The sequence below is a fragment of the Apteryx mantelli genome, chromosome 1 (genome assembly GCF_036417845.1).
Source record: "Apteryx mantelli isolate bAptMan1 chromosome 1, bAptMan1.hap1, whole genome shotgun sequence".
Taxonomy (NCBI): Eukaryota; Metazoa; Chordata; class Aves; order Apterygiformes; family Apterygidae; genus Apteryx; species Apteryx mantelli.
Window position 1 is genome coordinate 1990101 of NC_089978.1, and position 128248 is coordinate 2118348.

A 128248-nucleotide genomic window follows, 5' to 3' on the forward strand; every position below is an offset into this window, starting at 1 on the left:
TGCGTCGAGGGTGCCTGCACCACCCGGCGGGCGCTATCCCAGGCCTCCCGCGCAGGGCCTGGCCAGGCTGCTGCCTCCGCAGCCATGCGGGACCTCCGGGGAAAGGGCCTGACTCTCCATGCCAGCCCTGGCCCTGGCAGCTCCTCAGCTGCACACGGATGCAGAGCAGACCCAGGCGAGCCACGAGAGCCCGCTCGCGGGGGAGCCTGCGGCAGCGCGCGGTGCGCTGGCGCTGGGCGCCGTGTTCGGGGAGACATCGCTGCTGGCATTGCCTGCATGGCCAGGACACAGGGGTCTGGCACTGCCAGGAAAAGGCCACCGCCTTCCTATGGGCTTGGCAAAGGTGACGGCTCTCGGGTGTGTTGGGGTTTCTGCCGGCCGCAGCCGCGCGGGGCTTGTTCTGGCAGTGCCGGGAACTGCTGGCGTTTGGGGGACAGCAGTGTCAGCCGAGGCCTGGCGGTGCCATCGCGCCCCAGGGGTGTCGCCGTGGTGTCGCCATCGCATCACAACTGACGCCGTCAATCTCGGGGCGCGGAGCATCGTGCGCAGGGTGAGCCCAGGAGCAGAGCAGAGGCTCGGGGCCGGGGAGGCTGGTGCACGGGCACGGGAAGGGAGCTGCTGCGGGGCAGTTTGGGTGCCGCTGCCCTGCCTTGTGCCGGGAGGCTGAGGGTCGCTGTCGGGGCAGCCCCGCTAAGAGCCGCGTGCCGCGTTTTGGCTCGCCCTCTGCAAACAGGACGTGGGCGCAGAGCGCTGTGCCGGCTGCACGCTCGAGGCGCCCTCGCTCCGGCGGCATGGAGCCTCGCGCGAGAGCCGTGTGCGAGCTCGTGGCCCTGAGCCTGCTGCTGCTGCTGTGCCTGCTCGACGTGCCCTCGGCCTGGAACGTCGTCGCGGCGCTGTGCGCGGCGGTGCTCTTCGTGCCGGGCGTGAGGAGCCGCTGGCCCAAGGTAGGAGGCAGGCAGAGAGCCCTGCTTTTGCCCGCTCTGCCCTCCGGCAGCGCCTGCAGCAAGGGCACCCGCGCTGGCCTGCCCCAGAGCTGCCTCCACCCTCAGCTCTGCCTTCCCGGCGCAGCCCTTCCGCGAGCAGGGGGCACCTGGGCGCAGCTTGCATGCTCACCGCTGACCACCGCTTGCTTGGCCTCTGTAGGGGCCCCGGGGCGACGCTGGCAGCCTGGGCAATGGCAGCGTGCAGGAGCCCGGAGGTGAGCAGCCCCGTGCCAGAGCGCAGCCGCGCTCCGCAGCGGCTCCCTGCCCACAAACCCCCTGCTGCCTGCGCCCACCACCCTCTGCCCCGGCTGGGGCTGCGCGCAGGGGCTGCCCTCGCTCACTGCCTCTCTGCCTCCTCCTCCAGCAGCCTCCTTCCTCCCCATGGCAGACGTGCAGGAGCCGGCAGGCAGCTGGCAGGCAGGGTAAGCGGAGCCCTTGCCTGCAGGGGGGCTGCCCCACGGCCACGCGGAGACCCACGGCGGGCACCAGGGCTTCCTGCTGGGGGACAACACGCAGCCCTGTGCTCCCTCCTCACCTCCTTTCTCCCTCCCAGCCTCGCGAGCAAGGACGCCTTGCCCACTGCACAGCCTCACGAGCCCTGACTGCAGCACACGCACACCGCTGACCTGCTCGTCCCTGTGGCCCAGCACACGCTGCTGCTGCTGCCCACTGCCCCCACGGCTGCAGGAGACCTGGCACAGCTGGTCAACCCCACAGCCCCACCGGCAATCCCAACATGCCGGCGTGTGCGCTTCGGGGCCAACCAGACCGTGTTCCTCAGCAAGGAGGACCACAAGCTGCTCGACTGCGTGCCCAAAACCCCACACGTGGACTGGCCAGCGCACATGGCCCGCAGGTCCATCCTGCTGGGGGCCTGGGCGCCCGTCCCGCTCGCAGGCCAAGGCGCAGCTCGGCGTCTCGCGCCCCCCGCGCAGCCCCGCGGCCCAAGCCGAGCGCGGCCCTCGGCTCCCCCGGCCCTGACGCGCTGGCCCACCGCGCAGCTCTGGCCCCCGCCAGCGCAGCCGCCCTCCCCTCCCGCTGCCCACGCTGCCGCCGCTGCTGACTGCAGAGCGCCGCTGGGCTCCCTGCTGTGCCCGGGCTGCACTTGCGGCGCCTTCCGAGCGCTGCGCAAGGCCGTGCGCAGATGTGCCGCCCTCCTCGGGAGGAGGCCGCGAGCGCCCGCAAGGCGCCAGGCGAGGAGCCGCTGCCGCGCGCAATAAGGAAGCTCAGCGCCCGGCCACAGGTGCCGTTAGCGAGCGCCCCGCTGAGCTCGACGCCCTGCTCCCCTCGGGGCCGCTGCAAATAAAACTCTGCGCACCAGTCAGTGGGCGTCCAGAGCCATCCTTCTTCCCCAACTCAAACATCAGCAGCAAAAGGAAGAGTAGGGAAAATGTGGGGCCTTTGCTGAATGGGGTGGGTGCCCTGGTGACGAAGGATGCAGAGAAGGCAGAGTTACTGAATGCCGCCTTTGCCTCAGTCTTTACTGCTCAGGCCAGCCCTCAGGAACCCCAGACCCTGGAGGCAAGAGAGAAAGTCTGGAGAGAGGAAGACTTTCCCTTGGTGGAGGAGGATGGGGTTAGAGATCATTTAGGCAAACTTGACACCCACAAATCCATGGGCCCTGATGGGATGTACCCACGAGTGCTGAGGGAGCTGGCGCATGTTATTGCTAGGCCACTCTGCCTCATCTTGGAAAGGTCATGTGGAAGAGGAGAGGTGCCTGAGGCCTGGAAGAAAGCCAATGTCACCCCAGTCTTCAAAAAGGGCAAGAAGGAGGACCCAAGGAACTAGAGGCCAGTCAGCCTCACCTCCATCCCTGGAAAGGTGATGCAGCAGCTCATCGTGGAGGCCATCTGCAAGCATGTGGAGGAAAAGAAGGTGATCAGGAGTAGTCAGCATGGCTTCACCAAGGGGAAATCATGCTGAACCAATCTGATTGATAGCCTTCTGGGATGGAATGGCTGGCTGGGTAGCTGAGGGGAGAGCAGTGGATGTTGTGTGCCTTGACTTCAGCAAGGCTTTGGACACTGTCTCCCATAACATCCTCCTCAGCCAGCTCAGGAAAGGTGGTCTAGATGAGTGGAGAGTGAGGTGGCTTGAGAAGTGGCTGAACGGCAGAGCTCAGAGGGTTGTGATCAGCGGTGCAGAGCCTAGTTGGGGGCCTGTAGCTAGCGGTGTCCCCCGGGGGTCAGTACTGGGTCCAGTCTTGTTCAACTTCTCCATCAATGACCTGGATGAAGGCACAGAGTGCACCCTCAGCAAGTTTGTTGAGGATCCAAAACTGGGAGGAGTGGCCGATACCCCAGAGGGCTGTGCTGCCATTCAGAGGGACCTGGACAGGCTGGAGAGGTGGGCGGAGAGGAACCTCCTGAAGTTCAACAAAGGCAAGTGCAGAGTTCTGCACCTGGGGAGGAATAACCCCATGCACCAGGACAGGCTGGGGGTTGACCTGCTGGAAAGCAGCTCTGCGGAGAAGGACCTGGGAGTGCTGGTGAACACCAAGTTAAGCATGAGGCAGCAATGTGGCCTTGTGGCCAAGAAGGCCAATGGTCTCCTGGGGTGCCTCAGGAAGGGTGCTGCCAGCAGGTTGAGGGAGGTGATCCTGCCCCTCTCCTCAGCCCTGCTGAGGCCACATCTGGAGTAGTGTGTGCAGTTCTGGGCTCCCCAGTGCAAGAGAGACTTGGCACTACTTGGGATAGTCCAGCAAAGGGCTACAAAGATGATGAGGGGACTGGAGCATCTCTCCTATGAGGAAAGACTGAGAGAGCTGGGCCTGTTTAGCCTGGAGAAGAGAAGGCTGAGGGGGATCTTATCAATGTCTCCAAATATCTGAAGGGAGGGTGTCAAGAGGATGGAGCCAGACTCTTCTCAGTGGTGCCCAGCGATAGGACGAGAGGCAACGGGCACAAACCAAAACACACGCAGGTCCCTCTGAACATAAGGAAACAGGTTACCCAGAGAGTTTGTGGACTCTCCATCCCTGGTGGCTCCCCAGGAAATCCTGCCCCCCGCTCCTGCCCCAATAAAGCTAACGCAGATGCACGGGCGGGTGCAGTGTTGGTGCCGTCATTTCAAACCCGGCTGCAGCAAGGCCAGCACCGGTGCCCGTGCTGCACCCCGAGAGCGATGCCTGCTCATTCCCATCCCTGCTCATCCCCAGTCCCTGCTCATCTCCTCCAGGCCCTGCTCATCCCCCCTGGTCCCTGCTCACCCCCAGTCCCTGCTCATCCCCATCCTGGCTCATCCGCCTGGTCCCTGCTCATCCCCCAGTCCCCACTCATCCCCTCTGGTCCCTGCTCATCCCCTGGTCCCCACTGATGCCTGGGAGCCTGCAGGGCACTCAGGGATGCCGTATGGTGCAGGATGGATGCAGTTCTCACTGCCTGCCAGGGCAGAGGGTGCTGGGGGCAAGGCTGCTGGGCCTGGGAGATTTGGACATTTTTGGCTGCCCTGGGGGCACAGCAGGGCTGGCAAAGACCCCCCCCCCCCCGAGCCTGGCTGCGAAGCAGGGCCTGGGCTGCCAGACAGACGGCTCTTCTGAAAACCTCGCTCCAGCCCGCTCTCCCAAAGAGCCTCCACAGGGAGCCGCAGGAAACCCTCATGGATGCCTCCCCATGCCAGAGGAAGGTTTTTATTACCCTACAATACTTGCCAAGGAAATGCATGCAGCCGAAGCAGCGGGGCCAACCTCCCCCCGCGCCCCGTGGCACCCCCAGAGCTGCTCCGGGGGGCCGGGACCGGAGTTGGAGCCGGCCTTCGCCTCCGAGAGCCGCTGCAGGAGCCGCAGGGGCAGAGGTGCCGGCGCGAGGCGGGCGGGCAGGAGCGACCCCGCGCACGAGGGCTTTCGCAGCTCCTTCCCCAGCAGAGCCCGTGCTGCACCGGACACGCATTTTGGGCATTTCCGAGACCTGCTTTTCCACGCAGCCACAATGCCAGGGGTGCACGGAGAGCGTCAGGGACCTCCTGTCGCCGTCAGGGCCTTGACTGCCAGCAGCAGCCCCCAGAGGCTTGAGGGGGCCATCAGGCTGCTCCAGCCTGGGGAACGCCAGAAAAAGGGGTGTTAGTCACGGTCCAGAGGGTGCAAAGGGGGAATTCCTGGGGAATGGGGCTGTCAGCGGTTTCCTTACCCGCGCTGAACACGCACGGCCGCGTCTTGCATCTTTTCTCTGCCGAAGAAAGCAGCAATGTGCACGGAGCAGCGGTTGCAACGCGCCCCACGCGTCGCCCCAGCGTGGCCGGGTGCTGGAGGGGAGCTGCACCGCGCTGCACCGTGCCGCCCGCTCCCCCGCGTCCACCTCACCTTGCACCAACTCGCAGTTGTAGGAGCTGAAGGAGCCCTGGGAGCGGAGCTCGATGATCGCCCAGCCTCCAGCGCGGGCCACACCGGTGACCTCGAAGCTCTCGGAGGGCGGGATGAGGACTTCGTCCTCCTCGGGGAAGAAGGAGAAGTTCCTGATGACGGCGCCGTAGCACGTCTCCACGGAGAAGAAGGTGTCCCGGCCGAAGCGCCAGGCGCTGGCGTTCCTGAGCGACGAGGAGGCGAAGTGGCCGAAGCGGACGGAGCGGTGCCGCTCGGCGCCGAAGCGGACGCCGCTGACTCCGCGGTAGACCCTGCGGCAGCGCCGGGGCTGGGCGTCCCGCAGCGCCTGGAGGCCCGTGGTCAGGAGGAAGTGCAAGGTCTTGAAGTGGAAGTGGTCGAGGTAGTGGCGGCGGGAGAGCCCGGCCTCCCGCACGGCCGCGTTGAACTCGCCGTGCAGCGGCCCCTGCATGGTGTAGGCCAGGATGGCCATCTCCTGCTCCGGCTTGAGGTCCCGCGGCCGGGGACCTGCGTGCCGCCACTCGCCCCACCGGGACACGGCGCTGGCCCAGGCCTCGGCGTAGACCCGGTTGCCGGTCATCTCGGTGCGGTTCAGCTCCGCCAGCTCGGCCTCCATGGTGCCGGCGCAGCCCCGGTAGCGGTCGTCGAAGGAGCTGGGCACCATGTCCAGCGTCACCTCCTTGACGGGGAAGAGGTCCCGCTTGCGTGGGGCGACGCCGGCCACCAGGGTCCCCACCACCACCAGCAGCAGCAGCAGCAGCAGCACCGCGGCCGGCGCCGGGCGCTCCATGCGGGGTGCGCGCTCCCGTCGGGAAGAGCCGTGGGGAAGGCCCGGGCTGTGGGGAGTCGAGGGGGCTCCGCGGGGACGGAGGCTCCCGCTTGCTCCGCGCGCCGCAGGAGCTCAGCGCCGGCGAGGCCGGGCAGCGGGAGCAGCCTTCGGCTCGGGGAAGGTGACTAAAGCGCGGGGGGCGGCGGGAGGCGCCTGCGGAGAGAAGCGCAGCGGAGGTCGGCGTTGGTCCCGGTTTTGGGGAGAAAGCCCCTTCCGGTGTTTTTTTTGGGGGGGGGACGGACTTGCAGCAGGAGCTGGCAAAGAGCAGCCGAGGGGCTGGAAGCCGAGGGGCGGCGATCGATCGCCCTCGCTTGCGCTACTCGCTCGCACCAGCGTCCCCGCAGCTCCCCTCGCCCGCAGCCCCCCCGGACACCCCCCGAGACGCTACCTGCGCCGCTGCTCCGGCCGCGGCACAGCCCGGCACCTCCGCTCCCGGCTCCCGGCTCGGCGAGCTCCCGGCGCCCCCCGCACATCGCTGGCAGGACACGTGAGAAGCGCCCGGGCTTTCTTTTTATAGCAGCCTCGAGCAGGGCTCGCTCGGCCCCACGTCCGCCCCCCACACCTGCTCCTTCCCGCTTATTTACACCCCAGCCCCCCCCCGTGACCGCCCGGAATCGCTCGCGGCGCCGTCCGGCATTGCTAAAAGCAGGTCGCAGTGACGCCGCTCGGAAAGCCCCTGCACGGAGCTGCCGTCGCTCTGCGGCGCTCGGGTGTCGCGGGGCTGGGAGCCGGCGCTCGCCCGGGCGGCGTTAGACGGAGCGGCTCTGCCCGTGCAGCCCCGCTGCCTCGGCGCACTCGCACCCGGGGGCGTCGGGCCGCTGAGCACGGGCCACGTCGTGACACGCATGTCAGCGGCGGTCGGAGGTCAGGCTGGTGGCTGGGGGCCCTGGAGGAGGCAGCCCCGGCCCGGAGCCCGCGGGGTTTCGAAGGCCGGAGGCAGAAGCGAGCCCCTTCCAGGGGGAATCCTGCACCGGGTGGGGTAGGGACATCCCTGGCGTGGGAAATGGTCCCAGCGTGGGAAATGGATCCCAGTGTGGGAAATGGGTCCCGGTATGGGAAATGGGTCCCAGTGTGGGAAATGGGTCCCAGTGTGGGAGATGGTCACAGCATGGGAAATGGATCCCAGCATGGGAAATGGGTCCCAACATGGCAAATGGTCCCACCGTGGGAAATGGGTCCCAGCGTGGGAAATGGGTCCCAGAGTGGGAAATGGGTCCCAGAGTGGGAAATGGGCCCCAGCACCTGCCCCAGCCCAGCCCTGCATTTGGGGTTTGGCTGCCCAAAGAGAAACGTCGGCTCTGGGCTTAATTACAAGGGACCTTCTGGGGGCACGTGGAAAGGGCAAGCCGAGGCGAGGGGCTTCGGAGCCACCCAGCAATGCCAAGGTCACCCCAAAACTCCACATTTCCACCTGCTTTCGAACTATTGGAGTCTTTCTTTTTTTTTCCTGTTTCCTCTTTCTTTTGTCTTTCTTAAACAGCTGAAAATCTGCTTCGGGAATGTCCAGACGGAGCCGTTTCTCACTGCCCGTCCTCCCGCTCGCCCCCTTTCAGCCCTGACCACGACCCGGCCGGTGGGTGACTCTCAGCTGAGGCCTCCCTGACGTCTCACTCCTCCTCCTTCCATCGCAGATGCCTTCACCGAAGTCCCCCGAGCTGCCTGCGCCGGATCCGCTCTTCGGGCCTGCGGGGATTTTAGCCGCATGCAAGACGCTGCCGAAAGGCGATGCTAGCAAGCGGCGTGAGTTAGAAGATAAAACGTCTCCGCGACAGCGGCGTGGGGGCAGGCAGAGGTGGCTTGAGACAGCAGTTTCCAACGCTCAAAGCTGACGGCAGGGAGCAAAGCGCTGCAAAAAAAACCCTGCGGGCAGGGAGAAGCGTGCAGCGAGGGCCAAGCGCAGCTCGGCTCCCGCGCGGGCGGCCCCAGGAGTCGCTGTGTCCCCTGCCTGCCCCGGGGCTACAGGGGCCCCGGCCCCAAGCTGCTCCAGCCTGAGAGAGGCAGAGGAAGGTCACGTCCCTCTGCTACCCGGGGGGACCGGGGGTCTCCGCTTCGGTGTCCACCCGCGTGCGGCCACCGGCCACCCGGGGCTCCTGCCTGCACCCGGCGTTTCCGCTGCTCCGTGTCAGGAAAGGCCCTTCGGAAAAGCCCTTGGGCAGAGTTGCTCTCCCGCTCAGCAGCTCGGCTCTGCCGGTGCGACTCCCCCGCGCATCCGTGCGGCGACAGCCACCGTCCCCGGCCCTGACGTCACCCCGCCGGCCGGAGCCGAGCCCTTAAAGGCGGCACAAAATCCCTCCCCGTCCCGCGGGAGATGCCGCGCGGGGAGGGCTTCGCCGGCGGCCTCCCGGCTCTCAGCGGAGCATCCCCGCTCCCCGGCACCCCGCGGGCTGCTGAGCCCAGCGATGTCCCCCGCATCCGGCTCCTGAGTCCCCGCGGGGCGCTGGGCCGGGCGAGCGCGCGAGGATGGCGCCCGGCGTCCGGCTGCCCGGCTCGCTGCTGGCGCTGTGCGCGGCGGGCGCCCTCCTGGCCCCAGGTAAGCGCGCGGGAAGGGGCTCCACCGGCGCTGCAATCCCACCGGATTGCGACTCTCCCGGGCCGTGCAAAGCCGCCGGGAAGGCGCTCCGGCTGCAACCGCCAGCGGCCTGCCTCGGCCGGTGAGCGCGTCTTGCGAGACACCGGCGAAATGCGATCCCTCATGAAACTTTCAGAGCAGGCACGGGAATGGGCACGGGGATGGGGACGGGCAGCTGCTGCTTTTCGGGAAGCCCCGGAGGAGCCAAGCAGCAGCCCCAAGGATGGGGCCGGGGGCTGGCAGGCGCCGGGGGCTTTGCTGCTCCCCAGCCCGGCTCGGTGTCCGTGTCCGTGTCCGTGTCCATCCAGGCTGCCGAGGAGCCCAAGGGAAATTCGCCTACAAGCTGCTCCGCGACCTCTTCGCCAACTACTCCAGCGCCCTGCGCCCCGTGGAGGACACGGACCGGGCGCTGAACGTCACCCTGCAGATCACCCTCTCCCAGATCATCGACATGGTGAGCGGCCGCCCGACCCGCTCCGAAACCCCGAGCCGGCCGGGTCTGCGCCCCCGCGCTCCGGCCACCGCTCGGCCGCGCTCCGCTCCGACCCAACGGCCGGTGCCGCTCAGCCCGGGGCGATGCCCAGCGCTGACCCGCAGAGCCAGCGCCGTCCCCCCCCCAGAGCCTGCTCAGCCCCTTGGAAACCAGCTCAGATCCCCCGAAACCAGCTCAGATCCCTGGAAACCAGCTCAGATCCCTGGAAACCAGCCCAGAGCCCCCCAAAACAGCTCAGATCCCCTGAAACCAGCTCAGATCCCTGGAAACCAGCTCAGAGCCCTGGAAACCAGCTCAGATCCCTGGAAACCAGCTCAGAGCCCCCGAAACCAGTTCAGATCCCTGGAAACCAGCTCAGAGCCCTGGAAACCAGCTCAGAGCCCCCCAAAACAGCTCAGATCCCTGGAAACCAGCTCAGAGCCCCCCAAAACAGCTCAGATCCCTGGAAACCAGCTCAGATCTCCAGAAACCAGCTCAGACCCCTGAAACAAGCTCAGACTCCTCTAAACCAGTTCAGACCCCCCCCCCCTCCAAAATCAGCTCAGAACCTTGGAAACCAGCTCAGACCCTGCCGAAAGCAGTTCAGACCCCCCTGAAAGCAGCTCAGGCCCCTTGGAAACTAGTTCAGATCCCCCCAAAGCAGCTCAGACTCCCAGAAACCAGCTCAGATACCCCAAAATCAGCTCAGACACTTCCAACCGGTTCAGATCCCCCCAAAACAGTTCAGACCCCTGGAAACCAGCTTAGATGCCCCAAAACCAGCTTAGACCCCCTGCAACCAGCTCAGATCCCTGGAAACCAGTTCAGACCCCTGGAAACCAGCTCAGGCCCCTGGAAACCAGTTCAGATCCCTGGAAACCAGTTCAGATCCCTGGAAACCAGTTCAGACCCATGGAAACCAGCTCAGACCCCTGGAAACCAGTTCAGACCCATGGAAACCAGCTCAGACCCTCTAAACCAGTTCAGACCCCCTCAAAACCAGTTCAGACCACCTCAAAAGCAGCTCAGACCCCCAAAACCAGCTCAGACCCTCTAAACCAGCTCAGACCCCCCCCAAAAGCAGCTCAGACCCCCCCAAAAGCAGCTCAGACCCTTGCAACCAGCTCAGCCCTCCCCCAGCCCCGCTCACCCCCTTGAAGCCAATGCAGCCCCCCAAAACCCTCCCAAGTCCCTCGTAGCCCTGGCAGAGCCGGCTGGGCCAGCGGCCCCGGAGCAGGGTCCGGCGGCCGGCGCTATATTTGGGTCCGGGGCCGTGCCGCGTCCCCGGCACCCACCGGCTCCTCTGCCCCGGGGCGCCAGGACGAGAGGAACCAGGTGCTCACCGCCTACCTGTGGGTCCGCCAGGCCTGGCTCGACGCCTTCCTCACCTGGGACAAGGACGCCTACGACGGCATCGACAGCATCCGCGTCCCCAGCAGCTACGTCTGGCGGCCGGACATCGTCCTCTACAACAAGTGGGTGGGAAGAGGCGCCGGGGTGGCGGAGCCGGGGTGCCGCCGGCGTCGGGGCGCGGGAAGAGGCGCCGGCGTGGCGGAGCCGTGCCCGGCTCTCCGTGCACGGGCGCTCCCGGCCCACGGCCGTTCTCCTGCTCCGCCAGAGCCGACGACCAGTTGAGCGGCTCCATGGAGACCAACGTGGTGCTCCGCTCCGACGGGCAGATCATGTGGGACTCGCCGGCCATCACCAAGAGCTCCTGCAAGGTGGACGTCTCCTTCTTCCCCTTCGACGGGCAGCAGTGCCGCCTGACCTTCGGGTCCTGGACCTACAACGGCAACCAGATCGACCTCCACAACCGGCTGGACACGGGCGACCTGACGGACTTCGTGGAGAACGTGGAGTGGGAGGTGCTGGGCATGCCAGCCACGAGGAACGTCATCACCTACGGCTGCTGCTCGGAGCCCTACCCCGACGTCACCTACACGCTGCTCCTCAAGAGACGCGCCTCCTTCTACATCTTCAACCTGCTCCTGCCTTGCATCATGATCTCCTTCCTCGCCCCGCTGGGCTTCTACCTGCCGGCCGACTCGGGCGAGAAGGTCTCGCTGGGCGTGACGGTGCTGCTGGCCCTCACCGTCTTCCAGCTGCTGGTGGCGGAGAGCATGCCGCCGTCGGAGAGCGTGCCGCTGATCGGTGAGCGCCCGCCGGCCCCGTCTCGCCGCCCCGAGGCTGAGCGGGGGGCCCCAGGCGCTCGTCCTCGTCCCGGCACGGAGGAGGGCTCGGCCGGGAGGAGGAAGCCGTCCTGCTGGCTGGCTCCTCGTGCTCCATGGAGGGGGGGGTCACGCATTGGTGGGCACGGGTGGGACCTCCGCGCCCCAGCCGTGCCGCGGCATGACGGCTGACGCTTGCCTTGCAGGGAAGTACTACATCGCCACCATGACCATGATCACGGCCTCCACCGCGCTGACCATCTTCATCATGAACATCCACCACTGCGGCCCGGGCGCCAAGCCCGTGCCCAGGTGGGCCAAGAAGCTCATCCTGCACTACATGGCCCGGGTCTTCTTCGTCTACGAGGTGGGGGAGAACTGCAAGAGCCCCCGGCATCCGCGCACGGTGGACGGCAGGGCCAGCAAGGAGGAGCCGCATGGGATGGGGACGGGTTGGGCAGAGGAGAGCCCCGGCGGGGGGAGCCAGGCGCGGGGCTGCCCCCGGGGCTGGTGCCTGTGCCACCACGATGCCCTGCTGAGGAACGTCGGCTACATCGCCGGCTGCTTCCGCGACCACCGGGCAGCTCAGCGCCGCGCCGGAGAGTGGAAGAAGGTGGCCAAGGTGATGGACCGCTTCTTCATGTGGGTCTTCTTCGTCATGGTCCTCTTCATGAGCGTGCTGATCGTGGGCAAAGCTGTCTGACGGCCCCGGTGCTCCACGGAGCCGCCAGCCCCACGCCGGGATGCTCTTCCCAATCCCGCTCTCGGACTTCTCGCAAACACGCTCCAGGGTCCCCGTCCCACCGCGGGGCCACGCGCCGGTGGGGGAAGAGCCGGGGACGCCGCCGGGGTCCAGCCCGGCAGCCAGGCTCCTTCCTCGTGTCCAACCGAGGAAGATGCCGGGGCTAAAAACAAACCGAGCGGGGAATAAAGGCTGGCGTGTGTCCCCTGCGCTCTGCTTCCCGCCTCGGTGCCTGCACATCCAGGGGCATCCTCAGGAGCGAGCAGGGGGAGGCTGCCGGCGCACCGGGGCGCTGGATCCAGCTGGGATCCCCCCCGGCACCGGATGGCCGGTGACTGCCGCCGCCTTCTCACCTGGCAGCAGCCCGGCGAAACCGTTCAGCCTTCGGTCACGTAGCAAACGTGCCCCGGCTGCGGCCTTTCTCGCCAGCCCCACGCGCGTCAGCGCGTCTGTCCGCAACGCTTTGGGGCTGAGCCGGTTTCCCAGAACTGGGTGGGTTTGCGCAGCCCCCCCGGAGCCGGAGAGGATGCGGTCAGAGGTGTGAGATGAGGTAGACGGCGTGCTCCTGGCCCTGGTTTTAGCCTGTCTCGGCCAAGGGAAACGGAGGCACGAGAGTTTTACTGCTCCGATGAAGCTGGGATGAGCGGACAAGGCTGCGGGTTCGGCCCTGGCCCCGGGGAATCGCATCCCGCAGCGCTCTGGAGCCGGCCATGCTCCTGCTTCTCCAGCACCTCTGCTCCGCAGCCTGGCGCCCAGCCGGGACCAGAGGGCAGTTTCCCACCCCGGACATGCCGAGGGGCCAGGACCGGCGTTGCATCGCTTGGGCTTTGCAGCCCCGTGGTTTTCCCATGCTTTCGGGCGAGCAAGAGGGGGGGTGACACAGGGGGGGGACCGCGACGGCCTTGGGTTCCTGTGTGGTCTGCGCTCCTGCAGAGGCGCTTTTAAGCGCTGCGGCGCAGCACAGAGGTCCGTCTGCCCCTGTTGCACGTCGGAGGCAGCCGCTGCTTTGGAAAAGGTCCCTGGGGGAGCGCAGGTAGGGCAAAGCTTCAGCTCCGGCGTGGGATGGAGCCGGGGGGGGGGGGGCGGGGAAGCAGAGCTGTGGCTCGGGGCAGCCGTGACCGTGCAACCCAGCAGAAGCGGGTGCATTTGCACGGGCGCGTGCATGGATTTTTGCATGCAGATGCGACCCATGGGCAGGTGGGAGCATCTGCTGCTCTGAGAGAGACCCACACGGAGACACGAGGGTGCACGGCACAGGCAGGGAGGCCTTGCCTTCCTCCTCCTCCTCCTCCTCCTCTCCGGCTCATCACCGTCTTCCCTTTCAGCAAGCAAGAAAATGACCCTCAGGTGCCTCCTGGTTCTGGCCCTGGCCGTCCTCTCCGAGCAGAGCCTCCGGAGCACCTTCGAGGTAACTGCCTTGTGGAGCTGGGAGAAAATCCAGGGTCAGCGGGTCCCTCTCGGAGCAAACTCCCAAGCAGTGGGATCTCTCCCAAAGCAAACCCCTGGGCAGTGGGATCTCTCCTGGAGCAAACTCCCAGGCAGTGGAATCTCTCCCAGAGCAAACCGCTAGGCAGTGGGATCTCTCCTGGAGCAAACTCCCAGGCAGTGGAATCTCTCCCAGAGCAAACCCCCAGGCAGTGGGATCTCTCCCGGAACAAATCCCTGGGCAGTGGGATCCCTCCTGGAGCAAACCCCCATGCATTCAGATCTCTCCTGGAGCAAACCCCCGGGCAGTGGGATCTCTCCCGGAGCAAACCCCCTTGTTGCTGCAGCAGAGCCGGCTGGAGCAGGCAGCCCACGGGGATCCCGCAAGCCAGGAACGTGACCCTGGCGAGGCTCCGGGGCTGCCCCATGTCGCAGCACGGCACCGGGGGGGGGGGGGGGGGGCTGACCCTGCTGCAGGCCTTGGCTCCTGCCCCCCCTGCTCCCCCCCCCCGGCCTCCCGCTGCTCCCCCAGCATCCCTCCGCCTCCCGCCAGCCCCAGCCCCGCTCGCCTGCTGCCCGTGCCCAAACTCTGCCCTTCGGTGCCGCCCCCCCTTTCCTCGGAGAGCCCTGCCAGCAGCAGCCCCCCAGCCCTGCTCCCTGCCCCACCGCCCCCTGCCCGGCTCCCCAGCTCTCTGGCTCGGCCGTTGCATCCCTCCCGGCACTTCCCGCTGCTTCTCCCACCAGTGGGCTGAGCCTCCGGTGCTGGACATAGCGTGCGATGCCTTCGACGACCAGTACCGCGGCTGCACGCAGGAGATGGAGATACACGCAAAGAAGCTGCTGAGCAAGGAGAAAGCAGCCAACGCTGAGTTTTCCCAGGTGTGGAAAAAAGCGGAAGCCAAGTGGTCGCGGCGGCACAGCAAACTCAGCCTGCCGGCGGGCTTCCGCACAGAGTACGGCATAGCCGTCCTGGCGTACACCGCTGACTCCGGGTTGTACAAGGACTTCAACACAGCGGTGGCCCAGGACGGCAGGGACCGTCGCTCTTACCTCCAGTGCTTCCAGTACAAAGCCATGCACTATTACCTGACCAGAGCTTTGCAAGTGCTGAGGCAGGATTGCACCAGCACCTACCGGCCGGAGGTGTACCGGGGGGTCTCCTGCCTGCACCTGCAGCCCCAGGGGGAGACGGTCAGGTTTGGGAGGTTCACCTCCACCTCCCTGGACAAGCAGGAAGCCATGAAATTCGGGACGGACACCTTCTTCACCATCCACACATGCTACGGGGTGCCCATCAGCCGCCTGTCCTTCATGCCCCAGGAACAGGAGATGCTGATCCCCCCGTACGAGTGCTTCCGAGTGGTCAACTATGCCCGGAGCGGGGGCAGCAACGAGATTGTCCTTCACAGCCAAAACAGCACTTTCAGCCGCTACAACTGCGAGTACGTGAAAGGTAAGCGGCAGCCGGCGCTGCCTCGCGGCTGGTCGCAGCCCCGTGGGCTCCCGGCAAGGTGCTGAGCCGGCGGCGGCGGCGGCGGCAGCCCGCGGGATGCCCGGCTGAGAGCCCGTCTTCCTTGCAGCCCTCCGGCACCCTCGCAGAGCGCCGCTCGCCCCGGGACGATGCCGGGATGATGCCAGCGGCTGAGCCAGAGGTTCGGTGTCCCCCCCCTCGGATGCTTCGCGGCTCGGCGCTCCCGGATCAGGCGTGCTTTGATCCCCTGCTTGGCCCCAGCCAGGACTGGGGGGCTCCGAGGCTGCCTGGCCTGGCGGCTCCCCAGGAAATCCTGCCCCCCGCTCCTGCCCCAATAAAGCTAACGCAGACGCACGGGTGGGTGCAGTGTTGGTGCCGTCATTTCAAACCCGGCTGCAGCAAGGCCAGCACCGGTGCCCGTGCTGCACCCCGAGAGCGATGCCTGCTCATCCCCGTCCCTGCTCATCCCTGGTCCCTGCTCATCCCCCAGTCCCTGCTCATCCCTCCAGTCCCTGCTCATTCCCATCCCTGCTCATCCCCGTCCCAGCTCATCCCTGGTCCCTGCTCATCCTCTCAGTCCCTGCTCATCCCTCCGGTCCCTGCTCATTCCTGGTCCCTGCTCATCCTCTCAGTCCCTGCTCATCCCCCAGTCCCTGCTCATCCCCCTTGTTCCGGCTCATCCCCGCAGTCCCTGCTTATCCCTAGTCCCTGCTCATCCCCCATTCTCTGCTCATCCCTGGTCCCCGCTCATCTCCCCGGTCTCTGTTCATGCCTGGTCCCTGCTCACCCCCCCTGGTCCCTGCTCATCCCTGGTCCCTGCTCATCCCCCTAGTCCCTGCTCATCCCCCCGGTCTCTGTTCATCCCCCTAGTCCCTGCTCATCCCCCCGGTCTCTGTTCATCCCTGGTCCCTGCTCATCCCCCGGTCTCTGCTCATCCCTGTTCCCGCTCACCCCCCCAGTCCCTGCTCATTCCCCACCGCTGGCCCTGCAGTCCTTTAGTAACACCACTGACAGCTCTTCTGAGATGAATAATTGGGATTTTGGTTAATCCTGGGGGGGGGGGGGGTGTTGCCATACAGCCCTCTTGGCCAGCACCGGCTGCTCAGAGCGAGGCGACCCCGTGCGTGGATCGCCCCGTGCTGGCACCTTCTCTCTCCGGAGGAAGAAACCCCCCGGGAGGGGATCCGGTCCAGGAAGCAGGGTCCGTCCAAGCGGCAGTTTCGTTCTTGCTCTTCCCCTCCACGATCCAAATACCGGATTCAGCTGTCCGCCGGGCTGTGGGAAGCTCTGCAGGCTTCTTTGCCGGAGGTTCGTCAGCCCTGGCTCAGGACTCCCTCCTCCGTACCTGCGTCTGCGGCTTGGCCCTCCAGCCCCCGGCTGCCTCGAGCACTCAGCCGCAGGGACGCCAGGAAAGAGCCACCACCGCTCCTTGCAACAGCGACCGGAGGGTTTTGCTGGGAAGGAGCCAGCGGACTGTGTCTCTCTGGCGAGCGTCGGTGCCCCAAGGGAGCAGATCACCGAGGCACACAACGGCTGAGGCTGCCGGGGACCTCTGGAGAACATCTAGTCTCCCTGCCCAGTCCCACCCGCTCACATCCATGCCTTCTGCCCACCAGCACCACCACTGGCTTCGCCTCCTCCTCTGCAGCCCTCCAGACACAACCTCCTGCAAGACCAGAGCTCCTGCCGCAAGACCCCCACAACCTCCCTTCCCCGACCACATCTTGCACGAGGGGTCCACTGGCCTCCACGGCAGTGGGCACCAGCTCCCCTGAAAAGGCACCTGCACCCCGCAGCCCTGTCTCTGCCCCCAGACTCCCTCGAAGGTGGGCAGCGTAGCGACGGGACCAATGTCTGGAGAGGAACCTCATGAAGTTCAGCGAAGGCAAGTGCAGGGTCCTGCACCTGGGGAGGAATAACCCCATGCAGCAGTAGAGGTTGGGGGTTGACCTGCTGGAAAGCAGCTCTGCGGAGAAGGACCTGGGAGTGCTGCTGGACACCAAGTCGAGCATGAGGCAGCAATGTGGCCTTGTGGCCAAGAAGGCCAATGGTATCGTGGGGTGCCTCAGGAAGAGTGTTGCCAGCAGGTGGAGGGAGGTGATCCTGCCCCTCTACTCAGCCCTGCTGAGGCCACATCTGGAGTACTGTGTGCAGTTCTGGGCTCCCCAGTCCAAGAGAGACTTGGCACTACTGGAGAAAGTTCAGCGGAGGGCTACAAAGATGATTAGGAGACGGGAACATCTCTCTTATGAGGAAAGGCTGAGAGAGCTGGACCTGTTTAGCCTGCAGAAGAGAAAGCTGAGAGGGGATCTTATCAATGTCTACAAATATCTGAAGGGAGGGTGTCAAGAGGATGGAGCCAGACTCTTTTCAGTGGTGCCCAGTGACAGGACGCGAGGCAACGGGCACAAACTGAAACACAGGAAGGTCTGGGTGAATATGAGGAAAAACTTCTTCACTGTGAGGGTGACAGAGCACTGGAGCAGGTTTCCCAGAGAGGTTGTGGAGTCTCCTTCTCTGGAGATATTCAAAACCCACCTGGACGCGATGCTGTGCAAGATGCTGTAGGTGACCCTGGTTGAGCAGGGAGGTTGGACTAGATGATCTCCAGAGGTGCCTTCCAACCTAAAACATGCTGTGATTCTGCAATTCTGTGATTCTGTGATCAGAGGGCCCGTGGCACCCCGCGGCCGGTCGTGCTGCCAGCGCGCCCTTGGCTCCTCGAGCGTCCTGCCGGCTGGTGCTTTCTTGGAGGCAGCAGCCCTGAGTCGGGCATTGCGTCGAGGGTGCCTGCAGCACCCGGCGGGCGCTATCCCAGGCCTCCCGCGCAGGGCCTGGCCAGGCTGCTGCCTCCGCAGCCATGCGGGACCTCTGGGGAAAGGGCCTGACTCTCCATGCCAGCCCTGGCCCTGGCAGCTCCTCAGCTGCACACGGATGCAGAGCAGAGCCTCGCTGCGACCCAGGCGAGCCACGAGAGCCCGCTCGCGGGGGAGCCTGCGGCAGCGCGCGGTGCGCTGGCACCGGGCGCCGTGTTCGGGGAGACGTCGCTGCTGGCATTGCCTGCATGGCCAGGACACAGGGGTCTGGCACCGCCAGGAAAAGGCCACCGCCTTCCTATGGGCTTGGCAAAGGTGACGGCTCTCGGGTGTGTTGGGGTTTCTGCTGGCCGCAGCCGCGCGGGGCTTGTTCTGGCAGTGCCGGGAACTGCTGGCGTTTGGGGGACAGCGGTGTCAGCCGAGGCCTGGCGGTGCCATCGCGCCCCAGGGGTGTTGCCGTGGTGTCGCCATCGCATCACAACACGGAATCTTTCTGGCGCTGGGGCTGGGGCACCTCCGGGGTCACTTTGCCTGCGAGCGAGCGAGCGAGCGAGCGAGCGAGCGGGTGAAGAGCGCGGCTTTGCGCTGCGACCCAGGAGCGAGGCAGCGGGGTAAGAGCTGCCTCCTGCGCTCTCTGCCCAGGCTCTGCTGCCCTCACGGCGCTCTGCCCGCCTTTGGCCAGGCCCGTGCAGCGAGCGCACTGCGCCCTTCTTCCTCCAGGGTTGCTCTCGGCGGCCTCGGCCTCTTCTCCCGGTGCGGGTTGACGCCGTCAATCTCGGGGCGCGGAGCATCGTGCGCAGGGTGAGCCCAGGAGCAGAGCAGAGGCTCGGGGCCGGGGAGGCTGGTGCACGGGCACGGGAAGGGAGCTGCTGCGGGGCAGTTTGGGTGCCGCTGCCCTGCCTTGTGCCGGGAGGCTGAGGGTCGCTGTCGGGGCAGCCCCGCTAAGAGCCGCGTGCCGCGTTTCGGCTCGCCCTCTGCAAACAGGACGTGGGCGCAGAGCGCTGTGCCGGCTGCACGCTCGAGGCGCCCTCGCTCCGGCGGCATGGAGCCTCGCGTGAGAGCCGCGTGCGAGCTCGTGGCCCTGAGCCTGCTGCTGCTGCTGTGCCTGCTCGACGTGCCCTTGGCCTGGAACGTCGTCGCGGCGCTGTGCGCGGCGGTGCTCTTCGTGCCGGGCGTGAGGAGCCGCTGGCCCAAGGTAGGAGGCAGGCAGAGAGCCCTGCTTTTGCCCGCTCTGCCCTCCAGCAGCGCCTGCAGCAAGGGCACCCGCGCTGGCCTGCCCCAGAGCTGCCTCCACCCTCAGCTCTGCCTTCCCAGCGCAGCCCTTCCGCGAGCAGGGGGCACCTGGGCGCAGCTTGCATGCTCACCGCTGACCACCGCTTGCTTGGCCTCTGTAGGGGCCCCGGGGCGACGCTGGCAGCCTGGGCAATGGCAGCGTGCAGGAGCCCAGAGGTGAGCAGCCCCGTGCCAGAGCGCAGCCGCGCTCCGCAGCGGCTCCTGCCCACAAACCCCCTGCTGCCTGCGCCCACCACCCTCTGCCCCGGCTGGGGCTGCGCGCAGGGGCTGCCCTCGCTCACTGCCTCTCTGCCTCCTCTTCCAGCAGCCTCCTTCCTCCCCACGGCACACGTGCAGGAGCCGGCAGGGAGCTGGCAGGCAGGGTAAGCGGAGCCCTTGCCTGCAGGGGGGCTGCCCCACGGCCACGCGGAGACCCACGGCAGGCACCAGGGCTTCCTGCTGGGGGACAACATGCAGCCCTGCGCTCCCTCCTCACCTCCTTTCTCCCTCCCAGCCTCGCAAGCAAGGACGCCTTGCCCACTGCACAGCCTCACGAGCCCTGCCTGCAGCACACGCACACCGCTGACCTGCTCGTCCCTGTGGCCCAGCACACGCTGCTGCTGCTGCCCACTGCCCCCACGGCTGCAGGAGACCTGGCACAGCTGGTCAACCCCGCAGCCCCACCGGCAATCCCAACATGCCGGCGTGTGTGCTTCGGGCCCAACCAGACCGTGTTCCTCAGCAAGGAGGACCACAAGCTGCTCGACTGCATACCCAAAACCCCACACGTGGACTGGCCAGCGCACGTGGAGCGCAGGTCCATCCTGCTGGGGGCCTGGGCGCCCGTCCCGCTCGCAGGCCAAGGCGCAGCTCGGCGTCTCGCGCCCCCCGCGCAGCCCCGCGGCCCAAGCCGAGCGCGGCCCTCGGCTCCCACGGCCCTGACGCGCTGGCCCACCGCGCAGCTCTGGCCCCCGCCAGCGCAGCCGCCCTCCCCTCCCGCTGCCCACGCTGCCGCTGCTGCTGACTGCAGAGCGCCGCTGGGCTCCCTGCTGTGCCCGGGCTGCACTTGCGGCGCCTTCCGAGCGCTGCGCAAGGCCGTGCGCAGATGTGCCGCCCTCCTCGGGAGGAGACCGCGAGCACCCGCGAGGCGCCAGGCGAGGAGCCGCTGCTGCGCGCAAGCAGGGAGCTCAGCACCCGACCACAGGCGCCGTTAGCGAGCGCTCCGCTGAGCTCGACGCCCTGCTCCCCTCCCGGCCGCTGCAAATAAAACTCTGCGCACCAGTCAGTGGGCGTCCAGAGCCATCCTTCTTCCCCAACTCAAACATCAGCAGCAAAAGGAAGAGTAGGGAAAATGTGGGCCCGTTGCTGAATGGGGTGGGTGCCCTGGTGACGAAGGATGCAGAGAAGGCAGAGTTACTGAATGCCGCCTTTGCCTCAGTCTTTACTGCTCAGGCCAGCCCTCAGGAACCCCACACCCTGGAGGCAAGAGAGAAGGTCTGGAGAGAGGAAGACTTTCCCTTGGTTGAGGAGGATGGGGTTAGAGATCATTTAGGCAAACCTGACACCCACAAATCCATGGGCCCCAATGGGATGCACCCACGAGTGCTGAGGGAGCTGGTGGATGTTATTGCTAGGCCACTCTGCATCCTCTTTGAAAGGTCATGGAGAAGAGGAGCGGTGCCTGAAGACTGGAAGAAAGCCAATGTCACCCCAGTCTTCCAAAAGGGCAAGAAGGAGGACCCAAGGAACTAGAGGCCAGTCAGCCTCACCTCCATCCCTGGAAAGGTGATGCAGCAGCCCATCGTGGAGGCCATCTGCAAGCATGTGGAGGAAAAGAAGGTGATCAGGAGTAGTCAGCATGGCTTCACCAAGGGGAAATCATGCTGAACCAATCTGATTGATAGCCTTCTGGGATGGAATGGCTGGCTGGGTAGATGAGGGGAGAGCAGTGGATGTTGTCTACCTTGACTTCAGCAAGGCTTTCGACACTGTCTCCCAGAACATCCTCCTCAGCCAGCTCAGGAAAGGTGGTCTAGATGAGTGGAGAGTGAGGTGGCTTGAGAAGTGGCTGAATGGCAGAGCTCAGAGGGTTGTGATCAGTGGTGCAGAACCTAGTTGGAGGCCTGTAGCTAGCGGTGTCCCCCAGGGGTCAGGACTGGCTCCAGTCTTGTTCAACTTCTTCATCAATGACCTGGATGAAGGCACAGAGTGCACCCTCAGCAAGTTTGTTGAGGATCCAAAACTGGGAGGAGTGGCTGATACGCCTGAGGGCTGTGCTGCCATTCAGAGGGACCTGGACAGGCTGGAGAGGTGGGCAGAGAGGAACCTGCTGAAGTTCAACAAAGGCAAGTGCAGGGTCCTGCACCTGGGGAGGAATAACCCCAGGCACCAGGACAGGTTGGGGGTTGACCTGCTGGAAAGCAGCTCTGCCGAGAAGGACCTGGGAGTGCTGGTGGACACCAAGTTAAGCATGAGGCAGCAATGTGCCCTTGTGGCCAAGAAGGCCAATGGTCTCCTGGGGTGCATCAGGAAGAGTGTTGCCAGCAGGTGGAGGGAGGTGATCCTCCCCCTCTCCTCAGCCCTGCTGAGGCCACATCTGGAGTAGTGTGTGCAGTTCTGGGCTCCCCAGTACAAGAGAGACTTGGCACTACTTGGGATAGTCCAGCGAAGGGCTACAAAGATGATTAGGGCGCTGGAGCATCTCTCTTATGAGGAAAGGCTGAGAGAGCTGGGCCTGTTTAGCCTGGAGAAGAGAAGGCTGAGGGGGATCTTATCAATGTCTCCAAGTATCTGAAGGGAGGGTGTCAAGAGGATGGGACCAGACTCTTCTCAGTGGTGCCCAGCGATAGGACGAGAGGCAACGGGCACAAACCAAAACACACGCAGGTCCCTCTGAACATAAGGAAACAGGTCACCCAGAGAGTTTGTGGACTCTCCATCCCTCGTGGCTCCCCAGGAAATCCTGCCCCCCGCTCCTGCCCCAATAAAGCTAACGCAGATGCACGGGCGGATGCAGTGTTGGTGCCGTCATTTCAAACCTGGCTGCAGCAAGGCCAGCACCGGTGCCCGTGCTGCACCCCGGGAGCGATGCCTGCTCATTCCCATCCCTGCTCATCCCCAGTCCCTGCTCATCTCCCGGTCCCTGCTCATCCCCCCTGGTTCCTGCTCATCCCCTGGTCCCTGCTCATCCCCATCCTGGCTCATCCGCCCGGTCCCTGCTCATCCCCCAGTCCCCACTCATCCCCTCTGGTCCCTGCTCATCCCCCGGTCCCCGCTGATGCCTGGGTGCCTGCAGGGCACTCAGGGATGCCGTATGGTGCGGGATGGATGCAGTTCTCACTGCCTGCCAGGGCAGAGGGTGCTGGTGGCAAGGCTGCTGGGCCTGGGAGATTTGGACATTTTTGGCTGCCCTGGGGGCACAACAGGGCTGGCAAAGACCCCCCCCTCCCCCCGAGCCTGGCTGCGAAGCAGGGCCTGGGCTGCCAGGCTCTTCCGAAAACCTCGCTCCAGCCCACTCTCCCAAAGAGCCTCCACAGGGAGCCGCAGGAAACCCTCATGGATGCCTCCCCATGCCAGAGGAAGGTTTTTATTACCCTACAATACTTGCCAGGGAAATGCATGCAGCCGAAGCAGCGGGGCTGACCTCGCCCCGTGGCACCCCCAGAGCTGTTCCGGGGGGCCGGGACCGGAGCCGGGGCCGGAGCCGGCCGTCGCCTCCGAGAGCCGCTGCAGGAGCCGCAGGGGCAGAGGTGCCGGCGCGAGGCGGGCGGGCAGGAGCGACCCCGCGCGCGAGGGCTTTCGCAGCTCCTTCCCCAACAGAGCCCATGCTGCGCCGGACACGCATTTTGGGCATTTCCGAGACCTGCTTTTCCACGCAGCCGCAATGCCGGGGTGCACGGAGAGCGTCAGGGACCTCCTGTTGCCGTCAGGGCCTTGACTGCCAGCAGCAGCCCCCAGAGGCTTGAGGGGGCCGCCAGGCTGCTCCGGCCTGGGGAACGCCAGAAAAAGGGGTGTTAGTCACGGCCCGGAGGGTGCAAAGGGGGAATTCCTGGGGAATGGGGCCGTCAGCGGTTTCCTTACCCACGCTGAACACGCACGGCCGCGTCTTGCATCTTTTCTCTGCCGAAGAAAGCAGCAATGTGCACGGAGCAGCGGTTGCAACGCGCCCCACGCGTCGCCCCAGCGTGGCCGGGTGCTGGAGGGGAGCTGCACCGCGCTGCACCGTGCCGCCCGCTCCCCCGCGTCCACCTCACCTTGCACCAACTCGCAGTTGTAGGAGCTGAAGGAGCCCTGGGAGCGGAGCTCGATGATCGCCCGGCCTCCAGCGCGGGCCACACCGGTGACCTCGAAGCTCTCGGAGGGCGGGATGAGGACTTCGTCCTCCTCGGGGAAGAAGGAGAAGTTCCTGATGACGGCGCCGTAGCACGTCTCCACGGAGAAGAAGGTGTCCCGGCCGAAGCGCCAGGCGCTGGCGTTCCTGAGCGACGAGGAGGCGAAGTGGCCGAAGCGGACGGAGCGGTGCCGCTCGGCGCCGAAGCGGACGCCGCTGACTCCGCGGTAGACCCTGCGGCAGCGCCGGGGCTGGGCGTCCCGCAGCGCCTGGAGGCCCGTGGTCAGGAGGAAGTGCAAGGTCTTGAAGTGGAAGTGGTCGAGGTAGTGGCGGCGGGAGAGCCCGGCCTCCCGCACGGCCGCGTTGAACTCGCCGTGCAGCGGCCCCTGCATGGTGTAGGCCAGGATGGCCATCTCCTGCTGCGGCTTGAGGTCCCGCGGCCGGGGACCCGCGTGCCGCCACTCGCCCCACCGGGACACGGCGCTGGCCCAGGCCTCGGCGTAGACCCGGTTGCCGGTCATCTCGGTGCGGTTCAGCTCCGCCAGCTCGGCCTCCATGGTGCCGGCGCAGCCCCGGTAGCGGTCGTCGAAGGAGCTGGGCGCCATGTCCAGCGTCACCTCCTTGACGGGGAAGAGGTCCCGCTTGCGTGGGGCGACGCCGGCCACCAGGGTCCCCAGCACCACCAGCAGCAGCAGCAGCAGCAGCACCGCGGCCGGCGCCGGGCGCTCCATGCGGGGCGCGCGCTCCCGTCGGGAAGAGCCGTGGGGAAGGCCCGGGCTGTGGGGAGTCGAGGGGGCTCCGCGGGGACGGAGGCTCCCGCTTGCTCCGCGCGCCGCAGGAGCTCAGCGCCGGCGAGGCCGGGCAGCGGGAGCAGCCTTCGGCTCGGGGAAGGTGACTAAAGCGCGGGGGGCGGCGGGAGGCGCCTGCGGAGAGAAGCGCAGCGGAGATCGGCGTCGGTCCCGGTTTTGGGGAGAAAGCCCCTTCCGGTGTTTTTTTTTGGGGGGGGGGACGGACTTGCAGCAGGAGCTGGCAAAGAGCAGCCGAGGGGCTGGAAGCCGAGGGGCGGCGATCGATCGCCCTCGCTTGCGCTACTCGCTCGCACCAGCGTCCCCGCAGCTCCCCTCGTCCGCAGCCCCCCCGGACACCCCCCGAGACGCTACCTGCGCCGCTGCTCCGGCCGCGGCACAGCCCGGCACCTCCGCTCCCGGCTCCCGGCTCGGCGAGCTCCCGGCGCCCCCCGCACATCGCTGGCAGGACACGTGAGAAGCGCCCGGGCTTTCTTTTTATAGCAGCCTCGAGCAGGGCTCGCTCGGCCCCACGTCCGCCCCCCGCACCTGCTCCTTCCCGCTTATTTACACCCCAGCCCCCCCGTGACCGCCCGGAATCGCTCGCGGCGCCGTCCGGCATTGCCAAGCGGGTCGCAGTGACGCCGCTCGGAAAGCCCCTGCACGGAGCTGCCGTCGCTCTGCGGCGCTCGGGTGTCGCGGGGCTGGGAGCCGGCGCTCGCCCGGGCAGCGTTAGACGGAGCGGCTCTGCCCGTGCAGCCCCGCTGCCTCGGCGCACTCGCACCCGGGGGCGTCGGGCCGCTGAGCACGGGCCACGTCGTGACACGCGTGTCAGCGGCGGTCGGAGGTCGGGCTGGTGGCTGGGGGCCCTGGAGGAGGCAGCCCCGGCCCAGAGCCCGCGGGGTTTCGAAGGCCGGGGGCAGAAGCGACCCCCTTCCAGGGGGAATCCTGCACCGGGTGGGGTAGGGACATCCCTGGCGTGGGAAATGGGTCCCAGCATGGGAAATGTGTCCCAGAGCGGGAAATGGGTCCTGGTGTGGGAAATGGGTCCCGGTGTGGGAAGTGGGTCCCAGAGTGGGAAATGTGTCCCAGCATGGGAAATGCGTCCCAGTGTGGGAAATGTGTCCCAGCATGGGAAATGGGTCCCGGTGTGGGAAATGGGTCCCAGCGTGGGAAATGGGTCCTGGTGTGGGAGATGGGTCCCGGTGTGGGAAATGGGTCCCGGTGTGGGAAATGGGTCCCAGCGTGGGAAATGTGTCCCAGCATGGGAAATGCGTCCCAGCGTGGGAAATGGTCCTAGCATGGGAAATGGGCCCCAGAGTGGGAAATGGGTCCCAGCGTGGGAAATGGGCCCCAGCACCTGCCCCAGCCCAGCCCTGCATTTGGGGTTTGGTTGCCCAAAGAGAAAAGTCGGCTCTGGGCTTAATTACAAGGGACCTTCTGGGGGGCACGTGGAAAGGGCAAGCCGAGGCGAGGGGCTTCGGAGCCACCCAGGAACGCCAAGGTCACCCCAAAACTCTACATTTCCACCTGCTTTCGGACTATTGGAGTCTTTCTTTTTTCCTGTTTCCTCTTTCTTTTGTCTTTCTTAAACAGCTGAAAATCTGCTTTGGGAATATCCAGACGGAGCCGTTTCTCACCGCCCGTCCTCCCGCTCGCCCCCTTTCAGCCTCGGCTGCTCGTCCAGCCCCCCCAGATGGGGGGAGACCCCCCCACACACATGGTCCCAGGGATCCAAGCCGGGGACCAGCCCTTCGGGGACCCCTTCGGCCCGTTCTGAGCCACAATGCCGTCGTTTCCCCATCGTTTTATTTCAAGAAATGGGAACAAGCGAAGCTCTCGCAGCCCGGGCAGGCTCCGCGGAGAACACGGCAGCAGCGGCCGCCGCAGCGGGGGCAGCACGGCAGCAGCGGCCCCGAAGAGCGTTCGCCAACGCCCAGGCCTGCTGCCGGCCCCCGTCCTCGCTCGGCACGGATCGCCCGGCCACCGCCACCGCCCCGGAGCCGGAAAGCTTCGCTGCGGCATCGGTGCGTGACCCGACGTACAGCATACGGAGACACGCGGCCGTCGGGGCGCGCCGGTGGCCGAGACGTGCCCGGAGCAAAGGAAGGGCGCTCCCTCCTCACCTCCTCGGCGAAGGCACTCTTGGGACTTCTCGCCTGGAATACTCACTTCCCGCCGTCCCGCCGTGCCAGGCCTTTCCTCAGGGCAGGAATTGCACCCAGCCCTCACCGCACCGACACCGTGGGGCTGCTGCAGAGCCCTGGCACCGCGTGGCTCCGGGGGCATCACAGCTCCGCAGGGAGCACGGGGGAGCCAGGGCCGTCACCCGCCCTGCTGTCCTTTAGTAACACCGCTGACAGCTCTTCTGAGATGAATAATTGGGATTTTGGTTAATCTTGGGGGGGGGGGGTTGCCACGCAGTCTGCTCGGCCCATGCCGGCTGCTCAGAGTGAGGGGACCCCATGCATGGGTTGCCCCACACCAGCACCGTCTGCATTTGGAAGAAGAAACCCCCCGGGAGGGAATCCGGTCCAGGAAGCAGGGTTGGATCCCTGCACCATTCCCACGGCTGGACGCAGGGCACAGGGGCGTTTGGGCTGGCACTGGAGACGGAACAAATGATGGAGCGGTCATGGGCATCCCACGCCACGGCTGGCCAAAAGGCTGCCGGAAAGCGGGAGCCTGGAGAGCCGCGAAGCGAGCAGGAGCCTCCGGTGCAGCTCCCCGGCTGCATGAGTCTCCTCTGCACGCACAGCCCGGCCCGGCACGGCACGGCATGGCAGGGAACAGCATCTTCCGCCCCGACTTACCCGCTCGCCAGGGCTGCTCACAGCTCGCCGGCCTCGTGCCAGTGGCCTGCTGCAAGGGAGAGGCACAAGGTGAAACGCTCGCGATGCAGCCGGCACCCGGCACAGCGCGCCAAAACCATCGCAGGGCTGCAGCCGCCGGGGTGGGGGGGGGTCATGATGACCCTGATGGGAACCGAACCCCGTGAGCGATCCAGGGAATTCGCCGTCACAGCCACGCTGGCTGCGGTCGCCGACTGCCGCAGCCCCCAAAACCCTGAAATGCAGCTTTGCCCTCCCGACCCGCACTGTGTCCCGATGCTGCGACCCGATAACGCCCAAGAGAAGGGGCGGATGCTCCTACCTGAGTTCAACTCGCAGTCTGGGCTCTTCTCACCTAAAAGCAAAGCGCACGGGTTGGGGGGGGGGGGGTGTCAAGCTGTCCCGCCGGGGACGTCGACGCCCTGCAGCAACGGGCACCCGCGGGCGCGCAGCGCTCGCCTCCCGGCCCCCACTCACGGCCCAGGAAGGCGCAGTTGAAGTGGCTGCAGGTCCAGTTGGCGCTGCGCAGCACGAAGCGGTGGCTGCCGTTGGCGGCGAAGGCCCAGAAGACCTCGTGGCCGGGGATGAGCACCTCCCGCTCCTCGGCGTAGAGCGAGAAGGCGTGGACGGGCACGCCGAAGCAGCTGCGGATGGTGAGGAAGGTGTCCCGGCCGAAGGCAGCGGCGCGTTCCTCGCTGCGCGAAGCGGAGGCGAAGTGGCCGAAGCGGAAAGGGCCGGAGCCCCGCAGCTGGAAGCGGGCGCCGCGGACGCCGCGGTAGACGGCGGCGCCGTAGCTGGCCTCGCAGGCGCCCCGCAGCAGCTGCAGCGCCCGCGTCAGGTAGAAGTGCAGCGCCTTGAAGGGGAACTCGGCGGCGTAGGCGGCCCGCGAGCGCCCGGCGCTCCGCACCGCCGCGTTGAACGCCCCGTGCAGGTCGTTGTCCGTGTAGGCGACGATGGCTCGGCCGTACTCGTCCTTGAAGCCCGGCGGCAGCCCGGCGGCCAGCGAGCCCTTGACGCGGCGCCAGCGCTCCTCGGCGCTGCTCCAGACCCGGCGGAAGAGCCGCCGCGCTGTCCCGGTCCCCTCAGCTGCCAGCAGTGCCGGTGCCACCGCCTCCATCGCCTCTGCGCAGCCCAGGTACTGGTCGTCGAAGGCACCAGGCGTCATGTCCATCAGTTGCGGGGTGCTTGCCTGGGCCAGGGCAGCGCCGTCAGCCCCGACGCCGTGGGGATGGGCAGGGCGCTGGCGCGGGGAGCCGGGGCCGCGCGGGCTCCTCCGTTGCCACAGCGCTGCTGCAAGCCTGCGGGTGCCGGGGATCCTGCCGCGGGGGAATCCCGCTGGGAAAAACCCGGCTGTGGCAGTACATCCCGGATGCGGAGCGAGCAGGCGTCCGGCTCGACGACGGGTCGGTTGGAAGGAGGGCGAGCGCAGGCCCCAGCGTGCGGCCACGGGAGGCTCCCGCGGCACAGGTGCCGCGTGCCCATCACCGCGCCTCTGGGCTTGCGCTCGGCGCCGGGCCTGGCGCTTCCAGAGCACCCCGTTTGCCAGGGTTTGCAGGCGACGCCACTCGCGGCGCGGAGGGAAGGGGTTCCCCCCCCCCCCGCCCAGCCCAGAGCGCGTCGCTCCTGGGCGCGGGCCAAAAAGCCGATGCAAGAAGCCCCGTTAGCAGCAAGCAGGCGAGCAGCGTCGCATTTTGGGGGGGGGGGGGGGTCGCGAGAAGGCGAGCACCCGCCGGGGGGGGGAACCGCAGGGCGAGGAGGAAGCTCGGCCGAAGCAGCGCCGCGAGCAGGAGGAGGAAACGAAAGTGTGGGGACTCAGCTCGGAAACCGCGCAGTGAGGAAGGGGGGGGGGGGGGAAGGGGACGGGACGGCAGCCCGCGACGGACCCCACGGACCCCCCCCCCCCCCCCGGCACCACTCACCCGCGGGGCGCCCAGCAAGGCGCCGAGGCACAGCCAGGTCCAGCGCATCCCCCCCCCCCCGGCCGCGGGAGCCGGCGCGCAGACCCGGCGGGGGCGCTGGCCAAATCTGACCGGGGGGGGGGAAGGCGAATCCTGCCCAGCCGGGAATCCTGCCCTTCTTCTTGCTCCCGGCTCTATACCTGCATCCAGCGGGATGCAAGCGCCCGGACGGGCTGCAAGCGCCGGGCGGGGCAGCCCCGGCGGGCGGCGGAGGAAGCGCGCGGGGCTCAGCCCGAAACCGGAGCCGCGCACGGAAGAGGAAAGGCGAAGGAGCGGCGGAACCGCCTCGGCGCTTTCGTTTTCGGCAGGCGAAGAGGCCGCCCGGGGCGGCGGATCGGGGCCCCCCCCCCCCCCCCCCGACGCCGAGGAGGGGCCCCGCGCTGCCGGGGTGCAGCCGGGCTCTGGTTTGCTGGGCTCGAGTTCAACCCCAGGGAATGCAAATCCCAGGACGGGGCTTGTCCCCAGACCCTCTTCTCCGTGCAGGAGACACGACCGAGGCAGATATAGCCCAGCGCCTAGACCCAGGCCGGAGAAGCACCAGGAGCCGCTGGAGCGGGGCAGGATGCACACACAGAGCGGGGGGACATCAGGAAGATCCCCCCGAGCTCCCTGCCGGCTCCCCGGGTCGGGCCATCCTTTCCCATGGGACTCGATGGCCGGGGTGTCCGGCACGGCGCTGCGGCAGAGCCGGGCCAGCTTGGCTCTTCCCGGAGGGGTCGCAGCAATATCCACGGGATGAGGAACCTGCCGGCCCGGGACCCGTGGCTCCATCACCACCGGTGCAGCCCCGCGGGGAGCCGCAGCGCTGCCCTCTGCTCCCTGCTCCGGTTACGGGCGTGGATGCTCCCTCGGGGCATCACCTCCCGGGCAGGCGGCGTGCAGAGCCCCCCGCTGCCCGCACCTGCCTCCCGGCCCCGGGGTGCGCTGTGTGCCCGTGGGAGCCCGCGCAGCCCTGCACGGCTCCCCGCAGGGTCCCGGCTCTCTGCAGTCCCGGCTCTCTGCGGGGTCCTGGCTCTCTGTGGGATCCCGGATCTCTGCAGGGATCCCAGCTCCCTGCAGGGTCCCAGCTCCCTGCAGGGTCCCGGCTCTCTGCAGGGTCCCAGCTCTCTGTGGGATCCCAGCTCTCTGCAGGGTCCTGGCTCTCTGCATGGTCCCAGCTCTCTGTGGGATCCCGGATCTCTGCAGGATCCCAGCTCTCTGCAGGGTCCTGGCTCTCTGCAGGGTCCCGGCTCTCCACGGGGTCCCCGCTCTCCATTCACCCTCGCTATTGCTGCTGCCCTCTACCATGTGCACACAGCACACGTGAGCCAAGGGACTTTCCCGGAGTTTATTTACAGCTGATTTAAAGGCCTGGACGAGGAAAAGGAGTTCACGCACACACACACACACACACACGCGCGCGCGCACACCCCTTAATGGACCTTCCTGGAAATAAGAGTTCGCGTAGGGTGAAGTTTTCGGAAGCAGCAGTGACTTGGAGGCCTTGCAGCCCTGCAGTCGTTCAGTGCGACCAGGGCTGCTGAACATCCCGCTGAGGCTTCACCCGCTGCAAGACGTAGCCCACAGTTACCCTGGAGGATTTTCCGGGAGGCAGCGGATAGGTGTCTCTGCACCACTGATTCTGAGTGTGAAAAAATCTTATCAGGTGCCTGAATACCTTCGAAATCTTATTCCCAGATCTGGAGCCTCAGACGGATGCCAGTGCCAAACCCCCAAGGAAATCAAAGGAGTTAGAAACCAAAACCCCTCCGCGGATTGCCTCAGTCCCCTTTGCAAACCGCGCTCACCCTGCTGCCCCCAGATGCTTGCGAGCCTGCGCCCGGCCCGTGGGGACCATTCGGAGCCTCCCTTCCCGCCCACCCCGGGGCTCCGCCGGTTTTTCCGGCGCTGCTGCTCCGCGTCGGCAGGGACGGGGACACGCGGGGAGGGACGGTGCAACGCGGCGCGGATGCACCGTGTTTGGCAGCAAGGGGTTTCCTCCCCCTCGCTTTGCAAGGGGCGACGATGATGCTGATGATGGTGGTGATGCTGATGGTGATGCTGATGATGGTGGTGATGAAGGCCCCTTTGGCAGGCAGGCGCTTGGGGCACAGGGGCCGCGGCGTTGCTGGCGCAGCCTCCGGGAAAGCAAGGGCCCCCAGATGCAAAACCCGGGAGCCTTCCCGAGGTGGCAGCAACCCCCCCCCCCCCCCCCGCGCTGCCGAGACCCCTTCCTCTTCCTTGGGTGCATGGAGGGGTTTCCCTTTCCCGGGGCGGCCGCCGGTGGCTCGGAGCAAGGACACGGCCGACTGCAGGCAGCCTCGGTTGCGCTTTAATGAACCCTCCCGGTCCCCGCAGCCCACTGCGGGCAGGGCCCGGCTGTGCTCCCGGGGAGCCGCGCGGCGGCGGGATGGGACAGGATGGGATGGGATGGGACGGGATGGGGCTGTGCAGGCTGCCGGCGGCCCCAGGAAGTGTCCGGTCCTGGAGCAGCGCCCGGCCGGCCGGCTGCCCCCGGCTGCTCTCACTGCGGCGCTCTGGCCTGTCACGAGTGGCGCAGGGCTCAGCCCAGTCCCGGGCCTTCGGCGGGGGCCTCGTCCGGCGCCCAGCGCGCTTGGCGGGCGGCGAAGCCGGCGGGGCTCAGCACCACGCAGGTGAAGTTGGTGCGCAGCTCGCGGGCGCCCAAGGAGCCGATGTGCAGGTCGCGGCGCAGGACCGTCGCCGAGCCCCGCGGCTCCTCCCTGCGGACCGAGCGGCGGCACGTGAGCGCCCGCAGGGGACGCCGCAGCTGCCGGGGCGCCTGCAACCCTCGCTGGGACCCCCAAAGCCCCGGGGCAGCTGCACCCCAAGGGAGCCCCTGCAGCCTTGTGCACCTTCCTGCAGCTCTGCGCAGCCCTGCAGCCCCGTGCAGCCCCACGCACCTTTGTGCAGCCCCGTGCAGCCCTGCAGCCCCATGCACCTTCGTGCAGCCCCATGCACCTTCGTGCAGTCTTGCAGCCCTGTGCACCTTCATGCAGCCTTATGCACCTTCGTGCAGCCCTGCAGCTTCATGCACTTTCGTGCAGCCCCATGCACCTTCATGCAGCCTCATGCATCCTCGTGCACCCCTGTGCATCCCTGCAACCTCATGCACTTTCGTGCAACCCCATGCAGCCCCGTGCACCTTCGTGCAGCCCTATGCAGCCCTGCAGCCCCGTGCGCCTTTGTGCAGCCCTGTGCAGCCACATGCACCTTCATGCAGCCCCAGGCACCCCCGTGCACCCCTGCAACCTCATGCACTTTCGTGCAACCCCATGCAACGTCGTGCAGCCCCGTGCAGCCAGGCCTCTGCCCCCCAGGCCCCCCCCACCCCCCGGGCCCCGCGTCCCCCTCACTCACACCACCATGCCCTCGCGCACGGCCCCGTCGGGGTACAGCTTCTCCACGAAGGAGCCGTTGCCCAGCCAGTAGAGCAGCGTGAGGTCGGGGAGGCTGCTCAGCGCCGTGCACGACACCGTGACGCTGTCACCTGCGGCGGGGGGGGGGGGACACACCTGGTCAGGGCTGGGGGGGCAGCGAGTGCCCAGAGCAGGCCCGGGGACCCCAGCGTGTGTCCCCCCCCCCCCCCCCGGCCAGGCGGTGGCTGTCCCCGGTGTCACTCACCCAGGCGGGGGGGCTGCGGCGGCACCCCCAGGAAGGTGACGTTGGGCAGCTGCAGGGCCGTGGCACCTGGAGGGGGGGGGGCAGAGCGGGGTGAGCGGGAGCTGCCGGTGCCCGGGGGGGGCAGCGAGGCCCCGTCCCCGGGCAGGGGGGGCAGCGAGGCCCCGTGCCGGCTGCCCACGCTCACCTGGGCTGCGGGAGGCCGTGGTGGCCCAGCAGAGCAGCGGCAGCAGGAGCCGCACGCGGGGTCCTGCGAGCGGAGGCGGGTGCTCAGCGCTGGGGGCACGGGAACACCCGGGGTGCCCCGAGCGGGGCACGGTCCCCACGGTGTCCCCCAAGCCCGGCGTCATCCCCCCCACGTCCCCCCCAAGCCCTGGAGGGTCCCCCCAAACCCTGCGAGCTGGGGATGGTCCCCCCACGTCCCCCCATCCCCTGGAGGGTCCCCCCAAACCCTGCAAGCTGGGGATGGTCCCCCCATGTCCCCCCAAGCCCTGGAGGGTCCCCCCAAACCCTGCGAGCTGGGGATGGTCCCCCCATGTCCCCCCAAGCCCTGGAGGGTCCCCACACACCCTGTGAGCTGGTGATGGACCCCCCCACGTCCCCCCATCCCCTGGAGGGTCCCCCCAAACCCTGTGAGCTGGGGATGGTCCCCCCACGTCCCCCCAAGCCCTGGAGGGTCCCCCCAAACCCTGCGAGCTGGGGATGGTCCCCCCATGTCCCCCCAGCCCCAAGGAGGGCCCCCCCAAACCCTGCAAGCTGGGGATGGTCCCCCCATGTCCCCCCAAGCCCTGGAGGGTCCCCCAAACCCTGCAAGCTGGGGATGGTCCCCCCATGTCCCCCCAAGCCCTGGAGGGTCCCCTCACATCCCCCAGCTCCAGGAGGGTCCCCCCACAACTTCCCGGCCCCAGGAGGGTCCCCCCCCCGTCCCCCCAGCTCCAGGAGGGTCCCCCCCACACCTGCAACCCAGCAGGGTCCCCCCCACGTCCCCCCCAGCCCCACGAGGGTCCCCACCCCCAGAGCCCCCGAAACACCGGGATGACTCCCCCGTCCCGGGAGTGTGTGTGTGTGTGTGGGGGGGGGGGTGTCCCCGACCCCGAGTCCCCCCCCAGCCCAGCCCAGCCCAGCCCAGCTCATCCCCCGCCCCTCGGGGTCCCCCCCCCCCCCGGACGCCTGGGCCCCGCGGCGGCGGCCGTACCGGCGGCGCTGGCGTGCGGAGCCATGGTGCAGCGGGAGCGGAGCGGAGCGGAGCGGAGCGGCGGCGCTTTATGGAGCGGCCCCGGAGAGGGCGGCCCGGGCGGGGGGGGGACACCGGGAGAACCGCCCCCGTCCCGTCCCGCCCCGCCCCGGCACCGGCGACACCGGCAGCGGCAGCGGCACCGGGGGGGGGGGGGCAGGCGCAGAGCGGATGGGGCCCACGTGTCCCCACCCCGCGTGGGGCACCCCCGGGCCGCGTGGCCCAGCACGTGGGGGGGGGGGGGACACGAGCCACGGTGAGTCACGGGGGGTCGGGGGGGGGGGGTCGGGGCAGCCCCCGATGAGCAAGCAGCCGCCCGCAGCACCGGCCCCGCCGCCGCGGGGGGGGGGGGGCAGAGCACACACACACACACCCCCCCCCGGGCACCAGGACGGGGAGCTTGCAGGGAAGCCGGGGCCGATCCAGCATCCTTTCCTCGCCTCCCTGCCTTTTCCCGTAAGCAGGAAGGAAAGAGCAAGGGAGCAGCCCCGGGGGCGGCTGCGTCACCCGTGGCGGGGAGCGCGGGGGCTCGGGAGCCGCCCTCGCCGGTGACACCGCGGCCGGAGGGGACGGGGGCACCGGGGGGGGGGACACCGGGGTCCAAGGAGCCCGAGTCCTCGAGCCATCACGGCACGGCGACAACGCTCCGAGCGGCGAAAAGCCCCTAGAAAACCAGCAAGTTTTCCTGGCGTTCCCGGCAGCGGGGAGGGGGGGGGGAATTATGCCCCGAAAAAGGTCACGGCGCAGCTCTTCCACAAGCCTGCCAAGCGCAACGGGCGCCTCCTTCCTCCCGCGGGGATGGGGAGGGCCGGGGGGCACCCTGGGGGCGGCTGTCCCCAAAAACACTGCTCCCCCCCCCCCCCCCCCCCACCCAAGCAAGCCCGGCTCCGCACCGAGATCCCAGCACAGCTGGAGCCACGGAGCAGTGAAACGTACGGGAAAGGCCGGAGAAAGGGCGCGTGGGCGCCGGCAGAAATCACCGCCACGCGTCCGTGTCCCCCCCACGCATAGCGCAGGGGCTGGCGGAGCGGGAAACAGGATCTCCCGGCTGGGGAAGGGAAAAGATCAACAAAAAGCCCGGAGCCACGTCTCCGTTTGCAGGACTCTATTTCGGTGTTTGGCACAACGCTCCAGCGCAGTTTCGCCCGAAAGAAAAAGCTCAACGGACGCAGCAGAGCCGCAGCTCCGGCTGCTGCCCGCGTCCTTCCTGCTCGGCCGCGGGAGCCGGGTTTGCAGGGCCAAGCCGCAGCTCCCAGAGCTCCGGGAGAGCCGGGTTCCCCGGGGAAAAACCCCCGGCTCGCTCCCCCGCCGGCACTGCAGCCTTCCTTGCCAAAGAGCAAGGAGCGGAGCAGGGAACGTCCCAAAGTCCTCGCGGCTCTCGGGCCCTTTTTGCTGGCTCGCGCTGCACCGGCCCCGTTCGGGAAAGGAGCGCGGGGAGAGAAAGGGGCGCTCGCACCGAGCTGCATCTCCTCCGCTCGCTGGCGAACAAGCCGCCCCAGCAGATCAGCCGCGGTAGGGGAGACGCTTCCGGCGAGGAAGAGGAGCGGGACACAGGGGAAGAACATAGAAAAGACACGACCGTACAAAAAGGTTTCCGAGCCAGGAGGCGCGAGGCGGCTGGGGCAGCGACCGCGTGGGCAGCGCGGGCGAGGAGAACGGCCCGGCTGCTCCGCGCGTGCCGAGACGCCGGGACAGGGAGCCGGCGGCGAACAGTCCGCTCCCGGCCAGCTGCTCCGTGATGCGCTGGGCTCCAAGCTGCGTTCCGGCGGCCTCTCCTCCACGGCAGCACATCTGATCAGCGGTGTTTTCCCCCATCCCGGCACGCGGAGGCGGGATGGCGCCTGGCTCTGCCGAAAGCCCCCATTGCCAGAGCGCAACACCAACCCTTTCTGCAGCTCCGCTTCCCTGTCTCCTCCTCGTTCCTGGCAGGATCGCTCGAAGGGAGCCAGCTCTGGAGGCGGCAGAGCCTCAAGCTCCCTCCCCGCTGCCTCCCCCCTCTCCCCAGCAAAGCCGGGGGAAGGCAGACGGAGAACAGCCCGGAGCCGAGGCGCTCGGCGCAAAGGGCCGGCAGCCGGCCCGCCGGCCTCCCAGGGCGGCCTGCCTCCCGCGGGAACGAGCCCCGGCTCGAGCGGAGAGGGGGCTGGGGGAGGCAAAGGGGACAAACGTCTCTTTTCGTCTGCGATAGAAAGTTTTAAATACGCTCGTTAAAATAATTGCTTAAAAAAAAAAAAAAAAAAAAGGAAGAAAAAAAGAGAGGTTTCCCCAGCCCCAACGGGAGGCGCTCGGCCGGGAGTCGGAGTCCTCCGTCGGCCCCTGCTGCCGCGGTCCTCGAGGGCGCCCAAGATCCTGAGAGGTGAAGGATTTAAAAACCAGCCTCCCCGGCCAGCTGCCGTCCTCTGCCCTCGGCGCGCGTCCTCTCGCGGCTCCACGGCTTCCCCGCCGCCTTCCCTTACTCCAGGCCCAGGACGTAGTTTATGCCCTGCACCAGTCCGATGATAACCGGCTGCCAGGCCACCAGGTAACGCAGCCAGTCCAGCAGCTGCCCGTACATGACGTGAGGCCTTTCCCAGCTGCGCGGAAAGGAGTTAAGGAGCCACAGGGACAGGCGCAACACGGCCACAACCCGAGGAGGAGCCAGCCAAATCCGTCACGCCATCGGCGTCTCGGCTGCCGGCAGGTAGGGCCACGTTGGAAGCAGGAAAGGGAGAAGAGGCTCCATCCCACCAGCGGCTTTGCCTGCGGAAGAACCGCTCCTGCTGCGAAGAGTGGCCAGGTCTCGCCTCAGCCGGACATCACCAAGGAGGATCTGGGATGCAGCCACGTGCCCCCACGGGATGCAGGAGACCTGGCTCCAACATCTCCTCCTGCTTTCGGGCGTCCAAGACCTGCCTCCAGGCTGGGGCACAGACAGCAAACCCAGACCCAGGTTTTCCATCTCACGTGAGGGAGCAGCAGCGGCAGATGAGGGGTACAAGCCTGACAAGCGTCTCACCCAGGGCGATTCAGGAAGCTGCCGGCAACGCCGACTACAGCTTGCGGCCCCCCCGTTCCCCAGACGAGCCCCTCACTTCACGCCAAGCAAGGTGCTCAGCTGAGGACAGGTTTTGCAGCATGCAAAAGCCAGGGAGCTTCACGCCCTGCTTTGGGCCTGGAAGCGACTTGCCCGAGTGCCAGGGAGTTGGCGGACAAGCCCAGATGAGCAGCCAGCAGTTGCCAGACAGGCACCTGGGTCACGGCCCTGAGCCCTCTCCCGGGGGAAAGGGAACCTGCTTATCTACCCATGGCTCTAGTCCACAAGGGGTTGGCTCCCACACGGAGAAAGGATACGGGTTACTGAACATCCTCTTGAGATCCACCTTCTCTTTGCAGTATGGACACGTCTGCTTCTTCCCGACGATGCACCAGCCACGGATACAGAACTCGTGAAACCTGGAGAGCGACACGTTAAGGGGAACTGCCACGGGGTGGAGGAGGAGGGAGGGGGGAACGTGACCAAGCAGCGAGCAACCGGGGGCTCTCATTGCATCGCGGCAACCACAGACCTTTCCTAGAAGGCCCCGCGACTTCCAGGAACGGAGGAAGGGGCCGCGAGCGGGGCCCAGCCGTGCAGCAAGGGGTAGTTAGAAGATAAGAGGGCAACACGGTCAGGGCTATGAGCAGTTCCCACTACTTCCTGCCTGATGAGACAAGCGCTTCGCTGGTGGGGCCCCATCCTGCACGTACCCTGGTGCCTACACGCACGCACGCACCCATAACCGAGTTAGATCAACGCGCGCAGCCGGTCCCGCGCGTGAGAGGGGCAGAAAGGGCAGGGAAGCTCCGCTCCTCAGCTTGACAGCGAGAGGAGGGGGGAAAAAGCCCCCACTGAAGATCAGTAGGGAAGCGTATAGGTGTGAAGTGCCGAGACTTCGGGAACGCACGGGAAAGGTTTGCGCAGCACAGGGAAAGGGCTGCTCCGCAAACCGGACTGCACGTGTCGCACAAGCCTCATGCAAAGGCTCTTTTAGGATCGGCAACGGATTAAAAAAAAAAAAATTCCTACAATCTCACTTCCAGGTGTCTGTTACATTCAGCCACAACAGGAGAGGTGACAAGGATCTGCTTAATCTCGGCACAACCCACAGCTAGAACCTGCAGAAGTCACAAGAAAACATTACGTGGCTGTAACCGGAGAAGAGCTGAGCCAGTTCCCGTGACGGAGGGCTCCATCACGCAGCAGGCTCTTGCCAAGTGAAACAGAAACTCCCTCGAGTGTCTCATTCAAACCAACCAGGTTTCAACGGGCTTAACGCCAGGAGCGGGAGCCGCCGCCTCAGCCGCCCCTGGAGCGGAGGCCTCCGGCCAGCACCCACCTCGTAGCTCCCGACCGCATCGCGGCCGACGGGCAGCTGCCGGGCGGTTGCAGACCCGGGGCTGTGAGCCAGCCCTGAGCCCTCCTTTGGGCTCCGGGGACGACGACGGAAGCACTGATTCCTCTAGCAACCGCCAAACCCACCCGAGCTGCCCACAGGACACCAGCGTGTCACATGCGTGCCCCGGCTCTGCCGGTCTCCGCAGTCAAGTGATTATAAGCATTTCCAAGCGGTTTACGGTGTTTAAATTTAGGCGAGCTTTGCCAGCGTGACCTTTGCTCAGGCTCAGCTTGGAAACCACCTCCTGCCGTGTGGCACCACAACAGCAGCGCCAAACATCCCATCTCCACGGCTGAGTCACAGCCAGAAAAACCCTAGAGCCACCCCCTACTTTGGCCGAGCAAGTTATCGGGATTTCCAGTTTCAAAATTGACTGGACACCAACCGGTTGTCCTGGGAGATGCCTGAACACTCCTTTGGGCATGTCCCTGGGAGCAGCAACAAGATAAGCCTCAGGCCAAACAAGCGCTGGTGAGTTCTCCAAGTGACCCTGTCCCAGGCGGGACACCACAAGGGGGTAGAGCACGCGCACAGAGCCCACGCCGTGATCGGGAGGCAGCTGCTGGGCTGGACCGTGCCAGCAGCTCCCCAACCCCGGGGACGGGCCCAGGGAGCAGGCGGCGGACGTAGGGGCCACGCTGGCTGCTCCCCATCCAGGAAGCGCAGCCGCCCCTTGCAGTAGCTCAAAGGTTGTTTTTCCTTTCCAGAAGGAGCTGTTTTGCAACCGGCTGCGGGCACTCAGCCCCCTCTCAAGGGCACTGGGAACACTGTGTACAGCTGGAATTCCCATCCCACCCAGGACGGTTCATGCCTCCGCATCACACCGCTGGAGCCAGGAGGGGGGGGCAAGCGCTGGGGATCTGGAGAGGGGCAGCTGGAGCAAGGCCCAGCTCCACGGCAGGACTGCTTGAGCTGGGGTGCTGGAGAGGGGGGGGAGGACGAGGAGTCGCCACCTCGGAAGGCGCGAGCAGATAGCAAGGAAGTAGCTCCAAGGACTTGGAGGACTTTGTCTTTTCCCGTGCTAAGCCAGCTATCACACAGCCAGGAATCATTCGCAAGATCAGCAGAACCACCTGAAGCATCAGGACACCCATTTCTTAACCCCAGGTGAGGGCAGGCAGCAGGGCTCCCGCAGCACGCGACCAGGCTCCGAGGGCTGTCCTTTGCAGCAAGCCCCGGAAGGAAGGAAGGAAGGAAGCCCGCGAGGCAAGGCCCCAGCTCCGGAGGAAAAGGATACACGTGATTACAGGAGAGGCGATACGTGTTCTCGATGATCCCCTCTTCGTTGACGTCCACGAAGATCTGCTGGCCGCACACGGCGCAGACGCTGTCGGAGAGGTGCTTCGTGGGCATTCCCGAGGCGCTGTAGAACTGGGCGAGGGCAGAGCAGAGGGAGAGGAGGTCACAGCGGGCGGGCACCCGCGCCAACGCGGCGAAGCTTTGAGGAGGGGGTTTGACCCAAGGCAGCAGCCCTGGGCTCCAAATTGAGCGTGGCCTGCCTGGACCCTTCCAGCTGTTACGATGGGAGCGTGCTACAGCACAACGCGCCAGTCCGGCGGGACAGCGTCCAGGACTGGCTAGCGGCAAGGCAAGCTAAATGCAACTGCAGCGAGTTCGGAAAGAAACAGGCAGCTGAAAGCCTGTAACCGAGGGGCCAGATTAAAGCAGAATCCACAGCGGAGAAGGGGGAAGCAAGCAGAGCTCCTCAGGCTGGTGGAAGAGATGAACAGACATCAACAGGGGCAAAATGAGAGATGCAAAGAAGAGACGTCAACAGGGGCAGGCACCCTCAAGCAACGGGGAAAGTTAAGATAAGAACTGAGGCTGCATTTCAAGCCTAAAGAAGGTAGGGAAAGATGGGGGCCCCCCCCCCAAGACGGGGCAGGGTGCTGGGACGCAGCATGAGCCTTTGATCCAACCGCTCTCTGCGGCGCAGCTCGCCTCCAAAGTTCAAATGGCCAAAGGCTGAACCACGGAGCAGCCATCGCCCAGCCTTTTCCAAGCCTGTCTGCTGCCACACGCTGTTCAGCGCTGGCCTGGGTGCGAGCACACGACCGGGACGCCCCAAGAACAGGTTGGGGAGAGACAGGTTGGCCCCATGCGCTCCAGGGACGGCCACCAGCCTCAGGCCGTGCGCCGCGTGCACCCCAGATGCTGCAGTCGTGGGTGTCAGGCGGAGAAGCCGGTCTCCCTCAGAAACCGGCGGCTAACTTCACTCCAAAGGTCCGCGCGAGGCAGAGCTGCAGTGCCCGCTAGTGGAAGGATCCCCGCGGCAGCCTTGCAGGCCAGCCCCGACGCCGGGGAGCCGCCTTCAGAGCCGGCCGCAGCGCAGCATCAGCTGCTAAAACGCGGACCCCAGTCAAGCCGAACTTGTTCCTCTCACCCAGTCACTCCAGGGATGACCGGGTTTCTACAAGCCTCCGCGCAGCCCCACGTGACAGGGTGAAAAGCGAAGCAGATGACTCAAAGAGGAAAGCAAGGCTGAAAGGGTGCTGTTCAAACGCACGGCTGTGGTACCCAACTACACCTCCTGCTCCACAGCAACTGATATGTCCGGTGCCTAAGTCACCTGAGAACAAGGAGAACTTGGGGACCTGCAGCTGCGGGGAAGCTGAAACAGCAAATAACGCCCACATCCTCGTCTCGCTGTCTGCGGGGACGAGTGCAAACGCTGCAGAGCGGAGCTCTTCCAGGACAACTCAGCAGCGAGCCCCAGCGGTGACAGCTGATGCGGCTGCAGGGGAAGACGCTGACCAAGCTGTCTGAGTTGGGTCTGCCCTTACTGCCCCACCTGACGCAGCACCGCGCAAGGCTCTGCTGGAGAAGGAAGGGCTTCAGGGCACACCTGGGCTGCCACAGGTCTGTCCCACAGTCACTCGTCTACGTGAGGGGACATTCAGGGTCTGTCAGGGTGGCTCAGTGTACGTGGAAGGCGTCCGGCTGAGCGCTGACAGCAGAAGTCACTTGCTGCAACAGTCCTCAGGGCTGGCACAGGACCCTACCGGGAGCACAAGCTGGCCTCACTGAAGCTGGGTCACCAGGCCAGAAGTTTCCCCACACCTGTGGCATGTCCCAGGGCATCCTCCCGAGTGGAGGACTCGCTCTGGAGGGAGACGATCAGGGCAGATGGGCATTGCCAGCTCACACACCCTATAGAGAGCCACCAGCAGAGCCCCGACCAAGAGGGCTCCAGGCAGAGCACGCCGGTGGCAGCGTTGACACAGGTGAGGGGCTGGGGGCTCCCCAAAGCGAGCCAGCATGCCAGGCAGGACATCCGAGGAGCAGAAGCCTTGGAGAGGGGGAGGAAGGGAGGAGGAGATGCAGACAAAATCTTCAAGGCCCTAAAGAACTGCTGCAGAGGAGGAACACTATCAACTCCACAGGAGTCCTAGGTGACCTTCTTGAAGGCATTAGGCGAGTGGGCTACAGGTTTTAGGACACCACTAAAGGCACGTAGGAATACACCCTCTGTCCACAGGGACTGGCCAAGCTGCAAGGAGTATGAGCCACAGAAAGAAGCCTATGGCATGAAGTTTTCCCTTGTAGCTACAGATAGAGTTAACATACCAGCAACATGATCCCAGAAACACGAACGCTCTCCAGCGCTGGAGATTTTAAAGGCCCAGCTAGGCAAGTGTTTGTCTGGATTTTAGAGGGGCTGAAAAGATCCTTCCCTGCCTCATTTCTTGTGCTTCTGGAGATAAGGGGCCAACCACAGAGGCTTTGCTCTTAAAAAAGGGGGCTCAGAGTAACTCTTACATCTCCCTGGGCTCACTACCAAGGTGCCTGCCTGGGCTGAGCACAGTGAGAAAGGCAACGGCCTTAGCAAGCCCATCCTAGAGGGAACAGTTGGATGCACTTTCCCATTTGGGAAGAGGCAAAAGCTACTGCCGCAACGGACATTTCAAGTCCCCTATTAACGGGATAGGGCTCTGGCCAGGAAGACAGGACAGCATTAACTCACCCCAATAGTTGAGGCCATGTAATCCGCACACATCTCAGCAAAGTCCCGCTCCAGGACCCCATAGTAAAGACCATAGAAGAGGAGGGAGATGCCAAAGTCCATCGCATCTTCCGGTTTGATTCTGCAACAGAACAGTCCAAACGTTATCAACTGCTTTTTTTTGCAGGCTGCAGGGGTGCAAAGTTGGAAGAGCCCAACAGATGCTGCAGCACAACAGCAATTCCATCGCAAGAGCGGTTCACCCAGGCAGCGAACGTGTGTCACTAAGAAGCATCCTCCTGCAGAGGTCTTTCTGCGCCTGCCCAGCATAATCCCAATCCCTGCTTCTGGGATGCTTCATCTGCTTAGTTATCATCAAGCAGCATTTGAATGGAGGTGGGGGTGTTATACCGTAACTGTCTGTTATGTGTTGCCCATCTTCCTCACCAGCCTCTGAAATGAGCAGCTGCAAGATTCTCCTCAACTGTTTTACACCGCACCAACTCCAAGTAACATCTCAGCAGTCCCCTGCAATATCTCCGTGCCTCTGCAGGCAGCTGCCACGTCTGCTAATCCTTCCAGAAAGAAGGAACCCCTTTGAATGGGAAGATGGCTTGGGATAAGGCCCTCTACTACCACATCTGGGCTGCCTGCTTTTTGCAGGCACCAGAAGATACCTCTTCTTCAGGGCAGCAGAGAAAAATCCCACTGCTGCCCCCCGACTGGACACACACAGGGGAACAGAGCCAGCAGGAGCTGTCAGCACACTGGAGCCCACCTGCTGGAAGCAGGGCTCTTGAGGAGATGAGCAACCTCAGCTACCTTGACCAGTTCATGTACTAGCATCTCACTTGCGATCCTGTAAGCAGGGAGAGGACGCCCTAAAAGTCCCTGTGGTCTCCTGCCCTGGGAGTCAGACCTGAAAGATTCACTCACCTGAATAATAAGTTAAGACCAAAAAGTGTAAACATCACAGCCATGTACCCAACGATCCCAGTGGCGTAGCTGATTTTGTATATTAGTAGAAACCATTTATAAACCAGCCTGGAAAGAATTAAAACAAGAATTAAACTACTTTGTTCTTCCAGAATGAAGGTGCACCAAGAACCTAACGGTTACTTTTTAAACTTAGACGGTGCTGTTTGCAAACCTTTCAACTACACGTACACATGGAAAACAGGTTTAAAAGTCTAATTCAAACTACAGGTCCCCGTTGCTCTGGGCAGCTCACAGTTACGACCTCTGGACTAGGAAGCTCAGAATCTCCAAAGGCCGTAAGCAAGTGTGCTTCATACCAGGAATGCCTTCTGTGAGGTTACCAGTCCCATTCCACTAGGCGCTCAGATACGTTTGCAAGGGGCTGACTGTCAGGAGCTAGTTAGTCCTTCACACAGACAGTTTCTAACAGATCAGGCTGATTCGGGCAGCACGGAAAACCCTCTGAGGTTCACCACTGCTGAAACAAGTGATGCACCTCCTTTCAGCGGCCACCCTCAGGCTGAGGAGGTTTCCCCAGAAGTGCTTGCACTAACCTGGGCGTCGTCTGTACCAGAGGTTTTCGAGTTGCCCTGAAGGTGACAAAAGCTGTGACCGCGGAGAAGAGCACCCAGATTACCAAGAACCGCCACCAGTACAGCTTTATCGTGAAATACAGAGGCACTACCCACATCTGGAAGAGGGTCACCATCTGCAAGAACAGAGGAAAGGCGTTTTAAGCTGGTTCACTGCTCATCAGGCATCAGAAACACCCTAACAGTTCTGGTAGCCTCTCTTGACTATATGGAAGGGCCTTGAATAGCACCATGAATCTCGGGGAGTTTGACTTGTGTCATCTAGCACCCCAAGAACGGGATCAGAGCCTGAATAAACGGGAGTCTGATGCAACAGCCAAGTTATCTTTTGATAGGACGGAACTAGAGCTAGAGGAAGAATACAAAAGAAACATTGCTAGAGAAGGGTGCGTAAAGGTAATCCATCTACCTTGTTCCACCGGTCCAAGGAAAATAAGGGTCCCTTTCTGGCAGCCTGACTCAGAAAGGCAAGTCAGCGGCGTCAGAAAGCGGCACGACTGCTCAGCGGGCAGTAGTGCCTGGAGAGCAGCAGCAAGCACAAGCAGTGCAGGAACCGCGAAACCTAGGGGCCGTTCAACAAGCAGCATCCATCACTTCCGAGGAAGCACTGACAAAAACGCAGCTTCCACTTGCATTGGTATTAAGACAACAGGCGAGATCTGCTTGTTCCATTACCTTGTACTAAAGCACTGCATAAAACTGTTACTGCCATTACTTAGAAACTTAAAAACTCCGGATGCACCCACCCTCATCCTTAGCTAAAATCCCAGGAAGCTGTTGGAAAGACACGGGTGTTTCAACACCAGGCAACAGGAGAACATCATCAACATGTTTCTCGCTACCTAAACGACAGCACCATTCAGCACTTACACCCAGCCTCACAGACAAACCTGCTGCGTCGGAGACACTTACATTGTAGGAGCGAGGGTGTCTCTGTTTCCACTGAACCAACAGGAGCTGTGCAACCACTAACGTGGCGATAAGGATGAGGACCATTTCGGCATGCATAGCCTCGTGGCCACGGTGTTTGGCATGCATCCGTGCATGCTCCACCCTGCAACAACAGGGAGAAGGCAGCTGAAGAGCATGCAGGCACCGACCACGTGCTGAACAACACGGCAGGGCCAGCAAACACCTGACGTGGGAGAGCCGGGAAGACCACACTGGAAGACACCATTAAGGAGCGTCATGGATAAGGATGCTGTGTTGCAATCCAGAGGAGAAAGGGGGGGGAAAAAGGCATCTCCGTGTCTACTTCATATTTAAACCACACAACCGTAGAGCCCACTTCAGTGTGAACAGGACAGGTATGAAAGTCTCACTGACGTACAAGCAAGGAACAGCGGAGCAAACCCTTCACGTAACTCACCTGGCAACTCGCTGGTGCGACAGCGGCGACCGAGAAGCTATCTGACACCACATGTGCTAACTGAGAACTGCCAACACGAAGCAGGAGCAGCTTCCTTTAGCGCAGTTTCAGAGCCACCGGCGCCACTCTCCCTCTCGCCCAGCAAAGGAAAGACGCGGGCGCGCTCTCCTTCGCCAAGAGCGCAGCTAGCAAAGCTCCCAAACCCTAGCAAGGTGCGTTCTCTCTGCCCCAGGCAGCCACAGCTCAGCTTGCATCCTGGAACAAGTAATTTCCACAGACTGATACTCGACTAAAACCTCTGCTTTCTTTGCATTTAGCACTTTTTGCCCCAAAACCAGGGCAGAATTAAGACCTCTAACAGACTTAACTCCTGGTCCTAAGCTGACAAGACAGTGCAAGTTAAACACACGCACCCAAAAAAGCAAACATGCTAGCTTCTCTGATTCTTAAGAAGTTCTCTATAAATTAATACCGAAAGACCAGTCTTACTGTACTTTTCAGCACGTGTCTGAAACTGGTTTGTCTAAGAGAAAAGGTAGAATAAGTAGTAAGCAGTTTAAAAAAAAAAAAAAAAAGCATTAGCGTTGCCTTTTGAGACAGGCCCACGCTTCCCACTAACAAGCAAAGCTCTGCCAACTCCATCCTCTGCAGCGTGGCCGGGGAATATGGGCCGCGCTACCAGTAGCCCCAGTCAAGAGCAGGGACTGACTTAAGCAGCGCTTTAAGCACAGGCTCACCTTACAGCGCAAACTCACCTCCATCTCTCTTCCGGAGACAAGTGCGAAAGATCGACCTAAGGAAAAAAAACAAAACAAAACAAATCAGCTGCCAAAGCCTGGGAGCAGCAACACCAGCCTCGCCAGCTTTGATAGCCTCCCCCAAACAACGAAGACGTTGGTTCAGGTATTGTTTAAACCCCACGTTCACAACCCAGCCAGGAGTCCTCGGGCACACAGCAAAGTCTCATCGGTCTGACTTCATCTCACCTTTAACTGCTAAGGATATAAATAGTTAAAACCCACAGCAGAGCGCCTGGGGCTCAGCCCAGCCAAGAGCCAGACACGCAGCCCATAAACCACCACGTGCTTGAAGACGCTACGACAGGCTGCCGAAGTCGAGGAGCCAAGACGGCGTTCGCATCGGCCTGTGGCTTTCCCACCTCGCTCCCAGCTTCGCTAGGGGATACGGCGGGCAAGCACCGACCGACCGCTGGCGACGCTTGCCAACAAAAGGGCGGGGAGCCGCGAGAAGGGCGTTCGAACACCGGTCGCGCCCCGGACTTTGTTATCGGGTTTTCCTACGCCCGTCGGCGACGTGTACGCGGGAGGAACGCCGCTCCACCTCGCTCCAGCCGCGGATCTCCGGGCGGCACGTGACATACCCAGCTCCAACCTTCACCCCAGGTCTCTGCTGAGGAGAAGGGCCCCCGAGAGCCGCACGAGGATTGCCCGGGAGAGGCAGCTTCGCCCGCCCTCGCGCGAGGTGCCGCGTCTTGACGGCAACGGACGCTCGTTAGATCCCCGGGGGCTTTTCGCAAACAGATATTTCACAGCTCCGTTCCGCTGCTTCGCTTCCTCCGTCGCACCTAATAATACTCCGGGGTGAGGAGGAAGGGGAATACGGCCGCGGCTGTGCGCTGTTAAACACCTGCAGCGCTACACCCTAGAGGAACAGCTGCGAGAAATGTAGTCCCCGAGGCCTTTAAGGAGCGCTTCGGCACTTAAACAGAGGCAAAAAAAAATACTAGACGTATGAAAACTTCTGCTCGCGCTTTCCGGCTTGCCAAAGCAGCTGCACGTAGGTGGTGATGATTTGACACCGGCTCGGAGAAGCGCGTTCGTATTACCAGAACTCCCCATGCCGTTCTGCTCCCCAAGCATCCACTTCAAAAATTAGGCAGTTAAGCCACTCTTTTTTTCCTTGAAACAGCTATCCGAGCCATTTTTAGTTAGAACGGTTAGTCCGATAAGTAGCCCAAAAAAATTTTAAAGCCAACAAATGACTTCTCAAGCGACTGCAAGCAGGGAAATCGCGAGATGACTGCTGTCAGCCCAGCTCAGCTCCGGCTCCGGTTTAGCAGCCGCATGCCGACAGTCCCCCCCAAACTCTGGGAAGTCCCCTCACCACCCAGAGGAGCTCCTACACCCCCCCCAGAAGGGTCCCCCGGCTGCCCTCGTGCTCTAAGCCAGCCCTAGCTGGACTAGGCCACTCAGCAAGGAAAGAGTCCATCACCTTCAATGCACACCACACGCGCGGGGGTAAGAAGCTAAAAATCCCATCTACAGCCTCAGTTTCTGGTGGAACAGCCCCAAATCTCCTCTCTTGTGGGGGTGAGGAGAAGGAGGGAGGGGAAAACGGAGGCCTAAGATGGCGTGCTGCAGAGACTGGGAAAAAAAAGGGAGCCTATATCATTATGAGTGATATATTCTGCCCTGTGCCTCCTCCATAACTCACAAACCGCTCAAAAAAACCATCTGGGCGATGACTGGAATAAACCGTGGTCATCCATGACTAAAATCTAATTCTTTCCCCAAATATAGCATCAAGGTCTTTGCAAGAAATCCACGCCATTCATAAGTTTTCAGCCGTGGCTAATTCCTCAGAGTCATAAAACCGTGATATTCCAATCACCGAGATGTTCGAGCAAATTACCTCCCTCCAGGAGAACGCAAAGGTTGCAACGACTTAAAATACAAAGCCAGTAACTGCCCCGTAGTAGCAGAACATGACGATCTCAAGGCACGTGTACCGAGTGTCCTGGCGTGAGCCGGCTGTAATCCCCTTATGTTACTAAATCGGAGAGGGAGGTAAGAAGAATCTCTTTAGGACGGGGAATAAGCAGCTGCTGATTTCCGTACCCAGCTACAGACCTTCCTCTGCAGCACGTCCTACGCGAGTCTGCGATATTCTGGTTATCAACAGCAAAGGTATCCAGCACCTGCCGCGAACGGCATCTCGCAGCAGAGCGAGACGAGGATTCGGAGTGCCTGGGACGTATTCTCACCTTCCCCGCAGGCTCCGTTTTTAAGGCATCCACTTGTAAGTGCCAGAAATGATAACTGGAAGCCTAAATCTCAGGGGTGCCGAGGGTGCAGCAGTTCCCCTGAGGTCGGCTTCGAAGAGCCAGGGCCGTTCGTGAGAGTTCGGGGAAGTCCCATCATCTCAATTCCTCGCTCCTTCTGTTCATAAAACGTGCAAACGTAGTAACGACCGATGGGAAGCAGAAAGGCTCAGACCGATCAGACGCATTGACGTCAGAACGAAGTCCCTGGTGAACACATAACTCCGAGCAGGCAAAGTTGAAGTCGTATTAAGCCCAACGTTTAGTGTTTATCCCGTGCCGGTGCACCAAATAAAAACATATAACTGTTTTCAGGTCTCTAACCCGCGTAGCACCACCATTAATGTTTTGTTACAAGGTGACGGGAGAAGCGCCGCTGCTAAAATCGGAACTTGTTTCTCAGTACTCCAAGCCCAACAAATCGCCCCCAGCCTTTTAGAAGCCCAACAGACGCAGCGTTTGCAGAACGAGGGCAAAGGGATAACCGCCGCTCTTTGCACTTCTTATCAGCTGTTTGCACATCGCTGGTACCTTTAACAGAAGCCAACAGCTTTTTGTTGCTGATCAATCCCTCTCCATTACCTCCAGAAGGACTTTCCTGCCTGCCTGAACAGGAATTCCACTCACGAGGGTCTTACACTAGTCAGGTCTTCCCCGTTTTTGCAGGGAAGAGGTTTCCCCACCTGCAGCTGACACTGAACGAATCCCCTTATGGGAGTATCGGGGCTCATCTCACTAGTCTGCTTTAAGTCGCAGAACTGTGTTTAGCAATATGGAAGAGATTCGCACCAAGCTCACATTTTTTAGAGAAAACGTAAGCAGCAATAACCTGATAACATGAGCAAAGACAGCGGACGTCTGTCCCACACAGCTCTCGGGAAGCCTGGCTCCAGCAGCCCCAAGTACAGCGCCACGTCCTTCAAAGCGTATCACCTGCACCGCGTCAGCTTGGAACGTCTTTGAACGCTAACTTCAAACTCGTAAGCTTACGAAGTCTGAATTTAACGTTCACGGGAGTTTAATGAGAAGGCGTTCACAACCCCCCGGCCTTCGGCATCCTGCTGTTTTACCTCCTTCCTACGACTCTGCTTGCTGGCCACCAGGCCTGCCCTTTTTCCGCAACTTATCTTAAAAGGCAGCTCTGAAGGAGACGTACGAAAAGCAGTTTCTCCACGGCTCTGCCACGTCCTTGTGCTCAAGCCACCTCTCTGCTTTTCAGATCACACACAAGTCTCCTCCGGGTTCTTCCAGCAACGCTCGCGCTCTCACGATGCATCTCCAGTGCTTCAGGCACGCGGATGCTGCCTGTCTGATAAATCCCACGGGGCAGAAACAAGACACCTAACGCACGAAGCACTCGGCGACCGAGCGCGGGACTCCGGCTGGAGAAAACACACCTAAAAATTCACCAATGAATGCCTTGAAATACAACAAGAAACAAGAGCAAGGGGGATTGACCCATGTTTTAAGACACTGAGCCACTTAATTTGAGGCTAGATCCTCAGTCACCCTACTATACCTGCTTTTAAAGTGTCTATCAGCCCTTCTGTGAGGGTGCAGAATAGCTTATATGTCCTCTCTGCACAGATATTATTATGCCTTAGGCAAACAGTTTCACCTCTCTCGCGTAGTCCGGCCAGACACGAAGAAAGCGCTGCAGCTTGACCCTGCCGCTGGCTTCACACAAAAATTCTTAAGTTCTAAAACCACCAGTTTGAGAAAAGCCACGAAATCCGGCCTGCGCCACCTGACCCCGCTGTCCTCTCCGCGCCCCCGCTCGCACGGCGCGGGCAGCGCCGCCAGCTCCGCGCGCGAAGCACAGAGCCCTCTCTGTGCGGACAAACAACCCCGCGTCCTAAAAACAGCCCGGTCCTTTTAGCGAACACCACAGCCTCCTGCCTGCGCGAGATGCCAGCTAGCACCGAGTCCTTATCTGCTCCGCAAGCAGAAACAAAGGCTCAGGAGCGCAGGGAGCGAAAGCAGGCGATCGCCAAAAGCCTCGTTAAGGCCCAGGACAGCAGCACCTTTGCTAGCGCCGCAACATGACGGCGCGCAGAGCGAGGCAGCTCAACGCGCTCCGTTCCAGTTCCGCAAAAGCGAGCAAGCCCCTGCTCCTGGCTCCAGCAAGCACCGCTTCCCTAGCAGGTTTTTTTTTTCCTCCAGCTTTGCTATTTTTGTTCTCCTCGCTCTAGAGCATGGGAATACTTGAATGCCAGCGTGGGAACAGTCGGACCTTCGTTAAACCCCTTTATCCTAGGCCGCATCAGCTTCTCAAGGACAATAAGGGATACTAATTACCTTACTGCGGAAGCCTGCGAGCGTAGCACTGTGCCAAGATGATACGAGAAAGTTACTTCCAGCAGGAAACGTTACCAACGCCGCCAACGCCCGACGGCACTTCGAGCGCTCTCGCACACTCTCGTATTCTCTTAAACGCAAACGCCATCCCGGTCGCGCCGGCCGACGCAGTTGTTCTAGCGCTAAGTCTTACAGTCGCCGAATCAATTAGCAGCGGAGAAAAAGCTTCACGGATATCAAAGAGCCGGAGCTATCGTTACCGCAGCCTGAGCTTTTGCTTCCAGGGCCCCGCTTTAGCCGGGTAAACTTCAAAGGCCTTTGGAAAGGGGCCTCCTCGGAGCACGCAGAGTCCTTCGGCGGGACTTCTGCCCAAGGACCTCGGCGCGCGGCTACCCGCCGTGCCCAATACCCCAGACGCTTCTTCGCACAGCTCGGAAACTATTTCCGAACGTCTCCGCCACAGCTGCCCTCCTTCCCCGCAGGCTCCCGGCATCCTCCTCTTGCCGCCTCCAAGCGATCCCGCCGTTCAAGCCCAGCCCTGAGCCCCTAGGTTTGTTAATGCCCCCCCCCCAGCCCAGGGCCACGTGCCCCCAAGCGCCGTTCTCACCGCTCCTCGCAGAAACCCCCCCCCCATGCCTCCAAGCCCCCACCCCAAAGCCCCCAGAGCCTCCCTCAGGGCAAACACCTCGCAGCCCCAGGAGCAGCCCACTGCCCGCTGCCCCAGGGCCCTGCACAACCCCCCGCGACGGCCCCTACCCCAGAGCCCCCTGTCCCAGGGCCACCCCCCCCCCCAAGAGTCCTGCAAAATCCCCCCAGGGCCTCCCCAAAGCTTCCCTGCCCCCCAACACCCCCAAGTGCCTCCATCCCAACGCACCCCTGCCCCAGCACCCCCCACCTCTCCCCTGCCCCAGGGACCTCACCAATGGCCTCCAGGCCCACAGCCCCTCACCGCCCCCCCCCCGGCAGGACCGGGGCACTGGGGGGGGGGCCCCCACATGCTCCTACCCCCGAGCCCTGCAGAATCCACCCCCAAAGCCCCCTGATTCCCCCCAAAGGCTCCCAAGCCCAGAGCCCTCCTGCTCTCCCCCTAATATCTCCCCTACCCTAGGGCTCCCCCGAGGCCCCCCAGCGCCCCCCCAACCTTGAGCCTCCCAAAACTATCTCAGCGCCCCCCCCGCCATAGAGCCCCCCCCCGGCTCCCCCAGCGCCCCCCCGCCCCAGAGCCCCCAATACTATCTCAGTGTTCCCCTGACCTAGAAACCCCCCCCAGGCTCCCCCAGCGCCCCCCTGCCCTAGAGCCTCCCCCCGGGGCCCCCCTGCCCTAGAGCCCCCCTCTTTCTTCCCGCCCCGGCCCCCCCCACCGCCCCCAGGCCCCCCCGCCCTTCTGCCCCAGAGCCTGCAGGAGCCCCCCAGCGCCGCCGAAGCGCCCCCCCGCCCCGTGCCCCGCCGCGTCCCGCCGCCCCCCTCAGGCCCCCCCGTCCTCCGCGCCCCCCGCGGCCCCCGTTACCTCCTCCACGTCCCGCTCGACGGCGCCGCCAACCTCCACTTCCAGCACCGCCGCCATCTTGCCCCCCCCCGGTTCCCCACCGGCCAACTACTTCCGCCAGCGTCCGCCAATCACAGGGTACGCCACCACGACGACAGCCAATCGCTGAGCGCGGCTCTGCCACGAAGGCCAATCAAGAGGGAGAGGAGGCGGGACCACGGGAAGAGGGGCGGCCCGGGGAGCTGTCACAGTTAGGGCTCGTCTGCCATTGCCAGACCCGGCGGGGGACGCAGAGCCGCCGGCGGGGGGCGCCCGAGGCTCCCGGGTCGCCTCGCACCCACGTGGCCGACCAGTGCCCTTGCGGCCCCTCCCTACGCTTTTTCCCGGGATGAGCACTTGACAGACGCTCCCTTAGACGCGGCAAAGGACTCCGTGAGGACTACATGCCCCATGGTGCCCCGCGGCCGGGCGGGGCGGAGCCGGCGGTGACGTGACGTCGCGTGCCGCTGCATGACGGCGCCGGCGGGTCGAAGGTCACGGCGTTTTGGCGGGAGATTCAGGAGGCGGCTGTGAGGGCCGGGAGGGGGGCGCCGTGGGGCGAGACGGGGGCACTGGGGGGCCGTGGGGCAGGGAGGGGGGCACTGGGGGGTCGTGGGGCGGAACGGGGCACTGGGGGGCCGTGGGGCAGGGAGGGGGGCACTGGGGGGCCGTGGGGCGGAACGGGGGACATGGGGGGGCCGTGGGGCAGGGTGGGGGGCACTGGGGGGCCGTGGGGAGGGATGGGGGCACGGGGGGGCCGTGGGGCAGGACATGGGCACTGGGGGCCGTGGGGCAGGGCAGGGGCACGGGGGGAGCCGTGGGGCAGGTCAGGGGCACAGGGGGGGCCGTGGGGCAGGTCAGGGACACGGGGGGGCCGTGGGGCGGGACATGGGGCACTGGGGGCCGTGGGGCAGGTCAGGGGCACGGGGGGAGCCGTGGGGCAGGTCAGGGGCACAGGGGGGCCTGTGGGGCAGGGCAGGGACACGGGGGGGCCGTGGGGCGGGACATGGGGCACGGGGGGGCCGTGGGGTGAGGGGGGGGGCGAGGCCAGCACCCCCAAATGGCAGCTGTCCCACGCAGGGCCTGCGCCCCATCTCTCCCCGCCGGCTGCGGGCAGCGAGCGGCTGGGCCGGACCCGCAGACCTCGGAGGCAGCCGCTTCCGAAGGATCCCTGATGGCTCCGGTGAAAATCAGCCACGTCGTGTCCTTCTCCTCGCAGGTCACCTGGGCGCTTCTTCCTTCTCCTAGTTTCCCTTCCGAGGGTGCCGGGGAGGGGGGAGGCTCCTAAATCCTGGGTTTTCCACGCCAGCTGCTAAGATCTCTGGAAGCGGGCAGGGGTGGAAAGGGAGGCAGCTGCCTGCACCCCGTGAGGCACCAACCGAAGGGGCGACCAACGGCTCCCCGCGCTTGTGCCACAGGATCCCCGGCACCCGGCGGAGAACCTGCTGCGGGACGACGGCCTCCGACCCTGGCTCAGCTGCCCCCGCGACCGGAGCGGGCAGCTGAAAGTGGAGCTGCAGCTGGAGCGAGCCAGCGCCATCGGCTACGTCGACGTGGGTACGCGAGCGGGGAGGCAGCGGCGCGGCCCCGGGGGGGGGGACGGACGGACGGACGCGAGGAGTCGGGGCACGGCGGGGACTCACCTCTTCCCTCCCCCCCTCTTTAACGCAGGGAACTGCGGCTGCGCCTTCCTCCAGGTGGACGTGGGACGTTCCTCGTGGCCCCTCGAGCGCCCGTACGCCACCCTGCTGCCCAGCGTGGCGCTGATGACGCCGGCCGACGCCAAGCTGGGCCGCAACCGCTGCCGAGTCCGGATGTTTAAGGAAGGTAAGGAGCGTCCGGTGCGAAGTGGCAGCTCCGGGCCGGAGCAGAGAGGCTGTGGGATTGCGGCAACGGACGGGGCTGGGAGTCTCGGCAGCTGCCGTGTCCGTAGCACCGCGCCGCTCGCCGTGTCCCGGAGCCCCATGCGGAGTTGGGAACGGGACTGCGGAGAGCAGATGCGGGAAGGAAGCGGTCCTTGATCCCGGCTCTGCCCCGCTGCCCCTGCAGCAGATTTCCTGGCGCCAGCGACGGGCCAGAAGTGGGACCGCGTGCGGCTCCTCTGCAGCCAGCCCTTCGGCAAGCACGGCCAGTTCGGGCTCTCCTTTCTCCGGGTGCGCACGCCGCCGGACGCGGACCGCTGCCGGACGCCCCCACCGCCGCGGCGAGAGCCGGTAGGCGCCTCCTGGGGCTCCTTGTGCTCCTTTCCCGCGGGGGAGCCAAGCTCGGGGTCTCGGCGGGGGGCAAGGCGCACCGATCTCCTAGGAAAAATGTGGGGCCTCATCTCCTGCAGGAGGATCCCGAGCCTGCAGCCAGCCCCTGGCACTCCAATCCCGCCTTTTGCCGGACTTTCTTTCCAGAACCGCCTGTGTAAGTAGCCTGGGCTGGGCTGGGCGACTCGGAGGCCTTGGCTGGACGTCCCGTGAGCTGGGATGTCCTTCCGTCCGGGACAGGCTGCGTTCACGCGTGTCCCGGGGGGGGCGGTTGACGCCCAGACGTTGCCTGCTTGGCTTCTTTGCCTGCTCCCTGTCCCCTGCCCTTCCGCCCCTGCCCACTCGCGCGGTTCGGTCCCTCGCGATCCTTCATCCCGGCTGGGATGGTGGGTGCCGACGGATTGTCGGCGTCCAGGAGCACAAGGGAGGAGGAGCAGCTGAAGAGCCGCCTGCAGCAGCTGGAATCCCAAGCGTGGAGCCCGGCCCGCCTCAGCCGGCCGGCCAGGATGCTGCTGTCAGCAGCTCGAAGCCGGGCTCTCAAGCCCGGAGCCGGTGCGGGCTCCTTGGGAAGCGACCAGGAGCAGCCAGCTGAAGACCCGGGAGGTCCCGCAGCATCGGGTGAGCAAGAACTGCGACCTGCTGGGGGCTCTGAGCTTGCGAGGGGAATATCGCAGCCCAAAGAACCTCTCCGCAGCTGGTCCATGCCCCCCAAAACTGTGCCAAGGAGTCGCCTCCGGGCTGGCGTTGAGAGGCGCCAGCAGGTCCCACGGCTCGGCGAGGAGCCTCCTGCGATCCCGTAACTATTTTTCCTGCCCGGGCCACCTCCAGGGGTGGCTGGAGGCTGCCACGTCCCACGGGTGGGAGCCCGCGCTGGGGGGCTCTCACCGAAAATGCCGTTTGCTTGGGCCTGTCTCCCGACCGCTTCACCCCCCTGGGCGACGGGGGTCCGTGAATGCTGCTTGTTTGCTTCTTCCGTGACCCCTTCCACCGGGAGATCTCGCAGTGCCGTAGGGGACAGAAGGATTATCGTTTGTCTCATCCAGGGTCCGCGCAGGATGCGCCCGCAGCCCCGAAGAGAGCCCGCAGGACGGCGGGCGAGAGGCAGAGAGCTCGGAGCCCGGCGGGCAGGTAACCTCTCAGGTCACCACTTTTCTCCTGCCCCCATTCCCACCATTCCTCTCTTCCGAGTCTTTCGAAGGCAGCTCTTTCCCCGAGCCCGGCAGTGAGCCGCGCAGCTGGAGCGTGGCTCTCCCCTTCGGCATGCTGCCGCAGAGCAGAACCTGCAGTCACGACGCCTCTCGCAACGCTTCTGTGCAGGTCTCTGCCGGCTCTGTCCAGGCCGTCCAGGTCCGGAGGAAGAGCCGGAGCCCGAGACCGTGGAGGAAAGCTGGCCGGGATCAGGGAGAGCAGAGGAGAGAGCAGTCGAGGGGAGCTGGGCACGTGCCCCATCTGCTCGGGTGAGCGCTTTGCGGCAGGTGTCCTCTGGCCTGAACGAGCCTCTCCATAAACCCGGAGAGTCTCCACGCAGCTGTCCGGAGCATGGAGCAGTTCCCGCTCCAAGCCCCCTGTGGCTCCTTCTCCCATGGGAGGTGCTCCTGCGGTAACAGCACCCTGGCCCTAACCCTGCTCCGACCACGGAGCTCTTCCCTGTGAAGCCAGACAGCTTGGGAAACCCGCGTTACCTCCCCTTCCCGCAGGCCGCTTCCGCGTGGATCTCCTTCCCGCGCATGCCTCCAGCTGCGGGGAGGAAGACTTCACCCTGGAGGCGGCCTGGTCCTCCTCTCCGGGGGCGGATTTGCCCCCCGACGCCTGGGTGCCGTGTCCCATCTGCGAGCTCCCGTTCCGCGCGGCGGAGGTGGAGAGACACGCCAGCGCCTGCGGGGAGCTGGGCACCTCGTCCGCTCCCTTCTGGGCGGAATAGGGCCACAATGCCGGAGCGGAGCCAAGCCCCGGCCTCGGCGTTCCCCGGACGGTTGATCTGCAGAGACTCCTCCGAATTAGGGCCGCGGTTGATCCTCCGGTGGTCTCGATATGCAGACAAGGACAAGGGAAATTCCAGTTACCGGGAACTCGTTCAAACAGCAAACCTCTTCCTCGTGAACCCGCCGCGGAGACGGGAGAGGCCAAGGGGGTCCGGAGAAGAGGAGGGACAGCGGCTCCCTGACCCGCTGGACCTACGTGTGCCAGAACCGTACGTTGCTGCCGCTGTTAAAGACGGGAGCGCCAATTCCAGGTGCTGGGAATTGCCTGGCCCTCATCACTTCGGGCATTGCAAATCAGGGACGAGGCGCAGCAGGCTGCTGCCGCCAGCCCCACGCAAAGCCGGTGCCAGTGGAGCAGCGGTGCTAGACCGGGATGCGCCGCCGGTTTTGGACATGGCAGCTCCAGCCGGGAGCAGAGCCAGCAAGGGAAGCGGCAGGAGCTGGTGGGCAGGCTGGGGGCAGCGACAGCGGAGTTGGAGGGCGAGATCGCTTCCATCCCCGCAGCCAGGTTGGCCCTGGGAGAAGCGGGAGCCCATCCCGGGACACGGAGGGGGAGCAGGGGCCTGCGCTGGGCTGTTGCGCAAAGGAGGGTGAGGGAGGTTCGCGTGCAGTCGGTTGTAGCTGCGGGCTGACGCGGCTGTAACAACGACAGCTGTTTTGGGGGAAGAATAAAACAGGAGAGAAAGAGGAAAAGAGGGAAAACCTTCCTGTGGCTGCTGGTGTCCCTACGTGAGCGTCCTGCCCAGGGGACCCAGTGCAGCAGGCGGCGATGGCGAAGATACAGGGATGAGGGTGATTTTGCCACGCTTTTCCCTTCTTATTACATACTTTTCCTCAGGACCCGCTCAAATTCCTGGCTGTTGCCGCTTGCGAGGCTGGGCCAGGGGTTGGCGGGAGGAGCTGCTGGGAGGAGACGAGGCTTGCTCTCGGGTGAGCGCGGACAGCCCGGGCTGCCGGCCGGGATGGGGAGCAGCCGCTCCAGGCCCTGCCTTGTCCCCGCTCCCTGTCCGACCGGAGCTTCCCACTCCTTGCACAACGGGCCGTGACCGTGAGCCCCCCACCCAGGGGAACGTGCACTTCCCTACATCCCGGATTATCCCAGAGCCTCCCTGCCTCCAGGGCCAGCGGGACCTGGGCACCCGGAAACGCCAGCTGGGGCCATCCCAGCTTGCCCCGAAAAAAGACACGGGGACGTTCGCGGGAGGAGAAACCCGGGACGCAGACAGCAGGAGAAAAATACAATTTATTTACAAGTAGAAACACTTTAAAAATGCCATATCCTCCCCCCCCACACCCCCCCCATGGCAGGAGGGCAGCGGCAGGCGGGCGGGAGCGTCGCTTCCCTCCGGCACCGCCAGCCCTGCCGGCACCCGGGGCTCCCAAACGGGGCCGAGGGGGCTGCGCCACCTCCCTCCCCAGCCCCAGCGGGGCAGGATGAGTCCCAGGATGGAGGGAGGGAGGGAGGGATGGAGGAGCAGCAGCGGTGAAGCTGCAGGATGGGCAGCGCACGGACACCGGCCCCCCCCCCCCCCCAGGGCAAAGCGGAGCCCCCTGCCCCTGGGCAGCCCCGGGGGGGCCGGATCCCTTCCTGCCCCCCCCATGCGCAGGAGGGGAGATGCCCCGGGCAGGGGGTGCAGCGGAGCAGGGAGGGGGCTTGGGGGGGGGGGGGCGCAAACGCAGCCCCCGGCCCTGCAGCTCGGTGGCATTAGCGCAAGGGGGGTGGCGGGGGGGGTGGCAGAGAGCAGGGTGACCCCCATCTCCCCCCCCCCGGCCCCCGGCAGCGCTGGGGCAGCAGGGAGAGGCGAGGGGGCACCGGTGGCACAGGGGGGGCTGCTCTCTCCCCCCACCCAGGCGGGGCCAGGCCCAAAACCTCAGAATTTCGTGTCCTTGAGGGACCGGCGAGTGGCCTGGAAGAGACAGAGCAGAGGGTTAGGGACAGTGACACCGTGCCGACGGCACCGGGGCGGCTGTGCATGCCGGACCGGCCGTCTGCCATACCAGGAGAGAGATCCCACCAGGGACGGACGGGGTTGGGGGGGGGGGGGAGATCAGTGCCACCCCCCGGCGCCCACCTTGCCCTTGGGGGACTTGGCGGTGGCGATGCGGGGTGAGCGGCGGGTGCTGCCGCGGGGCGAGTTCTTGGGAGCGGTTTTCCTGGCGGCCGCCCGGCGCAGGAGGCTGCTGCCCAGCTTCTTCGGCGTGTTGAGGATGCTGAACGCCATCGACTGGCGCCTCTCGGCCTGCGGAGGAAGACGCGGGGCGGCGAGGGGCTGCGTAGGGCCGGGGGGGGGGGTCCCGGCCCCTCCTTGGGGACAGCCGCCCCGCCGGAGCCGCTCACCTGCTTGCTGACCGCCTGCTGCTCGCTCCGCCGGCTCACCTGGGAGCTGCGGCGCTCGCTGCGCTCCCGCGGCGTCTGGGGACGGGGGAAACAGCTGAGGGACTTCTTGGACTGCAAGAGAGAGGGGGGACGAGCTGGGACCCCCACGGGGGGAACCACGCGCGAGCTGGCAGCGAGGAGCCGTTCCCACATCCCCCGACGGCCCCGGCAGCCTTTTGGAGCAGCTCGGAAGGTTTGCAGCCGAGCCCATTCCACCGCCACCACCCCAACGCGGCTCCTCCGGGAGCCGGGGACCGGCCGGGATGACGGGCCAGGCTCGGCTCAGCTCACCTCAGGGGTGTCGGGACCCTGGTGGGATTCGTCGGAGAGGCGCTTCCGTTGCTGCCGGGTGGTGATGCCGGCCCAGGAGGCGCCCAGGGTGGCGCGGCGGGCCGCGGCGCTCTCGGCGATCTGCGAGGGCTGCATGCTGGCGCGCCGCAGCGTCTCCTTGGGGTCGCCCGTCTTCATCTCCTCGTCCGTGATGGTGCCCAGGGAGTTGGAGGGCTGAAGGAGCGAGAAGCAGAGGCGTTGCCGACGGGAAGCCCGGCGGGAAGCTAAGGAACTAAAGCCAAACGCCGATTCCCAGGCGCGGAGGGCTTTGCCCCGCTCTTACCCTGCTCTCCAGCGGGTAGCAGGTCTTCAGGTGGGGGGGACACGCTCGGTTGCGCTGCTGCAGCTCGGCGATGCGGTTCCAGTCGTCCAGCTGCTCCGGCTCGTCCTGGCACGCGCTCAGGTAGACGCTGCTCCGGCCTGAAAGCGAAGCCACGGGGGCTGAGCGGGGGCCGAGGCGAGGAGCTGCTTCCCGATCCCACGGCTCGCGAACCCGCTGCGCCCGGCTCACCGAGGCTGGAGCTGCTGCCGGCCAGGGAGCGTCGCAGAGAGCTGCGGGTGGTGGGCCGGTAGCCCGGGAGGTTCAGGAGCGCCGAGTTGCCTGGGGTGGTCTCCTCGGGCGATGAGGTTTCCGGCTTGACGAGGGATTCCTGGGAAGGGAAGCTGGCGAGGGAGCGGGCGGAGGCGGCCGAGCGCAGCCTGCCCTTTCCGGGGGCGGCTTTCGGGGGCTGCGCCGACGGGATGCTGCAGAAGGACGCGTCGGCACTGTCCGGTTCCTCCACCTTGGCCTGTTTCTGAGTGGGGGGGGATAAAAAACAGAGGTCAAAACCCACGGCCGGTTCCAGACACCCGCAGCAGCGGCCACACGGATGGCAGGGAGCAGGTAGACCACGGCTCCTCCTAGGCCACCCGCCACCATGCTCGTCCTCCCCCCGCTGCCAACTCGACCCTCGCACCAACCACGGGCATCGCGCCTGGAGGACAGAAGCTCCAGGGCTCCTCAGGACGCGGCTTGGCGCAAAGAGGTGGGGAGCAGCTCGGGGCCACTTTTCCTCCAGCCCGCGAGGGTGACGGCTGCAGCCAAGCCAGCCCTGGGAGCAATGGGTCAAGGGAACATCTCCGCCTTTCCCTAGCTCCCTCTCCAGGCCCTGGGAAGCCCCCCCGGCACAGCACGGGGGTCCCTTCGCCCCAAGCCCCGCTCACTTTAGTCATGGTGATGTTGATGATCTGCGTGGTGCGGCGCCGCGCCGAGCGGGTCTTGCAGCCGGAGTCCAGCGACAGGTCGCCCAGGGAGCCGCCGCTGCTCTCCAGCTTCGCCCGCGTGCGGCTCGGGATGGGGGTGAAGTAGAGGCTCTCCAAGGATTCCACCTTGCGAGGCAGCCGCCGGGACGCCGGCGACTCCGCGCTGCCCGGCCCGGCCGAGGCTTCCGACCGCGAGCGGCTGGGCTTCCTGCAGACACGTGGCAATGGATTTACCACTGGGGCAGCCGGGAACGGAAAGGCCCGAGGACGCGGGGTCGGTTTTCGCGGCGCCGGTACCTGGTGGAGTTGAGCGGCTGCGTTTCGTCGATGCTCAGCTCCAGGCTGTCGGTGCTGAGGTCGGCCGGGTTCTGGCGGAAGGTCTCCCGGCCCTTCAGCGTATCCGTCGCCACCTGGAACTTGCCGAGCTCCCGTAGCTGGCGATCGGCAAACTCCACCTGGCCGGGGGAAGAGGGACGCGGTGAGGGACGGGCTGCCCCGCCGGGAGCGGAAAGCATCCAGGCGGCCCGAACGCCCACGTGGAAGCAGAAAATCCCCGGCTACTCGGCACCGAGAGCCGAGCAGGGTGTTTGCAGGGGAGCAGGCGGCCTTGCTGTCCTCACGGAGCCCACACGCCCTTCCAAGCGGGAGGGAGAAGGCAAAGCCAAAGCCTCGCACCCACCTGAGCCTCCAGGCTGCGGACCTGGCTGGTGAGGTTCCTGCAGCTCAGCTCCGACTCCTTGGCCTGCAGGATGCTCTGCTGCAGCTCCTTGGCCAGCTTCTCCGACTCCGCCTTGAGCTCCGCGTTCTCCTTCTGCAGCTGCTCCATCGCCTTCAGCTTCTCCGCCAGGTCCTGGTTCTGCTGCTTCTTGGCATCATAGTGAGTTTTTGCCTTCTCCATCTAGGAAGGATGGAAGAGAGGAAACCCGCAGGCTGTCAGGCTTCCCCGGCAGAGTGCTCCCGGGCCGGGGGAGGCCGGGGGATGCGCCAGCTGGCAGTACCTGCGCTTTGTAGTGCTCGGCCGCCTGCTCCTTCTGGGCGAGCTGCTCCTGGAGCTCGGCCACCTTCTCCTGCTGGCGCGTGGCCTCCGTCTGCAGCTCCCCTTCCAGCGCCTGCCCGGCGGGAAGGGAAGGGAAGGGAAGAGCCCGGCTCAGAGGCGCCCTCCACCCTCCTGGGCTCGGCCGAGCCCCGGCTCCAACGGGGGGGGACGGGGACCCCGCTGCACCCACCCAAAGGCTCAACCCCACTTGGCGCATGTATTTTTGGACACCCCCCCTCCACCCCCCCCGTTTACCTTAACTCTCTGCTGCTGGGCTCGGGTGGCCTTCTCGTGCTGGGACAGCTTTTTATTCAGCTCCTCCACCTGCAAGAGCAGGGGTTACTCGCACCAGCTCGCGGCGCCGTCCCTCCGCGCGCCCGGAGCGCCCTCCCAGCTCCTCCAGCCTCCCCGGGCAGCAGGCGCAGCCCCGGCGGAGCTGCTGCCGCCCGGGGGGATCCGTCGGCGGATCCGAGGCGGACAGCTCGCCGCTGCCCCAAGTTAGTTTTTGCGGGGAGGAGGTTTGCTCTACACAGGCGGCCACGCGCGAGAAGCGAAAACGAGACGCCCTCTAGCCACGAGGGTTAGAGGAGGCGGCGCAAGAATCACGGAGCCTCCCCGCAGCCTTCGCTCAAGCGGTTGTCTCCGCTGCCAACCGTTTGCTCTCGGAATAAAACCAGGAGGTGCAGCCCCCCCACACCCCGGGTGGGCTTCCCCGTGCCGGATCGCAAGCCGAGCCGCTCCAAGGGGATGCGCTGCGGCTCGCCATCCTCCCGGGCACGAGGCCCCCCAGCGAGGCTCCCGCAGCTCGAGGACGGTGCCCAACGTGCACGCGAGGCGCGAAACCTCGAGAGGGGCCGAGATGACCCGCGAGGGCCCCCAGCAGGAGCCCTGGGCGCGGGTAGGCAGCTCCCAAAAATCCTTCCGAAGCATCGCCGCAAGCACGCTCAGGACCTGGGTGTCCTGCGAGCAGCAGCCCTACGGGTCGCTCGTCTCCAGCCGTGGGGAGGTGCAGGAGTTCAGAGGACCACGCCGGGAGCTACCCGCTTTGGGTCCTTCCCAAAACCCCGCGGCCCCGAGCCCGCGTCCTCCGCGTGCAAGCGGGAAAGGGGCTGGATGCGGTCTCCCGCGAAGGGAGATCGCATCCGCTTTCCGCGAGCGCCGTGCTCCCTCCCGGCGAGCAAAGCGGAGGAGCTGGCGCTCGGTGGCAGCGGGGAGCCAACGGGCGGGCAGAAGAAGGGGGTATGGCAGCTCCCCCCGAACCTCCTCTCCCTGGGCACGAGGCGACGCAAGAGCAACGGTGCCGGGTCGAGCTAAGAGGCCGCTGGAGCCCCGGCGCCGCGGGGAAGGGGAGGAGGAGGAGGAGGAGGAGGCTGCTGACCTGCGCCGAGGGGCCTCCTGCAGCACTGCGAGCGGGCGCGCGGGAGGCGGCAGGTTTGAGCTAAAGGCTCCGCGGGCCCCGCTTCCTACTCGCCGCGGGGCGAGCGCCAAAGCCCCGCGCGCTCGGAGCGCGGCCGCGTCCCGTTCTCCGGGGAGGGATGCCCCGCAGCAGGATCCCCAACCGCAACAGTTCGCGGCGGCGCTGGTGGGAAGCGGCAGCGGCTCGGGCCATGCACCGTCACCGTTTAAGCAGCCGGCACTTCGCATGCGTTACCTGCTTAGCTTGTTCTTTCCGAAATACCTCTAGCTGCTCCACCTGTAGCACGGGGCGAGCACAAAGAGGCAGAAGTGAACACGTCGCACGCGCGCGCCAAAAAAACCCGAGGACCAGCCTCCCCGCGGCTGCACGGCTCCTCCACGTCCGCACTGCCGAGACCGGATCGCTCGGGAGGGACGTCTGTCCTAGGTCTGTCCCCCCAGCTGCCACCCCACCAGCCCAGGCTGAGCAGGTGCACCTGGATTCACACAGGTACGTAGGAGATCCGAGCCCCACGGACACGTAGGTCTTCTCCGTACCTTTGTGAACCAGGGCGCTAGGATTAATCGCCAGGCTCTGGAAGAGCTGGGATCGAGCAGAAACGGATCCCTGACTCCAGAGAGCAGCAGCTTTGGGTGAGCGAGTTCACAGGGCACCGACTCAGCTGGACGGCGCCAAGAGCTGCGGCCGAGGAGCCAGCTTCACCCGAGAGCAGCCACCGCTCTCCAGCCTGGAGGCAGCCTAGCAGGCAGCCGAGCTAGGCAGCTGCTCTGCCCTCCCAGGCGGGATTTCCCTGCCGGTCAGCAAGCGCCCGGCAAGGCTCTGGAGGAGCTCGTGTGCTTCCTCAGCTAAAGACAAGCTCTATTCCTCAGAGCCAACAGCAGGCTCTGCAGCGCTCCGGCACGCAGACCTGCCCAGAGCAGCCTCAGGGCCAGGAAAATAGGCTTAAAAAGGGCAGAAGATGCCTCTTCTCAGGAGGCCTCTCCCCGCTCCCCCTGCCCACACGAGGAGGCCAAGAAGGGAGACAGACGGGTCCTTACCTGAGTCACCAGCTTCTGCCTCTCCTCCTGGAACTTCTGCCTCTCCTCCAGCACCTTGACCTTGGTGTTCTCGTACTTGTTGCTCATGGCCTCCAGCTTCTTGGCGGCTTCGGCGGCCTCCTGCCTGCTCCCCGCCACGAGCTTCTCCGACTCCAGCCTGAGACGCTCCAGCTCTCGAGCGTGCTTCTCCCGCGCCTGGCTGAGCTCAGCGTCGAAGCGCTGCTGCCCGCGGCTGGAGGTCTCGCTGAGCCCTCGGTTCTCTTCGGACAGCCTGGCGTTGGCCTGCTGGAGCCCAGCGAGCCGCTCCGCGTAGTCAGCGTTCTCCTTCTGCAGCCTCTGCATCGCCCGGTCCTGCTCCGAGGACTTCTCCCTCAGGGCGGGCAGCTCCGCCGTTTCCAGCTTGGCTCTGGCGAGTTCTGCTTGCAGAGCGCTGATGGCTTTCACCCGCTGCTCCAGGTCGTCGCGGTGCTTGCTCTCCAGGGAGGCGCGCTCCGCCTGCAGCTGCTGGTACAGGTGCTTCAGGGGCATCAGCTCGCCGGCGAGGGCTTGGGCATTGCCGAGCTCCTGCTGCAGAGAGGAGAGGAGCTGCTCCTTCTGGAAGTATTTGTCCTGGCAGACCTTCACCTCCTGACGGAGCTCTTCCTCCCGTTCGCTCTGGCAGTGGCGCTCCCTCTTCAGGGCCTCAATGGTCAAGCGCTGCTTCTCCATCTCCTCCTGGCAGCGCTGCACCTCCACCTTCATGAGCGAGCATCTCTCAGCCGCCCGCGAGGCCGCCGTGGCCATTTCCGTCTGGAGCATCCGCAGCCTCTCTTCCAGCTTCTTGCTCTTCTCCGACTCGGCGACGATCAGGCGCTTCAGCTCCTTGCTCTCCCCTTCCTTCTCTGTGACCTGCCGGTGAAGGATGGACACTTCGTGCTCCAGGCTGCCGATCAGGCTGTTCTTCCTCTCCATCTCCTGGATGCATTGGGCCACTTGTTCTTTCCAGCTCTCCTCCGACCTGCCCTTTTCCTGAGCTGAGGAGCGGAGGGATGCCAGCTCCTTCTCTGCAGCAGCGATGGCATTTTTACTCTGAATCAGCTCTTTACCCTTGTCCTGCAGCTCTTTCTTCAGGGTCTCTACGGTGCCGTCTTGCAGAGCTTGTGCCGATCTCGAGGCCTCTAGCAGTTTTTGCAGCTCCGACGCCTTCTCCTTCTGCTGAGCCGCTTCCTTCCTCAAGGCCTCCAGCTCTGCTTGCTGGTGCTCAGTTGCCTTGGCTCCAGCTGCTGCTTTCTCCAGGACAGCAATAGTGTCTTGCTGTTCCCTGCACTTCTGCTCCAGCTTCTCCACTTGCAAATTAAGCATCTGAGCCTCTTTAAGCTTCTCCTGGTAAAGGTCTTGGCTTGAGCTGGATTCCTGCTGTCTGTGACGGAGCTTCTCCAAGCTTTTGAGGGACATCTCCTTTGAGTAAACAGCCTTGATACTGTCTATCTCCACGTCCTGGGTCCTGGCAGCCTCCAGGAAGCCTTGCAGCTCATTATCCATCTTTGACGCCCGCTCCTTCACCGCCTCTACCGAGGCGAGTTCTCCTTTCAGCTTACTGACAGTCTTCTGCAGGTCTCTCAACTCTTCACCCCGCGAGACGTTTTTCAGACGGAGCTCATCCAGCTCCCCCTCCTTCTCCTCGATGAGCTCCAGGGACCGGGCCAGCTCCTCCTGGTGCACAGACCGCTCGACCCTCTGCTCGTTGATGGAGTTTTGCAGCTGCACCTCCAGCTCCGCCTTGCGGGCTTTCTCCGCGGCGCAGTCCGCCTTGGCTTGCTCCACCTCCTTCCGCAGGCACTTCGCTTCCTCGTCCCGATGCGCGAGGTCCTGCTTGTGCTTCTGCAGCGTTTCTTCCAGCCTGGCACTCAGCAGCGTCACCTCACCAGAGAGTCTCTCCACTTCCAGCTCTCTCTCCCTCACGACGGAGGCGGTGCGAGAGAGGTCGGCTTCCACACTCGTCAGCCTCTCGCTCTCCTGCTCTCCAAGGCGTTTGACTGCAGCTTCGAGCTCCTTGGACTTGAGCTTCTCATCGGACAACTCCTTGGAGACTCCCTTGAGCATCTCTGTTGCTTTCCGCACATCTGCCTCCAGCTGAGCTCTGCACTTGGCCGCAGCTTGGTCAGAGGTTGCGATCTTCTCCTGCAGAGAGGAGACTTCTGCCCTTAGCTTTTGCTCCTTGCCTTCTTTCTCCTTTGCCTGCGCCTGGGCACTGGACAGGTCTGTCTGGAGCACGGCCAGCCTTTCCTGATGCTCGGTGGCCAGGCGTTTCAGCCGTGCCTCCAGCCCAGCCACTTTCTCCTGTTCAGCCTGCAGCCGCTGGCAGGTCTGCGTGTGATCCCTACTCAGGACCCTCACCTGCTCCTCCAGTTTCCCACGCTCTCCTTCCTCTCCTTTAGCAGCTTCTGCCAGCTGACTCTGCAGCACCTTGGTCTTCTCTCTGTACTCCTCTCCCAGTTGCTGCAGCTGCATCTCAAGCGTCTGTCTCTTTGCCTGCTCCTTGCCTTTCTCCTGGAGAGCCTGGTCTCGGCGCTGCATGAGCTGCTGTTTCTCCGACTCCAGCTCCGAAATCCTGGCGAGATTCCCCTCGAGGCTCTCAGATGCCCTCCTCTTCTCGTCCTCCAGAATCCCCTCCGTGTTTCGCACAGACTCCTCCAGGAACAGCAGCCGTTCCTGCAGGCGGGAGTTCTCCTTGGCCAACTTCTCCTTATCTGCCAGTTTCTGCTGACTTTCCTTCAGCTTATTCTCGAGGTCTCGCAGCTGGGTTTTTAGTGTCTCGGCCATTCCCGCTTGGGCCGTGCTCTGCTGGCACTGGGCAGTGAGCTCGAGGATCCTGGCTTCCAACTCTTGAACCTTTTGGTTCAGTTCAGCCTTCTCTTTCTGCATTTGCACGGATGCGGCTTGGCTGGCGTCTCTGGCCTTCTCCAAGGTCTGTAGCTGGCTGCTCAGGGCCGCCAGCTCCGCTTCGTTCACCTGCTGGAAACGCTGTAGCTGCTGCAGAGCCGAGTCCCTTTCCTGGACAGCTTTCTCGTGCTCAGCTCTGACAGCGGCCAGCTGCCTGGCCTCCCCCTCACACGTCGCCTCCATCTCCTGGGTGACCTGCACCAGCTTCTCCTCGCTGTGCTTCAAGGTGCTGCTGAGCTGGTCCACCTGGAGGCTCAGCCCCTTGATGGTCTCCCGGGACGCCTGCTCTTGGTTGTGGAGGTCCTCCGTGAGCCGGCCCTTCTGGGCCCGCTCCTCCTCCACCTGCTGCTGCAGCGTCACCAGCTCTTGCTCCTTCTGGAGCAGGAAGCCATTGAGCTTGCCGATCTCCGCCGTGAGGGTGTTCACCTGGGCCGTCAGGCGCGCCTCCTGCGCCCGCAAGTCCTGCTCCAGCTTCTCCTTGGCCAGGTGGATCTCGGAGACGGAGCTCTGGAGGCTGGCGATGAGGCCGCTGAGCTGGAGCTTCTCTTCCTCAAAGCGGCTCCGCTCGGACTGCAGGTTTGCCTCTCGCAGGCTCTTTTCTTCTTCTAGCCGCAGGACGGTGGCTTGGAGCTCGATCACTTTAGCGGTGAGGCTGGACACCTCCTGCTTTAGCTCTTCAAGCTGGCAGAGAGGAGAGGAAGGGGGAAAAAAACAAAACAAAACAACCCCCCCAAAGCATTACTCATTTACTCATACCGCATAAAAGGGATTCTTGTGGACGGCTCACCCCCACGAGACCCATCCCAGGGCCAAGCAATAGCAGATCGCGCTGGAGAGAGGCCAGCTCCATCTCCACGCTGCCAGACCACCTCCTGCCCGTGCCCTACCAGGGCGGACGTCCACGCCGCCTCCACCGAGCGGGGCCTGCAGGGCCGCCGGCCACAGCTGCACTGGGAGATGGAAAGTGCACACACACCCAACGGATGCGAGTTCTCCTAGCTGTGCACTGTTTATGGACAAGCTTCTGTGGGCAGACGGGGGCCCGGCTGCTTTGGACAGGGGTGGCTGTGAGCCTCCCAGCACCCAGACGCGGGCAGGATTTGTCGTGCTTTGCTCTCCCTGGCTAGAGTTTTTCAACAGATCAGTGCTTGCTCCCGTTGCTGGAGCACAAGCTCTCTTGAGATCTGGCCGTACCTTGAGGACATCCCCCATGACCTCTCCTTTCTCCTGCGTGTTGCAGTCCCTCAGCTTTGCCAGCTGGTCCTCCAGCAGAGAAATCTTCCCCTGGAGAATCTCAATCTTCTCTTCCAAGCATTTCTGGGGACAAAGACAGGTGACTGAGCAGGGCAGAGGGAAATCGGGCAAAAACCAAGCACAACCATCAAGTTTTATTCTATGCCAGTCAAGCTCTCCGACAGCTTTGTCTCAAGCTCAGAGCTTCTCTCATCGCTGCGACGATTGCAGCTTTCCTCCCTGCCTTGCAGCAGGAAACCCTTCCCAGTACTCGGAGAAAAGATCCCTCGGGAGGCAGCTGCTACCGAAGGCAGCGAAGCTTCGCGCCGCCCGTCCCAGGTGCGCCTGCACGGACAGGCAGAGACGTTCCTGCCCACTCCACCCCGCTCACAGCTGGAGGGACGCGCGCCAGCTCCGGAGAGCCGCGCAGCGCGCCGGCACGCGCCTCGTGGCTGCGGCGAGCTGCGCCCAGCCAGCCCAGGAGAGGCAGAGCAGCTCAGGCAGGACATCAGGGCTTGGCCAGGGGCCGCTCGGCCGCGCCGCCCCGGGACCTCGCACCTTCTCTTGCAGGGCGGTGCGCAGCTCGCTCTCCAGCTGCGTCTGCTTTTCTTGCGACTGCGTCAGGGCTGCGTTGTGCTCCTCGGAGAGCTCGTTCAGGGCTTCCTGGAGCTGCACCAAGTGGCTGGCAATCTCCCGCAGCTGCGAAGGGAAAACCCCCCGCCCCAGCGCAGCCAGGTTAGACCACGCACACGCTGCCCAAGGCTCGGCTCAGCATCAGTGCTGTGCACAGCAGCAGCAGCATCTGGCGATTCCCCAAATTTGAGGGGCTAACTCGCTTCCTCAGCCACGCTGCACGTGAAACACTGAACGCAAACAACTCAATCCAGTCCCTCTTTCCCACCCGCCATGGTCAGACCAGGACCTGAGGCCCAAAGCAGGCTCAGTCACTGGGTGAAGATCACGTAAGATCCAGCAGCAGAGCCGTACGTGACCCAAGGTCCAGCACTGCCATCGGATCTTCTCCCTCAGTCTCGCCACAAAACACCGGGCTGTTAGGGAGCGATGCGAGAGGGTCGGACGCAGCCTCAAGCCCTCATTTACTAACCAGGGAGGCCAAAAGCAAAACCCAGCCTGCGCCTGGAGACCCAAGGGAAGCAGAGAACGCGTTGGTGAGACGCTGCTCGGCCTCGACTTTGAAGGTTGATGCTGCCCTTAGGTTGAAGGGCGCTTGCAGGGAGCAGCTCCCCCCGACGCCGGGGCGCTGCTGCGTCAGGAGGAGGCAGAGAGGGAGCAGCGCTCCGTACCTTGAAGGAAAGGTCCCCGTTCTCCTCGGAGAGCTGGTTGATTTTTCGGTCCATCTGGCCTTTTTCAGTCTTCAGATCCTGACACTGCTTTAGGGCCTCGTGCAAACGCATCATCAGGCTGCGGGAGAGGAGACCGTCACCCCTCTGCTTAGCGGGGAGCGCGTTTGCGAGACAGGAGGGGATGTCACCGGGGCTGATGTTGCTGGCTACTGATGAGCAAACTAAGGTATCAAGACATCCCCGCGCAGCGGTGAGAAAGCACCGTAAACTCAGCTCTAAACCAGGTCCTGAGACATCACTAGGCAGAGCAAGGACGGGGACAAGCGGAGTTTGTGCTCTGTGGCCCGGATTGGACCAAACGAGAGGGCTGGTATCTGCCGTGTTTTAGGCCAGCAGCAGCTTCCAAGGCTCGTTTAGGCGCAAGCTGCAGCCTAACAGGGCCGACCGCAGAAGCGGTTTCCTCTCAGAGGTGCCGCCGTTCCGGTCTCCCCTCGCCCCTTTGCACGTCCCTGGGGAAGGGACGGACGACACCGAGGCCGGGGACGCCCCAGCCTAGCCGGGGAGCCAAGCCCCCGGAGGATTACCCCTCGTTCTTCTCCCTCAGCTCCTCCACTTCCTTGGGCTCCAGCTGGTCGGCGGCTTGCCTCTCGTTGAGCAGAGTCAGGCGGTCGATCCGCTGCTGCATCACCGTGATCTGGGCCTCTGGGAAGGACGGCGAGAAAGAGCCCGTTACCATCCGTTTGTGTCGCTTAAACCCATCCGAGAGCACGGTGGATGGTGCCTGTCCGTCTCCTAGCCGGTGAGGAGCCACCCCCAGGAGCCATTTGAAGCAGGATACAAGGGAAGAGCCAGGCTGCCGGCGCTGCTGTTCACCACAGGCTTTGCTACAGTCCCTTTTTTTTTTTTTTGCCAAGGATATTTAAGGGGATACAAGGGGGAAGGGGAGGGAAGGAACCTGCGGTCTGTATGTCTCCAGGGAAATCCCCGGTACGGGGAGCATTTTAGACGTGGATGGTGAGACTCCTACGCCTGCCAGACTGTTCCAACCAGTTTGGCAGCACGATTAACAGCCGTCTCCGAGATCTGCCTGCTCAGAGCTGTTACAACTGTCAGAGCTGTCTTGGCTCCCACCAGCAAGGCCTCTGCATCGCGCTTTGTTCCAGACAAGCTTGGTCCAGGTGCCACCATGAAGTGAGACCTGTCTGCTCTGGAAAGCGGAAAAGTTCCAGAGCTGCGAGCTGCCCTCACTTGGGGGTCAGCAGGACAGACCGTGCACGAACCCGGCTCTGGCAAGGTCGTAACGGCAGCAGAAACCCCACCAGAGCAAAGCTTCCCAGCAGCCGAACAGCCCTGGAGATGCCTCCCCGAGCCCCAGCGCATCCCGCTAGCTGCTCACCCTTCTCCGTGACGAGCTTGCGGTTCTCCGCCAGCTCCATCTCCAGCTCGTCCCGGTTCTCTCTCTCAACGGCCAGCTGCTTCTTCAGCCGTCTCAGCTGGAACTGTGGCGTCTGCATGACGTCCCCCACGGGCGAGGAGGGCGCGCCGGGGAGCATGCTGCGAAGAAGCACGCCGTATAACTCGGTTAGCAAGAGCCAAGCTTGGGAAGAAGATCCTGGCTTGCCAGTCGCAAAGGACAGAGCTGGGCTAAAAACGGAGCTAACGGCCTGAGCTCATCTCACAGCCCTACGTCCCCTGTGTCGCCGCCGAGGAGCCCGCGAGAGAGCGGCACCGTGCCAGAAGGAGCTTCTCTGCCGAGCAAGCACACACCCCAACCGCACCTTCGGGTCCTAGGAGCTCCCCTGCCCGCCACCCTCCCCAGCCAGCCGTCCAAGAGGCTGAGGACATACTTGTTCACGCCGGAGGAGGAGGCGATCTTCTGCAGCTCCAGGAAACGCACCTCTCGCTTCTGCGGGTGGGAGAACACCGGGGAATGCTCCTCGGAGCTCGTGCTGGACGTGCCGGATGAGGGCAGCGGCACTAGAAGTCACAAGCAAGGAGAACGGCGTGACCTTTGTTTTAATACCAGAAGGGAGGGTTCAGAAGCACCGAGCCCCCAGTTTGAAGTCCCAAGGGACACAGGGACCACAAACGCCAGCAGGGACAGACCAGCCCAACCGAGAAAGCCATAAAGCCTCCTCACCGCAAGGTCACATGGGCTCCACCTACGCATTAAGGACACGTCCGTCCTGCCCGAGTACTCACGGAACAAACACCCCCTCCCACGACCACGCTGTGGACACCCTGCCTGGCTCAGGCCTTGAAGGAAAGAGCGTTTCAGCAGCACGTGTTACAGAACCGGGGATTATTCCAAGCGGGAAGGACTATGCAGGTACAGGAGAGCCCATTCGCAGAGAGGATAACAGATTAAAGCTTACATGGGTCAAACCCTGCAGAGTTCGGCGCAGCACACAACAGTTTGGGGTTATGGAAGTTGGATGGTGTTGCTGCTTTGGGGGAAAAAAAGAAAAATACCCCCAAACCACTAGTTTTTGTGCTCTAGAAAAAGGTCGTGCATGCCGATTAGATGCCAGCAGCACGGGAACCGCGAAGGAAGACGCCAACGGTGCTCAGCCCTCGCAATATCTCATACCGCTGCTCTCTGCAACGTTACTGACTATTTATATCCCGCTCTTAGCTGGCCCTTGGACACTCCTATAACAAACACGAACAACAACATTAACCTTTCGGGCTTAGCAGGGTGCTGCGCTGATGCCAGCTGGGAGGACAACAGGTCTGATGGCCTGCTCCCCGCTGCAGAGGGCAAGACCAATTACTCGGGGCCGGTGCCAACAGCACATGCTATTTTGGGTCAAGCCTGCAGGGCGGCCACCGGAGATCCGGCGCCTGCAACCCCGCACGGCGCTCACCTTTCCTCTGCAGGAACGCCTCCAGGTTCTCGTTGAGGCTCTCTTCGTTGTCCAACACGAATTTGAGGATCGTCGCCAGCTCGACCTGCGTCGGACGAGCCGCGGGATCAGCGGCTGCGCTGCGGCAGCTGCACGAGCTACCGGGCAGCGGAGCAGCACCGGCCAGTTAGCAAACCACGGAGGCTCTCAGCACGGAGAAACCAGCGGCAGCAGCTCCCGACCTGCCTGCGCCTGCACTGCGACGCTGCAGTCATGGGCCCGTCGCTGTCCGGACCCACTCGAAAGCCCCACAACTCCCTCTCCTTTCAAGGGAGCCCGGAGCATAAGGGAAGGTCTCGGGGCAAGGACCAAAGGGCAGAGCCTTAGCCACGAAGGCACCTTCTCTTCTCCCCCTCCTCTGCCCGGTGGGGAAGCCGGCCAGGAGGCAGGCTGGAGCGGAGCCTGGGGCACGGCGCGCGACAAGCTCACCGGAGAAAGCCCAGCGCAGCCGGAGGGATTACCTGGATCTTGTAGTCAAACGCGTTCCAGTCCCTCGGGCTTTTGCTGCTCATGGAGGTGTGATAGAGCAGCAGCACGGCCACCTGAAAGGAGGCAGCGCATCAGCCCGGCACGGCCAACCGCGTCCCGCTCCCCCTCCGCCCCGGGGCACGTCCGTGCCGGTCCCCGGACGCGCTGCCCTTCCCTGCCGCGGTGGGCAGGAGCCGGTCGGTCACGCTCTGCGCTGCGGGCTGTTGAAACCCCCTCGGGTTCAAGGCAGCGCCCGCGGCAAAGGCGCAGTCCTACGGCACAAGGGTGGAGGCCCCTTTCCGCGCGCCGCCCTGCTCAAACCAGTACCCAGCGCGGCGGGCGGGTTACCTTGGCCAACTCCAGCTCCTCCGCCTCCAGGAGCTTCTGCGCCGACACCAGGTTCTCCGTGGTCGATTTGTGCTTGCAGTGCTCTGCAACACGAAGCGGGAGGTCTGGTCACGTGGGAGCATCTGCCGTGACCAGGGACGAAGGGGAAAGCGAGGGAGACGGAGAGCTGGGAGCCACTTCCCAACGCAGTTGGGCAGGACGCCTTGCCTCCCAACCCCAAGCAGGGGTCTATCACCATTAGGGTAAGGGCTAGGCACTACGGATGCACCCCGAGGGGAGGAACGTGACGGGTGCTTGCGTGCGGGCTGCGCTCCGGAGCTGAGCTCCCAACACAGTCTTTAATGTCAACTGTGACCTGGTTGCTCTTCCGGCAGCCTAATCCTCAGGTCCAGCTTCCCCACCTCGCCCTCGGCACCTCTCTGTGCCTTGGCTTGTGCTGCTGGTGGAAGAGCAAGAGTCCTGTCCAGGATGATGCCTCCACCCTGGGAGATGCAATAGGGCATCTCCCCTTCGAGGGATCCTGCTTCGATAAGGATTTTCCCTCTGGATTTAACCAGCTTGGGGTCGGGCACCAGGTTAGGAAAGCTGCCTCAAAACACAGGCCCTCTGCTCTGCGCCAAGCCCGGCTGGGGCGAGCATCGCCCTCCGAGAGCTTTCCGACACCGCCGCGGGCTCGGGGCGGCATTGCTCGTGCCGAATGAACCTGGGCATGGAGCCGGGGGTCCTCAGTGCCCGCGGGGACGGGGACGAGTCCGCGGGCACGAGAGCGAGCCGCTCGCGGAGGCGGAGAGTGCGGGAGGCACCGAGCGGGGCCGGCCGCTTCCCGCGGAGGCGCTTACTCTGCAGAAAGCCGCGGACGAAGGCGATCCTCTCCGGCAGCGGCTGCTCCAGAAGCGACTCCCCTTCCTCCGTCCTGTGGCTAGCAGAGTGCACAGGTGACTTTAACGCTCGGAGCGGAGATTAAGCGAACGGAGACGGCGCGCCTGAAACCCCTACCCGCGCGCGCCCGGCCGACGTCGCTCGCGGTCCCTTTGGTTATCACAGATCCCCGAAGGCAGGGACGCGGCCCGGGGACGGCCACTGAAGGCCGACGGCTCGCCCGGGGCATTTCCTCGTCCCACGCGGCGCCTTAAGGCTTTGGGATTTCCCAGCCCGGCTCGCTGCGTGCCTTGGGGGCGGCCCGTCCGCCGCGACAGCTCCCCCACTGTTCAGCGCTCGAACGCGGAGCTTAAACCAGGGCCGACTAAATATATCCGCGGCGCAGGCGGCTCCTTCCTCCCCACCCCACCCCGCCGCGCAGTCGGATCCCCCGCTCAGCCGCCGGCTCTCGTTACGCGGCGCGGGGGGATAATTATAGCAGGCAGGCGTCCGCCGAGCCTCCCGCGGGAAGGGTTCGAGAGGGGCGAGCTTCGGCTGCGGCCGGCGGCCTCGCGCCCTGCCCGCTCCTCCCCGCGCGGCCCCACGGGGTCATTAATTACAGGCAGCTGCCACCGCGCAGGCGCCCGCCCGGCTCCCGGCTCCATTAGGGTTTAGAGGTTTTAATCACCCGCGCTCGCGAGCGACAAATACGACTCCCCGGAGAGGCATTCCCGCCCCAAAGCTGCAGGTCCCGGGCTGGGGCAAAGGAGCCAGGAGGGTTGATCCTGCCCGTATCACGCTCCGAAGCGGCCAGGGAAGCAACCAGGAGCGTTCACGGGGAGAACTGTCGCTCTTTAAAAGCTGCTTCGCAAGCCCGAAGCTTCCTCAAGGCGCTGCGGTTGCAGCCAAGGAAAGCTCGCCGGGCTGTTTCCTAGGCTGAGCAGCGTTTAGGGAGAAGCAGCAGCCCGGGGCTGCCCAAAAGGCTCGGGAGCACATGCAGGATGAGCTCAGGAGCTAAGGAGCCGCAGCGCAAAGGCGCTGGAGTCTCCCGTCGCACGGCGGCACGCGACCGGGAAGCAGCACCGTTTATGCAGGTGCTTTGCCTCGCGGGAGCCTTGCCTGGAGGAGACAAATCCCCAGCACCGCGTCTCCCAGAGGGGGAACGTCCTCGGCCCTTCCTCCCACCCCGCCGGGATCGGGATGAGGCTCTCGGCCCCGCTCGGGCAAGCTGCCTAGCGTGTGCGCTCGCTCGCAGCTCGCATCCGGCCGGGCGGCTCGGAGGAAGCCCTCCAGCCCCTCGTACTCACATTTTGTTGATGATCTTGATGAAGACGCCGCAGTCCTGGAGCTGCGACAGATCGTCGAGGGGATCTGTACAAACTTCTGTACTGTTCACCTAGAAACGGGACAGTCGGGAATCGGGGACCCCGCGGCAAGCCACGCCGCGGAGCCCAGCGTCTCCCTCTTCCCTTAGGGGGAAATGGAGCCTTCGGTCTCGGTTTGGGAGCAAAACCGGCCAACTCAAACACGCTCTCTCCCCACGAGCACCCCCGGCATCGCGCTTCCCAGAAGGTTCCCCACGCCAGATTTCGGGGCCGTTCCCCCAGGAAGCGGCTATTGCCCAAAGCAGCAGCAGCCGTAAGTCCAGCCGGGCGGCCGGTGCCACCGAAAGGGCAAGCTGCGAGGAGAGCAGGGCGCTTTACCCAAGCGAGGAGAGCCGCGGCCCTCGCGGCGTGAAGAGGCATCTTTGCGAGGCCGCTGGATCGCCGTCCCAACCTGGAAACGCCGACAGAAAGAGAGAATTAGAGAGCAAACGCAGCGACCGCCTTAATACAGAGCCTGCGCGCGCGAGCGGGCGTTGACGTCCATCCAAGGAGGACCTCGCCGGTCCCGCACGCCCCGGAGCGCCGTCCGCCCGACGGGCTGCGCTTTACCGAGGCGAGCGGGCAGCATCCGAGCGCTCCGGCGAGCAACGCGGCAGAGGAGAACCGGGAAAAACAGCCCGGGGTTCCTGGCTCCCCGGCGCTAAGGTCCGCGGAGTTTCGCCGCGGGAAACCGGGACGCCGCCGAGCGGCACCCGATGGAGAAGAGGCGCCGGGGCCGAGCGGGAGCGACGTTCGCAGCCACGCGGTCGCGACGTGACGGCGGTTTAGGGCGAACAGCAGAGCGGCCCACGTCCGACCCACGGCACAGCGCGGTAATTGTAGTCAGATGACCTAAATTCCCAAGCCGGACGCGCAGCCTGGATACCAATTAAACGCCCAAGAATGACGGCGTCCGAGCGCGGCCGCGGCCCGGGCTTTAAATCTCTGCTCCAGTGTGCATGGAGGGAACAACCTCCAAGTTGGCTCGGAGGAGAAAACCAATAATAATAATAATAATAATAATAATAATAATAATAAAAAAACGCTGACGTTCGCCGGCGCGGTGGAAACGCGGGCTCGATCCCAGCTCTTTCCCCAGGTTGGGGCTGGCAGCCGGCTATCTCCGCGCCACAGGCCGCCCGCGCAGCGATAGCATCGCGCCCGCCGCGCTATCCCGCCGCCCCAGCATCCCCAGCAAACCCAGGCTCCGTCTGGAAAAAGCAAGTGGAGGCTTTAAACGAACCCCAGGCAGCTCGGCGGGGCGAGCCGGGAGCCCCCTCCAAGCTTTCGGGGGTTTCTCCTCCTCCTCCTCTTGCTCCCAAAGCAGGGAAGAGCCACGGCGCTGCTCGTTCCCTGCTCGTTCCCGCTCATGGCTGGGATCCGGAGGCGGCCCTGCTCTCTTCTCGTGTTTCAAACCCCGCCAGCAGGAATTCCTCCTCCTCCTCCTCTTCCTCCCTTGCCCTGCCCTTAACTCCTCGCGGGCTCCCGCTCCGGAGCCGGGCCAAGGAGGCCCTTCGGCTTCGGGAGCGCCGCCAGGCTCCCAGACACGGACCTTCACCCCGCGGCTGCCCCGTCCCGGAGCAAATCCCTGGGGAAGGCTCCGGGATCCAGGCTGCCGGGGTGGGATCGAGCTCACCGCTCGCCCGCAGCCCTTTCCGGGGTCTCCCGTCGCCACCAGCATCACGGTTGAGGAGATCCCAGCACCCGCGGCTCCGGCCCGCTCGGCCGGGAAGCTCGCGGAGGTAGGAGTCCCTCCGCCTTCCGGGGTGCAAACGGCAAGAATCGGGCTAAAAACCGCCCGTTTTCCCAATGCCTGCGGCGCGCCGCCTTCCGTCCCCACGCACGAGGCAGGCGAAGGAGGGCGAGCACCCGCTGCCCCCCCGTCCGTCCATCCGTCCGTCCGTCCGTGCCGCCCCGCGCGTCACCGGCCCCAAAACCAGAAACGGCCGCACTGCCTCCCCACCCTTCCCGAGCGAGGCTGGGACACGGGGTCCGGATCGCGGATCGCGGGCCGGCCCCCTCCGGCACGGACGCACCCGCTGCAGGAGATACGGGGGGGGGGGTTTTGTTGTTTTTTCCCCTCCTTTTGGACTTCCTTGCTGGGGGGGGGGGGGGGGGGGCAAAAAAGCACCACGAGCAGCGAGAGCTGACGGCGAGGGAGAAACTACCCACGGCGAAGACGCTTAAGCAAGAGGGGGGGGCCGGGAAAGGCCAGCGCTTGGCGGCCGCGGGGAGGAAAACAAACTTCCCAGGGAAGCGGCCAGGGAGGGAGGAGGCGGAGGGGGGGGGGAAAAACGACGGCGGCGGCGGCCGAGCTCGGGCGCGCGGCGCTGCCCTTGGCCGCCCGCGCCGGGGGAAGCGCGGCGGCGTTGCGCAAGCGGGCGCCTTTGGACCCCGAGCTCCCCGCCGCGCGGAGAAAGGGGGGGGTAAAAAAATTAATAATAATAATAATTAATAATAATAAAAGCAACACGCGCAACGGCTGCGGGAGGCCGGCGGAGGCGCGCGGGAAGCCCGAACCCCCGGATGTTGGCGAGCGCGACTCGGCCCGCGGCCTCCTCGCCCCGGGGGGCGAGCGGGGAGCCGGCGCGGGAGCCGAGCGCTCCGCGGGGGCTCCGGCGCCACTGCCCGACGGCTTCCCCCCTTCCCCAGCCTCCCTCCTCCTCCTCCTCCTCCCCGGCCGCGTTTAAAAACAAAACACGGAAGGGGGAGAAAGTCTTTGTTCGTTTGGGCCTTACCCGAATCCCGTGGCTGCTGCCCGGCGGGGAGGGGGGGGGTTTCAATCCGCCGCCGGCATCGGGACCCTCGGGAAGCGGCGCGGGGAGGGCGCGAGCGAGCGCGCACGAAAGACCCCCAAAAAAAAAAAAAAAACCCAAAAAAAAGTTGTCGGGTCGCTCCTCGGGCTGGCAGGAGACGGTTCCCCTTCCTGGCGGCGAGCCACCGCACGTCACGGCGCCGAGCCGCTCGCGTTAAAGGCGCCCGGCCCGGAAAGGCGCCGCCGCCACCGCCGCGGCGCTCCGGTTCTCCTGCCCCACGCTAACGCGCCGTCTGAGCTCCTCCGGCTAAAACCACATCCAAGCTGGTCTCCAAAACTCCCCCCCGCAGCTCTCCGCGCCGCGCCAGCGACCGCCGATTTAAAGCGTTCGCGCAACAGCCTTCCCCGCGTCCTGCTGCGCCGGCACCTCGCCGTGCCCCGAGGAGCGTTGCTTTTGGCTCCGTGCCGGCGGGTGGGCTCCGGGCGCGCCGGAAGAGCCAGCGGGGATAACCGGCTACGCGGCAAGCTGCTTGCAAAAGGTCTGCGTTTTGCAAAGCGTCGCGAAGCCAGCGCCGAGCGCGCCGCGCGGCAGAAAGCCCTTGCGTCCCCCAGCTCCACCTCGGCCTCTCCCGTCTTTGCCGGCGGGAGATGCTTCCAGCTGCTCCGCAGGAGCTCAAGGTTTCGTTTCCCTGGGTAGGTACGGCGTGAAAAGCCTTCGGATTAAACCCCTCTTGGGGGGGTAAGGAAGGGCAGCAGGCCGCCTCCGAGCGGGGTCCAGAGCTGCCATCCTCCGAGGAATGCGAAGGACACGCGCGGGCTGACGGGACTCGATGAAGAGCCGTCTTCCGCAGGACGCTTTCGTTCTCCACGAAGACCTGCGGCCATCCGGGTGCTGGTTATTCTGGCTAATGCCTTGGGGGGAGCAGAGGCGGAAGGTCGCAGCCCGAATCGGCCGCGCTACCCAAGCCGGCTAACGCGGTCTCATTCCCAGTGCCCTGTCCCGTGGGAAGAGGCAACGGGGATTTTCCATCCCAAGAGGGGTGAGGATGGCCCAGAACCGCACGCTCGCGTTGGTAAAGCAAGCGTCCTCGGCGTCTCGGCGGGAGAGCGCGTGCAGCTCTCCGCGGTCGAGCCAGAACCGACGCTCCGGGGTCCCGCGCGGCCAGGGGGGTCCGGCTCCACCAAGCCTCCTGCTCCAGCAAGCTTTGGTCCACGCCCGAGCGCTGGCGCGGTGCCGTTTTCTAGCAAACGCTCTTCTCCCGCGGGCCGCTCCTGCCCTCAAAACCGGCGCTACGACGGCGGCGAGCTTGCACGTGCTTTCCCCCATCGCTTGGCTTCATCGGGAAATTTCCAAGACTGACAGCTCCTTCCTCCCTTCAGAGCCGGCAGCCGCGTGCAGGACCTCAGAGGAGGTACTTGGACGATACAGGAACACAGAGCAAACGGCGTTATTTTTTTAATAGCTTGCCCCGCCGCGCACAAGACTCGGTTCAGTTACTCGAGACGGGTTTTGACGCCGGCGTTCGAGGCACACGACGATCCCTCCGCGGAGCTTGGGCTGGTTTTGATGGCGCGACCAATATTTGGAAGGTCGTAGTTGCGTTCGCCAACCGAATCGACCCGAAGGTCACGTCAAAGCGGTCTCGGTCCTCCCGCTGCAGCGGAGGATCCAGGCCCCGTCTCCAGCCGGACCGCGGCTCCGAGCGGAGCCGACGCAGGCAGCGAGGTTTTTTCCCCCCAGATCCGGGGCACGGTTTCCTCAGAAACCGCCGTTTCCCGCGTGCCGGCAAGGAGGAGACTTACGTAACTCCGCGACTTGTCGCAGCAAAAACCCCTTCGGCGCTCGTGTGCGGCGGACCGCGGCCCCGCAGACAGGCTCGGTCTTGCCCCCGTCTCCCCGCGAGCTGGTGGACCTCTGCCAGGTTAAAAAAAAAAAAAAAAAAAACGCTCCTTATTCCCCCAAAACCTTCCCCCCCCAAGGACACAGACGGACGCAGCGATTTCCCGGCGCCTTTACATTACAATCGGAATTACAACGACATTACAACGAAAAGGGCAGTGCCAGATCTCGCTCGGAGCCCGATAAAAAAAAAAAGCGGACAGATAAGGCCACGGGTGGCACACGGGTCACCCTGCGGAAGGAAAAACCCAGCTCCAAGGAGCTTTGGGCCAGCAGCTTTCCAAAGGCCAATCTGCAGGCCCCAACCCTTGGTCCTCCACCGGAGGCGGACTCCTGCCTGCGCTGCCTCCGCCTGCTTACGTGACCGCTCAGCAAACCCGACCCAGGACCGGAGCTCGTTATTTTCCCAACTGACCTAGCCAGAAAGGCCTTCAGCTCCACCAGTTCCCCAAGCTGCTTGGCTCTGCAGCTGCACAAGTCCTCGCGCAGGCACCAGGAGGCCAGCGGAACCGCTTCGTTCACCAGCCACGGCCACCAAAGGGCCAACACCACCACGCAACTAGTCCAAGGAATTTCCTATACGAAGCGTGCTGCTTTGGCACGGAGAGCAAAGAGCCGGAAAAGCGGTGGACACCTGCTTGCCGGTGACCTGCCACCGCTGCCAGGAGGAGGAAGGAGTCACCTATTTACACCCTAACTGAGGAAGTCAACACACTTGATGATCTCAGGCCATGGATGATAGAAGCCCTGGAAGACGAGGCCGAATGGAGGCCGAATGAAGCACTTAAGGAGGCGTGCGAACATCCTTCTTTAGCCAGGGAGAAGCCCAAGGTTTACGGCGCATCTGCAGCGCTACACACCTCAAACCCCAGAGGAATTCAGGTTGGACGGGAACCCAGGAGGTGCCTGGGTCCAACCCCTTGCTCAAAACGGGGGCAGCTACGAGAAATGGTTGCTGGGGGCTTTCTCCAGCGCGGCCTTTGAGGTCTCCGCACCAGGGGCGGCACGTCTCAAACGCCGGCGCGCGCCGGGGAAGGCGGGAAGGAAGGATTACGGAGCGCAGCGCTCTCCCGCCGCAGGAGCCCACGCCATAATCCCGCTCCTCGCCTTATCAAGCTTCGCCTCGGAAGCGCCGAGGGGTTTTGGATCTGTCTCCAGACCGACGCGCGCCAGACTCCCAGCTTCCTGGGGAATCCCCAGCCAGGACGGGGATCTTGCAGGCGCCTGCCCAGCGATCCCACCTACGCCGAAGGAGCAGCGCGAGGCGTTCGCAGGCTCGGGGAGGGGGGGGGGAACACTTTCAGAGGGAGAGAGATCACGGTCCCTCTGGCCACCTCCGTGTCCCGCAGTGTCACGGTCCCCCGCGGCCTCCTGTCCCCCGCTCCATGTCGCTGTGTCCCCCCCTCCAGGGTCCCTGTGCCCCATAGCTGCCTTCTCCCCCCTCCCCAGGTCACTGTCGTCCCCTCAGCCTCCCCCCCCCAGGTTATTGTCCCCTCTCAGGTCACTGTCATGCCCCCCCCCCAAGGGTCACTGTCCCTTTCCAGGGTCTCTGTCCCCCCCCCCAGCTCCCCCCCCAGGTCACTGTCCCCTCTCAGGCCACCTTCCCCCCCCCCCAGGTCACTGTCTCCTCTCAGGTCACCATTCCCCCCCCCAAGTCACCCCCCCAGGGTCACTGTCCCCTTTCAGGTCACCATTTCCCCCCCCAGGTCACTGTCTCCTCTCAGGTCACCATTCCCTCCCCCAAGTCACCCCCCCAGGGTCACTGTCCCCTTTCAGGTCACCATTTCCCCCCCCAGGTCACTGTCTCCTCTCAGGTCACCATTCCCCCCCCCAAGTCACCCCCCCAGGGTCACTGTCCCCTTTCAGGTCACCATTTCCCCCCCCAGGTCACTGTCTCCTCTCAGGTCACCATCCCCCCCCCCAAGTCACCCCCCCAGGGTCACTGTCCCCTTGCCAGGGCCCCTGTCCCCACCAAAGGTCACTGTGTCCCCTTCCGGGGTCACTGCCCCCCCCGCAGCCCCCCCCCAGGCCCCTAGGCACTCTACCGTATTCTCTGTAGGCGCGGGGCCGAGGCCGGAGCCCTCCCGCCGCGGGGCGCGAGGCAGCCGCCGCGACCTCCAGCCCGATTCAAACGGCTGCGCCGGCCCCCTGCCCCCAGCGCATTGGCTGCCGGCCGGGACACGTCAGCGCGGCCTCGCGTCACGTGGGGCGGGCGGCGCGGTAGAGGGCGGGGGGCAGGACTACCAATCCCAGCAGCGCTAGCGCTCGGCGCGGCCGTCCCGGCGTGCCCCGCGCGGGGGGGGGGAGGCAGGGAGGGGAGAGGGGGCGGGGCGCTGGTTGCCGTGGCGACGGCGGCGCGCGGGGCGGGGGTGAGCGGGGCGCGCGTGGGGCCGCGCGGCGGGAGCCCGAGGGGCCGCGGGGAGGGGGGGGGGACACACGCGTGGGGCTCCGTGCGTGGGGCCACGGGCTGGGGGCTGTCGTGGGGGTGAGGAGGTGTATGGGGGCATGGGGGGGGGCAGGAGGACACGCGTGGAGGCGTGAGGGGGGGCTGGGGCAGGAGGACACGGGCAGGGATGGGGGGGGCAGGAGGACCCGCGTGGGGACGCGTGGGGCTGGGGCTGAGGACACGTGTGGGGACACACGTGGGGCTGGGGACACACATGGGGACATGTGTGGGGGCAGGAGAACACGTGTGGGGACATGTGGGGCTGGGGCAGGAGGACACATGTGGGGACACGTGTGGGGTCAGGAGGACATATGTGGGGACACATGTGGGGCTGGGGCTGAGGACACACATGGGGACACGTGTGGGGACGTGTGGGGCTGGGGGCACCTGTGGGGACGTGTGTGGGGCTGGGGCAGGAGGACACATGTGGGGACGCGTGTGGGGCTGGGGACACACATGGGGACACGTGGGGACAGGAGGACACGTGTGGGGACATGTGGGGCTGGGGCAGGAGGACATGCATTGGGGACACGTGTGGGGCTGGGGACACACGTGGGGACGCATGTGGGGGCAGGGGGACATGTGTGGGGCTGGGGCAGGAGGACATGCATGGGGACACGTGTGGGGCTGGGGACACACGTGAGGACACACGTGGGCATGCATGCAGGGCTGGGGCAGGAGGACACATGTGGGGACGCCCATGGGGCTGAGGACACACGCGGGGACGCCTGCGGGGGCAGGGGGACACGTGTGGGGCTGAGGACACACATGGGGACGCCTGTGGGGGCAGAGGGGCACGTGTGGAGCTGAGGACACACGTGGGGACACCTGTGGGGGCAGGGGGACACATGTGGGGCTGAGGACACACGTGGGGACGCCTGCGGGGGCAGGGGGACACATGTGGGGCTGAGGACACACGTGGGGACGCCTGTGGGGGCAGAAGGCCGCACACAGGGGCCCCACAGCGCCCCGGGCCCATGGCGTCGGCGTCGCGCTGGGAGCCCTGGCAGCGCCCGCTGCTCGCGCCCCCCCTCGACTTCTCCTTCCGCGGCGCCGACTCCGTCCAAGGTGGGAGCACGGCACCGGGGGGGACACGGAGGGGGACATGGGGACCCCCCCCCCGGCGCCGCCGCTCACCCCGGCACCCCCAGAGCTGCTGGCGGCGGAGGCGGCGCGGGGGGGCTCGGGGGCCGGGGGCCGCCCGCTCGCCGCCGCCACCGCCGCGCTGCGCCTCAACAACAACGGGCTGCGGGGCCTGGCGGGGCTGGCGGCCGCCCTCGAGCAGCTCCTCGCCGCCCCCGAGCGCCTCCGCTGGCTCGACCTCTCCTTCAACGCGCTGCCCGCCATCGACCCGGTGCGTCGCGGCGGCTCCCGTGCCTCGGTTTCCCTCACGGGGGAGGCTGGCGGGGGTCTGGCTGATTTGGGGGGGGGGGGGCCCCGTCCGCAGGTGCTGACGCGCTACCACGACCTGCGCCGCCTCGACCTGCACGCCAACGGCATCCGCAGCCTGGCCGAGGTGGACAAGCTGGCGGCCCTGCCGCGCCTGCGCCGCCTCACCCTGCACGGCAACCCCGTCGAGGAGCAGCGCGGCTACAGGTAACCCCCCACCCCCCCCCCCAAAAAAACACCCCCCCCTTGGGGGGGGACAGGAGCAGCCCGGCTCACGCAGCCTGGCTCACGCACCCCGTCCCCCCGCCGCCGGCAGGAGCTACGTGCTCGCCGCGCTGCCCCAGCTGCGCTCCTTCGACTTCAGCGGCGTGACCGAAGGGGACCGCGCCACCGCCGCCGCCTGGCAGCGCATGAACGCCAAGCGCAAGGGGGCCGGGAAGGGGGCGCGCGGCGCCGGAGGGGGCCCCCCCTGCCCTTCCGAATAAATAAAGCCCCCTCGGGCGCGTCTCGTTACGGAAACGTCCTCGCAAACCCTGCTTTTTTCCTGTGACAGCACCCAAAACGAAGGGGACACGCGCAGGCGCTTTGGGGCCCGCAGCGGCTCTGGGAGGGCGACGCGGGTCCCTCTCCTTCCCCCGGCACCGGCGGCTCCCGGGAGCGTTTCGGCTCCTTCGGGCACGAGCTACTGCCAGCTCGGAGAGCAGGTGTCTGAGTGTACGGGGGGAGCTGGGTACAGGCATTCCCAAAACACCACCCAAAACCTTCACCGGGAGGAGCAGGGCCCGGCCCGTAGCACAGGCTGGGAGACACCACGGCTGAGGCTGGAAGGGCTCTTCCAAGATCCAGGCCGGAGCAGGCTGCCTGGGAGCGGGACGGAGCAGGGAGCCGGGCTCCAGGGAGCGCCCGGGGCCCTCGTCCCAGCCGGGGCAGCACCAAGCAGAGCTTTGAACCCGAACGCCAGGGAAAGAGCCGTCCTTCTGCCGGGGCGCGCCTGCTCCCGAAAATCCCGCAGTCCCACACGCAAGCGGGGCTGCCGAGGCGGGGGCTTACGCGGAGCCCGTGCCGGAAAGCAGGATGGCGAGGCAGCGGCAGCCGCAGCACCGCCGGTGCCCCGTTTGCCGGTCACATCCTGCCGCGACCATGCAGTGTGCGGCTGGCACGGAACAGATGAGAGGAGACGGGTGCTGGATGAATGTGTTTTATCTACTGTGGCAGGAGAAAACCAAAACAATAATAATAATAATTAAAAAAAAAAAAACAAAATAAAGGTCCAAACATGTAAAAATGAGAGGGAAGGTGTCAGAAGCCGCCAGATCCCGTGTGGAGCGCCACATCCGCAGGAGCCTGGTTCTGCTGCGAGCTTCCTTCAGAGGCGCTCGGCTCCGGGCCGCCCTTCCCAGGAGCGCGAGGGTCCCGGGAGAGGCGGCCCGCGAGCCGGCGTGGTGCCGGTGACCCGGGGAGCCCTCCGTGCTCCCCCCCCCCCCCCAAAAAACTCACGCACAAGGGAGAGCACGGTGCCAGCCGGGGGCTACGCGGTGGCAATCGTCTTCTCGGTGATTAGTAGGAAATCGGGTGTATGTACAAGTTCCGCCGCGGGGAGGGCGGGGAGGGAAAATAAGGACAAAAAGGGGGGGGAAGAAAAAGAAACACAAAACCGAAACCCGACGGTGAAGCTGTGCTGCGGCAGGGCGGGCTCAGGGGATGCCAAACTGTACAACCAGTTCTTCTTTCGCGTCGACGCGGATCTGTGAGAGCGCGCTGAAGGCATAGGCGGCTATCCGGGACACCTGCGGGCGGAAGCGGAGGAGCCGGTGAAGCGAGCGGTCCCGGCCGGGCACCCGGCGCTGAGCACCACGATCCCCCCACCCCGCGTTTGCGACCTTACTCGCACCCGGAGGGAAGCGGAACGGAGAAGGAAGCTGTCGGCAGCAGCTTCCCCCGTCGCTCCGACCGCGGCACCCGCCACCGCTTCCACCCCGGCCCTCCGAGCAGCCCCGCGGGGGCCGGGAGCTGCCGAGCGGCTCCCCGGCCCCTTCCACGCCGATAAAAATCAAAGCGTCGCCTTTTCTAGCTCCGTCCGCCTCCAGGTTAAAAAACAACCATCATCATCTCGATGTTGTCACGCTACAGCTGTGCCCGCAGGACAGGGATCAACCTCTCCGCTCCCAAAGGGATCCCGGTCCCTGAGCACCGCCCCAGGCAGCCACCGGGCCAGGGCTGGGCACCGGAATGGGCGGCCCCGTCCCTGGGGAGCCCTGCCACCGCACGCATCCGCTCAGGTCGGAAGCGTTAGGCCACCGCAGCTGGGTTTTGTTTCTCGACGTCTCCCCGCAGCACTTCCTCCGGGCACACGCGCGTGGCGCAGCCGGGTTTTCCCGCACAGCCGGAGGCTTTGTCAGTCAGCGGGTCACACCCGCTCTGCCAGAGAGGCGGCAGCGGCGTCAGTCAGCGCCAGGAGAGCGCAGAAGCTTCGCGCCCGGAGCCCGTTTCCAAACCGTCAGCACCCGCGCCGGGCTCGGCCCCACGCGCGGGCTTCCTCCTGCGCCTCCTCTCCCAGAAGTTCTCCAGCAGCGCTGCGGGGGACGGCAGAGCCGCCGCGTGCCGCCGGGGGAGCGCCCGCCTCGGGCCGCTCACCTGCTGCAAGTCTGCGAAGGGGACGGGGTCGCTGGCGAGCACTTGGTGCGGCTGGTTGGTCAGCGAGGGCAGCGGCGGCAGCTTCTTCCAGTGCGTCAGGTTGTTGCTCAACACGGCCAGGCGCGTGCTGCGGGCGGATTTGGGAGGAGGGGGGGAAAGCAGGGGAAGGTCAGGGGCAGCGAGAGCACGCCCGGCACGGGGACGAGCGCGCGAGGCGCCCTGCCCTGCGCGGGGAGGGGAACGGCGAGCAGGGAGGTCTCCGCGTTTCCTCCACCTCCCCGAGGCGCTCACTCGGCTCCGGGAGGATTTGAGAGCTGGAAAAGAAACGAGGCCTCCGCCCGCGAGCGCAGAGAGGGGAGCTGCTCGGCACCTCTCCCGTCGTCCGATCCGCCACACGGCACGGCACAGCCGGGCAGGAAGGCTGGGCCCTCTCCCCCCCTTCGCTGCCTTGGGGCGAGGGAGCTTCTCACCTGTACTGTCGGGCTCTGTCCATGTACTCGTGCTGCTCCATCCCTTGGGAATCCGCCGCCGATACGTCAATGATGTTGCTGCGGAGAGACACGAGACAGCAGCTCCCGCTACGGGCTCGCGGCTCGCGTCCGCTGCGAGCGTCGCGTCCCCTCCCCATCGCAGCCCGCGGCCACTCCTCCAGGAGGAGAGGGAAGGATACTTCGCCGCGCCACGAGGCCCGGGAGGATTAAACCCGGGATAACGGGCCCCAAAAACTCAAGGAGACCGGCGGGCGGCAGCCTAGGGCACCCGAATCTGGTCCGATAAAAGCCCGGTGCCACGAGCCGGACGAGCTGGGACCCATCGCGGCGCATCGGCTACGGCTGCGGCGCGGGGGCCGAGGGGCTTCGCGGGCGGCGCCTTACATGGCCGTCTTGGCGAGGATGGAGGAGAGCATGGCCTGCTCGTCGGTGCGCGCCGACGGCAGGCTGTGGTAGCTCTGCTCCGCTCCGTTCAGCACCTTGTTGGGGGGGCTGGCCGCAGGCTCCAGCAGCCGCTTCGTCTCTTCTTCCTGAGCCGAAAGGGAAGAGGAAAATCAGCGCCGGCCTCCGCTTCCCTGCTCCGGGCCGCGTTGATCCCAGGAAGCTTGGCGAGCACCACGGGAGGAGCTACCCGCTCTGGAGCGGGACACTCGGGGCCGATTTAACGGCTCAGCCGGGGGTGGCAGCACAAGCCGGCTCCGGCCTGCCCCAAACGTAACCCGAGCCCCATCCCTCGCTTTTGGGGCGGTGGGACCCCGAGATCTACGTTTCCAGAACCCTCCCACTGCCTGCTACCAAGGTTCGGCCGGTATATTCATCCAGGGGATCTGGTGGGAGATTCCCAGCAAAGCACAGGCGCCGCAGCCCGGGGGCCCCTCGGAGCCCGTGCCGGGAGAAGCACCCGGAGGAAGGAGCCACCACGCTGCCACTCGGGACCCGGGGTGTCCGAAGGCAGCGCCCGTCCCCAGGGAGAGGGACGCGTCGGGGTTCGGCGGGCAATGCTGAGCCACGCTCCGGACGCTGCCAAGGGCAAACGCTTCCTCCAAAAGCAAAAGCCAGGCCCGTTTCCTATTTTGTGGAACCGGGAACCCACGAGTGCGGGCAAAGACGCAGATCCTCCCCCCGCCCGGAGGCCGAGGAACCAGACGGGCAAGTCCCGGCCCTGCCCTTGGCTCCGCTCCGAGTTCGGCCTCTGGATACCCCCCCCCCCCCCAGGCCTAGAAGCCCCCCCAGGGAGGAGCCCGTGCCCAGGCGGAAGGTCCGAGGCTTCCCAAGCTTTTCCCACAAGCCCTTTCCAGAAGCAGCTCCGCAGACGGTGCCCGGCAGGACGGCCGCTTCCCTGCTTTCCCCCCGCCCAGCCGCAGCGGCCGGGGTCACCGGGAGAGCCCGGCCTGTTGGGGGGGGGGGGGGACAGGCACCCCCCCAGCCCCGAGCCGTCGCACCCCACCTCTTCTCTGCCCCGCCGGCACCCACAAGTGACCCCAGGTTCATCCCCCCCCCCAAAATCTTGCTGCTGCTCCCAAGGACCCCAGCTGGACCCCCCCCACACCCAGGCCCGGAGGGAGGTATCCCGGAGCGCCGCAAGAGCCCCGGCTCTGAAATCCCACAGCTGCAGCCACAACCCCCTCCCACTTCCCACCCCACGTCTGTCACCTCTCTGGCTCCCCCTAACACCCCCCCCCAGCCCCACTGTCACTCCCAGTTCCCCCACGACATTCTCCAGCCCCCCCGTCACCCCCCCCAGCTCCCCTCCCCCAGCCCTCTGCCCCACTGTCACCCCCCAGCTCCCCTCCCCCAACCCCCTGCCCCACTGTCACCCCCCTGTCACCCCCCAGCTCCCCTCCCCCAACCCCCTGCCCCACTGTCACGCCCCAGCTCCCCTCCCCCAGCCCTCTGCCCCACTGTCACCCCCCAGCTCCCCTCCTCCCACCCCACTGTCACTCCAAACTCCCTTCCCCACACCCCACTGTAACCCACGGCTCCCCCCACACCTCCCCAGCCCCACTGTCACGCCCCAGCTCCCCTCCCCCAACGCTCTGCCCCACTGTCACCCCCCTGTCACCTCCCGCGCCCCTCCCCCCAGCCCCAGCCGCCGCCCCGCCCCAGTGCCACCCCCCAGCTCCCCTCCCCTCCCCCAGCCACCGCCCCCAGCCGCCCCCCCGGGCCCCACCTGGTCGGAGGCCTCGGCCTCGCTGCTGTAGCAGCACCCCATGGCGAGGCGCAGCAGGGCCGGCCCGGGCGCGGCGCCGCTACGGTGTCCGGCAGGGGCCCTGCCGCCCCGGTCACGTGAGCGCGGCGGCCGCGCGCCAGCAGCGCGCGGGGGGGGCGGGGGCGGAGCCGCCCCCCTCCCCCCGCCGCGGCCGCCGCCGCTTCCGGCCTCGTGACCCGCCAGCTCGGCCCTCCTCCCCCGTCACGTGGGCGCGCGGGCCAATGGGAACGGAAGCGCCACGCCAGGCTCCCCCCCCCACCCGCCCCAGCTAAAGGCGCCGCCGTCACGTGAGGGGGAGCCAATCAGCGCGCGAGAGAGAGGTCACGTGGCGGCGGGGCGCGCCCTGACGGGCGGGGCGGCCCCCGCCCCCCTCCCCCCTCCCCCCCGCCTTTCCCCCCTCCCCCCCGCCTGCTGCCGGCACGTGACCGCAGCGACGCCCCGGGAGCGCGCGCGCGCCGAGCTCGCGCGTGGGTCCCGCCGCGTGGGTGCGGGCGCAGCACCTGCACCTGCACGCTGACACAGGAGCGCATTGCACATGCGGGTGCGCAGTCACGTGGGGTGCGTGCATCCCACAGGTGTGCGTGACCTGGGTGTGTGCATCGCACGGGTGTGCGTGACCTGCATGTGTGCAATGCACCTGTGTGCTCATGTGGGTGTGTGCATCACTCAGGTGTGCGTGACCTGGGTGTGTGCAATGCACCTGCGTGTGCCTGGTTACGCGGGGGGGGGGGCTGTGAGTTGCACGTGCACGGCCCGCAGTTGTGCGTGGGTGTGCGTGGTCACACGCGCGAGTGCACCGCGTGGGTGCATGTGCCTGGTCACACGAACACCCGTGCCACGCAGGGTTGCAGTTGGTCACGTGGATGCCCACGCTGCACGCGCGTGTGCACGCTCGCGTGTGCGAGTGCACGGTGCTGGGTGTGCACACGTGTCCAAGTTCCTGGGTGTGCATGCGTGGCGCACGTGTGCATGGTCACGTACAGGGGTGCATTGCATAGGCGCCCCCCCAGTGGGGGCCAGGGCACGGGCGAACGTGGGGCCCCTGCTCCTGGCACCCAATGCCCCCAGTGCACAGCACTCCCTCCGCTGCCCCGTGGCACGAGCTGCGCCGGGGCTGCGAGCTGGGAACAGGCTTGGCCTCAGGGCCGTGCCAGCACTCGGATGCCCGTGGCACGCGTGGCCTTTGCACAGCACCCGCACTGTCGGGATGCACACGGAGGCGTTGGGGGTGCAGGGGACAAGGTGGCGTTGGGGATGCTCAGGCTCCAGCCCTGCATCTGTCCCATGGCTCCTGCATCCATCTCCCACCTCCTGCATCCCTCCCCTGAAATCCTGCACCCTCCCCAACCTCCTACATCCGTCCCCAGCTCCAGCCTCGGCCCTGGCGCCAGCCTCCCCTCCGGCATGGTAACCCGAGCCGGCGCCAGCCGTGGCTAAGGCGACGCCATCAATAATTGAGCAGGGCGCAGGGCTGCGCAGGGGCCAGCGGGTGCTGGGGCCCCACGGCCAGCGCGACGGAACAGGACGGGACAGGACAGGACGGGGCAGGTAGGAGCCGTCCCCCGCTGGCCCGGCACCACGCACGGCTGAGGACCCAACAGCCCGGGCGCAGGGTGGAGGTGCAGGGTGCAAGGGGGCAGAGTGCATGGGGCAGGGTGCGGGGTGCACAGTGCTGGGTGCTGTGGGGTGCTGGGTGCAGGGACCCGGGTTGAGGCCGTGGGGCGCCGGGGTCGAGTTGCAGGGTGCGTGGCGAAGGGGCCGGGGCATCGGGCTCCAGCTGCAGCAGGTGGGGTGCAGGGTGCTGGGTGCAGGGTGCAAGGGGCCGTGTTGGACAGTGGCATCCCCGGGGGGGGGGGGCCTGGGGCCGTGCGAGGGACAGGGCGTGCAAGAGGGGTGCGCATGAGCGTGCAAGAGCAGGGGGTGGTCAGGGAGGGTGAGCGCACAACCCTGCGGCGGGTGCATGGGTGCCCATGGTGCACGTGTGGGTCCCGGGGCCGGGAGCAGCCCCACGGCGGGTGCCCGGTCCAGCCCCCTTGCACCCGGGAGCGGCGTTTCCCCAGGGGCCGCAGAGCACTTGCAACTCGCGACACGAGCGAGCACCGCCGGCGCCATGGTGTCTGCGGCGATCGCCCTGGCCTTCATCCCCTTCCTCGTCACCCTGCTCATCCGCTACCGGCACTACGTGGTGCTGCTGTACCGGGCGGTGCTGGTGGGCTGGCTGCAGGACCGGCTGACCGGCGTGCCGCGGGAGCAGCGCGCCTTCCAGTACGTGCTGGCGCACGCCATCCCCGGCGACCCCCGGCACGTGCTGCGCACCTTCGACCAGTGGTGCCGCCGCTGCGAGCACCTCAGCAACGTGGGGCCCCGCAAAGGTGAGCGGGGCCGCGCCGCCGGCGCAAGCTGCTGCCCCGGGGCCCCTGACGGCGGGGACGCGGCGGGGACGGGACCTGCTGGCAGTGGCACGTGTGCGCACACACACACACACGCATGCAGGCATGTGCATGCAGGCACACACACACACGTTGCCAGCAGCAGCACACGCATCCATGCACGCATGCACACACATGCATGTACTGCCAGCAACATACATACACACACACGCATGCACTGCCAGCAGCAACACACACGCATGCACACATATACATGTACATATACACTGCCAGCAGCAACATTTATGCACATGTATACACACGCCGCCAGCAGCACATGCATGCACACACCCACATGCACGCACTGCCAGCAGCAATACATGCATGCACACATATACACGTACATGCACACTGCCAGCAACATGCATGCACACACCCGCACGCGTGCACGCACCCACACACTACCAGCAGCAACACACATGTATACATGCACACACATGCAACACATGCGTGTGCATGTATACACACATGTACTGCCAGCAACACACACATGCGCACACCCACATGCATGCACACATACACACACATGCACTGCCAGCAGCAACACATGCATGCACACACCCACGCATGCACACACTGCCAGCAGCAACACACCCATGCACACACCCACATGTACACACACATGCACTGCCAGCAACACACATGCATGTGCACGTATACCTGCACACACACTGCCAGCAGCACACGCATGCGCACACCCACATGCATGCACACATATGCACACGCACTAGCAATAAACACATGCACATGTATACATGCATGCGCACTGCCAGCAGCAACACCCGCATGCACACACCCACACACACACACACACACACACCCCTCGGCACTGCCAGCACCGTTCCCATCCCTCGCCCTCCAGGCCGAGGCTAGGCAGAGACCCCACACGCTCATCTCACACCAGGCACCGGGCCAGGAGCTCACAACAGCCCTGAGGAGGGGGACGCCCGGGGCTGAGCACGGCCGTGGGCAGGGTGGGCAGGGGGGGTGCAGCCCCGCGGGGCGCCGAGCGACCCCCCCCCTCCCTCCCCAAACACGCAGGCCGGATCCTGGAGCGGCTGCTGCAGGAGCGGGCACCGCTCGCCGTGCTGGAGCTGGGCACCTACTGCGGCTACGCCACGGTGCTGCTGGCGCAGGGCCTGCCGCTGGGCGCCCGCCTCTACACCGTGGAGCTGGACCCGCGGCACGCCGCCGTCGCCGAGAAGGTCATCCGCCTGGCCGGCTTCGGCGAGGACACCGTGAGCGCGGCGGCGAGGGGGGGGGGGGGGGGGACGGACAAAGCCCCTGCGCGACCCACGCGCCTCCCGGAGCTGGCTCCTTTCAGGGGGGCTGCTCCTCCGGGAAAGGAATCGCGGCGCCGGGGGCTCGGAGAAGCAGCCGCGCTGAGCAGCCCCCCCCCCCTCCTCCGGCGCAGGTGGAGCTGATCGTGGGCCCCTCCGAGGAGGTGATCCCCCAGCTGAAGGAGAAGCACGGCCTGCTCAAGGCCGAGTTCGTCTTCATGGACCACTGGAAGCGCTGCTACCTGCGCGACCTGCAGCTCCTGGAAGCGCACGACCTGCTGGCCGAGGGCGCCACGGTGCTGGCCGACAACGTCATCTTCCCCGGGGCGCCCCACTTCCTGCAGTACGCCAAGACCTGCGGCAAGTACCGGTGCAAGGTGCACCGCACCAGCCTGGAGTACTTCCGCGCCATCCCCGACGGCATCGCCGAGCTCACCTACGGCGGCCCGCGCTGAGCCCCGTCCTTCCCGCGCCGCCGCCGCCGCATCCCCCCCCCTGTAAAAGCAAGCGAACCGCAGTAAAGTCGCGCCTGCCGGCGATTTTGCGTACGGCGCGCCGAGGGCTCAGCGGCAAGCGGCGCCGTCCCCGGCACGGGATGCCCTGCGCCTCCCCAAAGCGGCTCGGCACCACGCCGGGCAGCGCCAGGCTCCCCCAGCGGCGCGGGAGCGCTCTGCTCCCGGCGCGCCTTGGAGCTCCTATAAGGGAGCTGCAGATACGGGGTTGTTTTCTGGAAAAAAAAGAAGTATTTATTAGAAAAAAGGACACTCACGTGACCCCTCTCCCCTCGGCTGCCCTGGGCGTTAAGCAGCGCCGTCTCGGCGCCCGGAGCAGCGATGCTTTGGCCTCCCTGGGCGGCTCCGTGCCGAGCCTGGTTATTCCGCGCAGCCCTCGGAAAGGCGACGAGACGCAGCAGCAGGAGGGGAAGCGTCAGTGAACCACAGCCCGGGGTCCTCCAGGACGCCGGACCCTGCCCCCCCGAATCGGCCAGTCGGATAAGACGTCCCCACCGGACGCCTCCGACTTCTCAGGCTTCGGTTCGGTCGGGATGCAGCAGGATCAGATCATCCACTGGTCTTGATCCTGCTCTGCCCCTTCCATGTCCACCTGGGAAAAGAGGAAACGGTGGAGATGGCTCCCGAGCATGGGCCGGTCTGTTCCCCGCGGGAGCTGAGTCTCCGTGCCGATCCCCGTCCGGTCCCAGCGGGCTGGGGACTCCGGCCAGCGCCCCCAGTCACACCAGTTACCTCGTTGATCTCCCCGTCGTCAGGCGACTCGTTATAATCGTTCATCTCGTCCATATCCTGCATGTCCTCGTCGTCCTCGGAGTCCTCCTCGCTGTCTTCGTCGTCCTCGTCGTCCTCCTCTTCCTCCTCGTCGTAATGCTGCAGAGAGGCCGCGGTGGCAGGCGGTCAGCGCCCCACGGCACCCAGCCCTCGCCCCATCCCCTCCCGGGTGCCGGAGGCACCTTGTCCCAGCTGGGACCCGGCCCCGACCCACCTCGGACGCGGGTTTTCCTATGGGCACCAAGTTGTTGTCCTTCTCCGCGATGCTCTGGAGCTGCGGAGGGCGAGGGAGAGGCAGGTCGGCGCCGAACCGGCCGTGCGACCTCCGAGCGCGGCTCCCGGCGAGGAAACCGGCCTTCCAGCAAAGCCGCCTCCCGTCCCTTCCTTCAAACCGCCCCGAGCACACCCCGAATTCGCGGAAAACAAGGTTATTTAGGGATACCAGGGGGGAAGATGCGGCCACCTCCGCCCAGCCGTTGCCGCCAAAAAGCAGTCGCTTTCCCTTAAAGCTGCTTCCTCCCTAACCACCTGCCTTCGGTTCTCCGTAACGCAGCCACGGCAGATAATTACAGCTCAATTAAGATAGTCTGGCACCTCAGACTCAGAGAGACGTAAATCCTTCTCCCAAATGCCTGCTCCCTTTTTTTTTTTTTTTGCTAAACCATTAATTAAGCGATTTAATCATTTTTGAGATGCAGCTATTTAATCCAATCAATTTTTTTTTTTTTGGTGGGATTCCCAGGCTGGGGTAAGGCTGCGACGCTTGAGTCGCGTTCGCAGCACGGGGTACCCGCAGGTGCTGAGAATTAGGAGCCGCCACCTTGTTTTCTCCGGGGAATCTTTTTTTAACTAATTGCAGGCTGCGAGGGGGGGGGAAAAAAAAGCAAAAAAAAGGCCGTGCTTCAACACCCCTTTTTCAGCTACCTACACGGATAATGGCGGAGCTGCAAACCACGGAGGGAAACTACGGAAGCGCCCGCAACGCGCTGAGATTGAGCGGGCGGCGCGCTGCGAGGAGACGGGCCATCGCCACGGGCGCGACCGCGGGCGGCGGGAGCCCGAGGCGACTCGCGCTGGGACCCCCTGTGCCCCCGGCACTGCTCACCCAGCCCCAGCACCCCCCCCCCATCGGCCCCGTCCACAGGGACCCCAAGTCCACGGGACCCCCCCTGTCGTCCCCAAACCCTGGGACCTCCTGTCCCCAGGGACCCCTCTGTCAGCCCCATCCCGGGACCCCCCCGTCAGCCCCATCCCCGGGACCCCCACACCCAGGACCCCCTGTCGTCCCCATCACAGAGTCACCTCGTCCTCAGGGACCTCCCGTCGGCCCTGTCCCCAGGACCCCTTGCCCACAGGGACCCCCCTGTCAGCCCCATCCCCAGGACCCCCACATCCAGGACCCCCTGTCCATAGGGACCCCCTCCTGTCAGCCCCATCCCCAGGACCCCCACACCCAGGACGCCCTGTCATCCCCACGGCAGGGTCACCTTGTCCCCAGGACCCCCACATCCACGACCCCCTGGTTCTCGGGGACGCCCTGTCAGCCCTGGGCCTAGGACCCCCACCCCCAGGACCCCCCTATGGGCAAGGACCCCCCCGTCTACAGAGACCCCCCCCCCCCCCGTCAGCCCCATCCCAGAACCCCTCGTCGTCCCCCTGCCCCCAGGACCCCCAAACCCAGGGTCACCGTGTCCTCAGGGCTCCCCTGTCGCCCTGCCCCCAGGACCCCCATTCCCACGGCCCCCTCTCAGCCCCCTCCTCAGGCCCTCCAGCCCCGTGACCCCCCCGTCCGCAGGGACCCCCAGCATCGGCCCCGTCCCCAGGACCCCCCTCATCCTCGGGACTCCCCTCCCCCCGCAAAGGACCCCCGGTCCCCAGGGACCCCACTTGTCCCGTCCCCAGGACCCCCTGGCCCCAGGGACACACCCCCCCTCCCGGAGGAGCCATCGACCAGGCCCCGGGCCGCCCCATCCCCGGGAACATCATCCCCCCCCGCGGCACCGGCCCGACGGAACGGCGCACCCAGGCCTGGTGCTGCTGCTCCTGCTGCTGCAGCTCGGTCTCGTCCACGCAGGGCCGGTCCAGGTTGAACCACAGCGCCTCGGTGACGCGCGGCAGCAGCGACGGGAACAGCGTGGACATGCTGCTGCTGCGGCGGCGGCGCCGGCGGAACCTCCGCGCGGGGCGACGGCGCCGACCCGGAGCCGGAACCGGAAGCGCCGGAAGGGGCGGGGCGGGACGGGGAAGGGCGGGGCTCCAGCGCAGGGCGCATGCGCGCGGTGACACTGCGGGCCCGCGGGCACAGACGACGCGTCGCGCAGGCCACACCCACAACGCGACAGTGAGCGACGGGGCGTGGCCGGGCGTGGCCGGGGCCGAAAGGGGCGGGGCCATGTGAGGGGCGGGGTCAAGGCGTGACTGACAGCTGGGGAACCTGCCCCGCCCCCTGGTGCGCGTGTGACCCACGGGTGTCCCTGCACCCCCCCACCGTGTGTGTGTGTGTGTGTGTGTGTGACCCACGGGTGTCCCTGCACCCCCGGGTGTGTGTGTGTGTGTGTGTGTGTGACCCACGGGTGTCCCTGCACCCCCCCCGGGTGTGTGTGTGTGTGTGTGTGTGTGTGACCCACGGGTGTCCCTGCACCCCCCCCGAGTGTGTGTGTGTGTGTGTGTGTGTGTGACCCACGGGTGTCCCTGCCCCCCCCCGGGTGTGTGTGTGTGTGTGTGACCCACGGGTGTCCCTGCCCCCCCCGTGTGTGTGTGTGTGTGTGTGTGTGACCCACGGGTGTCCCTGCCCCCCCCCGTGTGTGTGTGTGTGTGTGTGTGTGACCCACGGGTGTCCCTGCCCCCCCCCGTGTGTGTGTGTGTGTGTGTGTGTGTGACCCACGGGTGTCCCTGCCCCCCCCCCGGGTGTGTGTGTGTGTGTGTGTGTGTGACCCACGGGTGTCCCTGCCCCCCCCCCGTGTGTGTGTGTGTGTGTGTGTGTGTGACCCACGGGTGTCCCTGCCCCCCCCGGGTGTGTGTGTGTGTGTGTGTGTGTGTGACCCACGGGTGTCCCTGCCCCCCCCCCGTGTGTGTGTGTGTGTGTGTGTGTGTGTGTGTGACCCACGGGTGTCCCTGCCCCCCCCCCGGGTGTGTGTGTGTGTGTGTGTGTGTGTGTGACCCACGGGTGTCCCTGCCCCCCCCCCGGGTGTGTGTGTGTGTGTGTGTGTGTGTGACCCACGGGTGTCCCTGCCCCCCCGTGTGTGTGTGTGTGTGTGTGTGTGTGTGTGACCCACGGGTGTCCCTGCCCCCCCCGGGTGTGTGTGTGTGTGTGTGTGTGTGTGTGTGACCCACGGGTGTCCCTGCCCCCCCGGGTGTGTGTGTGTGTGTGTGTGTGTGTGTGACCCACGGGTGTCCCTGCCCCCCCCCGTGTGTGTGTGTGTGTGTGTGTGTGTGTGACCCACGGGTGTCCCTGCCCCCCCCGGGTGTGTGTGTGTGTGTGTGTGTGACCCACGGGTGTCCCTGCACCCCCCCCGAGTGTGTGTGTGTGTGTGTGTGTGACCCACGGGTGTCCCTGCCCCCCCCCCCCGTGTGTGTGTGTGTGTGTGTGTGTGTGTGACCCACGGGTGTCCCTGCCCCCCCCCCCCCCGTGTGTGTGTGTGTGTGTGTGTGTGTGACCCACGGGTGTCCCTGCCCCCCCCGGGTGTGTGTGTGTGTGTGCGTGTGACCCACGGGTGTCTCTGCCCCCCACCCCGTGTGTGTGTGTGTGTGTGTGTGTGTGTGACCCACGGGTGTCCCTGCCCCCCCCCGTGTGTGTGTGTGTGTGTGTGTGTGTGTGTGACCCACGGGTGTCCCTGCCCCCCCCCCGGGTGTGTGTGTGTGTGTGTGTGTGTGTGTGTGACCCACGGGTGTCCCTGCCCCCCCCCCCGGGTGTGTGTGTGTGTGTGTGTGTGTGTGTGTGTGTGACCCACGGGTGTCCCTGCCCCCCCCCGTGTGTGTGTGTGTGTGTGTGTGTGTGTGTGACCCACGGGTGTCCCTGCCCCCCCCCCGGGTGTGTGTGTGTGTGTGTGTGTGTGTGTGTGACCCACGGGTGTCCCTGCCCCCCCCCCCGGGTGTGTGTGTGTGTGTGTGTGTGTGTGTGACCCACGGGTGTCCCTGCCCCCCCGGGTGTGTGTGTGTGTGTGTGTGTGTGTGTGTGTGTGACCCACGGGTGTCCCTGCCCCCCCCCGTGTGTGTGTGTGTGTGTGTGTGTGTGTGACCCACGGGTGTCCCTGCCCCCCCGGGTGTGTGTGTGTGTGTGTGTGTGTGTGACCCACGGGTGTCCCTGCCCCCCCCGGGTGTGTGTGTCTGTGTGTGTGTGTGTGTGTGTGACCCACGGGTGTCCCTGCCCCCCCCCGGGTGTGTGTGTGTGTGTGTGTGTGTGTGTGACCCACGGGTGTCCCTGCCCCCCCCCCCGTGTGTGTGTGTGTGTGTGTGTGTGTGACCCACGGGTGTCCCTGCCCCCCCCGGGTGTGTGTGTGTGTGTGTGTGTGTGTGACCCACGGGTGTCCCTGCCCCCCCCGGTGTGTGTGTGTGTGTGTGTGTGTGTGTGACCCACGGGTGTCCCTGCACCCCCGGGTGTGTGTGTGTGTGTGTGTGTGTGTGTGTGTGACCCACGGGTGTCTCTTCCCCCCCCCCCGTGTGTGTGTGTGTGTGTGTGTGTGTGTGTGTGACCCACGGGTGTCCCTGCCCCCCCCCGTGTGTGTGTGTGTGTGTGTGTGTGTGTGTGACCCACGGGTGTCCCTGCCCCCCCCCCGTGTGTGTGTGTGTGTGTGTGTGTGACCCACGGGTGTCCCTGCACCCCCCCCGGGTGTGTGTGTGTGTGTGTGTGTGTGTGACCCACGGGTGTCCCTGCACCCCCCCCGAGTGTGTGTGTGTGTGTGTGTGTGACCCACGGGTGTCCCTGCCCCCCCGTGTGTGTGTGTGTGTGTGTGTGTGTGACCCACGGGTGTCCCTGCCCCCCCCCCGGGTGTGTGTGTGTGTGTGTGTGTGTGTGTGTGACCCACGGGTGTCCCTGCCCCCCCGGGTGTGTGTGTGTGTGTGTGTGTGTGTGTGACCCACGGGTGTCCCTGCCCCCCCGTGTTTGTGTGTGTGTGTGTGTGTGTGACCCACGGGTGTCCCTGCCCCCCCGTGTTTGTGTGTGTGTGTGTGTGTGTGTGACCCACGGGTGTCCCTGCCCCCCCCGTGTGTGTGTGTGTGTGTGTGTGTGACCCACGGGTGTCCCTGCCCCCCCCGTGTGTGTGTGTGTGTGTGTGTGTGTGTGTGTGACCCACGGGTGTCCCTGCCCCCCCCGTGTGTGTGTGTGTGTGTGTGTGTGTGACCCACGGGTGTCCCTGCCCCCCCCGTGTGTGTGTGTGTGTGTGTGTGTGACCCACGGGTGTCCCTGCCCCCCCCCCGTGTGTGTGTGTGTGTGACCCACGGGTGTCCCTGCCCCCCCCGTGTGTGTGTGTGTGTGTGTGTGTGTGTGACCCACGGGTGTCCCTGCCCCCCCCGTGTGTGTGTGTGTGTGTGTGTGTGTGACCCACGGGTGTCCCTGCCCCCCCCCCGTGTGTGTGTGTGTGTGTGTGTGTGTGTGACCCACGGGTGTCCCTGCCCCCCCCCCGTGTGTGTGTGTGTGTGTGACCCACGGGTGTCCCTGCCCCCCCCCGTGTGTGTGTGTGTGTGTGTGTGTGTGAGACCCACGGGTGTCCCTGCCCCCCCCGGGTGTGTGTGTGTGTGTGTGTGTGTGTGTGTGTGACCCACGGGTGTCCCTGCCCCCCCGGGTGTGTGTGTGTGTGTGTGTGTGTGTGTGTGTGTGACCCACGGGTGTCCCTGCCCCCCCCCCCCGTGTGTGTGTGTGTGTGTGTGTGTGTGACCCACGGGTGTCCCTGCCCCCCCCCGGGTGTGTGTGTGTGTGTGTGTGACCCACGGGTGTCCCTGCCCCCCCCCGTGTGTGTGTGTGTGTGTGTGTGTGACCCACGGGTGTCCCTGCCCCCCCGGGTGTGTGTGTGTGTGTGTGTGTGTGTGACCCACGGGTGTCCCTGCCCCCCCCCGTGTGTGTGTGACTCACGGGTGTCCCTGCCCCCCCAGATGTACATGTGACCCACGGTGTCCCCGGGGGGGGGCAGCGCCGTGCCACGACCTTTGATTCGGGCTGCGCCGCCGGGCAGCACCAGGTGCAGGCAGCACCGTCCCGGGCACCGTGCACCGCCGGCACCACCGCCGCTCCGGGTACCGCGTTCCCACCCGCGCTGCGACCAGGCAACGGGGCCGCGGGTTCCCACGTGGGGCGCGGGTGGGGGGCGGCAAGAGCGGCGCTGAGCCCCCTCGGTGCCGTTGCAGGGCCATGGCTGCCCGGCGGGCGCTGCTGCCTGCGCTGCTGCCTGCGCTGCTGCTGCTGCCTGCGCCGCCGCTGCGCGCCGCGGGCGCCCGCCCCTCGCTGCTCAACGTCTGCATGGACGCCAAGCACCACAAGCGGCAGCCCGGCCCCGAGGGGCTGCTCTACGGGCAGGTAAGCACCCCCCGCCCCGTACCCCCTCCCCAAAAACCCCACCCCCACCCCACGGCGCTGCCCCACGCGACCCGCTGCCGCCGCCACCGCAGTGCACGCCGTGGCGGGACAACGCGTGCTGCACGGCGGAGACGAGCGCGGCGGCGCACGACGACCGCTCCTACCTGTACGGCTTCGACTGGGACCACTGCGGCGCCCTGCCCGCCCGCTGCAAGCGCCACTTCGTGCAGGACACCTGCCTCTACGAGTGCTCGCCCAACCTGGGGCCCTGGATCGACCAGGTACGGCGCCGCGCCGGCCGGCGGGCGGATGGACGGACGGACGGGGGGGGGGGGACACGCCGCCGCGGCGAGCGGGGCTGACCCCCGGTGCGTCCCCGTCGGCGCCGCCGCAGGCCGACACGAGCTGGCGCAAGGAGCGGATCCGGGACGTGCCGCTGTGCCGGGAGGACTGCGAGCAGTGGTGGCAGGACTGCCGCGACGCCCTCACCTGCAAGCGCAACTGGCACACGGGCTGGAACTGGACCAGCGGTGAGCGCGCGGGGCGGAGGGAGGGGCGGGGGGGTCCCCACCACCGGTGCTGCCCCCCATCTACCCGCCCCTCACCGCGCCGTTTTGCCCCCCCCCTCCGGCTCCGCAGGCACCAACGTTTGCCCCCGGGGCGCCACGTGCCGGCGCTTCGAGCAGGTCTTCGGCACGGCGGCGCGGCTCTGCGAGGACATCTGGTCGGGCTCGTACCGCTACACGGAGCACCGGCGCGGCAGCGGCCGCTGCATCCAGATGTGGTTCGACGCCGGCGGCCCCAACCCCAACGCCGCCGTGGCCGAGTACTACGCCCGCGGCGCCGGGGCCGCGCCGGGACCACCGGCGTCCCCCCTGCCGCTGCTGCTGCCGCTGCTGCCGCTGCTGCTGCGCTGAGGCCCCCCGCGCGCGGAGGTGCCCCCAGCACGGGCACCGGGGCCACGGGGCACCGGGAGCCTCCGCGCGGCACCGCCGGTGCGGGCTGGACCCACCGGCGCCGAATAAAGGCTGCTGCACCCCGAGGTCGGCCGAGGCGGGAAGGGCGCCGGAGCGGGGCCGGGGGGAGCGGGGCCCAGGCGGCGGCGTGCGCACACCCCGCATCTGCCCTCATCACACCCCGCATCTGCCCCGCTCACACCCCTTATCTGCCCTCATCACGCCCCACATCTGCCCCACTCACACCCCTTATCTGCCCTCATCACACCCCACATCTGCCCTCATCACACCCCACATCCGCCCTGCTCACACCCCACATCTGTCTTGCTCACACCCCGCATCTGCCCTCATCACACCCAGTATCTGCCCTGCTCACACCCCACATCTGCCCTCATCACACCCCACATCTGCCCTCATCACACCCCGCATCTGCCCCACTCACAGCCTGCATCTGCCCTGCTCACACCCCACATCTGCCCTCATCACACCCCAAATCCCCCTGCTCACAGCCCGCATCCCCCCTGCTCACACCCCGCATCTGCTCTGCTCACACCCCACATCTGACCCACTCACACCCCACATCTGCCCTGCGCACACCCCAAATCCCCCTACTCACACCCCACAACCCCCCCGCTCACACCCCACATCTGCCATGATCACACCCCACATCTGCCCCGCTCACACCCCCCATCCCCCCGCTCACACCCCACAACCCCTCACACCCCACATCCCCCTGCTCACACCCCTCACCCCCCTGCTCACCCCCACAACCCCCCCGCTCACACCCCACATCCCCCCGCTCACACCCCACATCTGCCCCACTCACACACACCCCCCCCCCCCCATCCCCGGGGCCTTTCCCTCGCTGCCCCGCGGAGCTTTGAGCCGGGCTTGCGGCTCCTCTCGGAGGACGGATATCGCCCCGCGGCCGCCGCGCGTGGCCCCGCTGCAGCCGGGCTTGAGTCCCGGCAGAGCCGGCGCTTTGCCGATGCCAGAACCTGCGGCGCTGCCCCGGCACGGGGCCAGGACGGCCACGGCCACGACATGAGCCGGGGGACACGGGGACGGGTTGGACCAGGCTGAGCTGGGCTGCGCCGGGCTGGGCTGGGCTGAGCTGGGCTGCGCCAGGCCGGGTTGAACCGAGCTGGGCTGGGCTGAACTGGGCTGAGCTGGGCTGAACCAAGCTGGGCTGAACCGGGCTGAACTGAGCTGGGCCAGGCTGAACCAGCTGAACCAGGCTGGGCCAGGCTGAACTGAGCTGGGCTGGGTTGGACCAGGCTGAGCTGAACTGGACTGAACTGAGCTGGGCTGAACTGGGCTGAACCGAGCTGAACTGAGCTGGGCCAGGCTGAACCGGGCTTAGCTGAGCTGGGCTGAACTGGGCTGAACCGAGCTGAACTGAGCTGGGCCAGGCTGAACCGGGCTTAGCTGGGCTGGGCTGAACTGGGCTTAGCTGGGCCAGGCTGAACTGAGCTGGGCCAGGCTGAACCGGGCTGAACTGAGCTGGGCCGGGCTGGGCTGAACTGGGCTGAGCTGCGCTGGGCTGAACTGAGCTGGGCCGGGCTGGGCTGAACTGGGCTGAGCTGCGCTGGGCTGAACTGGGCTGAGCTGCGCTGGGCTGAACCGAGCTGGGTTGAACTGAGCTGAACCAGGCTGAACCAGCTGGGCCAGGCTGAACTGAGCTGAACTGAGCTGGGCCGGGCTGAACTGGGCCGGGCTGAACCAGGTGGGCCAGGCTGGGCTGAGCTGGGCCAGGCTGGGCTGAGCTGGGCCGGGCTGAGCTGGGCTGAACCAAGCCGGGCCAGGCTGAACTGGGCTGAACCAAGCTGGGCTGGGCTGAACCAGGTGGGCCAGGCTGGGCTAAACCAAACTGAGCTGGGCTGGGCTGAACCAGGCTGAACCGAGCTGGGCCGGGCTGAACTGAGCTGGGCTGGGCTGAACCAAGCCGGGCCAGGCTGAACTGGGCTGAACCAAGCTGGGCTGGGCTGAACCAGGTGGGCCAGGCTGGGCTAAACCAAACTGAGCTGGGCTGGGCTGAACCAGGCTGAACCGAGCTGGGCCGGGCTGAACCGAGCTGGGCTGGGCTGAACCAGGCTGAACCGAACTGGGCTGGGCTCAACTGAGCTGGGCTGGGTTGGACTGGGCTGAACTGAGCTGGACCGGGCTGAACTGAGCTGGGCTGGGTGAACCGGGCCGGGCTGAACTGAGGTGGCTGTACTGGGCTGAACTGAGCCAACCTGAGCTGGGCCGTACCAAGCTGGGCTGGGCTGTAGCAGGCTGAACCGAGCCAGGCTGGGCTGGGCTGAACTGGGCTGAGCTGGGCTGAACCGGGCTGAGCTGGGCCAGGCTGAACTGAGCTGAGCTGGGCTGGGCTGAACTGGGCCGGGCTGAACCGAGCCAAGCCAAGCTGGGCCATAGTGGGCTGAACCGAGCCAAGCCGAGCCAGGCCGGGCCACGCTAAGCCAGGCTGAACCAAGCTGGGCCAGGCTGAACTGAGCTGAGCTGGGCTGGGCTGGGCTGGGCTGAACTGGGCCGGGCTGGGCTGAACTGGGCCGGGCTGAACTGAGCCAAGCCGAGCTGGGCCGTAGTGGGCCGAACCGAGCCAAGCCGGGCCGGGCCACACTAAGCCAGGCTGAACCGAGCTGGGCCAGGCTGAACTGAGCTGGGCTGGGCTGGGCTGAACTGGGCCGGGCCAAACCGAGCCAAGCCGTAGGGGGCTGAACCGAGCCACGCCGAGCGGGGCCACACTAAGCCAGGCTGAACCGAGCTGGGCCAGGCTGAACTGAGCTGAGCTGAGCTGGGCTGAACTGGGCCGGGCCAAACCGAGCCAAGCCGAGCTGGGCCATAGTGGGCCAAGCCGAGCCGGGCCATGCTAAGCCAGGCTGAACCGAGCTGGGCCAGGCTGAACTGAGCTGGGCTGGGCTGAACTGGGCCGGGCCAAACTGAGCCAAGCCGAGCTGGGTCATAGCGGGCCGAACCGAGCCAAGCCGAACTGGGCCACACTAAGCCAGGCTGAACCGAGCTGGGCCAGGCTGAACTGAGCTGAGCTGGGCTGGGCTGAACTGGGCCGGGCCAAACGGAGCCAAGCCGAGCTGGGCCGTAGGGGGCTGAACCAAGCCAGGCCGAGCAGGGCCACACTAAGCCAGGCTGAACCGAGCCAAGCCGGGCTGGGCCGTACCAAGCCGAGCCGGGCTGTAGCAGGCCGAACCGAGCCGAGCCGAGCCGGGCCGGGCGCCCCGCCGTGCCCTTTGCGCGGGCCGCAGGGAGCCGGCGGCGGCGGCGGGCGGAGCGGCCCCGGTGGTGGCGGCGGCGGCAGCAGCGTGTCCCCCGGGCAGGCCCCGTCCGGGCCCGGCCCTGCCCCCGCGGCGCTGCCCGGCGCCGCCCTGCAGGGCCCCGCCGCCCGCCCCCGGCCCTGCCCCCGGCGCCGCCGCCGCCGCCCGCCCCGCGCGGAGCGGAGCGGCTCGGCCCGGAGCGGCTCGGCTCGGCTCGGCGCGGCCCGGCCCGGGAGCATGGCGGGCGCGGGGGGCCCGGCGGCGGCGCCGCCCCCCTGGTACCACCGCGACTTGAGCCGCGCCGCCGCCGAGGAGCTGCTGGCCCGCGCCGGGCGCGACGGCAGCTTCCTGGTGCGGGACAGCGAGAGCGTCGCCGGCGCCTACGCGCTCTGCGTGCTGTGAGTGCGGCCCGCCCGGAACGGCCCGGAACGGAACGGAACGGCACCGAGGGGGGGGAACGGCACCGAGCGGGGGGGGAACGTCCCGGGGGGGGGGAACGGCACCGAGGGGGCACCGAGGGGGGGGAACGGCTCCGGAGGGGAACGGCCGCGGCGGGGGAATGGCCCCGGGGGGAACGGCCGCGGGGGGGGGGGGAACGGCCCCGGGGGGGAACGGCACCGAGGGGGCACCGAGGGGGGGGAACGGCTCCGGGGGGGGGAACGGCACCGAGGGGGGAACGGCCGCGAGGGGGAATGGTCCCGGCGGGGGAACGGCCGCGGGGGGGGAACGGCCCCAGGTGGGAACGGCCGCGGAGGGGGAACGGCTCCGGGGGGGAACGGCACCGAGGGGGCACCGCGGGGCAGCGGCACCGTGTGTGGGGGGGAAACGGGGGGGGCTCCGGCACCGAAGAGGGGGGGGGCAACCGGACCCGGCACGGGGAGGGAGGGGGGCAACGGCACCGAGGGGGGAACCAACAGGGGGCAACCGGCACCGGGGGGGAAGGAACCGGCACTGGGGGGGTGGAAACAGGGCACGGGGGGGGGCCACCGGTAACCGTGTGGGGGGCGGTCGGGGGGGGTTCAGGCCCCCAAGAGACGAAGGGGGGGGGACACACCGAGGGACAGGGGTGACATCGGGGGGGAGGGGGTCCGAGCCCCCCCCGGGGGGGCAGAGCAGGTCCCCGTGGTGGACCCCCTTCGTGGCCGTGGCCGTGGCCGTGGTGGCAGCGCCGGCGCGACCTCAAGGCCTCGGTGCGGTCGCGGGCCCCGGCGTGGGGGCGCCCGGCGTGGAGCCTCTTCCGCTCCGCGGCGGCCCGCGGGTGCCGCTACCTCGTTGAGGCAGGCGAAGGCGAAGGCGAAGCGGGCGGCAGGCCCCGGGTTGGCTCGCGGCCGCCGCAAGCCGCTCTGCCCTGGCCCCGGGGCCGTTCCCCGTGCCGCGGTGGTGGTGGCGGTGGTGGCGGTGGCGGTGGTGGCGTGGGCAGCGAGCCGCAGCGCCTCCGAGCGTCCCTGCGGGATGCGGGGCGCCGGCACCGCCCGGGGGCGAACCTCCTCGGCACGCTGCCGTCCTCGGGATGCAGCGCGGGGGGCTGCGCCGCGCCTGGGGGAAGCGGCGATTCGGGGCTCCCGGGGCGGGCGGGCGTCTCCCATAGTGGGTGTCCGTCCCTTGTGGTGGGCATCCGTCTCCCATGGCGGGCATCCGTCTCCTATGGTGGGCGTCCGTCTTCCCTGGCAGGCGTCCGTCTTCCCTGGCAGGCGTCCATCTTCCCTGGCAAGCGTCCGTCTCCCGTGGCAGGCATCCGTCTTCCCTGGCGGGCATCCGTCTCCCATAGTGGGTGTCCGTCCCTTGTGGTGGGCGTCCGTCTCCCATGGTGGGCGTCCGTCTCCCATGGTGGGCGTCCGTCTTCCCTGGCAGCCGTCCGTCTCCCGTGGCAGGCGTCCGTCTTCCCTGGCGGGCGTCCGTCTCCCATAGTGGGTGTCCGTCCCTTGTGGTGGGCATCCATCCCTTGTGGTGGGCATCCGTCTCCCATGGTGGGCGTCCGTCTTCCCTGGCGGGCGTCCGTCTTCCCTGGCAGGCATCCGTCTCCCGTGGCAGGCGTCCATCTTCCCTGGTGGGCATCCGTCTCCCATAGTGGGTGTCCGTCCCTTGTGGTGGGTGTCCGTCCCTTGTGGTGGGCGTCCGTCTTCCCTGGCGGGCGTCCGTCTTCCCTGGCAGGCGTCCGTCTCCCGTGGCAGGCGTCCATCTTCCCTGGTGGGCATCCGTCTCCCATAGTGGGTGTCCGTCCCTTGTGGTGGGCGTCCGTCTTCCCTGGCGGGCGTCCGTCTTCCCTGGCAGGCATCCGTCTCCCGTGGCAGGCGTCCATCTTCCCTGGTGGGCATCCGTCTCCCATAGTGGGTGTCCGTCCCTTGTGGTGGGCGTCCGTCTCCCGTGGCGGGCGTCCGTCTCCCGTGGTGAGCATGCGTTCCTTGTGTTGGGCGTCCATCTTCCCTGGCAGGCGTGTGTCTTCCCTGGTGGGCGTCCATCTCCCATAGTGGGCGTCCATCCCTTGTGGTGAGTACCCATCTCCTGTGGCGGGCGTCCGTCTTCCCTGGTGGGCGTCCGTCTCCCGTAGTGGGTGTCCGTTCCTTGTGGCAGGTGTCTGTCTCCCATGGCCGGCATCCGTCTCCCGTGGTGGGTGTCTGTCTTCCCTGGCAGGCGTCCCTTGCGGTGGGCGTCCATCTCCTGTGGCAGGCGTCCGTCTTCCCTGGCGGGCGTCTGTCTCCCGTAGTGGGTGTCCGTCCTTTGTGGTGTGCATCCATCTCCCGTGGTGGGCGTCCGTCTTCCCTGGCGGGCGTCCCTTGTAGTGGGCGTCTGTCTCCTGTGGTGGGTGTTAGTCTCCCGTGGTGGGCATCTGTCTCCTGTCGCAGGCGTCCGTCTTCCCTAGCGGGCGTCCGTCTCCCGTAGTGGGTGTCCATCTCTCGTGGTGGTCGTCCATCTCTCGTGGTGGTCGTCCATCTCTCGTGGTGGTCGTCCATCTCTCGTGGTGGGTGTCCATCTCTCGTGGTGGGCGTCCGTGTCCCGTGGTGGGCGTCTGTGTCCCGTGGTGGGCGTCCATCTCCCATGGTGGGCATCTATCTTCCGTGGTGGGCATCCATCTCCCGTGATGGGTATCCATCTCTGCCGATGGGTTTTTGGGGTGTGGGGAGTCTCCGGGCATGGCGCGGAGTGCGTCCCAGCCGCGGGGTGTTGGGAACGCCGAGGCTCCCTCCCGTGACGCTGGCCGCAGGTTCTCGGAGGTCTCCCGCGCGGCTCCGGGGGTTTTCCGGCCCCGAGTCGCCGCGGTCGTGACGGGAGCGTTTCTCCCGGTGCTCGCTCGGCTACCCGGGCGGAGCAGGCGTTGGCCGAGGTGTCCGAGGGCAGGGCGCTGCTTTGGGCTCTGCCAAGCTGCCTGCACCCCGCGGTCGGCTCGGGTGCGCGGCCGCGGCGCCACTGCTCCGTACCGCCACCGGCACGGGGCGGAAGCAATCGCACGGCTCCCGGCGGCGGCGCGCGCGGGAACGCGGGAGCGCGGCCGCCCGCCGGCTCCTAAAAATAGCTCCCGGGGGCAGGAGGAGGAAAGGGAACTACGCCGGGATCCCGGCAGCGCCCGTCTTCCTTTAACCCCCCCCCCCCCGCCACCCCCTCTCCGGCCCCCCCCCCCCCGCGGCCGCTGCTCCGGGGGGGCCGCGGCGGGGAGCCCACGGCTGCTGCCGGAGGAGGCCGGCGCTCCGGCATAATGGCTCTTTGTGCTGCCGGGCGCGCGCCTCCGCCGCCGCCTCCGGAGCCGTCTGCGGGATCGGTCAGGAAAATAGCAGCCCCCAGGAGAGCAGCCCGGGACGGCGGCCCCCCCCCCCCCCCCCCTCCGGCCCGAGCCCCGCGGCCTCCGGATGGGCTGCCCCTATGGAGCCCCGTTACCCCCCCGTTGGCCTTCCCCCTATGGAAACCCCCCAGCTGTGGTTTGGGGTTTCCCATAGGGACCCCCCGTGACTCCCCCAAACTGGGGTTCCCAGCCCCCCTCGTGACCCCCCCAGCTTTGGGGTTCCCCCTATGGAAACCCCCCAGCTGTGGTTTGGGGTTTCCCATAGGGACCCCCCGTGACCTCCCCCAAACTGGGGTTCCCACCCCCCCCCACGACCCCAGATTGGGGGTTCCCCATACGGACCCCCGTAACTCCCCCAATTGGGGTGCCCCATATAGACCCCCATGTGCCCCACAGCTGGGGGACACACGGGCTGCGGACGAGGGGGAGCCGCTCGCCCCGCGCCGAGGGTGCCGGGGGTGCCGGCGCGTCCCCGTCCCATCCCGTCCCGCTGACAGGTGGCCCTGGCGCGGTGACAGCGGCGGCTATTTTCGCGGTGACCTCTGCGAACGCCGCGGCCGGGGGGCCAGGCCGGGAGCCTCCTTCCCTGCTGCCGCTGCCGCCGCCGCCGCCGCCGCATTCCCGGAGCTGCCGGGGGAGAGAGCCCGGCGTCACCCGGAGCCGGCTGTGCCCCCGCCGGGCCCCATCCTTCCTCGTCCCTCGCGGGCGCGCGTCGGAGCGCGGGGGGGTATTTTTAGACTTCCTTCCGGGCACGCGGTCCAACGTCCCGGAGCGCGGCGGCGGGAGCCCGGTGTGGAGCCGGAGCCGGTGGCGTCGGCACCCCGTCTCTCAACGCCGCCGGTCACCCCTGCACTCGGAGCGCGTCCCCGGTTCCTGTGAGCTTCCATTGAAAGCCGAATTGCTTCCTGGCCTCGCGGCTGCCAGCGGCCTCCGGCTCCCGGAGCTGCCGCCGCCACCGGGACCTGGGCCGGCACCCCCAGCCGGCGCGGGGGCAGGAGGGGGGCATCGACCCTGGGGCGCACGCAGTGTCCCCGCTTGCCCGTGCCTCGGTTTCCCTCCGGTGCGCAGCGGGGGGCCACGGGGTCGCCGCAGGACCGTTGCCACCGCCTCACCCGCGCTGCCTCTGCCTCCGCAGGTTTCAGAAGCACGTGCACACCTACCGCATCCTGCCGGACGAGGAGGAGTTCCTGGCCGTGCAGGTGGGCAGCGCCGGCGCCCGGGGACGGGCACGGAGATGTGCACACCTCCGCCCGGGGACGGGCACGGGAACGCGCACACCTCCGGTGGGGACGTGCATGGAGATGCGCACACCTCCGCCCGGGGACATGCACAGGGACATGCACACCTCCGCCCGGGGATGTGCACGGAGATGTGCAAACCTCCGCCTGGGGACGGGCACGGGGATGCGCGCACCTCCGCCCGGGGACACGCACGGAGATGTGCACACCTCTACCCGGGGACGTGCACGGGGACGCGCGCACCTCCGGTGGGGACGTGCACAGGGACATGCACGCCTCCACCCGGGGATGTGCACAGGGACGTGCACACCTCTGGTGGGGACATGCATGGGGACGCGCACACCTCCAGCGGGGACATGCACGGGGACGCGTGCATCTCCGGCGGGGACGTGCATGGGGACGCACACACCTCCACCCGGGGACAGGCACGCGGTTTGGGGACGCGGCGCCTCTTACCTACGCGCGGGAGGAGCTCAGGGCGCCCCGAGGCGGCTCTGCGGGCGCCAGGCTCGCCGGCCTTTCTCCGGGCGGACCGTGCAGCGGCGACGGCCCGGCGGGGCCCACTGCCAGCCCGCCCGGAGCAGCCGCCCGTTCCGGGCCGATAATGTGGGGTTGGGTACGGCGCCGGCGCCGCGGCCTCGGCGAAAGCAGAAAAAAGCCTAAAGGGCTATTTTGGCATGGGAGCGCCTGCCCGCGGGGGCCGGGGCTGGCACGGCCGGGCTGGGAGGATCCCAGGGGCCGGGGATCCAGGCGTGCTCCAGCTGTTTGCAGCTGTTTGCAGCTGGGCGCCGCGGCCGCGGGCTCCCCGCTCCGGCTCCCTTTCGGCTCGGCGGCCGGCGGAGCGCCGCGAGCCTTCGCCCCGGTGCCCCGTGCCGCGGCCGGGCGCCTCGCGAGTGCTGATCTTGGCGGGCCGCGGCCGGCCCACGCCGCCGCGTATTTTTAGAGCAACAGAAACCCCTTTGTGCCGCGCCGGCAGACAGGAAAAAGCCGCCCCCGGCAGGGAGGAGGGAGCGGGATGGCTGCGGAAAGGAAGCCGTCTGCGCGCTCGCCTCGCCGCTCCGCGCCGTGCCAGGCGGCCCCGGCCAGGAGCCGAGCCAGCGCGCCGGCTCCGCGCGGAGAGCCGGACCCGCGGCCGGCGCTTTGGGCGCGTTCCCGGGGCAGGGTGCCCGCGTCTCCCTGCCGGCCGGCGCGGGGATGCCACGGGCCCCTCGGCGCTGGGAGCTGAAGCTAGTCCGATGCAGGGAGGTCTCGTGGGGCTGGAGGGTCCGTGCCCCCCTCTCCGGCATCCCTACGCCCCCCCCGAATTTATCCCCTCGCCCGCAGACCTCGCAGGGCGTGCAGGTGAGGCGCTTCAAGACCCTGAGCGAGCTCATCGCCCTGTACCTGCAGCCCAACCAGGGGCTGGTCTGCACCTTGCTCTTCCCCGTCGAGAGGGAGAAGGAGAAGGAGAACGTGGAGGACAGGGACTATTCGGGTACGGCGGGGCGCCCGGCCCCCATCCCCGTTCCCTGGCACCGTGAGCGAGTCCCGCGGCGCTCTGAGCGGCTCCCCCCCCTCTCTCCCCCTCGCAGATGGAGAGGACGAGAAGCCTCCGCTCCCGCCCCGCTCCGGCTCCACCAGCTTCTCGGGCAGCTCCGGAGGGCTCAGTCCCACCAGCCTGGGGCCGGCGGTGCCGGATGGCGCGGCCGAGAGGTGAGCAGCTGCCTCCGCGGCGGCGGTGCCCTGGGCGAGCTCCCCGTGCCCGGGTCCCTTCGTGCCGCACGTGCGCACGTGCTTTCCCCGCGGAGCGTCTCCGCTTGCTCCTAACCCTCCCGGCTTCCCTTCTGCAGCACCAACGGCCTTAGCACCGTTTCCCACGAGTACCTGAAGGGCAGCTACACCCTGGACCTGGAAGCGGTCAAAGCCGGGGCCAGCAACCTGCCCCATCTCAACAAGACTCTCGTCACCTCCTGCAAACGGCTGCACAGGTAGGCGCCGGGGCGGCACGGCACGGAGCGGCACGGAGCGGCGGGGACGGAGAGACCCCGGCAGCGCACCGCCCGCTGACACCCGCTGCCCCTCCGGCCCCTTGCAGCGAGGTGGACAAGGTGCTGTCGGGGCTGGAGATCCTCTCCAAGGTGTTCGACCAGCAGAGCTCCCCCATGGTGTCCAAGATCCTCCAGCAGGTGAGGCGGGCGAGGGCACGCGGAGGCGCGGGGCCGCGGTTCGGGAAGGGGTCGGCATCCCGGCTCCTTCGCCCGCCGCGCGTGGAGCATCTCCGGGTGCAGCCTGCCCCGACGGTCCCCTCCATCCCTCCGCCGTCCCTCTGACGCGCCGGGGGTTGCAGACGGCGGCGCAGACCGGGGAGCAGGAGCTGGAGAGCCTGGTGCTGAAGCTGTCCGTGCTGAAGGATTTCCTCTCCAGCATCGAGAAGAAGGTGAGGCACGGGCCCTTTCCCCGGCACGGGCTCCAGCTCGGCCTCGGGCTCACGCTGCCGACGTTTCTCCCCGCCAGGCCTTGAAAGCCCTCCAGGAAATGAGCTCCACGGCGCAGGCCGCCCCGGCCCAGCCCCTGTCCCGCAAGGCGAAGAGCATCCCCGTCCAGACCTTCGAGGTGAGGCCGGTCCCCGCGCTCCCGCCGACGGCGTTGGCTTTGGGCTCCGGAGCTGTCCCGCGCGGGATTCAGGGCGCTGCTCCGTTGTCGCCGGAGTCTCCGGCCCTGGGGACGTTCCCGGTCCATGGCACGGCCAGCCAGGGTCCCTGCTGATGGGCCGCCTGGGGTTTTTTGGTCCTTAACCGGCGTTAGCCGAACGCCTCCGGTGCAAACCCAGATGGGCGCTGGAGCAAAGCTCCCTGGAGGAGCTGGCACAAGGGAGAGGGTGGAGGCGGGATGGTGCAGACCCGCAGCGCCCAGCGCCCCCGCTGCCGCCGCAGGTGAAGCTGGACGTCACGCTGGGGGACCTGACCAAGATCGGCAAGTCGCAGAAGTACACGCTGAGCGTGGACGTGGAGGGCGGCAAGCTGGTGGTGCTGAAGAAGCAGAAGGACTCGCAGGAGGACTGGAACACCTTCACCCACGACAAGAGTGAGCGGGGGAGCGGACGGGGGCGCCCGGCGCTGTGCCCGGGGCATCGCTGCGACGTGCGGGGGCGGCGGGTCCTCGGCGCCCCGGGCTGATCGGCAGGGTGGGATAAGCGGAGATCCGGCTCGGCAGCCGGTTATCTCCTACTCTCTGCCCCCAGCGCCGTGACCCTGGGGGGAAAAAGCTCCGTTTCTGGTGTCTCTCCATCCCTGTAAGTCCTGCCTGGCCCGGGACGGAGGGGGAAGGGTTGGGAGTCTGCCGGAGCTCAGCGCCTCTCCGATTTTCCCTGCTTGCCCCTAGTCCGGCAGCTGATCAAGTCGCAGCGGGTGCAGAACAAGCTGGGCATCGTCTTCGAGAAGGAAAAGGATAAAACCCAGCGGAAAGACTTCATCTTTGTCAGCGCCCGGGTGAGTCGCGCTCCGCCGGTCTCCCGCGGCGGGGGGGAAGGAGGGCAGCCGCGCCGCGGAGTCCCTCGGCGGGACGCGCGACCGCGCCGGGTCGCGGTGGGACCCCGTCCCTGCCGGCGGGAGGCCGCGACGGCCCCGCGGCGCAGCCCCTCGCCCCGCGGCCGCCGCGCTCACCCGCCTGCCCCTCCGCAGAAGCGGGAGGCCTTCTGCCAGCTCCTGCAGCTGATGAAGAACAAGCACTCGAACCAGGACGAGCCCGACATGATCTCCATCTTCATCGGCACCTGGAACATGGGTGAGCGCGGGGACCGGCCCGCGGCGCCCGGGGCGGGGGGCACCGAGCCTACCCCCGTGCTGACCGTGTCTCTCCGGGCCGTGCCCACCCCGGCAGGCAGCGTGCCTCCGCCCAAGAGCATCACGTCGTGGTTCACCTCGAAGGGCCTGGGCAAGACGTTGGACGAGATGACGGTCACCATCCCCCACGACATCTACGTCTTCGGCACCCAGGAGAACTCCATGGGGGACAAGGAGTGGGTGGACTTCCTCCGGGCCGTGCTGAAGGACTTCACGGAGATCGAGTACCGCCCGGTAGGAGTCTGGGGGCCACCGGGGGCTCCCAGCTGGAGCTACCTGTCACATGGCAGAGCTTGGTGTCTCTCAGAGTCTATGGGGTGGACCTCTCCGGTGCTGGGGCATTCAGCTGCCACCGGTGTCCATGGCAGGGGATTGAACCCAGGGAATAACCCCTGTCTCAGCTCATCTCCTGCCCCGGCACAGCAGGAGGTTGGAAGTGCCTTTGGGTGGAAGGAGCTTGGGAGAAGGAAGGGGCTCCTTCCCTGGCGGGTGCCCAGCTCACGGGTGCTGCGGGGACGGGTTTGCATTTCTGCCCGTTGCAGGCGTTTGCGTGGCACGGGGAGGGGTGGGCTCCCACGGCACGGCCGTGCAGGATGGGGGGGGTCTCAGATCTGTGCCCCCCCCCCCCCCCCCCCCAGGTCGCCATGCAGTCCCTGTGGAACATCAAGATCGTAGTGCTGGTGAAGCCGGAGCACGAGAACCGCATCAGCCACGTGAGCACCTCCAGCGTGAAGACGGGCATCGCCAACACCCTGGGTAGGTGGCCCGGACCCCGCGGGCGGCCCCGGTGGGGCTGGGGGGGGGGGGGTCGCAACCCGCCGCGGCCCGAGCCTGCCCCTTCCTCCTCCTGCCTCGCAGGCAACAAGGGGGCCGTGGGCGTCTCCTTCATGTTCAACGGCACCTCCTTCGGCTTCGTCAACTGCCACCTCACCTCGGGCAACGAGAAGACGGCCAGGTGAGCGCGGGACGGGGCTCAGCCTGTCCCTGGCGGGGTGCGGGGCTGGTGCGGAGGGTGGGCGGCCGCGCCGGGTCTCACGGCTCCGTCTCTTGGCCACGTCCACCGCGGCGCTGACCCTCCTCGGCAGGAGGAACCAGAACTACCTGGACATCCTGCGCCTGCTCTCGCTGGGGGACAAGCAGCTGAGCTCCTTCGACATCTCCCTCCGCTTCACCCACCTCTTCTGGTTCGGGGACCTCAACTACCGCCTCGACATGGACATCCAGGTGCCGGGGGCAGACGGGCAGGGAGGTGGGGCAGGGATTTGTCTGCCGTCCCCGCCGCGCCGCCCACGTGTCCTTCCCCACCGTGCCAGCGTCTCTGCCCCGCAGGAGATCCTCAACTACATCAGCCGCAAGGAGTTCGAGCCGCTGCTCAAGGTGGATCAGCTCAACCTGGAGAAGGAGAAGCACAAGGTCTTCCTGCGATTCGGTGAGGGCGGCGGGCTCCGCGCGGGGTGGGCGACCGCGGCGGGGGCCCCCGGGGGGGAGTGGGGGGCCTAGCCTGACCCCCCCACCCACCCCCACCCCGGCCGTGTCCGCAGGCGAAGAGGAAATCACCTTCCCGCCCACGTACCGCTACGAGCGGGGGTCCCGGGACACCTACGTCTGGCACAAGCAGAAGCCCACGGGGGTAGGTGCCGGGGGCGATGCGGCGGCACGGCGGCACGGCGGGGGGGGGACCGGGCACCCCGCGGGTGCCGCTCAGCGCCGGCGTCTCGCGCCTCTCCCAGGTCCGCACCAACGTGCCGTCGTGGTGCGACCGCATCCTCTGGAAGTCCTACCCGGAGACGCACGTCAACTGCAACTCCTACGGTGAGCGAGGGCGCCGGCGGGTTTGTGCCCGCTGGGGATGGGACGGGACGGGACGGGATGGATGCCCCCCGCCCCGAGCATTGGGGTCTCCTCGTTTTCGGCAGGGTGCACGGACGACATCACGAGCAGCGACCACTCCCCAGTCTTCGGCTCCTTCGAGGTCGGGGTGACGTCCCAGTTCGTCTCCAAGAAAGGTGCGTGGGCGAGGGGTGGCGGGCGCCGCTGCCCCGTCACCGCGCCGCCCCTGACGCCTTCCCCACCTCCCCCAATCTCTGCCCGCAGGTCTCTCCAAGTCCTCCGAGCAGGCCTACATCGAGTTCGAGAGCATCGAAGCCATCGTGAAGACGGCCAGCCGCACCAAGTTCTTCATCGAGTTTTACTCCACCTGCCTGGAAGGTGAGCGCTGGGCGGCTGGGGGGTGACGCCGGCTCCCCGGGGGGCCTGACACGCCGTGCCGTACCGTGCCGTGCCGTCACCCTCGCAGAGTTCAAGAAGAGCTTCGAGAACGACACCCAGAGCAGCGACAACATCAACTTCTTGAAGGTGCAGTGGTCGTCCCGGCAGCTGCCCACGGTGAGGACCGGGGCGGGCGCCTGCGTTTCGGGCGCCGGCGGCGGTGGGGTGGGGGGGCTCCGCATCCCCATCCCCATTCCGCGCCCCGCGCCAGCGCCTGCTCCGCTCGCCCGCAGCTGAAGCCGATCCTCTCCGAGATCGAGTACCTGCAGGACCAGCACCTCCTGCTCACCGTCAAGTCCCTCGACGGCTACGAGTCGTACGGTGAGCACCGGGGGGGGGGACATCGGCACCCCGCGCCGTCCCCGCCGCCCGTTTTCGGTGCCGGCGGTCCCTCCCCCCCCCCGGCCCCCAACGCCTTGCCCGCCGCCCGCAGGCGAGTGCGTCATCGCCCTGAAGTCCATGATCGGCAGCACGGCCCAGCAGTTCCTCACCTACCTGTCGCACCGCGGCGAGGAGACGGGCAACATCCGCGGCTCCATGAAGGTCCGCGTGCCCGCCGAGCGCCTGGGCACCCGCGAGCGCCTCTACGGTGAGTCGTCCCCCCCGCCCCCCTCGGCGGGCACGGCCGGCGCGGGGTGCACGGTGTTGGCGTCGGCGCCGCGCTGAGCCCCCGCGTCCCGCTCGCAGAGTGGATCAGCGTCGACAAGGATGAGACGGGAGCCGGCAAGGGGAAGCTGCCGCCGGGCTCGCGAGCCAACCCGGACTACGTCAAGTAAGGAGGGGGACGCGGGCAGCGCGCGGCGGGACGGCGGCGGGCTCCGGGAGGGCTCCAGCGTCACCCGGTGCCGCGGAGCCCGGCCGCTTCCGAGCCGGCAGCATCTCTCCCCCCCGTGGCTTATGTGCCGGCTGGGATGGGTCCGGCTCATGCGGAGCAGGGAGAGGGAGCCCGGGGGGGGTCCGAATCCATCTGCCCGGAGCTCCCGTCATGCCGCCCAGGGTTCCCGGCGAGGGTGGAGCCGGCCTCCCGACGGCTGTCCTGCCTAGGTCCGTGGGGAGGAAGCACGTGCCGGGAGAGCCGGCCGCCTGCTCCCTTGGGAAGCTCTTGGACGAACCCGACAAAAGCGTCGCTGCCGCGCCGGCCGCCCGCCCCGCCGCCGCCGCCGCCGCCCTGCACCGCGGCACCTCCAAGGACGAGGCCGCCCAGAGCCGGTGAGCGCGGGCGGCTCGGGGACGGCGGTGACGCCTGGCCGGGTGCCCGCGTGCCGGATGCCACGTGGCCCCGGCAGCTGGAGCGGCGGGGCGGAGGGGTGGGCAGGACCTGCGCCCGGGCGGAGGAGAGGGGCGCCCCGGGGGGCAGGGGGACGCTTTGCGGGACAGGGCAGGACGGGGTGCATGGGGCAGGACGGCGTGCAATGGGGCAGGACGGCGTGCATAGGGACAACAGCATGCACGGGGAAGGGCAGCATGCCGTGGGGCAGGAGGGCGTGCAGTGGGGCAGGACAGTGTGCAATGGGGCAGGACAGTGTGTGTGGGGCGCAGGGATGTGCAATGGGGCAGGAGGGCATGCACGGGGCAGGACAGTGTGCATGGGGCAGGAGGGTGTGTATAGGGCAGGACAGTGTGTGTGGGGCAGGACAGTGTGCAGTGGGGCAGGACAGTGTGCGTGGGGCACAGGGGTGTGCAGGGGGGCAGGAGGGTGTGCAATGGGGCAGGACAGCGTGCAGTGGGGCAGGACGGCGTGCACGCGCACATACCTCCCAGCTGGCCCCACGGCCTCGCTCCCGCTCCGTGCCCTCCACGCCGGCGCGCTCTGCCCGCAGGAGCAAGCCGGAGGCGGCGCCGGAGCCGGCCGGGGGCCCCCCGAAGAACAGCTTCAACAACCCGGCGTACTACGTGCTGGAGGGGGTCCCGCACCAGCTGCTGGCGCCCGACGCCCCCGGCCCCCCGCCGCCGCCGCCCCCCGGCAAGCCGCCGGCGCCCAAGAGCAAGGCGCCGAGCGCGGTGCCCGCGCAGCCCGAGAGGCGCCGGCCCCCCTCCGCCGGACCACCGCCGCCGCCGCCGCCGGGCCGGCCCGACGAGAGCTCCTCGGACGAGGACGCCGGCACCCTCAACCTGCCGCCGCCGGACTTCCCGCCGCCGCCGCTGCCCCGCGCCGTGGAGCTGGAGCTGGCCGAAAACGCCGCGCCGGCGGGAGCGGGGCGCGACGAGCCCAAGCCGCCGCTGCCCAAGCTGCACCCCCGGCCGGCGCCCTCCGCCGCCGCCGCCTTTGTGCCGGAGGCGCCCGCCGGAGCCCCGGCATCCGGGCCGCTGCTGGACGACCGCTCGTGCTCCGTGCTGCAGATGGCCAAGACGCTGAGCGAGGTGGAGTACGGCGGCGGCGGCAGCGGCAAGGGCCGGGAGGCGCCGGGACGGGCGGCCGCCCTGCTGCTGCTGCCCAAGGGGTGCCTGGAGCTGCCGCCGCCGCCGCCGCGCTGCCTGCACCCCGACTACGGCCGCCCCCTCGCCTTCCCGCCGCACCCCATCCGCGAGAGCATCGAGGAGGACCTGGCCGAGGAGGTGCGCGCGGGGCGGCGCCCCTTTTTTTTTTTGGGGAGGAGGTTTGGGTTATTAGCGCCTGCGGGGATTCTCGGAGGGCTGATACGGGGTTGGGCCGGCGAGCGCTGGACGTGGGGGCGTGACAGGAGCAGCTGAGCCCGGCTCCCGCGGGGATGCTGCCGGCTCCGTGGGGATGCTACCGGCTCCGCGGAGATGCTGCCGGCTGACGCCGCGGGGCCGCGTGTCGCGCAGGCGCTGGGCCAGGCGGGCCGCGGCGGCGGCGGCGAGCGCAGCGTGGGCGAGTGGCTGCGGGCCATGGGGCTGGAGCGGTACGAGGAAGGGCTGGTGCACAACGGCTGGGACGACCTGGAGTTCCTCAGGTGAGGCCGGGCGGCGTGCCGGGGCGTCCATCCCACCCCGGAAAGGATGCCGGGTGGGAGCCTGGGACTCCTGGGCCCACGCTGGAGGGTGCCAACGCCTGTTCCCCCTCCGCAGCGATATCACAGAGGAGGACCTGGAGGAAGCCGGCGTGCTCGACCCCGGCCACAAGCGCGTCCTCCTGGAGAGCCTGCAGCTCAGGAAGTAGCCGGCCCTGATCCCGATCCCAATCCCGGTCCCGGGGGGCAGCAGCAGCAGTGAGGGGGCAGCGGGGGTCCCGGGCGGATGGTTTCACGGGGCGACCCCGGCGCCGGGGCTTCCCGCCGGTTAAGTTATTTCTTATTTATTGAGAGAAGGGAAGAGCGTTTGCTTGGGGGGGGGGGGTTCAGCCGCCATCCAGTGGGGTGGGGTGGGGGGGCTCTGGGGCGAGTGCCCCCCCGGAGGCGTTGCCTGCCCTTCGCCGCCAGGGAGGAGGAGGAGGAGGAGGAGGAGGAAGATGCTCCGTGCAAAGCTGTCACAACCCGGCGCCCGCTCGGGCCATTTCTCAAGTGCCTTGGTGCTGCGCGGCCGGGGGGACGGGGACGGGGACGGGGATGGATCCCACCAGCGCCGGGGGCTTCGCGGCCACCGCGGATCAGTGCCTTGACCCGCTCGCCCCGTCCTGGGGGTCCCGTCCCCCTCCGCGACGCCCGCGGCTCCTCACCAAGTGCCCTTCTGGCTCAGCCAAACCTCAGCACCCCCCTCCAGCACCCCGAGGGGTCCCAGCGGCGTGGCGGGGGGGGGGGATCCCGGTGCCTTACCCCATCCCCCCCCCTCCCGGCACAACCGGAGCAGGGAGCAGGAGGGCTTCGACGCCCAGGGCTCTTTCGCTCCCGCTTGTCCCGGGTGAGAGGCGTCTCCGGCCGAGATGAAGGATGCTCTTGGCTCGCCGGCGCCGGGCCAGCCCCGAGCGCCCGGCGGGCTCTGCCCGCGCCGCCCTCGCCTGTCGTTAGCTAGCGGGGGGCGTTTGGTGTGAATTTAATCCTACTAAAAATGCCGTCGTGTTGTGCTCTGTGTTTGTTTTGTTTTTGTTTTTTTAAATCGTGAGGTATTTTTTTAACGTTTAATTTAATCGTTGTTTGGAACTCTCTTTGGATGCCTAATGTTCTCTCCTGGAGGGAAAAAGATTAAGTGGTAGGAAGAACTTTTCTGAGATGATGTTCACGTGTTACGTCCCCTACCCTGTACTGAAGCAATAAAAGCCCCTGTTTGCTTAGAGATCGGCTCCCCGCGTGGTTTTCTCTCTCCTGGTCATGGTCTGCTTGGGATCCTGGGAGCTGGTGGCCAAAGCCATGGTCCATCATGCCCCCCAGGGTCCATCACATCCCCCATGGTTCATTGCCCCCCCCACGGTCCATCACATCCCTCATGGTCCATCGTGCCCCCTGTTGTCCATCACACGCCCTTGGTCCATCACGTCCCCTGTGGTCCATCATGTCCCCCATGGTCCGTTGTGCTCCCTGCAATCCATTGCACTCACCCATGGTCCATCGTGCTCCCCCATGGTCCAACATGCTCCCCCACAGTCCATCATACCGCTGTGGTCCATGTTGTCTATGGTCCATCACAACCCCTGCAGTCCATCGTGCCCCCTGTGGTCCATCATGTCTCTAGCAGTCCATCATGCCCCTGGTGGTCCATTGTGCCCCCCATGGTCCATCATGCTCCCCCACAGTCCATCATACCCCCCCGTGGTCCATCAAGTTCCCCGTGGTCCATTGCACCTGCCCTGGTCCATCATGCCCCGCTGATCCATAGTGTCCCTCATGGTCCATCCCACCCCTTGTAATCCATCAGCCCCTTGTAATCCCCGGTCTATCGTACCCACCACAGTCCATCGCACCCCTCCCATGGTCCATCATGCTCCCCCACAGTCCATCATGCCCTCCACAGTCCATCACACACCCCCCCCCCATGGTCCATCGCGCCTGCCCTGGTCCACTGCATCCACAGTGCTTCCAGCCCCGTGCCCACCCTGCCATGGAAGCAGCCTAGTGCATCGGGCACCGGCTGCCCAGGTAGGTCCTGGTGCCATCCAGCCTTCATGGATCCGGAGAGGGGCTCCAAGGGGATGTGTGCCGTGAACTGCCGGGGGCGCAGGGCCTGACCTGCCCCTCGCTGCCAGGAGCTGCCCCAAACGTGGACTTTCTCCATCGATGGAGCCACGTTTTGCTGCAGCAGCCCTTCTTGCTCCTCCTAATGCACCACCGTGAGCTCCAGCTGCGCTTGGGCCACCTCATTTCACCCCGAGAGCCGGAGCCGTGCTCGCACGCTCCCCGTGCCGCCGGCCCTGTTTCCGCTCCTGCTGCAGGAGCTCTTCCCGCGTCTGAGCTCGCCGAGAAGCTCCCTGCTCAGGCAGGCAGCCCGCAGCCGCGATCCCGTCTTCCCGCACAACGAGGGGGGTTCAGGCCTGGGTTTCCTCTGAAAGCCACCCCGTGTCCTGGGACACGCGGCCAGCGGGGCTCCCCTGAGGCTGCCCTGCACCTCCTAAGCCAGGCCGTGGGCTCTGCTGGGACCCAACATCCAGCCTCCTGCTCCTGTCCCACCTCCTGCTCCTCTCCCACCTCCTGCTCCTCTCCCACCTCCTGCTCCTCTCCCACCTCTGCTCCTCTCCCACCTCCTGCTCCTCTCCCACCTCCTGCTCCTCTTCCACCTCCTGCTCCTCTCCCACCTCCTGCTCCTGTCCCACCTCCTGCTCCTCTCCCACCTCCTGCTCCTCTCCCACCTCCTGCTCCTCTCCCACCTCTGCTCCTCTCCCACCTCCTGCTCCTCTCCCACCTCCTGCTCCTCTTCCACCTCCTGCTCCTCTCCCACCTCCTGCTCCTCTCCCACCTCCTGCTCCTCTCCCATCTCTGCTCCTGTCCCACCTCTGCTCCTGTCCCACCTCCTGCTCCTCTCCCACCTCCTGCTCCTCTCCCACCTCCTGCTCCTCTCCCACCTCTGCTCCTCTCCCACCTCCTGCTCCTGTCCCACCTCCTGCTCCTCTCCCACCTCCTGCTCCTCTCCCACCTCCTGCTCCTCTCCCACCTCCTGCTCCTCTCCCACCTCTGCTCCTCTCCCACCTCCTGCTCCTCTCCCACCTCCTGCTCCTCTTCCACCTCCTGCTCCTCTCCCACCTCCTGCTCCTCTCCCACCTCCTGCTCCTCTCCCATCTCTGCTCCTGTCCCACCTCTGCTCCTCTCCCACCTCCTGCTCCTCTCCCACCTCCTGCTCCTCTCCCACCTCCTGCTCCTCTCCCACCTCTGCTCCTCTCCCACCTCCTGCTCCTCTCCCACCTCCTGCTCCTCTTCCACCTCCTGCTCCTCTCCCACCTCCTGCTCCTCTCCCACCTCCTGCTCCTCTTCCACCTCCTGCTCCTCTCCCACCTCCTGCTCCTCTCCCACCTCCTGCTCCTCTTCCACCTCCTGCTCCTCTCCCACCTCCTGCTCCTCTTCCACCTCTGCTCCTGTCCCCTCTCTGCTCCTGTCCCATCTCTGTTCCTCTCCCACCTCCTGCTCCTCTCCCACCTCCTGCTCCTCTCCCACCTCCTGCTCCTCTCCCATCTCCTGCTCCTCGCCCATCTCTGCTCCTCTCCCACCTCTGCTCCTGTCCCATCTCTGCTCCTGTCCCATCTCTGCTCCTCTCCCATCTCCTGCTCCTCTCCCACCTCCTGCTCCTCTCCCATCTCTGCTCCTCTCCCATCTCCTGCTCCTCTCCCACCTCCTGCTCCTCTTCCACCTCTGCTCCTGTCCCCTCTCTGCTCCTGTCCCATCTCTGTTCCTCTCCCACCTCCTGCTCCTCTCCCACCTCCTGCTCCTCTCCCATCTCCTGCTCCTCTCCCATCTCCTGCTCCTCTCCCACCTCTGCTCCTGTCCCATCTCTGCTCCTGTCCCATCTCTGCTCCTGTCCCATCTCTGTTCCTCTCCCACCTCCTGCTCCTCTCCCACCTCCTGCTCCTCTCCCACCTCCTGCTCCTCTCCCATCTCCTGCTCCTCTCCCATCTCCTGCTCCTCGCCCATCTCTGCTCCTCTCCCACCTCTGCTCCTGTCCCATCTCTGCTCCTCGCCCATCTCTGCTCCTCTCCCACCTCTGCTCCTCTCCCATCTCCTGCTCCTGTCCCACCTCTGCTCCTCTCCCACCTCCTGCTCCTCTCCCATCTCCTGCTCCTCTCCCACCTCCTGCTCCTCTCCCATCTCTGCTCCTCTCCTACCTCCTGCTCCTCGCCCATCTCTGCTCCTCTCCCACCTCTGCTCCTCTCCCATCTCCTGCTCCTGTCCCACCTCTGCTCCTGTCCCACCTCCTGCTCCTCTCCCATCTCCTGCTCCTCTCCCATCTCCTGCTCCTCTCCCATCTCTGCTCCTGTCCCACCTCTGCTCCTGTCCCATCTCTGCTCCTGTCCCATCTCTGTTCCTGTTCCAGCCCCTGCTCCTCTCTCACCTCTGCTCCTGCTCCTGTCCCATGTCCAAACCTCTGCTCTCCCTGCTTGCCGCAGCCCCTGCTCCTGCTCTTTCCCTCTCTCCTCCAGGTCTTTGGCTTGAGAGCAGACGGCGAGAAACATCATCGCAGATATCCCGCACTAGCATCCGGGCTGCGGCGGTCGCCGGGGCCGGGGCTCTGCAGCCTCCCGCGGCAGCGCGGGGTCCCCGGCTGCGGCCGGCGCCGTGTGGGAACGGGGACGTGCGGGAACGGGGACGTGCAGGAACGGGGACGTGCAGGGATGGGGACGTGCAGGGACGGGGACGTGCAGGGACGGGGACGCTGCCCTGGCTGCCCCCCCCCCCCCGGCTGACTGCAGGAAGCCAGCGGCTTCTTCAATAAATTAAGTTTTATTTGGATTAGTATAATTTGCAAATGGGTTCAATAAATTACAGAACAGTTAAAAATAAAAAAATAAAAAAAAAGGGAAAGAAAGAAAAAAAAAAAAAAACCAAACCCTCATCCAGCATCCGACGAGGTCCCCGCGCATCCTGGGAGCCGCCGCCGCGGGGCCAGGGAGGGGGAGCAGCAGGGCACGAAGCTGGGAACGGCACGGGTCGGCTCCCCGAAATCCCGCGGGATGGCTCCGGGCAAAAAGGGGGGGGGACAAGGGCAGACCCGACCCGCCGCCGTGGCTGAAGAAGCGACACGAACACACACGCACACGCACACGCACGCGCGGACCCGGCGCCCCTTTGCAAGGTCCGGCGGGATGAGCTGGGCGCCTTCGGCTCCGCCGGCGGCAGCACCGCGGGAAGGGCCCCATCCTGCTCCCGGCGATGCCCGAGGGCGCTCCGACGGCTCCCACAGTCACAGCAAACCGGCTCCTCTGGCGACAGTTCCCGGCCCCTCCAAAGTGCCCCAAATCCCTGTGCACCGGGGAAAGGGGGGGGGGAGGCTCATCCTTGTCCTGTCCCTCCGGAGCAGCGGCAGCGCGGAGGGCAGCAGAGCCTGGTCCGGGGGTCGGGAGCCGGAGCGGGGTCCCGTGCGCACGTGCAGGCACGTTGCACCGAGCGGCAGCTCCCGGAGCGGCGGCACTCCGGGCGCTTTGCCGGAGGGGGCAGCGTGCCGGGAAGGGGAGGGAGAGGGGGGGGCCGCGGTGGCGGTGGCGGTGGCGGTGGTGGGGATGCTCGCACCCGGCTCATCAGAAGAGGTTGGTCTTGAGGGCGTTGGGCTTCCTGTGGAAGGAGGAGAGGACGCCGGAGAAGGGTCCCGGCATGGCTTCGGCCGGCTGCCACGCCTTGAGCAGGTCGGCGGCGTTGGCGGCGCCGCTGCTGGTGCTCACGCCGGGCCACACGGGCGCCTTCAGCGGCTGCGCGGGGTGGCCGGGTCCCAGCGGCTGCCCCGCGCCGGGGCTGGGGCTCAGGCTGCTGCCGGGACTGTTCAGGCTGCCCGCGGCGGGCAGCGAGGCCGTGCTGTCCGGCGTCGGGCTGCAGTTCGACTCCTTGGACTCGTCGTCCTCCGACGAGGAGCGCGGGTCCGACTTCTTGCCGGCGCCGGTGGCGGCGGTGCCCGTGCCGCCGGCGCCCTTGGCATTGGCGGCGCGCTCCTGCTTGCGGAACTTGGCGCGCCGGTTCTGGAACCAGACCTGGAGCGCGGCCGGGGGAAAGGCTCTTTGCAGCTATTTGCTATTTGCAGCTATTTGCAACTATTTGCTATTTGCAGCTATTTGCAATTATTTGCAGCTATTTGCTATTTGCAATTATTTGCTATTTGCTCTTTGCAGCCCAGCTACCTGCACGGCCCTAAAGCACAGCCCCCAAATTTTCCATAGTGCCTCAACTCCAGGGGTGACACCAGACTTGACCGGTTTCCGCACGCTTGGAAACCACCATGGACACACGGGGGGATCCTCCTGGGCGGACTGGGGCTGGAGCAAATCCCCCCCTCCTGAGTGCAAACGTGGGCGCCGCTTCGGCGCCGAGCTCTTCCCGGCTCGCTGCTCTGATCCCGGCCTTTCCCCGGGCTGCATCGGCTGCTCCGACCCCGGCACGGCTCCGTGCACTCCTCCTTCTTGGATCAGCACCCCTCGTGCTCCCTTTTGCTTTGAAATCGCACCCAAGCAGACAAACCGAGCGCCCACCCGAAATGCCACCTCCCTCCCCAAAGCCCGAGTGCTCCCGGCTGCCTGGGACCGGCTCAGGCTTCGGATCCGCCTGCAGCCAGCGGATGCAGGGCGGGAGCCGCCCGGGACACGGGGGGGAACGTGCACGGGCCCCTCTGCAGCCCCCGTGCGAAGCACCTCGCCGCGCTCCTGCCTGCCGGGGGGTTTCGCTGAACCGGCACCTTTCGCCGGGACTGTAAGGAAGTCCCCCATCACAGCTGGCTTTTAGGGAGACCCTCTGGGCAGCGGTCAGGGAAACATTCCCTATTCCTGCCAGGGGGGAGACGCTTGCATGGATTTAAACCGCAAGATCGCACTGGGATCCTGCCCGGGGCGGTGGGTCCCCATCGCTTCACCCGACACAACCCGAAACAGGGGGGAGCAAACCGGCAGAGCCCCAAGGTCTCCGAGGGCTCTGCTGCACCCGGGGCTACGCCAGCTCCCAGGCTGAGCAGAGAGCGGAGCATCCTCCCCCCCCGGCATCCCGGAGCATGGGAGCCGGAGACACCCACCCTGCCCGGGGCTGCGCCCTGCTCACCTGCACCCGGGCTTCGGTGAGGTCGATTTTGAGGGCCAGCTCCTCCCGGGTGTAGATGTCGGGGTAGTGCGTCTCGGCGAAGACCCTCTCCAGCTCCTTCAGCTGGGAGCTGGTGAACGTGGTCCGGATCCGCCGCTGCTTCCGCTTCTCGTTGATGCCCGACGGGTCCGAGAAGAACTTGTAGGGCACTGGGGAAGGAGAGGCGGGTGTGAGCGGTGCCGGGCACGCCGGGCAGAGCACGAGCAAAAGGGAGGGCAGCACGGGACGGACAGGGTGCACGGGGCAGCGCGCACCAGGCAGGATGGGCAGGGATGCACCAGGCAGCACGCGCTGGGCAGGATGGGCAGGGATGCACCAGGCAGGACACACTGGACAGGGCCGGCAGGGACGCACCGGGCAGAGCACACCGGGCAGGATGGGCAGAGTGCACCGAGCAGGACACACCAGGCAGGACAGGCAGGGCTGCACCAGGCAGAGGCAGAGCGCACCGGGCAGCGTGCACTGGGCAGGGCAGGCAGGGATGCACCAGGAAGGAGAGGCAGGGATGCACTACAAAGGACAGGCAGGGATGCACCGGGCAGGGCAGTCAGAGTGCACCGGGCAGGACAGGCAAGGATACACCAGTCAGGATGGGCAGGGATGCGCCGGGCAGAGCACTCCGAGTGGGACAGACAGGGATGCACCAGGCAGGACGGGCAGGGAAGCACCAGGCGGGATGGGCTGGGAAGCACGGGGCAGGATTAGCAGGGACGCACCGGGTGGGACAGGCAGGGACGCACCGGGCAGAGCACACCGGGTGGGACAGGCAGGGTGCACCAGGCAGGACGGGCAGGGATGCACCGGGCAGGATGACCAGGGATGTGATGGGCGGGACGGGCAGGGATGCACCGGGCAGAGTGCACCAGGCAGGACGGGCAGGATGCACCGGGCAGGGATGCACCGGGCCGGACGGGCAGGGACGCACCGGGCAGGACGCACTGGGCAGGATGGGCAGGGTGCACCGGGTGGGACGGGCAGGACGTACCGGGCAGGGACGCACCGGGCAGAGCGCGCCGGGTGGGATGGGCAGGGATGCACCGGGCAGGATTAGCAGGGATGCACCGGGCGGGACGGGCAGGATGCACCGGGCAGGACAGGCAGAGCGCACCGGGCAGGATTAGCAGGGATGCACCGGACAGAGCGCACCGGGCGGGTCGGGCAGGGACTCACCGGGCGGGACGGGCAGGGATACACCTGGCAGAGCGCACGGGGCGGGACGGGCAGGGACGCACCGGGCAGGACGGGCAGGGTGCACCGGGCAGGGACGCACCGGGCAGGATTAGCAGGGATGCACCGGGCAGGACGGGCAGGGATACACCGGGCAGAGCTCACCGGGCGGGACCGGCAGGGATGCACCGGGCAGAGCGTACCGGGCAGGACGGGCAGGGTGCACCGGGCACGACGGGCAGGGATGCATCAGGCAGGATTAGCAGGGACGTATCGGGCGGGACGGGCAGGGTGCACCGCGCGGGACAGGCAGGGACACACCGGGCAGGGCGGGACGGGCAGCGTCGCACCGGGCAGGGACGCACTGGGCAGGACGGGCAGGGTGTATCGGGCGGGACGGACAGGGCGCACCGGGCAGGGACGCACCGGGCAGGATTAGCAGGGATGCACCGGGCAGGACGAGCAGGGCGCACCGGGCAGGGACGCACCGGGCAGAGCGCACCGGGCAGGACGAGCAGGGATGCACCGGGCAGGACGGACAGGGTGCACCGGGTAGGGACGCACCGGGCAGAGCGCGCCGGGCGGGATGGGCAGGGATGCACCGGGCAGGATTAGCAGGGATGCACCGGGCAGAACGGGCAGGGTGCACCGGGCAGGACGGGACGGGCAGGGTGCACCGGGCGGGATGGGCAGGGATGCACCGGGCAGGACGGGCAGGGTGCACCGGGCAGGACGGGCAGGGATGCACCGGGCAGGACGAGCAGGGTGCACCGGGCAGGACGGACAGGGTGCACCGGGCAGGGACGCACCGGGCAGAGCGCACCGCGGTCGGGCGCTGCCTCCGCGCTGCCCCGTTCCCGCCCGTTCGTTGCCGCCGCGGCGAAGCGCGGAGCCGCGGGGCGGCCCGGGCCGGCGGCGGCGGCGGGACCGGCACCGGCACCGGCACCGGAGCCGGGACCGGAGCTGGGACCGGGACTGGGGTCGGGGTCGGGGCGGGCGGCGGCAGCGCGGCCCCTTCGTTGCGGCCGCTCCCGCGGGCGGCGCGTCCGCGCGGCGGCAACGAAAGCGGCGGCGGCAGCGGCGGCAGCGGCGGCGGCAGCACCCGCCGGGGGCCGCCGCGTGGTCCCGGTTCGGGCGGCACCGCGGCGGCGCCGTCGGAAGCGGCGGGGGCCGAGCAGGGCGTCGGGGGGCCGCGCGGCGTCGGGGGCGTCGCGGCTCCGTTACCTGCCGAGTAGGGCGAGGGCTGGTGGTCGCGCAGGGCGC

At 66.5% G+C, this 128248-nt stretch overlaps 17 protein-coding genes across 22 annotated transcripts in view; 8 read left to right on the forward strand and 9 right to left on the reverse strand.

The window, feature by feature from the left end:
• Window positions 1-4935: 4935 nt before the first annotated feature.
• Window positions 4936-6091, reverse strand: LOC136991044 (erythroblast NAD(P)(+)--arginine ADP-ribosyltransferase-like). Its single transcript, XM_067289523.1, has 3 exons — window positions 5284-6091; window positions 5111-5149; window positions 4936-5018 (listed from the first exon to the last, which is right to left on the reverse strand). Exons 1-3 carry the CDS (start codon window positions 6089-6091, stop codon window positions 4936-4938), a joined length of 930 nt encoding a protein of 309 aa, XP_067145624.1.
• A 2499-nt stretch (window positions 6092-8590) lies between these two features.
• On the forward strand, window positions 8591-12042 carry LOC136991094 (neuronal acetylcholine receptor subunit alpha-10-like). The gene is made up of 5 exons (XM_067289587.1): window positions 8591-8660; window positions 9008-9153; window positions 10492-10646; window positions 10790-11322; window positions 11546-12042. Exons 1-5 carry the CDS (start codon window positions 8591-8593, stop codon window positions 12040-12042), a joined length of 1401 nt encoding a protein of 466 aa, XP_067145688.1.
• A 1375-nt stretch (window positions 12043-13417) lies between these two features.
• Window positions 13418-15682, forward strand: LOC136991045 (ecto-ADP-ribosyltransferase 5-like). Its single transcript, XM_067289524.1, has 3 exons — window positions 13418-13489; window positions 14251-14959; window positions 15666-15682. The coding sequence occupies exons 1-3, from the start codon at window positions 13418-13420 to the stop codon at window positions 15680-15682; spliced, it is 798 nt and encodes a 265-aa protein (XP_067145625.1).
• A 7288-nt stretch (window positions 15683-22970) lies between these two features.
• Window positions 22971-24126, reverse strand: LOC136991046 (erythroblast NAD(P)(+)--arginine ADP-ribosyltransferase-like). The gene is made up of 3 exons (XM_067289525.1): window positions 23319-24126; window positions 23146-23184; window positions 22971-23053 (listed from the first exon to the last, which is right to left on the reverse strand). The coding sequence occupies exons 1-3, from the start codon at window positions 24124-24126 to the stop codon at window positions 22971-22973; spliced, it is 930 nt and encodes a 309-aa protein (XP_067145626.1).
• Window positions 24127-26067: 1941 nt separating this feature from the next.
• LOC136991095 (ecto-ADP-ribosyltransferase 5-like) lies at window positions 26068-28984 on the reverse strand. Of its 3 annotated transcripts, XM_067289589.1 has the most exons (5): window positions 28931-28984; window positions 27489-28200; window positions 27334-27366; window positions 26994-27042; window positions 26068-26548 (listed from the first exon to the last, which is right to left on the reverse strand). In XM_067289589.1, exons 1-4 carry the CDS (start codon window positions 28976-28978, stop codon window positions 27011-27013), a joined length of 825 nt encoding a protein of 274 aa, XP_067145690.1. In that variant the 5' UTR covers window positions 28979-28984; the 3' UTR covers window positions 26068-26548; window positions 26994-27010. The 3 variants fall into 3 exon arrangements, with proteins under 3 accessions (XP_067145690.1, XP_067145689.1, XP_067145691.1); XM_067289588.1 differs by lacking the exon at window positions 26068-26548 and having other exon boundaries at window positions 26588-27042; XM_067289590.1 differs by lacking the exons at window positions 26068-26548; window positions 27334-27366 and having other exon boundaries at window positions 26588-27042.
• Window positions 28985-31183: 2199 nt separating this feature from the next.
• IL18BP (interleukin 18 binding protein) lies at window positions 31184-32657 on the reverse strand (the record flags this gene model as incomplete). Its single annotated transcript, XM_067289526.1, has 3 exons — window positions 31184-31689; window positions 32327-32456; window positions 32591-32657. Coding segments are annotated over 3 exons (375 nt in total), but the record flags the coding sequence as incomplete, so codon positions are not given.
• A 3107-nt stretch (window positions 32658-35764) lies between these two features.
• On the reverse strand, window positions 35765-52043 carry RNF121 (ring finger protein 121). Of its 2 annotated transcripts, XM_067305090.1 has the most exons (9): window positions 51983-52043; window positions 45872-45909; window positions 44660-44801; window positions 43709-43863; window positions 43113-43220; window positions 42198-42318; window positions 39471-39604; window positions 37149-37250; window positions 35765-36391 (listed from the first exon to the last, which is right to left on the reverse strand). In XM_067305090.1, the coding sequence occupies exons 1-9, from the start codon at window positions 52037-52039 to the stop codon at window positions 36271-36273; spliced, it is 978 nt and encodes a 325-aa protein (XP_067161191.1). In that variant the 5' UTR covers window positions 52040-52043; the 3' UTR covers window positions 35765-36270. The 2 variants fall into 2 exon arrangements, with proteins under 2 accessions (XP_067161191.1, XP_067161257.1); XM_067305156.1 differs by lacking the exon at window positions 43113-43220.
• Window positions 52044-53051: 1008 nt separating this feature from the next.
• On the forward strand, window positions 53052-56927 carry XNDC1N (XRCC1 N-terminal domain containing 1, N-terminal like). The gene is made up of 9 exons (XM_067289527.1): window positions 53052-53219; window positions 53419-53557; window positions 53672-53827; window positions 54050-54213; window positions 54333-54409; window positions 54668-54870; window positions 55296-55380; window positions 55570-55709; window positions 55872-56927. The coding sequence occupies exons 1-9, from the start codon at window positions 53061-53063 to the stop codon at window positions 56171-56173; spliced, it is 1425 nt and encodes a 474-aa protein (XP_067145628.1). The 5' UTR covers window positions 53052-53060; the 3' UTR covers window positions 56174-56927.
• Window positions 56928-57888: 961 nt separating this feature from the next.
• NUMA1 (nuclear mitotic apparatus protein 1) lies at window positions 57889-75482 on the reverse strand. 2 transcript variants are annotated; one of them, XM_067305270.1, is made up of 25 exons: window positions 75416-75482; window positions 75020-75108; window positions 73694-73773; window positions 72855-72937; window positions 72500-72580; window positions 72000-72084; window positions 70980-71109; window positions 70529-70686; window positions 69717-69834; window positions 69133-69250; window positions 68387-68527; window positions 67790-67912; window positions 63674-67276; window positions 62871-62912; window positions 61475-61543; window positions 61182-61292; window positions 60863-61081; window positions 60481-60638; window positions 60145-60391; window positions 59453-59735; window positions 59225-59361; window positions 58903-59115; window positions 58573-58683; window positions 58307-58474; window positions 57889-58141 (listed from the first exon to the last, which is right to left on the reverse strand). In XM_067305270.1, the coding sequence occupies exons 1-25, from the start codon at window positions 75455-75457 to the stop codon at window positions 58106-58108; spliced, it is 6645 nt and encodes a 2214-aa protein (XP_067161371.1). In that variant the 5' UTR covers window positions 75458-75482; the 3' UTR covers window positions 57889-58105. The 2 variants fall into 2 exon arrangements, with proteins under 2 accessions (XP_067161371.1, XP_067161437.1); XM_067305336.1 differs by lacking the exon at window positions 62871-62912.
• A 3395-nt stretch (window positions 75483-78877) lies between these two features.
• On the forward strand, window positions 78878-81274 carry LOC136991048 (uncharacterized). Its single transcript, XM_067289528.1, has 3 exons — window positions 78878-78904; window positions 79077-80613; window positions 80811-81274. The coding sequence occupies exons 1-2, from the start codon at window positions 78878-78880 to the stop codon at window positions 80148-80150; spliced, it is 1101 nt and encodes a 366-aa protein (XP_067145629.1). The 3' UTR covers window positions 80151-80613; window positions 80811-81274.
• Window positions 81275-82080: 806 nt separating this feature from the next.
• Window positions 82081-84175, forward strand: LRRC51 (leucine rich repeat containing 51). The gene is made up of 5 exons (XM_067289591.1): window positions 82081-82100; window positions 83118-83245; window positions 83329-83531; window positions 83625-83773; window positions 83883-84175. The coding sequence occupies exons 2-5, from the start codon at window positions 83155-83157 to the stop codon at window positions 84049-84051; spliced, it is 612 nt and encodes a 203-aa protein (XP_067145692.1). The 5' UTR covers window positions 82081-82100; window positions 83118-83154; the 3' UTR covers window positions 84052-84175.
• Window positions 84176-84748: 573 nt separating this feature from the next.
• LAMTOR1 (late endosomal/lysosomal adaptor, MAPK and MTOR activator 1) lies at window positions 84749-89010 on the reverse strand. Its single transcript, XM_067289592.1, has 5 exons — window positions 88862-89010; window positions 87076-87221; window positions 86671-86748; window positions 86201-86327; window positions 84749-85353 (listed from the first exon to the last, which is right to left on the reverse strand). The coding sequence occupies exons 1-5, from the start codon at window positions 88901-88903 to the stop codon at window positions 85261-85263; spliced, it is 486 nt and encodes a 161-aa protein (XP_067145693.1). The 5' UTR covers window positions 88904-89010; the 3' UTR covers window positions 84749-85260.
• Window positions 89011-90931: 1921 nt separating this feature from the next.
• Window positions 90932-93248, forward strand: LOC106483917 (transmembrane O-methyltransferase homolog). The gene is made up of 3 exons (XM_067305613.1): window positions 90932-91272; window positions 92371-92567; window positions 92744-93248. The coding sequence occupies exons 1-3, from the start codon at window positions 91011-91013 to the stop codon at window positions 93062-93064; spliced, it is 780 nt and encodes a 259-aa protein (XP_067161714.1). The 5' UTR covers window positions 90932-91010; the 3' UTR covers window positions 93065-93248.
• An 81-nt stretch (window positions 93249-93329) lies between these two features.
• On the reverse strand, window positions 93330-96119 carry ANAPC15 (anaphase promoting complex subunit 15). Its single transcript, XM_067305711.1, has 4 exons — window positions 95915-96119; window positions 94107-94166; window positions 93854-93991; window positions 93330-93713 (listed from the first exon to the last, which is right to left on the reverse strand). Exons 1-4 carry the CDS (start codon window positions 96032-96034, stop codon window positions 93666-93668), a joined length of 366 nt encoding a protein of 121 aa, XP_067161812.1. The 5' UTR covers window positions 96035-96119; the 3' UTR covers window positions 93330-93665.
• A 13-nt stretch (window positions 96120-96132) lies between these two features.
• Window positions 96133-101442, forward strand: LOC136993407 (folate receptor gamma-like). 2 transcript variants are annotated; one of them, XM_067305446.1, is made up of 5 exons: window positions 96133-96233; window positions 100232-100400; window positions 100493-100681; window positions 100795-100930; window positions 101040-101442. In XM_067305446.1, the coding sequence occupies exons 1-5, from the start codon at window positions 96163-96165 to the stop codon at window positions 101315-101317; spliced, it is 843 nt and encodes a 280-aa protein (XP_067161547.1). In that variant the 5' UTR covers window positions 96133-96162; the 3' UTR covers window positions 101318-101442. The 2 variants fall into 2 exon arrangements, with proteins under 2 accessions (XP_067161547.1, XP_067161616.1); XM_067305515.1 differs by lacking the exon at window positions 96133-96233 and adding an exon at window positions 100053-100120.
• A 3423-nt stretch (window positions 101443-104865) lies between these two features.
• On the forward strand, window positions 104866-119013 carry INPPL1 (inositol polyphosphate phosphatase like 1). The gene is made up of 28 exons (XM_067289529.1): window positions 104866-105026; window positions 109539-109602; window positions 110965-111115; window positions 111213-111333; window positions 111471-111608; window positions 111716-111806; window positions 111968-112057; window positions 112135-112233; window positions 112554-112704; window positions 113002-113108; window positions 113301-113403; window positions 113500-113696; window positions 114101-114218; window positions 114321-114417; window positions 114548-114686; window positions 114792-114891; window positions 115004-115092; window positions 115193-115274; window positions 115379-115468; window positions 115557-115670; window positions 115759-115847; window positions 115964-116051; window positions 116164-116319; window positions 116418-116502; window positions 116775-116939; window positions 117551-118286; window positions 118518-118645; window positions 118761-119013. Exons 1-28 carry the CDS (start codon window positions 104866-104868, stop codon window positions 118849-118851), a joined length of 3840 nt encoding a protein of 1279 aa, XP_067145630.1. The 3' UTR covers window positions 118852-119013.
• Window positions 119014-123468: 4455 nt separating this feature from the next.
• Window positions 123469-128248, reverse strand: part of PHOX2A (paired like homeobox 2A) — a 4999-nt gene continuing 219 nt past the window's right edge. The window contains exons 1-3 of the mRNA XM_067289593.1: window positions 128210-128248; window positions 125780-125967; window positions 123469-124725 (exon numbers count right to left, since the gene is read on the reverse strand). The exon at window positions 128210-128248 is cut by the window's right edge and continues 219 nt beyond it. Coding sequence (XP_067145694.1) covers window positions 124282-124725; window positions 125780-125967; window positions 128210-128248 — 671 coding nt within the window. The 3' untranslated portion in view covers window positions 123469-124281. The remainder of the gene's footprint in view (window positions 124726-125779; window positions 125968-128209) is intronic.

Bases quoted from the DNA above. Each gene is read 5' to 3' on its own strand.
- LOC136991046 (XM_067289525.1), bottom strand. From the start codon at position 24,126: ATGGAGCGCCCGGCGCCGGCCGCGGTGCTGCTGCTGCTGCTGCTGCTG. The intron at 23,185-23,318 runs GTGAGGTGGACG...TTTCTTCGGCAG, and splicing joins CAACTGCGAGTTGGTGCAAG to AGAAAAGATGCAAGACGCGG. The intron at 23,054-23,145 runs GTAAGGAAACCG...GGCGTTCCCCAG, and splicing joins GCCGTGCGTGTTCAGCGTGG to GCCGGAGCAGCCTGGCGGCC.
- ANAPC15 (XM_067305711.1), bottom strand. From the start codon at position 96,034: ATGTCCACGCTGTTCCCGTCGCTGCTGCCGCGCGTCACCGAGGCGCTG. The intron at 94,167-95,914 runs GTGCGCCGTTCC...CGCCCTCCGCAG, and splicing joins AGCAGCAGCACCAGGCCTGG to CTCCAGAGCATCGCGGAGAA. The intron at 93,992-94,106 runs GTGGGTCGGGGC...GCCTCTCTGCAG, and splicing joins TAGGAAAACCCGCGTCCGAG to CATTACGACGAGGAGGAAGA.
- LOC136991095 (XM_067289589.1), bottom strand. From the start codon at position 28,978: ATGCGCTGGACCTGGCTGTGCCTCGGCGCCTTGCTGGGCGCCCCGCGG. The intron at 28,201-28,930 runs GTGAGTGGTGCC...GCCCTGGCCCAG, and splicing joins CCTTGCTGGGCGCCCCGCGG to GCAAGCACCCCGCAACTGAT. The intron at 27,043-27,333 runs GTAGGAGCATCC...TCTCCCTTGCAG, and splicing joins AGACTGCGAGTTGAACTCAG to CAGGCCACTGGCACGAGGCC.
- INPPL1 (XM_067289529.1), top strand. From the start codon at position 104,866: ATGGCGGGCGCGGGGGGCCCGGCGGCGGCGCCGCCCCCCTGGTACCAC. The intron at 112,705-113,001 runs GTGAGCGGGGGA...GCTTGCCCCTAG, and splicing joins CACCTTCACCCACGACAAGA to TCCGGCAGCTGATCAAGTCG. The intron at 115,469-115,556 runs GTGCGTGGGCGA...CTCTGCCCGCAG, and splicing joins CCAGTTCGTCTCCAAGAAAG to GTCTCTCCAAGTCCTCCGAG.
- LOC106483917 (XM_067305613.1), top strand. From the start codon at position 91,011: ATGGTGTCTGCGGCGATCGCCCTGGCCTTCATCCCCTTCCTCGTCACC. The intron at 91,273-92,370 runs GTGAGCGGGGCC...CCAAACACGCAG, and splicing joins CAACGTGGGGCCCCGCAAAG to GCCGGATCCTGGAGCGGCTG. The intron at 92,568-92,743 runs GTGAGCGCGGCG...CCTCCGGCGCAG, and splicing joins CCGGCTTCGGCGAGGACACC to GTGGAGCTGATCGTGGGCCC.
- LOC136991044 (XM_067289523.1), bottom strand. From the start codon at position 6,091: ATGGAGCGCCCGGCGCCGGCCGCGGTGCTGCTGCTGCTGCTGCTGCTG. The intron at 5,150-5,283 runs GTGAGGTGGACG...TTTCTTCGGCAG, and splicing joins CAACTGCGAGTTGGTGCAAG to AGAAAAGATGCAAGACGCGG. The intron at 5,019-5,110 runs GTAAGGAAACCG...GGCGTTCCCCAG, and splicing joins GCCGTGCGTGTTCAGCGCGG to GCTGGAGCAGCCTGATGGCC.
- LOC136991048 (XM_067289528.1), top strand. From the start codon at position 78,878: ATGGCCCAGAACCGCACGCTCGCGTTG. The intron at 78,905-79,076 runs GTAAAGCAAGCG...GCCGTTTTCTAG, and splicing joins AGAACCGCACGCTCGCGTTG to CAAACGCTCTTCTCCCGCGG.
- LOC136991045 (XM_067289524.1), top strand. From the start codon at position 13,418: ATGACCCTCAGGTGCCTCCTGGTTCTGGCCCTGGCCGTCCTCTCCGAG. The intron at 13,490-14,250 runs GTAACTGCCTTG...TTCTCCCACCAG, and splicing joins GCCTCCGGAGCACCTTCGAG to TGGGCTGAGCCTCCGGTGCT.
- LRRC51 (XM_067289591.1), top strand. From the start codon at position 83,155: ATGGCGTCGGCGTCGCGCTGGGAGCCCTGGCAGCGCCCGCTGCTCGCG. The intron at 83,532-83,624 runs GTGCGTCGCGGC...CCCCGTCCGCAG, and splicing joins CGCTGCCCGCCATCGACCCG to GTGCTGACGCGCTACCACGA. The intron at 83,774-83,882 runs GTAACCCCCCAC...CGCCGCCGGCAG, and splicing joins GAGGAGCAGCGCGGCTACAG to GAGCTACGTGCTCGCCGCGC.
- XNDC1N (XM_067289527.1), top strand. From the start codon at position 53,061: ATGGCAGCTGTCCCACGCAGGGCCTGCGCCCCATCTCTCCCCGCCGGC. The intron at 53,558-53,671 runs GTACGCGAGCGG...TCTTTAACGCAG, and splicing joins CATCGGCTACGTCGACGTGG to GGAACTGCGGCTGCGCCTTC. The intron at 53,828-54,049 runs GTAAGGAGCGTC...CTGCCCCTGCAG, and splicing joins AGTCCGGATGTTTAAGGAAG to CAGATTTCCTGGCGCCAGCG.
- LOC136991094 (XM_067289587.1), top strand. From the start codon at position 8,591: ATGGCGCCCGGCGTCCGGCTGCCCGGCTCGCTGCTGGCGCTGTGCGCG. The intron at 8,661-9,007 runs GTAAGCGCGCGG...GTGTCCATCCAG, and splicing joins GGGCGCCCTCCTGGCCCCAG to GCTGCCGAGGAGCCCAAGGG. The intron at 11,323-11,545 runs GTGAGCGCCCGC...CTTGCCTTGCAG, and splicing joins GGAGAGCGTGCCGCTGATCG to GGAAGTACTACATCGCCACC.
- LOC136993407 (XM_067305446.1), top strand. From the start codon at position 96,163: ATGCGCGCGGTGACACTGCGGGCCCGCGGGCACAGACGACGCGTCGCG. The intron at 100,401-100,492 runs GTAAGCACCCCC...CCGCCACCGCAG, and splicing joins AGGGGCTGCTCTACGGGCAG to TGCACGCCGTGGCGGGACAA. The intron at 100,931-101,039 runs GTGAGCGCGCGG...CCGGCTCCGCAG, and splicing joins GGGCTGGAACTGGACCAGCG to GCACCAACGTTTGCCCCCGG.
- NUMA1 (XM_067305270.1), bottom strand. From the start codon at position 75,457: ATGCCTCTTCACGCCGCGAGGGCCGCGGCTCTCCTCGCTTGG. The intron at 70,687-70,979 runs GTATGTCCTCAG...GCTTCTTCGCAG, and splicing joins TCCTCCTCCGGCGTGAACAA to CATGCTCCCCGGCGCGCCCT. The intron at 59,116-59,224 runs GTAAGAGCGGGG...TCGCTCCTTCAG, and splicing joins GCTACCCGCTGGAGAGCAGG to CCCTCCAACTCCCTGGGCAC.
- LAMTOR1 (XM_067289592.1), bottom strand. From the start codon at position 88,903: ATGGGGTGCTGCTACAGCAGCGAGGCCGAGGCCTCCGACCAG. The intron at 86,328-86,670 runs GTGAGAAGCTCC...ATCCGCCCGCAG, and splicing joins GACAGAGCCCGACAGTACAG to CACGCGCCTGGCCGTGTTGA. The intron at 85,354-86,200 runs GTGAGCGGCCCG...TTCCGCCCGCAG, and splicing joins CCTTCGCAGACTTGCAGCAG to GTGTCCCGGATAGCCGCCTA.
- RNF121 (XM_067305090.1), bottom strand. From the start codon at position 52,039: ATGGCGGCGGTGCTGGAAGTGGAGGTTGGCGGCGCCGTCGAGCGGGAC. The intron at 44,802-45,871 runs GTGAGTTTGCGC...CTGTTGTTGCAG, and splicing joins TCTCCGGAAGAGAGATGGAG to GGTGGAGCATGCACGGATGC. The intron at 37,251-39,470 runs GTATCCTTTTCC...GTCGCTCTCCAG, and splicing joins CGCCTCTCCTGTAATCACGT to GTTTCACGAGTTCTGTATCC.